Genomic DNA, 144,179 nt, shown 5'->3' with positions numbered 1-144,179 from the left:
CTGTTGCTCTCAGCTAGGTTAAGTATTCTCCAGTATCACTGATTTGCATGGCAGGCATTATATGTACAGTAAAATACCTTTCTGCCTTGTGTCTCTAACCTAGGGCCATCCCTCTGTCCCACCTGCTCATTTGATTATCCAAGCAACAGCAGTGCAGCCTGCAGCTAGTACAAAGTGAGCAAATACTTTTTCACAGCACTGTAAACTCTGGTTAAAGTATGCAAATTGCTCACAGCAGGTTGAATATAAATGCGGACATGTGGCCTGTCTCAGACTGAGGCATTACAGAAAGATGCATTGATTTTATTTATGGTCGAAAGCAACCGAACCCCCACATTTCTTTGCACGTTACTGTTAAAGTAGCTTTTATTTTTATTCTTATTTTATCAATGTGGCTCAATCCATTCAGATGTAACTAATTATGCTTTTGGGACTGGATTTCTTTGTTCAAACTGGTTTATCATGAAGTACAAAACTGGTGATCTGTGATTGTGTGCTGCTTCTGGGCCACTGTTCAGAAAAAAATTATGACATGATCCTGTACTACGTTTGATTCTGAGTCAACCTACTTTTATCCGATGTCCTGTGGTTTTATACAGGACTTAATAAAGTATACTACAGTATGTGCTGTACACATGGTTAAAGTCCACCGTAAGGGGAAACCCGATCCCCTAAATGTAAAGTTTATGATTGTCTGTACTGTATAATAAGCTTTGATCAATCTGACATTCACATATAAAAATGCAGTATGTATATATGACATGGCATTACACGCGTGTATCCATGTTGTGGGGCAAGTACATAAAACATAACATTTTGTCTCCTCTCTGCAGTAGTTTGTGGCTCATCTTGTTTAATTTTCATGGCCTCTGTGCTCATTTGTTTTGGTTTCTCTTTCCCCTCACACACCCTAACTGCTCACAGCAGATAACCACCACTAGCCCAGTTCTCCTGAAATTGTCTTCCTGTTAAAAAGGAGTTCATTTTCTCCCGCACTGCCATGTTCTAGGTCAGGGATGATCAACAGATCGTTGTAGCTCCATCAATAATAACACAGTACCTTTATCACACAATGTAAAGGAAGTGGAGATATGATTGGGTGGTAACGCTGAATTAAACTGCAGACCTCGGTAAAATACAGGAATTAATTTCTACTTTCCAGGCAATTTCTGCCTTTTTGTTAATATTATCGAAATCCTATTTGTTTCTAGAGGTGTTAAAAGCTCTACACCAGGGTGTCAAACTGATTTTAAATCGCAGACCCACAGCCCACTTTGATCTTAAGCAGGCGGGAGCAGTGAAACTCTCCTTTCTGTCAGTGTAAAGAAGTTACATATTTAACTGTGACAAAGGAAGAAATCTGTCAGCACGACCCTTTGGACGTAAATTGTAAGAAATAAATGTGTAAAATTACAGAAAAAGTCCTGGTAGCTCATTATCCATACTGTCCAGTTTGTTTGTTTTTCTTAGTCATAAAAAACAGACATTTCTATAGCAGAAAGTGAAAAACAGAAACGTTTCGGTTTTTCATAATGTTACAGAGGGTCGTTTTGTAATTTGGGGTAAATGTTTGACAGTTGATATTTCTTCGGTATTGCATAGCTGAAATTAGGCTTTCTTGTCAGAGGTCATTTTGGGGAAAAAAATTAAAAAATGAAAATAAAGAAACAGGCCGACAACAGTAGACTGGTGTGTAATAAGTTGAGTTTTGGTCCAAGAGTAACGAAACCCGCAGTTTCACAATCTGTAAGATGTCGGCTTTCAGCGTTTGACAGTATGTCCGTGTACGTGCCCTCAGGTGAACGATCCATGCTTCGTGGAATTTTTTTTACCTGCTCTTTAATCATTTGTAGTTTTAGCCGTTAGTGGTTCTTGAAATTGTTTTGTGGTCTTATAAGAGTTTTGGACGTTTCTGTGGATACCACACAATTCTATGTTTTTACTAACAGATCTGGCGGTACATTACGTAAACCACATGTTCTCCCTTTCAGGCATTGGGGATCAACAGGATAACTGTTTATTACCGTGAGGTTTTTATGAGTAGGAAAAACTGTAAAACTTGTGAAAATACAGGTAAAAGTCCAACATTTCTGCTTGTGCCTGTTTGTGGTGAGCACCAGATCAAACAAGTTAAGAACTATAAATGGGTTCAAGTGCACATTCAGGCCTGTGAGACTCACTCACACTGAGCCATGGTTCTGTGCTACATGTAGACATTTCTGTATCTCTGCCAGTCAAAGACACTTTGGATATAGTTTATTGTATGTAATATTCAATACTGAACTTACATACATCGGGTTTAAGGCCTGGACAAGTTTTGAAACCTTTTGTCCTCCACAATGGCAAATGGCTGAAAAATAAAACTGTGATTGGCTGCATGGTGTGCCACACCTGCCTGCATGGATTCTCAGAAGGGCTGAAGATTCGGCTCCCACATACCGATGGGCCATTAACAACTGACATATGAAACTACCCCGGATGTTTGACACCCCTGCTCTACACTATATGGCCCTACTGAAATATAGAAACTCACTTTTTCCAGTGATCATCTAAAAAAGGCCAGTTGAGATTAGAGATGGACCGATCCGATATTACGTATCGGTATCGGTCCGATACTGACCTAAATTACTGGATCGGATATCAGAGAGAAATAAAAAATGTAATCCGATCCATTAAATATCACGAAAGCACCTCACAAAACTTGCGACACGGCGTAATTCGCCTCATAACCATAGCACATCGAAGCAGTATGCATCACGTGATAGAGCGGCTGTGACGTGCCAGGTCTGGATAGCATTTGGAGCTTCGCTACCAACCCGGCATTTCATCTCTGACAGAGTTATCCCGAGAGAAGTAAAGCAAGTGTGTAAGTCCATCTCTGAATGTTTGTAAAGCATTCCTGCGTTAAGCTTAACAAGCGATATATGGAGCGACTGCCTCTCTCTCTGTCCTGCTGCTACTTCAATCATGAAACTGATCAATGATCAGCTGATCGTCTCTCTGGTTTGTTTTTGGCCCACTTTGCACCAGAAAGAGGAAACCAGCAGCTGAACAACAGCAGCACGTTTAAGCTTGATCAGCTGTTGTTAGAATGTATTTAATATTACTTTCTACACCAGGATCTTTTTCTACGTAGCTGACGGCTGGTAACTGTGCAGGGGCGGATCTAGCAAAGTTTAGCCAGGGGGGCCGATAGGGCATGAACAGGGAGAAGGGGGCACAAAGACATACTTTTCTTTCTTATTCTCATTTAAAATGTCGAGCTTTTAATAAATAATTATCTGAATCTTACACCCAAAGTTTTAATCTTATGTAAAATGTATAGAAGTCAATTACTGTATATAGTAACTGTTAAGTCTAATATACCCTAGTAAGCTATAGTACTTTTTACTTTGGGAAGGTACCATCTGTGCAGTCTGCAGCTCTGTTGAAGAAAGATGTTGAATCTATTTAATATTTCTTGAAAAATAATTGATTTCTGTGCATTTTTTTTCACACTGCATCAAATTAAGGTTGATTACGTCGATTAAGCATCATGAGGTGGAGCGTGAGGGGTGGTTCCCTATTTTTTATTTATTTATTTTTGTTGTTGCTGGGAGTTGGAACCTTATTAGTTAGGTTGCTTAATATTTACTCTTTAAAATACCAGAATAGGGAGGATGGAGCAGGTTTAAGTTTATTAGATTGATCAGTATTGCTGAACTATGAAATTTTTTTTTTTTTGTATACAGGTATAACAGAATAGCTTTAGTGTTGTTGTTGTTTTAAACTTGAGTATGAACTTATACAAAATGCAGAACAGTTTTGTTGATTAAAAAACACTATATCGGATTCATATCGGTATCGGCAGATATCCAAATTTATGATATCGGTATCGGACATAAAAAAGTGGTATCGGTCCATCTCTAGTTGAGATCTAAGAAGTGATGGAGACAGTCTCAGTCACGCTCCTTACACACATTTAATATAGACCAATCAGGCATAGCATTAAGGCCTCTAACAGGCTTCATCATAGCATCTATATTAGTAGGTGGGATTCATTAGGGAGCAAGTGAGCATTTTGTCCTCAAAGTTGATGTATTATAAACAAAAAAAATGGGCAAGCGTAAAGATTTGAGCAAGTTTGACAAAAGGCCAAACTGTGATGTCTAGACCAGCGGTCCCCAACCTTTTTTGCACCACAGACCGGTTTAATGTCAGACAATATTTTCACAGACCAGCCTTTAACGTGTCACAGATAAATACAACAAAATAAAATGATACGACCAAGACAAAAACTGTGGTATTTTGTAAATATAATAATAAACGTGAATTCACTGTGTAATTGTGTAACTTTATTAGCAGCGTCCTCCTGAAATGCACCCACAACATTCAGCGTAACGTCCTCCTCTCTGCCCCACAATGCTCTCTGGTCGCTATGGTAACATGTAAATATTTCTTTCAAAATAAGACACACAACTGTAACACGGGAAAAGACCCAGGGAAACCGAGTTAATAATAAAAACCCTGAAAACCATAAATTTCACACCCGAGCCTCAACTCTCGCGGCCCGGTACCAATGGCTCAGGGGTTGGGGACCGCTGGTCTAGACTACTGGATCCCGCAACTGCAGTCTGCAGTGGTTAGTATCTATCAAAAGTGGTCCAAGGATGGAACGGTGGTCAACCAGGAACAGGGTCACGGATGGCCAAGGCTCGATAATGCACGTGGGCAATGAAGACTGGCCCTTGTGGTCCGATCCAATAGATGAGCTAGTATAGCTAGCTCCTGTGTTTCTAGTGTAGCTCAAATTGCTGAAAACAGTTCATTTCGGTTCTGACAGAAAGGTGTCAGAATACACAGTGTATCACAGTCTATTGCAATTGGGGCTAAAGAGCTGCAGACCAGTCAGGGTGTTCATGCTAACCTCTGTCAGACCTCTATCCAAGGTGGCCCTGTCGGATAAAGCACATTTTCTTTTACATCACATGGATGGCCAGGGTGGGTGTGTGCCTGGCACCATGATACACTATGGTAAAATATAGTGTGTGCAGTGTGATACAGTGTGAGTGGTACTAGCTGGGCAATTGGAGGGAAATTGATGGCCCTATTTAAAGCCAGTCTCTACCAGATGCAGCAGAGAGGAGAGGTGAGCTGCGTTACCAGATCCATGGTCTGTTGAGTTTTGTTAATTGAGTTGATTTGGGGGAAAGTTCTGTTAAGTTACACATTAAATTAAGTTCACTGTAAATAAATTGCTCACCTCTGGAAATCTGAAATGTCTGTGTAGTCTGCTTCCCTACCACCTTCCTTGACGTTCGAGTCTGACTACTTCACAAATGGTGGCAGCAGTGGCTCCAGGCCAGTAGGTAGCAGCAATGCAGAAAGGAGCTAGACCAAAAAAGCACCAAGTGCCAATGGACTCTGCAAGTGAGGAGCCTCCAGTGTTCAATCAGCTAGAGGAAGTAGAGCAAGGTATTGAACTGCATAACCTTGCTGAACTTTCTAACCTCCTGCGTGGTTTTATGAGGCAACAAAGTGACAGAGAGGCCCGATGGGAACTGGAGAAGCAGCGGCAGGAAGATCGCTGGTGGAAAATTCAGCACCAGTTCACTCAGCTCCAAGTGCAATCAGAACGTCGAGAGCACCAGCTGCTGTTGGAAGGTGCAACAGCTGACACAGAGACGCATTTGAGGCCTACTGCGGAGCATCCAACAATGCCTCAGCTACAATCTAGCGTCATGGAGGCCACAACAGCAACTCAGTCTGCCTCCTTAACAAGACCACCAGCTTGGAAAGGGCCTAAAATGCAGCCTTATAACGAGGACAAAGACATTGAGCATTACCTAACAACTTTTGAGAGGATTGCAAGCGGGTGCCAGTGGCCACACGAGGATTGGGCACTACATCTTGCTCCACTTCTCACTGGTAAGGCACGAGCTGCTTTTGTAGCCATGGACATTGATGAGATTATGGACAATGTAAAGGTGAAGAAAGCTGTTCTTGAAAAGTTTGAAATATGTGCAGAGACTTACAGACTCAGATTTCCCTCCACTACGTTGGGCGATGGCGAGACACCTAAAGAGTTAAGGACACGCTTGAAAGAACTGTATGATAAGTGGATAGTTCCAAAAGACAAGTCCAAAGATGAAATTGGTGGTGTCATTGTTTTAGAGCAGTTCCTGAGAGTTCTCAATCCTGAACTGCGCACGTGGATAAAGGAGCATAACCCAACCACGTCTAAGCAAGCAGCAGAGCTGGCTGACGCTTTTCTTGCAGCCCGTCGGCCACTAAAGAGCTATGCAAGTCCCAAACAATTAGCCCCAGTAATAGTAGGTAGGACGGAGAGTGGGAACAGTCAAAAAACTAGGAATTTCAGGCAGGGCTCCCATAATTCCACTAGTAGTCGGGCTAGGGAAACCAAGCAACGTGGGCCTTTAGTGTGTCACTCTTGTGGTCAAACAGGTCACTTTAGGGCAGATTGTCCAAGTCAGACTGTTAGTAAAACATATATGTGTTTTTCTTCAAGGGGTGTCGAAGGTCAGGAAGATGAAGTTGAGTCTTTAGCGCCCTCTTCTCAGCATGAGCGCACCACATGCGTTTTTATTGAGGAAAAGCCATGTGTGGCTCTTCTGGATTCAGGAAGTAGCCGTACCTTGGTTAGGCAGGAATGTCTTCCCAGGGATGCTACGTTTTGCGGCAAGGTAAAAGTTTGGTGTGTTCACGGTAATGATGTGGATTACCCAATTGCCAACATTAATATTCAGATTGACGGCAAGCTGTATTTAGTTTCAGTGGGAGTTATGAGTAAACTGCCATATCAGGTTTGTTGGGCCGTGATCTTCCCATTTTGCGAGGTCTGATAGTCAGGGGAGAGGAAATCAACCCAAGTGTTGCAGCTGAGTCCATGGTAGAAGTCACCAGGTCAAAACATAAGCATCACGCAGAAGAAGGTTTAGGTTGGGGTGAATTTCCATTCGCTAACAGTGATGTTCCTGATTTTGAAGGATCAAGTCAGGGTCACATAAGAAAGAGCAGAGCCCAGAGGCGACAGGGTAAGGTGAGGGGGACAAAGTTCACTGAACCAGTTCCAGTGACACAATGTGACGAATTACCAGTCGTACCTGGTGAAATAGCTCAGCTTCAAAGAGAGGATCCATCTTTAGCTCCCCTGTTTTCAAAAAGTGTCACAAACGCAACAGAGGTCACTGAGAGAGGCAGAGAGCTATTTTTCCTAAAGGGTGAGCTATTATATCGCCGCAGTAGGGTTGGAGACCAGTTGGTTGTGCCTAAGAGTTTAAGATCCACAGTAGTGCAGTTGGCCCACTCAGTCCCTTGGGCAGGACACCTGGGTCAAGCCAAAACCTTCTCTCGTATGTCAACTAGATTTTACTGGCCACAGCAGTTTACAGACACTGTGCAAGTCTTGTCCCGAGTGTCAGTTAACAACACCAGGAAGGAAAGGTGAGAGGGCTCCCCTGATCCCTATGCCAGTTGTAGACATCCCATTCTCCCGTGTTGCGATGGACATCATAGGCCCATTAGAGAGGAGCAGCGCAGGGCACAGGTGTATTTTGGTAGTGTGTGAATACGCTACAAGATATCCTGAGGCTTTCCCCTTATTTAAGGTTAAAGCTCGTCAGATTGCCAACTGCTTAATACAAATGTTCTTGAGGGTAGGCCTCCCAAAAAAAATCATTACTGACCAAGGGTCCAACTTTACATCTAACTTCATGAGAGAAGTCTATAGATTGCTGGTGATCAAAGGTATCAAGACAACTCCCTACCACCCACAAACAGATGGCCTTGTTGAACGTTTCACAAAATCCCTTAAAGCTATGTTGAGGAAGTTTGTGAAAGATACAGGAGCGGATTGGGACCAGTGTCTTCCTTTCTTGCTCTTTGCCTATAGAGAGGTACCTCAAGCTTCAACAGGGTTTTCTCCTTTCCAGCTCTTGTATGGCCACGCTGTCCGGGGTCCCATTGATGTGTTGAAAGAGGCTTGGGAGGCTCCAAATCCCAGAAAACAATGCAATGTTCTTTCATATGTACTGAAAATGAGAGATAAGCTTGAGGAGCTCCAAGAGCTGGCCAATCCGGTTGTTCAGGCTGACGTCACTAGCCGTGTCTGGACCTAAACTCCGCTGCAGGTCCATATATCAAACGATCACTGTGGCATTACTGAGAGTTGAAAAACTGTCTAAAGTCTTTCATCTTTAATAAAATGATCAGCGTTCTGCTCTACCAGGTGTAACAATTGAGTTTAACATCCAGGCATCCATGAAAACGGAATTTATGACATTTAACGGAGTTAGAAGTTAGCAGGAAGTTAGCTCGCTAGCTTCTATCTAAATACAATATAGCATGTCCTGACTGCGGGGTTTTGGAAACAAATTAAAATGTACAGCTCTGTTATCACTTCCAGCATAAATGAAGACAGAAAACTAAACAGCAGGGACGTTTGTAGGGTTACTGAAGTTTGGCTAGCTGGTATATAATGATGTGCTACGTGACCGCTAGCGACACAGCTATGTTAGCATAATATAAACAAGCTAACTTTTTTTCCACTCGATAAAAGTTAACGTGAGTGTTCTCGGTGGTCAGGAACAAATGTAATTGCATGGCAGGATGCTGTAAAAGGACCAAACTTCAGCCAGGAGAACAACTGAGATAATCCATCCACAATACGAGGTTAGTCATTCATATACTGCTGCATGGGCTGGGCTGTAGTTACATCCTAAGGTTTTAAAAACTGAGCTTAAATAAATGATTAGCGGTAATAAAAGCCGAGGGAGGTCAACAGGGATCACTGACTGTTTTAGGAGCTTTTTGAGATCAAATAGAAGAAAATACAAAACATTAAACATGTTAACAACACAAAAGCCATATTAAACGCAGACTACTTTAGGCCCGGAAGTAGGATTCGTCATGTCATCACTGAACAACCGGATACTCATCTGGTTGGTGTCCAACAACGTCAGAAGCAGAGTTATGACAAAGCAGCTCGTAGGAGGATTTTTCAAGAGGGACAAAAGGTTTTGCTGCTTCTTCCATCATCTGAGAACAGTCTCCTTGCCAAGTGGCAGGGACCGTATATGATCAGTAGGAAAGTGGGTCCAGTTACCTATGAACTGTACATGCCTGAGCGTCGCAAGAAGCATCAAATATTTCATGTAAATTTGTTGAAAGAATGGTTTGATTGGCCAGCGCCTTCGCTAGAGTGTTGGGCTCGTGCCGTGGTCGAAGAGGAGGAACCACGGGAGCTGTTCTTTCCTTCTTTAGCAGGTCAACAGCCAGTTCCTGATTTGAGTCATCTTATTTCAAAAAAACAGAAAGAGTTGAAAGCAATTATGCCTGCTGATCTTTTTTAGCACCAAACCAGGTTGCACCAATCTCATCCAACATGAGATACGACACTGTCCCAATCAAAAACCTATTAGAGGCACCACCTCATGGGTTCCTGCAAAGCTGATGCCAGCATTAAAACAAGAGGTGGAAGACATGCTTGACATGGGAGTCATTGAGCCATCTAGAGGTGAGTGGTGTAGTCCAGTGGTGCTAGTGCCAAAGAAAAATGACTCTAAACAGAGATTTTGTGTGGATTTCTCTAAACTCAATGCTGTTTCTGCTTTTGATGCTTATCCGATGCCAAGAGTAGAAGAACTGATTGAGCCTACTCACCTCCTACAACCAAACGGAAAGTGAAATCGTTTTTGGGTCTGGCGGGGTGGTATCGCCGCTTCATTCCCAACTTCTCTGCCAGAGCTGCGGTCCTTAGTGACCTTACTCGTAAATCCAGCCCCACAAAAGTTAAACGGACTGCCAAGTGTGATGCTGCTTTTGTTGATCTTAAACACTGTTTGTGTAGTGAACCTGTTTTGCAGTGCCCGGATTTTACCCAGCCATTCACTTTGCAGACGGATGCTTCCGGAGAAGGACTTGGAGCAGTGTTGCTGCAGGGTGAGGGTGAGGATAAACGACCAGTGGTGTATATAAGCCGTAAGCTCTTTCCTAGGGAAATGAAATATTCCACTATTGAGAAAGAGGCACTGGCAATAAAATGGGCTCTGGATACATTGAAGTACTATCTCATGGGTGATGAGTTTGTTTTGGAAACTGACCATCGTGCATTACAATGATGAACAGAATGAAAGACTCTAATGCCAGAATCACTAGACGGTATCTGTCCCTACAGCCATTTCGCTTTAGGATCCAGTATAGACCAGGGCACAAGAATGTGGTGGCCGATTTTCTGTCGCGTTCCATGGAGAAGTGAGTGCCTTGGGGGGGGGGGGGGTGACAAAGCAGAGGAGCAGTTGCAATGCTCTCCATTTGTCCCATATGTGTTTACCTTTTTTTGCACATTGTACACATTATTCTGTTTCTATGTATTTGCTATGATTTGCTATTTGTCAAGTAACATTGCTTCACTCACTGTCCCGGGTTTGTTTGTGTAAGCGTTTTGTTGCCAGCAAATCAAACATTCTGCAAATTGAGCTAAATACTCAGTTACATGTTTCTTTATATTTTATTATGTTACACATTAAGTCATTTGTTCATACTTACTTTGTTTGTCTTTTCAGTCTTCATGAGGGTCAGGTGTGGGGAACCGCCCACCCTGCATTTCCTCATTTTAAAGTCCTGCTGATGTCATATGTGACATCAGCAGGTCAAACCAAGTGGAGGGGTTTCTTTTTCCATAGAGATGCTTCCTTTTGTTTGTGTTAAGTTTTAGAGAGATTTGTTGAATGTTTTTCCTTTCATTAATACTGCCATTTAGTTGTGTAAATGTGCATATTAGAAGTGTGTAGAGCATAGGTGTCAAACTATGGCCCGCGGGCCAAATTTGGCCCGCAGCCTACTTACAGCCATACCAAATTACTATTAGAGCTGGCCTACTGGTATTATACAGCTAATATATATATATATTGTTTAGTATTAAGCTTTGTTTGTTCCATATTCAGTTTTTCAGCAAAACTTGTTTGAGTCCATAAGAAAAGATTCATTCTTATATCTGGAGGAATAAATATATTTCAATAAATATTAATGTTAGCCCGCGACTTTGTTCCAGTTTTGAATTTTGGCCCACTGTGTATTTGAGTTTGACACCCCTGGTGTAGAGGTTTTGTGTTTTTAGATCATCTGTGTAGAGTTTTAGATCCCTCAGTTTGAGTGAGTGGTACTAGCTGGGCAATTGGAGAGAAATTGATGGCCCTATTTAAAGCCAGTCTCTCTGACCCAGTCACTCTATGACCCAAACAAAGACTTAAAACTGTCTGCAGATGCTTCCTCCTATGGCCTGGGAGCAGTCCTATTTCAAAAAGAAGGAGAGCAATGGAGACCTGTTGCATATGCATCTCGTTCTTTAACGGAAACAGAACAGAGGTATGCACAGGTGGAGAAGGAGGCGCTTGGACTAACATGGGGTTGTGAAAGATTCAAAGATTTTCTCATCGGGAGACACTTCTCCTTAGAGACTGACCACAAGCCACTCGTCAGCCTGCTAGGACAGCAAGCTCTAACCGAGCTTCCACCCAGAATCCAACGGTTCCGCCTAAGGCTCATGAGGTACAGTTACACCATCTCACACACTCCAGGCAAAGCACTCCTCACAGCAGATGCGCTGTCACGTGCACCCGTTAACCAAGACCCCGATTCTAAGGGTACAGCTGAACTACTGGATGACACGAATATATATGTGGATGAAATAGTCAAATGCATGCCTGCTACCTCGACATACGTCACACAGTTAAAGGAACAGCTTAAAACCGACAGCATATGCTCAGATGTCATGGCTTTTTGTCAGAGCAGCTGGCCAGAATACAGCCATCTCATAGGCCCAATTAAAGCATATTGGCCACACAGACACACCTTAACGGTACACGACAATCTGCTACTGAAAGGCACCAGACTAGTGATCCCTACTGCTATGCGCCACTCTGTCCTCATTGCCCTACACGAGGGACATCAGGGAATGTCGAGATGCAGAGGGAGAGCCAGGGAGACAGTATGGTGGCCTGGTCTGAGTGGGCAAATAAATGAACTTGTGAAAAGCTGCACCATATGCATCAAAGAGCGTACCAACCCAGTGCAACCTTTAATGCCAAGCCAACTCCCTGAGAGACCATGGCAAAAAGTTGGAGCAGACCTTTTTACGTTTAACAACAGCAACTATGTGCTTCTGGTGGACTACTACTCTAAATTTGTGGAAATAGCCAAACTTACTCCCACAAGATCGGAGGATGTTATAGTGCATCTAAAATCAATCTTTTCCAGACATGGGATTCCAGAGTTTCTCTGCAGTGACAATGGACCTCAGTTTTCAAGCCAACAGTTCAAAGACTTTGCAGCAGCTTATAGGTTCAGACATGTAACAAGCAGTCCAAGATTTGCACAAAGCAATGGTGAGGCTGAACGTCATGTCCAAACTGTGCAAAGTCTGCTAAAGAAAACAAAAGATCTATATCTTGCACTTCTAGCTTACAGAGCAACCCCATTGGCTAATGGATATAGCCCTGCGCAACTACTAATGGGACGAAGACTGCGCACGTCAGTTCCCCAGCTTCCTTCTTTGCTCAATCCCAGCCTGCCCAGCAAGGCTACAGTGTTGACAAAAGCGAGAGAGAGAGTGATGAAGGACAGTGTTGCGTACAACAGGAGACATCGTGTGACAGAACTTCCTCCACTCTCACCGGGACAACCAGTGTGGATTACAGACGCTAGGCGTGAAGGGACTGTCATCTCCTCTCACTCCACACCCCGCTCATACATTGTTGAGACCCCTTCAGGAGCCATCAGGAGAAATAGGCATCACCTCCAGCCATTGCCAGATGCCACACCAAAGTTACAAACCCCAATTACGCCTCTCAGTCCAACAGAGAACGCCCTGCCTGCTTCAAACCTATCGGCGACTACAACTCTGACTCCTAAGACAGAAGACCCAGGTCCTGTCAGAACTAGGGCTGGCAGGGTTGTCAAAAAACCACAAAGACTGGACTTGTGAAAATAAAAAAAACAAAGAAGAAAAACATGGGTTTAAAAGTAAAGGAAAAAAAGGTTGAAGAGAAAGAAAAGTTTCTATGAAAGGTTCTAAGAAAAAAAAAGTACAGTTTTCATATATGCAGTAAATGTTCTTGTAAGTTTGATGTTTTCAGCGAAAGGAGGATGTGGTGTAATCTGTTTGAGCATAACCTGTTTTATTGTGAAAGGGGGTTCTGAAACAGGAAGTAGACAATAAAGGTCGGAGTTTGAGTGCTCTACAAGGGGTCGCTTGAATCCTTGCCTAAAACCACGACACCAGATGCAGCAGAGAGGAGAGGTGAGCTGCGTTACCAGATCCATGGTCTGTTGAGGTTTGTTAATTGAGTTGATTTGGGGGGAAGTTTGTTAAGTTACACATTAAATTAACTGTAAATAAATTGCTCACCTCTGGAAATCTGAAATGTCTGTGTAGTCTGCTTCCCTACCACCTTCCTTGACGTTCGAGTCTGACTACTTCATGAGGCCAAAGTTTAATAGTAAAAACACAAACTATGCGCTCAAGTGCATAAAACGATACATTTTATTGCAAGAGTGCTTGGTACTGTAAACTTTACACTCGTAACTCTGGAAGCTACCATCCAAATGCAAAGGCAGAGATGGGTTCAGTTGTAGGAAATCCTGCAAGACAAAGTTTACAACTTTTCTATCGCATTTTCTCGTCAAGAGAAATACACACGGGAAATTGGCTTCAAGACCTCTAAATGATCTGAAGCAGAGAATCAGCATCATAGAAAAACAGACAACACATGAATGAACAGAAAAGACAAACTGATGTCAGTAACTGATGAGGGTTGGGGTGTTATTGTATAATGTCATATTTTGGAGAATTCAGTGTTCTCGTGTGCATTGAAATGAAAACCTGCATTAGCCTGGATGTATTCCACCATAATCCTCAATCCCAGTGCTATAGTATGTGTTTAATACGGCATCCTAATATATGTATAGCAGCGTATTTTGTGCTCTGCAGCTATATAAAGGGTGAGTTTTACAGCCTGTAAGAAAAGATTAAGGAGCCTTCAATTAATTTATTAGATTCAAACTTGAGAGGCTACAATTCTTACCAACAAGGTGGTCCATGCTGAACCTGAAGTGTTAAAGTACAGCTGAGCCACTACTGATAAATTCAAACCACACATGCTCAGATGACAGACTCATTGTCACGGTTCTGGGTCCGTTGGACCCAGTATTTTGAGTTCATTATGTTTTGGTACTTTTGCATCATGGATTTTCCTTTATGTTTCTCTGGTACTTGGTGTTTCAGTTATCTTGGTGTTTTTCTATATTATGATTTATGATCTGATACTGTTGTGATTATGATTATCATTTAGTAGCCTTTGGTCAGTGTCAAGTCTCTCTCTGTCTAGTCTGTGTCTTAGTAAAGTGTGTTTTGTTTCCTGTTTTACTTTGAAGGTTCTTGTTCCTGTCTGATGTTAGTATGTGCAGCTTTGTTCCCCCTGTCTCGTTAGCCCTGATCTCTCCCAGCTGTGTCTCCCTCCTGTTGCCGATTCCCCCGTTACTACCCTGTGTATATAAGCCCTGTGTTTTCCCATGCTCGGTGTCGCGTTGTACCATCAGATTGTGCCTGTGTGTCCTTGGTCTCAGTGTTCCATCATCACTTCATGTTTGTTTTCCTGCCAGCAATAAAGCTGAGGTTTTTGAGTTTCAATTCTGTGTTCGAGTCCTGCATTTGGATCCTCATCTCTGCCTGCCCGCACACAGAGCCCTGACACTCATACTCCATGTGGTTAATTTAAAACACCCACCACAAACATGAGGCTTCTTTCGGAGTGCAAAACCATTCTTGTCCAGCTGTGTCTCATACGGCGAGCTTAGCTTTATTTCCATCGATTGCAAGTCCACACCTATCGTGGCAGACTGCTCTGGGTCGAAAGTATCGTTTGTGAAACTCAGGAGCAGACTGGACTTTCCAAAGCCAGTTTTAGGGTTTTCAATATGTCTTCATCCGTATTTGTTTTGAAGTTAGTTTAACTCTGACTCTGAACTGAAAAAGCGTTTAGAGATATTTTTTACGTGTTTTAGGGCAACACGCCACCCAAAGAGTGAGGCCTCTGCCCAAAGGCCTCCAAGGTCTCAATCCAACTGAACATCTGTGCGATATGCTGGACAAACAAGTCTGATCTATGGAGGCCCCACATCGCAACTTACTTGACTTGTAGAATCTGTTGCTAACATCTTGGTGCCGGATACCACAGCATATCTTCAAGGGTCTAATGGAGGCCGTGTCTCGACAGGTTAGGGGTGTTTTGGCAGCAAGAGGAGGACCAACACAATATTAGGCAGGTCTGATTGCCAAATTTGTGATACATGAAGGAAATAAAGACACTTAACAGGGTTAATTACAGCTTTTAATTATCCACTAGTAAGCTTAGTAGTAAGCCTTACATGCAGCTTTTGCTCTGGATTAAAATGTTGTCTTCAGCTGAGCTCTTTTTTTTTTTTTTTTTTTTTTTTTTTTCTCCTCTTTTGGAACATCCAAAAATACGATATGTCAAGCCTTACAGTGTCAGTGTTACATATGTGGTGATAATGGATAATGCAGCTAATCAGTTAGTTACAGTTGTTAGTCTCCAGTTGTTACAAGGAGAGTGCACAGCTGACTGGATATTAGTCTTTTTCTCCAATTGATCTTTTAAGTTAACTTCAGTCACAGTAACATTCAGTCTTAAATATGATCAACCTCTCTCTAATAATCAGCTATCTACCACAGGCCTTCAAGCTGGCTGTAGTTGAGCCACACTGTTTAAAAAAACATCTTAAAAAACCGTCTGACTGGAAAATCGGCTGCTGTGTGTGTTGAGCCAGGAGAAAAATATAACTGTGCATGCAATAAAAGCAAAACGGAAACACGGTGTGTTGGGTCCTTTACACAGCTGTTGATGGTTTAGCTTTGATTCAAGAGTTCGATGCATTTCTTACAGGTAATAAAATGTACTTTTTGTAAAGCAGATTAAGATCCAATCCTGTTCCACTCTTGTAGCAGTGTAAGTGAAAAGGCACTAAAACATTTTTACTGACTCAGCGCTACTTTGAATACATGTATGAGAAGATACAAGATTATGACTGCACATGTTGCTTGTGCATGTATTCAAAGTCATAATCTAATCAACTTCACTTCCAGTTTTGAATGAGATGAGTAGAATTGTCTATTATGCATTTTCTCTCTGAAGAGGATTTTCTGTCCCTTTCTATTTTGAAAGTGTGGATGTGTTTGGCCAGAGCTCCTTGGGGTGCAGACATGGCTTATCGTCCTGAGGTTTCTTTCAGCAAAACAAGCAGCACCATCAGTAGCCATACTTCTCCAATGTCCCCCAGTCAACCCACTACATTACTCTGTAATGTAAAGCCGCTTTCCATTGCCTGTTAACAAGCAAACCAATATTCACCAACAATTTTTTCCTTTAAAAGCTAACATTCTAGGGAACATTTAGGGAACTTAGTGGATCCGTTGAATGGGTTTTTCTTTTCTTTTCTTTTTTATGCCACAGAAATACACACAGATTTATGCCAGGACAGTAATCAGAATACTGCTGAGAACCTTTTCAGGCCTGGGAGCACTGCAAATCTGTTCGAATTAGTTCACTTTAAACCAGTTTAATTTATTTAAATCACAGAAATACTCATCAGAAGAAGATTTATATAGCAAAAGACGTTTATTTAAAGAAAAAGGAAGATGATTCCCTAAGAACCAGATCGGGTTACCAACTGTTTGACAGGAATGATCAGGGCTGAGGTGGAAAAGACAAAAGAAAAGTATAAAGAGACGACAAATGCACACAAAAAGTAGAAACTGAAGGAGAGGGAAGACACTCATTTACATGCAGCAATGGCATATAAATGCACTGAGAGAGAAAGGTACTGATACTGTCGAGCATATCGTTATACTTTGGTGCATTTTGGCACTTTGCTTTGATAGATGCTTTCTTATAAACAGTTTTTCTATTTAGACTTTTGTTGTTGTTTTCATTTCATTTTCACTTAGCACAGTTTATTTATTTCATAACTCAATTGACCATAAATAACCCTGTGATGCTAAATCGAATAAGTGATGTAGTAAATGGCAGTTAATCATGATGATAAATTGTTTATGGTTTTAATGGAATACTTGCCCATATCAGCAATGAAGGCACATCTTGAAAAACAGCAGCATAAATCACACGTTTGTTTTCACTGACAAAATTTAAAGGCCTCGCATCACCCACACAATCACAAGGTCTGTACTCAGACACTCCATAATGTTAAAATTGGAATGATAACAATGCAAACGTTTTTGTGACTTCCTGAGTGCATAAATCCCAGTGTCCCCTGCATGCTTTAAAGAGAAGAGTTCATATTCTAGTCTGCCATCTAGTGACAGAAGCTGTGTAGACAGATTCAGTGATAGAGATAGAGCCTGCCTGCATAGACGTGCAGTTCATGTTATGTTATCTTATTAACTAGGCAACAAATAGACAGGAAATAGATGGTATTTGGATAAATGAGGATGTAATATTGTTATTGTAATGATATTTAAAATTCAGCAATCATTGGCTCATGAAGTAAGCTTGATAACATTTCAGACTCTTCAGGCCTGTCTTCAGTAATGCTCAAAGCTTCTGAAAAATGTTGATGTTAAAAATGATTTCTTTATCCACAATCATCAAAGTGTTTACCTTTCCTGTTTTTTATATGGCTACCAGAGCAAGTGGAAATACTGCATAATCAGAAGTAAGAAGAGATTCCATGAAAAAATAAATTCTTGTTGCAAATGTCAAACAGCAAGTTAAGAATATGAAAGAGAGAAGAGCTTCTACAGGACAATGATCCCAGTAAAACCTTAAAATGCAGCAACTATTCCTACAAACACAAATTAAAATCTTTAGAGTTACTGGAAATCTGCAGGGATCTTAAAAATGGTGCAAGACTGAGACTCTGCAGGCCAAGGAGGTCACTGAACACTAACAGAGGCTGAAACTTTTGCATACCTTTACATTTTAAATGAATTTTACATTTTTGATCAGCTGGAAAAACTGCCATAGCCCAAACGGACATTAACACAATCTGCAGTCAGAAGGAATTAATTTGCAAAGGTTATGGAGGTTTGTCAGATCTGGGCCTCGGGTTTCATTTTAGTGAATGGTGATATTTACTCTGATTACAGTTTAACTTTTATGTAAATGCAACACAGAACAGCGGAAGCACCGGCCAGAATGTGATAAGAGCGGAAAGAAGTCTGTTATTTTAGTGTAGAGTGACCCAGTCTCACAACTTTGCATGGATTCTGACCAATGTGTAGACTTTACCCTATCCTCAAATAATGTGCAATATGACAGTTTATGTAATGTAATTATGCAACACATCATTAATATAATAGATACCGAGGCTATAGGTGTGAGCCGAGATTTCCTTGGATTATGATGGCTTATGGTATTTATGATATTGTGTATATTACTGCGGAGGTTTTTATAGTAAAAGTAAGAAAAGAGTTTTTTTTCCTGATTTTTTTGTTTAAAAAATGAAATGCAGTCTTAATCCACAGTGCTGTGTTGCATTTGTATATGTCCTTCACATTTTGAGTGTGAAATACTTCGTATTCATTCAGCAGCGACTGTGAACGACAATATTGGCGATTAACATCCAACTTAACTGTTCTTAACATCATATATTGTTCATAAAGAAAAACCTATATGACTGTATTTACAGTCTGCACGACAGTCCGTATATGACGGCACATTCAGCTGATCTTTGACTCTAACATGACTTGGGCTCGGCTGGGGCCAGCGGCGAGCCATGATTCAGTTGGATGTTGTGCAGGGGTGTGTTGTGGTTTGTTTCTGGGAAAAGGGGTTATCTGCAGCTGATAAGAGCCACGTTTAAAAGGCTGCGCAGGAAGAGGTCCACTTACTTCACTACCAGCTGGAGGGAGCCACAACATGCGAATCATGCTGCTGCTCCTCATCGTATCCACGGTCAATGTGCTGTTTGGTGTTGGAATGGTTTGCATGCCCCTGTCAGACAACGGGCCCCACATCGCCCACGGCTGGGCCCAGGTGGTGCGGCTCAGGCACCTTTACGCCACCAGGCCAGGAATGCACCTGCTGATCAGTGAGGGTGGACAGATCCGTGGTTCTGCCGTCCAGACTCTGCACAGTAAGTGGAACACTTTGAAGCGCAGAGTCAAAAGGCTGCAAACTGCAGTGTTTGTTACTAACTGCAGTGTGCTTCGCCGTGGGGAACATTTCCATTTTAGGCCTAATGGAGATTCGTCCAGTGGGTCCAGGCCGTGTTGCCATCAGAGGGGTGGCAACCGCAAGGTTTCTCTGCATAGAAGACGACGGCACACTGTACTCATCGGTGAGCATAATAATAATACTAACAAAAGGAGAAGAATACATGTTTTTATTTATATCACTTATCAAAACGAGAGATACAAAATTCTTTCCAAAATCACACAAAAAAGACTAAAATACAATGTAGAAGGACAAGAAATAACTTTAGCATATCTAATTAAGTGACACATGCAGTTCATTAAAAACACGACAAATGTCACACACTTGTGTTGTGTGCAGATTGAGTGATGCTGATATCAAACAGTAAAGCATACATGTGTAGTAAAAGTGACACATGCAATGTTTAAGCTCAGAGTGTAAATAGAACAAACAAAATAGAAAAATGGCAACATAAACAAATGAAAAAACTAATTATTACTGAATATTATTACTAATATCTGTCAGTTATTACATGTTTTTACAGTTAAGAATACAATTTTTAAAAAATGTTATCAATTAATTCAGTCATTGTTTCAGTTCCAAATGATAAAAGTTGTGAGGGAGGGGGGTGTTTTCGTGGTAGCTAACATTTTTTCTAAATGTTACATCTCACGATGGAGTCATGCTTCTTCCTCCTCACCTTTCAGCGAGTCCTAGAGCCCAAACAGATTCAGAAAGCAGCTCCAAGCAAAAGTAAATGCTCGTTTTGGAAATGTCTGTGAAATCCCAGCACTGTATTACCAAGCAAACTACCCAACATGAAAGTAAGAATATGTGACCCCACACATAGACCAAGTTTATATTCATGCTGCTTGTGTACTTTCCTGTGAAACATAACATTTTCACTCTGTGCAGTCCTGTACGACTTTAAGTGCATGCCCTGATTGTAGAGCCACCTTCAGCAGCAATGTTCATCAGGAGGACTTTATTCCCTCACATTACTGTGGAGGAATTTTGGACCACAATGATGTGCAAGTTGCTTTGGTTCATTTGTTTATGCACAGCTCTCTTAAACCTACACCACAGCAGGTTGGTTGGGTGGAGTTCTGCACTTTGGCTGGGCCACTGCAACATCTTAATTCATTTTTTTCAGCCATTCTGTTGTAAATGTATTGCTATGATGGGGATCATTGTTCTGCTGAATGACCCATTTTCAGCCAATCGTTCGGCTCAGCTTACTTTGGTGTACAGAAGAATACACGGTTGACTCAGTGACTGTAAGGTGCCCAATGATCAGCGCTCCAGCACAGTGCTCACAGTTGCTTTGAGATATTTGTGTTCATATACTGTGCTCGGTTTTCTCCAAACTCGTGCTGTACATCATGGCCAGACATCTCTACATGGACTGTGTTCCAGATGTTTTGTGGTTTGTTTGTTGTTGCCGTCATGTTCTTTTCAGAGAGAAGAAGCAACTTGTTCAGTCTTTTTCTAAATTTGCTGTGATGAATTTTAACGTCTAACATACAAACTGAGGCCTATCGAGTTAGAGATGCAGGTCTCGGGTCTTTTGGCAGTTTATCTGAGCATTGCACAGTCTGACCTTGGGGCTAATTTACTGGATCATCCACACCTGGGAAGACTGAGACACGTTAACACAGACCTGCAAAGTGCCTAAAGTCCTGCGTTTGTGGAGCACCTGGCTGCTGCTTCTCCTCTTAATTCCTATGGAAGCAGTACAGGTGCATTTAAGCTTTCACAGGATTGCACAGCCATGTGAATATTCCTGATCCTTTCTGCCTGTGACGCAACTATGTTATATTTATGTACTGCAGCAGCTATAATAGTTACAATACCAACTGCAGTTGCATCTCATCCAGCAATTGCTAATACGCTTTACCTCACACAGACAATCACAGTGAAACCATGATGACCTCAGGTCGTCTAAAAAGGAGCTTTTCTCCGCAGTGTCGTGTTTTCTTCTCTTCATATGAGGAGACACACATGACAAGTAAAATAGAGGCGAAATAAGCTTCTTCTTCATCTTTGTGCTCTTTGTAAAATAGCAAAAACCTGTTGGAAAAAAGTTTTAACTGATTAATCTGATTGATTAATAATCAATCTTTCTCTATTTCATAATCTGCACAGTTCGACTGAAATGCGATTATTACTGGTTTAAACTTTATATTCTGATACAGCACTTTTACTTCAATAAATACTTTAGTTTCACTTGGTGTCAAGCTGACATTTGAACTCTAAGTGGGGAACTGTTATTCCATAAAGAAAGTAGAAGTACGTTTTAACTGCAAACTTCTTCAGCGGCTATTCTAGAAAGGTTTCTGTAGACACAAGTGACGCAAGGTCTGCCGTGCTTGTGATATGTTGTTAATCGTCTCCATATTCACTGCAAGCAGCAGAGTCATTCATTCAAATAGTCGACCAGTTCATCAACCTTTGTTCAGTGTGGTGCAGGGCAGGATGTGTTTGCAAAGTGGAAAAAGCTGAATGAAAAGACCCAGCAGCACCAACAACAACCTTGGCCTCTGGCTGGGTATCTTTGGTCAAAGCAAACAGCCATCGAAGAACTTGCAGTGCCATTTACGTATGTTTTGTGTGTGTGTGTGTGTTTTTGTTAATAGTCCCTGTTAACCCTTACCCCTCTTTGTACAACATGTATATAGGATCAGCAAACAAATGCATTTTGAGTGGAAACAAATGCCAAAAAGCCATATTGTTTTTACTTATTTCAAATAAAGGATACAATAAAGTATATTGTAGAATGTGGAGAGTGATGCATGTGAATGTAATGTGAACTTTTCCAGCATGCCTGCAGCAGAGAGGACTGCATCTTCAGAGAGCAGATCTTGCCAGATGGGTACAACATCTATATCTCTGACAGACATGGAGTCCTGCTCAGTCTGGGAAACCACCGGCAAAGACTGCAGGGCTTAGACCGAGGAGATCCAGCCCTGGCCCAGTTCCTCCCCAGGATCAGCACTCTGAATCAAATCCCTTCCCCTGGGGCAAAAATCGGTGACCACATGAAAGAAGCAAAAACAGAAGAACCTGTGGACACAATAGATTCATTTGGAAAGTTCTCTCAGATCATTGACAGCCCCAGCTTCCATAAGAGATGAGCCTGCAGCTCTAAGACACCTGCTAATGCATGTGCCAAGGCGTGTCTGTGCATTATTCTCCGAGTGTTGTAAAACCAGCGACTCGGTGCAGCATTCCTGTACCGGGGAAAGTACCTGCCCACACTGTTAAGTCCAAAAGACTCCAAGTGACCCAAAAGACTACAAGAGCAGATCCAACGGAGTGGAGGACAGGTGTAGTGTGCTCTCCAGGACACTGGTACGACAAGGTGAGGGTGCTCACTGACCACAGGCAAACAAAAAGCAACACAAACACATGCAGGAAAAGGAATTAGTCAGGCTGACTGAGAAGGAGCGCCGTAAATGCTGTAACACTAAAGAAAGAGTCCGACGTATTCCTGAAATATGAAGCAGGATTTAGGCGTAGTGAGGTAACCTCTGCTTTAGCCTTGGGTTTTACTGTCAACGAGGTGCTCTTTTCACATCGCCACAGTAAATTATGCTCTGGAGCAGATAGTGTTCAACATAAGCAATCAACAGATACAAAACCTTGGTGCAGGCAATGAGAGGGTTTCTGGTTTGTGAACACTTTTAAAGACTTTTCCTGAAAACCATCAATGGATTTTTTTTACCCTCTTATGTATACAGGATGTAGCAGTGATGCTGATAAGTTGACACACAACTGGATTTTTTTATTTAATTATTTAATTTCATCCTAATTTAATTTTTCCCAGCTTTTTACAGACCACTCAGAATGCTTAACGCTATATGGTAAATGGTCTGTATTTGTATAGCGCTTTTCTAGTCCCTAAGGTCCCCAAAGCGCTTCACACTACATTCAGTCATTCACACACAGGTGATGGCAGCTACATTGCAGCCACAGCTGCCCTGGGGCGCACTGACAGAGGCTGCCGGCGCCACCGGGCCCTCTGACCACCACCAGTAGGCAAACATGGGGTTAGTATCTTTGGCGTGCAGCCAGGAGGCAGCATGGGATCGAACCACCGACCTTCTGATTAGTGGCTGACCTGCTCTGCCACCTGAGCTACAGCCACCCTATAAACTAAACACTTCTTAATACAACCTTTTTAATATTGCTTAGCCTGATGTTAGTAGTGGGGTAAGTTCAGTCACAGATACAGACTGAACTTACCCCATACAGATGTACAGATGGGGATAATATGGATATGTTGAACTGGCCTCTGTAGGAAAGAAGGCAAGTGGTGACTGAGGGTAGACTATCTGTCTGAACTGAAGATGATGTGTGGAATAAGATCAGCACAAAGGAGGAGGCAGTACCTGTTTGGACATCATGTTTCCACACTGAGCTCTGTCCGGTAATGTCTGAAGAACTTCACGACTACAGTATAAAGTGTAGTTTGTACTGTAAAACTACAGCAAGTGCTTTAGTTGTTAAATATCAGTGTCATTCCTGTTTAATCGTTGTACCTTCATATTTACTTAATATTCCTGTTACATGTAAGGATGTAGGAGTGGCTCATCCAGCGGTTTGCACCTTAAGCTCGACACTGTACACCAGTTTGTCACAGACACTTTCATCAGTGTGACAGTATGTGTGTGCGATAGATTGCTGTATAAAGCCCAGCACAGCTCCAGCACTCTAAGCCTGCCTTGCCTGGATTACAGGTGCTGATGGCCAAATGAAGCTTTGAAGCTTGTGTTGAAATACGGTTCATTACTCGAAGCATTTCAACACAGTCCTCTCTGCTGACATCTGGTGGCCAAAATATGAAGAGCAGCTTGAAGCTACAAAATAAAACGAGCTGCTTCATTATGACTCTGCAGAGTGGAGTTCTGTCTGATATTGGGCCGCCGTTGTGTTGCTTTGAACATGTATTATTTGGGGTAAAAAAAATTGTTATGTTTATTTGTTTAATAAATAGTTTTCACTCACGTTTGCAGTTTGGTCTTTTTACACAATATTCGAAGGGAAAAAGAAAAAGGCACAAAATGTTCTGATAAATTTGTGGGTCTTTTCTTATTTGTTTGTTTGTTTTGTACTGCCTGAACACTGACGTGGCCCTCCAATGAGATGACATCCCAGCAGTGGCCCACAGCTCATTTCAGTTTGAAACCCCCGACAGTTCAGATTAGCAGTAAAATGTTTACTACATTGATTTTCTTTCTTTTGTAAAACTAAATAATTCAAAGATAATGAACGGTGTAAATAAAAGCTTGATGAGGTAAGCCATCTACCACTGCTACAGTTTGTTTGCTTTACAATGAACTCCCAGATGTCCCAGACACTTCGGATTTCCTAATTAAAAGTGGCACTGTACAACTATTTCCAACAAAACCTTTCTCCATCTACTTCAGTTAGTGTTTTGCTGCCCCTTTCCCCCCGTTTCAAATTAAGAAACCAGCTGCAGAGGTTTGTTATTTCAGTATTTTGTGAAACCTTCAGAAAAACTGTTGTCATTGCTCCTTTCCATTCTTGTGAAGACACTGGGCACTTAGCACATCACAAGTTACCGACAATCCGTGTACATGCTGAAAACTGTTCGCCAAAGCGTTTCCAGATGCTAAATGTTCCCTTTCTGTGCACCGCTTCAGTCCTTGTATTGAACTTTTAAAGATCTTACCCCATATTCACAAAGTTTCATGGTACAATGACTTATTCCTAGTGACAAAATTCTGAGACAATTCTTATATTATGTTTTTCCCCTCAAACGTTGCCAAAGGCTTAAAAAGAAAATGTTTGAAATGGAGACAACGTGTAGTGTAATTGGAGCAGTTAATTCATTTTTATTTTGAGCTTAGAAGAAGCATGTTTTGTCACAGAACACAGGTCCACACCAGGTCGTCTTAGGAATTTTGAGTCATTTTCTCCAGAAAGAGACAACGGCTCAGACGATTCATAGAAATGCTGCCAGACATGGCTTACAACTAATTTGCATCTGCAGTCTCTCGGGAGGCTAAATTATCTTGCTGGAGGTCATCACGTACAGTCTATTTTTTTTGGGCAATATCCCACAGATGTTGGAAAATGTAGCTTTTCTTCTCATCTGGAGTGGATAATAATAACCTGCAGCTATTCCAGCAGCATCTGTGTTTAGCAGAAGAGTTTGGGTGCTGAACTGGGCTGCCTGCAGTCGACTCGACCTTTCCCCAGCTGAGAACATCTGGAGAACATCCTCAGTTCCCAGACCTTACCTGCCGATATTAAAGAATAGGATGCTACACAGTGGGAAACTTATCCATGGCCCAAATCTTTTGAGAGATGTTGCTGCCATCGAATTCAAAATGAGCTCATATTTTTCTTGAAATAGTTCCCAGTTTAAACGTTTTCTATGTTCGTTTGTGAATTAAATATGGGTTTATGAGATTTGCATGCCCCAAACTTAAGATAACCTCTTCCTATTTACTTTCAAATAGAGCTGCCAATTGTTAAGTGGGTCGAATGAACAAGACATGACAGAACACACACAGACTGAGTTATTACTAATTGTTCATTTTGGATTTAATGCTGGAAATGCATTTCAAAAGATGTTGTCTTCATTTATTATTTTTTTCAAAAACAACAGTCTGAGAAAAACTTCAGGAACTCGAGAAGATGAGTCCTTGAGTCTCCCTGATACAGAATCGACCCGGATACTTTGTCTTTTGTGATGCTCATTTTGAACTTGACCATGTCTACGTGGAGCTGCTACCACATAATTAGCTGTGTTAGTGGCTGGTGCCTGTAGATCTTTGATCATTAATGGTGCTGTACAGGTGTGTAAAATACTCATGACAGAGATGATATAAAGCTACACGGTCTCGCCTCCTCTTTGTGCCCTGGAGGATGGAACGTCTGTGTTTCACTTTTTCTTTGGTCCAACTAGAGATGATGGTTTTTCATTATTAGTGAATTCAGGAGCAGCAGCATTTCTGCGTTTCCCCCAACATGTTTGTAAACAACATTTCAGGTCTTTTGTTGCCCTTCTTTTTTATTTAAATTTGCATAGAAAACAAACAAACACTAAATATTTATGATTTCTTTTTACAGTTTTAATTAAATAGGGTTTACATTTATTCCAAACCATTGCACTTTGTTAAAACATTGTTTTCTTGATAAAAGCTTATTTAACCAACACATTTCCCCTTTGTAATTTCAAATTATTTGTTGAAACAGTTCAGTGAAGAAGTCTTTCAGAAAAACTCACTTTGAGGATTCTTGTCCAGTTTTTAAAATCCATAAAAGGAACATTTGCATTTTTTTACAGTGTGATTTGACGTCCTTTGATACTAGAAACCTAAACAAGTATATAAAAAGACTTTAAAGAGACAAGACTGTCTGAGACAGAATACAACATAATTCAAATTTCAGACACCAGCTACGGTGAAACTAGGGCACATTCAGTTGGCTTAATTAAGATAATTATGTTGTTGTAAACTCCCTCAGGTGTGGTTCAGGTAAGATCGGGTGCAACAGCAGCATCGGCTGACAGCTGAGAGCCTCCAGTGTTAGATACAGCAGCTCAGAAATCCACGGCAGCCACTGATCACCTGCTAGTGAAGAAAGGCTGAGATGCTCACTGGACATCTGGCAGCAAAAGCGCTTTTGTTCTTTGAAACCTGAGAAAAGAGAAGATCCGTCCCTGTAAGCACAGTACTTTACCTCCTCTTGTTAATGAGATGGAGGCTGAGGAGTGACTGATTTCCTAACAAGCCGTCTGTATCCAGATGAAGGCACTGCAGTCTTGGTTGTGAGGTCCGATGTTTTTATCGTACTTTCCGGTAGTAAACAAAGGCTACCACCAATACTACTGATGCTACCATGGCTGCTGTCCTCCATCGAGAGAAACCACGGATCACCCCCTCCTGCAAGATCAACAGATCAATATTAGGAGCTGTGGATGTACCTGAGGCGTCCAAACAGAAGACCGCAATGAGCTTTATGAACGTTTACTCACTTACCCAGCCCCCTTGTGCCACAAGCCAGCTGTAGACCTGCTCCCTGATGACCTGGAGGACCCAGCTGATGATCATTTGGATGTTCTCTAAGTGATTGGCGGTAATAGCCTTTAAAGGAGAAACAGATATGGAACAAAGCCATTAACATAAGTCGTAGGAACCCTGCTGTCAAATGTGCATGAGACCCTCCTGCAGGCATTGTTAGCCCTGTATGCACACTTACTACAAGTCTGTATTTCTTTAATTAATGTGAGGAATTTTGACAGAATGCTGAACGTACTGGAACCTCAGTGAGGAAACATTACTTACAGTGCAGAGATTCCACCAGAAGAGCTGTTAAGCCCAGTGGCTGCAACACGTTTGTGCCACAGCAATTGCGGCCCTTTTGTGGGGGCTTTTTCTCACACCCATTATGTTTGTACGTTTGGTGGGTGTGAGAAAAAGCCACGCTGGGGAATTCCTTTCCTATATCCAGCATGAGGAGAAAGATTCTGACAGGCAGGGATCACAGAATACCAGCTGTGGCAGATGGTGTACCTTGTGTATAAGTTTACAGGCCAGATGGAAGAGAGCCACTACTCGACCCCAGTTGATGCCATCAGCAAAGATGTTTCTTGCAACTGCCATGAAGACATCTTGAACGCAGTTCCCCTGAACCTGGTTTATCAGTCTGATGGGAGGAAATGGACACATTCAAATATGAGAATGATTTGGCTGAACTGATTTACTGACCCAAATTCTTCTTGCTAGTACTGTTCATAGTTCAGATCTGCTCGCTCAGCAGTTTAATCGTATACCGACTTGTCATGCAAGTGCAACACAAATAATCTGAGTTTCCACAAAAGCGCTACCCCTCAGCCTCCTGGTATCATTTTGAAAACCTCAGGTGACCTCTTTGTCTTTAATGTGTCCACAAGATTTTCAGAAGACATGACCTCTGACCCCGAGGTTGAGGTCACTGAGATCTGAACTCGACAGAGGTTTTTAGTAGCTGCACCCATTAGATTAATGGCAAAATTCTTAAGTTATCGCATTCACAAACTTGAGCACCCATGCTGTCCGTTCACCCAGCACGGTGACCACAATGCCACATCGGCCTTTTACAGCTGAGGAGTTAAAGCAGGGGTGGGGAACTCCAGGCCTCGAGGGCCGGTGTCCTGCAGGTTTTAGATGTCACCCTGGGTCAGCACACCTGAATCACATGATTAGTTCATTACCAGGCCTCTGGAGAACTTCAAGACATTTAAATCAGCTGTGATGGATTAAGGACACATCTAAAACCTGCAGGACACCAGCCCTCGAGGCCTGGAGTTCCCCACCCCTGGGTTAAAGAAAGTGACTCAATATTTTAATTCACTGCTAGAGAGCAGCAGTAGGTGGAGCCAATTCTCCAGTCAGTACCACTGTGCTACGAGATAGCATCATGGAAAGAGCCATGGTCAAGCTCAAGAAATGACACGTTCCAGTTTGTGTTTTTCCCAGATTTTCATCGTTACACTGGAAGTATAGAGTGAACTTTAACTGACATGAGTTAGGACATCGCACCGGGATATTAGGAGATGGGTGATGAAATCCTGCATTTTAATGTCACCAGTCACATTCAAAAGTTTGCCTTATATTTACATAATATGTAAACAATTGCTTTAAACACATTGAACTTTGAAAAGATGAAAAGAAAGTGAGGTTTTGCATTGTAAATCTGCCAATAGTTGTGTCAGCATGATGTGGAAAGAGCATATTGGTAATTGGTATTCAAAGAATCTGCTGAAACAGCTGATGCAGTCACCTCTGAAGCTCAGCATTGCGGTTTAAACTGTCGGCTATCTTGCGCAGCTGTTCTACCACTTCTTTGACTTGTGGATCCTGTTGTTCATCTGGCCTTCCTCCCAAATCCTCAGAAGTCACGTGTCGACTGGGCTCCTCTGTGTTTATATGTGCAATCACATACCTGTAGCAGACAAAAAAAAACACCCACAATTTTATTATACAAAGATTCTCCTCAGTAAACTTCAAACAACACCAAATCACAGCAGCGGTCACCTCAAGGCGCTTTATATTGTAGGACCCTGCAATAATACAGAAAAAACAGAAAACCCCAACAATCAGAAGATCCACTATGAGCAAGCAAAAAAAAAAAAAAAATCCCTTTTAACATGGAGAACCCTCCAGCAGAACCAGGCTCAGGGAGGGGCAGCTATCTATTAGGGGGACTGCATCACAGGAAGTAGAGCAGGTCATTTACCAGAGGTGTGACCAAGTCATTGTTTTGCAAGTCTCAAGTAAGTCTCAAGTCTTTATCCTCAAGTCACAAGTCAAGTCTCAAGTAATGGCAGTCAGAGTCGAGTCTCAAGTCACTGGTAAATGGCCTGTATTTATATAGCGCTTTACTAGTCCCTAAGGACCCCAAAGCGCTTTACATATCCAGTCATCCACCCATTCACTCACACATTCACACACTGGTGATGGCAGCTACATTGTAGCCACAGCCACCCTGGGGCGCACTGACAGAGGCGAGGCTGCCGGACACTGGCGCCACCGGGCCCTCTGACCACCACCAGTAGGCAATGGGTGAAGTGTCTTGCCCAAGGACACAACGACCGAGACTGTCCGAGCCGGGGCTCGAACCGGCAACCTTCCGATTACGAGGCGAACTCCCAACTCTTGAGCCACGATCGCCCCATGTCACTGGTGTAAAAGTCCGAGTCAAGTCACAAGTCTGAAACTTTGAATTTCAAGTCCTTTCGAGTCTTTAAACAAAAAAAAAGAAAAAAGCATGTTGCAGTTATGCTAAATGTAAATATTAGACCATGTGATTTTTAATTCTGTGTTTTTCTCAACACATGTCGAAATAGTGAACTTAGAAAATATACACAAATTGTGAAATTGCACCTCTTTAAAATGCAGCTCAATTAAACTTAGCTCCAAGAATAATTTTCACCGACAGTTCTGAGATAAGCTGCATGTTATTCTTGGATGCCCTTGTAGGGCCGGCTTTAAAATCACATGACAAAAATATCATACACATTAAAGTTAGTTGACATCACAAAGTTAGATGAAGTCATGATCTCATCGTAGCAAGAGAGAACATACCGTTCTTTATGCAACTTCAACTGTCGGACAAAGTTGGAAGTTGTTCCATCTCTGTCTGTGATTCTCTTCTTGCATGTTTTGCATATTGCATTTCGTTTTTTTGTTGACTACTTCATAGTTTATGTACCTGAAAAAAAATAACTCCTTACAGCATTTTTTTTTCTTTTCTTTTTAAAAAAAAAATCTGGTTAATTTGATTGGCTGTGCTACAGCTCACGCACACATACGTACGGAGTGTGGTTTGAATAAATGAATTGAATTAACGGTGCACACTTTCTATATAATATGCGTGTTAAATTTTATATTTGGGGTTAGGGCTGCTCGATTATGGCAAAAATGATAATCACGATTATTTTCACTGAAGTTGAGATCTCGATTATTTGACGATATTTATTTAACAATAACAATGTGTTGAATAATGACTTTAAAGTTTGTCAAAAAATAATATAAAATAGTGCAAATACTGATAACAGTGCAAATGTTTGCAATATAAAAAATAAATGAAAAATGTAAACATCTGTGTTTAGTGAACTTCGCAGTGTTGCTCTGTGGTGCAGCTACACTGTAACAAAGTTTACACACTGTGTCTACTTGATCCACGTCTGACTGAACCCATAATGTTTCCACACCACTGAAGGTTTTTACCTCTTTTCAACCAACAGCAGTCACTCTCCTCTCCATATAACTTCTGCTGAGCTTTCCGAGCTTCCCTCAGGTCCTCTAATCAGCGGTCCCCAACCCCCGGGCCTCGGACCGGTATCGGTCCGTGAGTCGTTTGGTACCGGGCCGCGAGCGTTGAGGCTCAGGTGTGAAATGTATGGTTTTCAGGGTTTTTATCGGTTTTCAGCGTTATTTTGTTATCGTTTACTCGGTTTTCCTGGGTCTTTTCACGTGTGTCATGAATAAATTTTCTTTTTTTCGGTACCGGTACTAGTTTTATTTTGTTGTATTTATCCGCGACACCTTAAAGGCCGGTCCGTGAAAATAATGTCGGGCATAAACCGTCCGTGGCGCAAAAAAGGTTGGAGATCGCTGCTCTTAATTGTTGTGACGTATGTTCGAAATGCAGAGAGGTGCGCTCGATTTGCCACACGGAGCAGCGCGAGAGTAAAGCACGAGGGAGGGGCTAATAATCAGCTCAGTCATTTTTAATGATCGTTGAAAGCCCAGATCGTAATCGTGATTAAAATTCGATTAATTGAGCAGCCCTATTTGTGGTGAAATATCAAGTCTTTTGGGAGTTTGCATGTTCTCCCCGTGTTTGCGTGGGTTCTCTCCGGGTACTCCGGCTTCCTCCCACTGTCCAAAGACATGCAGTTAGTGGGGATAGGTTAATTGGTTAATCCAAATTGCCCATAGGTGTGAATGTGTGAGTGAATGTGAGCGCGAATGGTTGTCTGTCCCTGTGTGTTGGCCCTGCGACAGACTGGCGACCTGTCCAGGGTGTACCCCGCCTCTCGCCCTATGACAGCTGGGATAGGCTCCAGCGCCCCCCGCGACCCTGAAAAGGATAAGCGGACACGAATGGATGGATGGATGGATATCAAGTCTTTTCAAGTAAACCGGTTCAAGTCCAATTCAAGTCCCAGGTCATTGGTGTAAAAGTCCAAGTCAAGTCACAAGTCTTAGAACATTTTTTCAAGTCAAGTCTAAAGTCATAAAATTAATGACTCGAGTCCAAATCATGTGACCTCAGTCATTTACTAATCAGATGGTTGGTGGTTCAATCCTTGGCTGTTCCACTCTGCGTACAAATATCCTTGGGCAAGACACCTAACCCCAAGTTGTTGTTAGAAAGCACGTCAGCATTATAAAAAGTGCTTGTATGAATCACTGAGTGCTCAGGTGGAAAAGAAAAGCCAATTCGTTTGTCATCTAGCATCTGCTGTGACCAGCTGGACATGCAGATTTATATAGAGAAAGTACCATGATCATTTTTTTTTAAAAGTTTTGTCTGCAAAATAAACTACAAGCTCGATGTAAAACCTACCTATGATCAGTGTTGTGATTTTAGTTCAGACCAAACAACTCTGCTACATTGTCAGCCCAGTACCCAGTACTCTGCAGTCTATTTACACGTACAGTGCACATCCTGAAAAGGTAATGCTGATTTGAGCAGGCAAAGACGCACGGACTTCAAAGGAGTATAACAGGAATGACTGCTCGCCCACTGGGTCCCTAGCTGTCTTGCAACCTAATAGACTCCAGTTTGTGCATGTAAATGGAGAGTCCTCTTCACACACTGAGGTTAATTATGGAGTTCCACAGGGTTCAGTGCTAGGACCAATTCTGTTTACATTATACATGCTTCCCTTAGGCAGCATCATTAGAAGACATAGCATACATTTACACTGCTATGCAGATGACACCCAGCTCTATCTGTCCATGAAGCCAGATAACACACACCAATTAGTTAAACTGCAGGAATGTCTTAAAGACATAAAGACCTGGATGACCTGTAATTTCCTGATTCTAAATTCAGATAAAACTGAAGCTATTGTACTCGACCCTAAAAATCATAGAAATATGGTATCTAACCAAATGCTTATTCTGGGCTCCAATAACACTGTAAGGAATCTTGGAGTTGTTTTTGACCAGCACATGTCCTTCAATGCACATATTTTAAGAAGTACGAAGAACTGCTTTCTTCTATTCATGCAAAATTTGTTTTACATGGGTTCTCTCCAGGTACTCCGGCTTCCTCCCACAGTCCAAAGACATGCAGTTAATGGGATTGGGTTAATTCAGGGGTAGGGAACTCCAGGCCTCGAAAGCCGGTGTCCTGCAGGTTTTAGGTGGGTCCTTGATCCAACACAGCTGATTTAAATGGATAAATGACCTCCTCAAACTATCTTAAAGTTCTCCAGAGGTCTGGTAATGAACTAATCATTTTATTCAGGTGTACCCCTGGGTTAATTGGCAATTCTAAATTGCCCATAGATGTAAATGTGAGTGTAAATGGTTGTCTCTCTCTATGCATTGGTGTTAGACAGACTGGCAACCTGTCCAGTGTGTACCCTGCCTCTCATCTTATGGTAGCTGGGATAGGCTCCAGTAGGGCTCGGCCATATCACATCGTTCACGGCAATACCGGTATAATGTTGGGCAACGATAAGAAAATCAAATATTGCGATAGAATATGGGTAAAACGCGCATGTGCAGTGCCTTTGTTTTCATATGCACATGGCGGAAAAAGCACGGCGGCGACGCAGAATGAGAAGAGCGAAAGCGGATCGTTGAATGAAACAGATGAACCAGAACTGGTTTGTAAAAATGCTGCAACTTCACTGGTGTGGAACTGGTTTAGCTTTCGTCCGTCAGATACACAACAAAGCACTATTTTTGGTAGCGCATGCTAGCGGGCCGTCGTTATTACCGTGTTGTTTGGAAAATACGGCACACTTAAAATCAATCCTTTGATTTTTCTGAAAGTCGACAGAGCCCCTTATAACCCCGTGTGCCTTATGTATGAACTCTGGTTGTGTTTACTGACCTCGAAACGATTTTATGTGCACGGCGCTCGAAAATCTGTCAAATGTTTTACTACGACTCTGCTAAGCTACGAAGCCGCACCGCTTGATGGATTGTTGGAGCATTACGGCTATCGTAGGCGGAGCCTTGCGGAGTGATACGTACTGTGCTTCAACATGATATTACCGTATTGTGTGTATAACCTCTTTTTAAGTTTTGTGGATGTTATACTTGGTTATGCTGAGGATATGTCGGCCAGTTTCCACTGGAAATACCTTTTGGTTAAACTGTCAGCGAGGAATTTGCATTTGCACTGTTACATGTTTATATAAACTTTAATGCACATAAAAAACAGCTGCTTGTTTAAGTGAAAATACATTGATTTTTTTTTGCACTAATAAAGTTGTGGAGTTGTAAAGTATTTTGTCTAGTGTCAATTATATCGTCAGTTATATCATTATCACAAATTTTCAAATGTATATCATGATAAATATTTTTGGTCATATTGCCCTGCTCTAGGCTCCAGCCCCCTGCAACCCTGACAACAATAGGCAATCTCTGGCACTCTTCCACAGTGCCTGACCTGTCTTCCTCTCCCATCACCCCCAACTGTTTGCCGGAGAAGGCTGCCCCTCCCTGAGCCTTAATCTGCCAGAGGTTTCTTCGTGGTTAAAAAGGCCGTTTTACCTTCCCACTGTCACCAAACCACTAGTTCACAGGTGGTTATCTCTGTGTTATTGTAGAGTCTTTACCTTACAATATAAAGCACCTTGAGGCAACTGTTGTTGTGATTTGGCGCTGTATAAAGACATTGAATTAAATTGAATTGCAAGAGAGTTAATGGATGGAGACTTAAGACTACATCTTTCACCATCTACAGCTCTGTGATTGCAGCCATTCCCCTTCTGCCTGTGAATAGTACTCATGGATACTGATCAATGGAGATGTCAGTTTGCTTAATAGCTATCCTGAAACTGAGCTCATGGCCCACTGTTAGTCAGTCGTGCTAGTTTCAGCCATTGTTCAAATGCACTGTTTATCACGTTGGGCAAACCTGCAGTCAGCTGAGAGTGAACATTTCACTTGGAAGAGTGATGAAATGCTTCTCGCACTGAAAACACTACATCCAGATGAACAGAATCAACTTTCTGTATCCATCCTCAGTTTAAAATGTAAGATTTTTATGGTCAAACACATGGGTATGACCGTACCCAACAGCAGTGCTGAGACTCACCCTCTAAAGACAACCGCACCTTCTTCGAGGATGGAATCATCAACGACATCTGGAAGAGCAAGCAGATAATTAATAGACTATTTACTCATATTTTTATTCAAGGTGGGGGGAAGGGGCATAAAACAAAACCTTTACAATCAGTAGCAAAGCAATGCCAACAGTACAAAACACAATGAAGTTTTTAAAAACTGCCAACCAACTTATGTCATCATTACTTGACAAAGACTGAATCAAAGAACATGGTGGTTTGTTTCTTAAGAGGTACTTTGAGCTTGCTTTCACTTTCGCCAAGATCCCTGTTTCCAGCTGTAATGTGTCCTGTGGAACAGCTGTTTGCGACAAAGCAGTGAAGAATCGCAGAATTCTGGTTAAAGCAGATATAAAGAAAACATTATTCACGTTCACTCCACCAGCCCACAGTCTCTAATAGTCGCATTATCAGTTAACTACATTAAAGTTGGGCTGTTAAACTTTGTCTTCGTGTGACGTCACGACGACGTCATGAGTGGCCATAATTATCAGAGGTGTAGCATAGTCCACACAGGCTTCCTGGTGAAAACTAGCAGGCCGACAGCGGCCTGTTGAGGCTGTAAAGCACACACTGTGTCGGGGCAAGTCCCGCATGGAGTCGGTACAGCCGCTGTTCTCCGGGCTGAGCTGAACCAGACTCGGGTTTAGTGACAGCAACCAAGGTGATCTCCAACACACCAGCCCCTCTAACTACTAAAAGTAGTTCGAAGCAATTCTTTCATCCTAACTTTTTATTCCGGTTCGGACTCGTTATACTTTTGCCTCCGTTTAGCTTTTAACTTCAGCGGCTGAACCAAAAATGTCTCCACCTACCGTCTCCACCCGCGGCGCCCCTCGGCTCCTGCTCCGGATTCTGCCCCCCTCGGCCGTCAGCCATGGAGCCAAACCTCGTTTCCGCGCGGAGATGGACGAGATTTGAGATATTTGAATGTTCAACGCTAACTTGACCTCGTACAACCAAGAAAGTCACGGTTACCTAGTCTGTGGAAACCCGCCTTTCAACAGAAGCACACGGAAGTGATACGGAAGTATCGTAGCGACGGGACCAGCAGTCCGTAGACACGCCTCACAGAAATCCCACAGATGGAGATACTCGCCCAGAAACCTGCCCACAGAGGAGTATTTATCTGTTTTACTTTGTGTTCTTCCACAGTTCAGATACTCCGTACGAACCATCATTGTCAAAGCAGGACACTTGCCCCAAGGCCCGCTTGAAGTGATGTTAGTGATGGCGTTTTGTTTTTTTACTACCGCGGTCAAGTGAGCCGTCATTTGTGCGCCGCGATGAAGCCAGCCGCTTCTGATCCACCCTATAAATTATCTTGCGCTTCAACACCAGCCTTTATGTCAGCGCATGCTCTCGTTCGTTCCTGATCGCGCGCGCGCACAAATGCACGCTCACACTCACACGCCAGCGCACGCGTTGCACTGGGACAGCCTGGTTGCATCATATTCACAAATTCATTACAAATCACCCTCGATAGTTGACATTAAACTTTTAACAGATTTTTTCTCTTATCTGGGCCAAGCTTCGTCCCAAACTGCTTTCATGCTCCCAAGAAATCAAAGGACAAGTCTCCTCAAATTCAAAAGCTTCAGAGGAATGTGATGATGTCCTGTGAGAAATCTATTAAAAATCATCTGTGATAGCTGAATTCCTCACAGATTCCTTTTCTTGGACACCCACACTAGTTTCATCAGTTTTTCACGCACAGTTTCATCTCAATCCACTGCATAATTCTGGGGAAATTAAAGGTCTTTTATGGTCAAATTCAACATGCTCAATCGATTATATCACATAAAGAATAATAACAAAAAAATCCTCTGTGATTGTTGACATGAAAATGTCATTTGACTCCTCTTCGTTACCTTTTCTGCATGCGTGTCAACCTTCATCACAAAATGCTGCATGATTCCAGAGAAATTAAAGGACATTTCTACTCACATTCAACAAGGTTATTTTAATAAACAAAACCTTACAAAAAAAGTCATCTTGACATAGTTGATAGTTGACATGAAAGTCTCCACAAATGCATCATCTCTGCACTCACACAAAATATCTGCAAAGTTTTGGATCCAACTACTGCTATATTTCTCTTTTTTGCCTTTACTGGATAGTGAAGTCAAGACAGACAGGAAAGTGGTGTTGAGTACCCCAGTATAACATGGATTGGCTGTCTGTTTAAAGAGTCCAAATCTCTGATTGGTTTTAGCCGGCAAACAGTGCAGAGCTTAGATTAAGCCGACGTATGAGAGGACTCGCCCAGTTGTAACCCTTCCCTGCCTCAAAAGCTCTCTGGGGCTGCCCTCTCTGATGCAAACTGAAATGTAGGTAGTTTTGCAGCATCTTCCCTGTAGCTCAGTGCACTTGGTAACTGTAGATTATTTGGTTAAATGATCACTCTGCACCATTTGTCTCATATGAGCTACCGTACCTGTGTTGGCTAATCCAGTACGTGGGGGGTTACGTTTTTGGCATTGGCCATTATGTGTACATGTGCTTGGATGGATTAAAGTTCGCAGTGGAATAATATCTGGAGTTGTCACTGAATCATAGCACCTCATGAGACTGCTACAGTAACTAACTGGGCTAAATTTAGTGGCTTGGAAAACAGCCCTAAGGGTCTGTTAGTTTTAACAGGCCAGAGTAACCTGTAAGAGGTATTTGTACTGTAGAGAATTAATAGCGTTTCGAGTTTTGTGGGTTCATAATTTCCTTTGGTTTTATGTAGTTATTCACGTTCTAGTTCTGCGGTGTTTCATCATTTGAATATAATGTTTTCCAGCACATCTGACAATTTCATGTCAACAATTTCAGATGATTTTTAATTTTTTATGTGATGATATAATCGATCGAGCATGTTGAAAATTGACCAGAAAAGTCCTTTAATTTCTGTGCACACATACAGTGTGGGTGTCCAAGAAGAGGAATCTGTTGAGAAATTCATGTCAACTATCACAGATGATTTTAATACATTTGTAACATGATGTTATCACATTCCTTTAAAGTTTTGTAAATTTGAGCAGAATTGTCCTTTAATTTCTTGCGAGTATGAAAGTAGTTTGAGATGAAACTTGGCCCAGACGTAGAGTCGGTGGGCCAGAGGAGGAATGTGTTAAAAGTATGACCTCAACTATCAAGGATGATTGTTAATGAATTTTTGAATACGATGCCATTGTATTGCATCAAACATGAGCAAAAGCCATATATTATTTTTTCTGGAATATTGCAGTCAATAGAGATGAAACGTTGCCCAGAGCTACAGTAAGTGGACTAGAGGAGAAATATTTTGAAAGTTTGACATCAACTATCAAGGATGATTTTTAATGAATATTTGAATACTATTGTATTGCATGGACTGTATCAAAAAGTTGATTCAGTTCATCTGGACGCAGTGTTTTCAGTGGGAGAAAAGTTTCAAAACTCATCCAAGTGAATTCTTCAGGCTGAAGTGACAAAATGTTTCTCCCATTGAAGACGCTACGTCCAGATGAACAGAATCAACTTTTTGGGATTTCCCTGCCTGGATGATTGAGCATGCATCGAGGCATAACGTCACAGTGTAAATCTTTGTAAATTAAAGCTTCGCAAAATAAGAAAAACTTGAGCTGAAATCTAGCTGAAATACACACAAGCTTGTTGAAATCATTTATAATTATCATTTGGCAAATTTATGCTATGTGGATCAAATATATTTGACCCACAGAATATATTTAAAAAGGGTTAAAGACTATACCTTCTCAGATAGCATTGTGTTATTGTTAGAGCCAATCTATAGAGAAATATTTTTGATACTGTTTCAGTTATTATGTTACATGTTTAATTTTGTATGATATGTTGTTAGAGAATAAATGCTGCGCGTTTAATTTGTGTCGGGTAAGAAAACATTACAGCGCATGTGTGGTAGCAGAACGCTCTGGGTAGCAGGTTAGAGTGAGCCAGGACGGCAATGGAAATGTGCGCTGTAGCAGCAAATAGTTTTTTGACCGTGACATCTTTTGTTTGTATGTACGAGTCCGAAATAAATCTGAACAGCTCACATTAAGAAGTGGAAGAATTATTTTTTCGAAGCTTGGGACAGAAATTTGCCACTACAGTTATTTACATGTAATTCAATATCTTAATATGTATTTAATTCTATTTCTGAGCAGTTTGATATGAAAACTCTACCTTATAACTAAAAACAAAAGAGTTGTTCATTCAACAGGGCACAATGCTTTCAGGCAAGCTAACAGACAGTTAAACACAAAACTGTGCACTTGTCCATCTTTGTGAGTCACTAAAAACGTCACAGTCCTGGGCCCATTTGTGGCTGGATTATTCTGTGAAGGTCTGTCAGACCGTGGAGCTGCAGGTGAGAAGTAGGACCCAAATGCAGGACTCCTATAATGAACAGTGAATTTATTTACAAAGTGCACGATGAATAACTCTTTACAAGTCCCAGGCACTCTTATAATGTAAGACAGACCCACGGGCAGGACAAACTGCGAGAACCCGGGTTAATCCAAAACACCCAGGACCATGACAGTAGCCTAAAGACCTGGAAAAGACAATAATAGTACCAATAATAGTAACATTTTTAGTATTTTGTTACAATAATAGTAACAAATCACATGAATACTACATTCATGTAGTTGTAAAAAGCATGATAATATATTAAGTAATCCAAAGTATTCAGAATACGTTACTCTCATTGAGTAACGTATCGGAATACATTACAAAATGTATTTTGGGGCATGTAATCTGTAATCTGTAGTGGAATACATTTTAAAAGTAACCTTCCCAACACTGCCTGCAAGCTCCACATGATGGCGATGTTGAAACGTTTTCTAGCACTCATATTTATTCAGAGGGATGGAACAGCGAGTCAGCGAGTAACATGTGGAGTTGTGTAATGAAGTGTTGAGCCCTCACTCATCACCACACCCAGCACTACCGTGTACTACAAAACTAAAACCAGTCAGTCAGGTTTTTTATCAGCCACATCCGAGTGAACGGCCTGAGTAAAACAGTGTGTATCCTGAGGAGCTGGTAGTTTCCCATTCTATAAGCTATTAGCGTCACAGTAAAAAACATACTTGCAAGACAAAACAGGCCCCTGCAAATGTGACAACAGTTCATGTATAACGTGAGTCTACTGCAAACACAAAAGTCCTCTTTTCAAAACTTTCTGCACTAAAAAGATGGAAAAAAAAGACTCACAGAGGGACAGAACAAATGTAAAGAGTAAAGGTGTGTATATATGAATGAGGCATTGGAACCACATCAAGCTGAAAAGATAGCAGTAGAAACATTTTCTTTTTTCTATTTTGAAAATAGATCTGGAGTTTAATGAATAGAGTTGATTACATGACTAAAAGTACTAAATGTTTAGCTTCATTTGACATTTCAAACTTAAAACTCTAATCTGGGCACTCTAATGGTTCTTTTCAGTAGTCTTTCAGTTGCAAGAATATGCATACATCTAGAATTTGTGAAAAGATCTCCCTACTGTCAGTAATGAAAATGTACAAAGTAGTTACACAGAAAGCAGTCATTATACTAGTGTGCACTCTTGTAGACATCAGAGTTAATATTTTCCACAAACTTAACCATGGCTATATTTTCTAAGATGATGATTGGTATTGGCCAGATTTAGCTCTGAGCTATGGGCAATGACTCTTGATGTAGCTGATGTATGTCCTGTATGGCATATCAACAAAGTGTGCATTTCATTTGTTTGTAAACTTCAGCACTATGCATCAAATTCAATTTTATGTATATTATTCCCCCCAAAATCATGCTTACTCTAGTGCTGCACTAAATGTTTAACTTTAACATTAAACCATTTAACATTTAACCTTATTGTTCGGTGGCCCTAAAAGTTCAAATGTAGTGCAACTTAGGATAATGCAGCAAAAGCACACAAACCACAAGAGCTGGGCTGTGTCCCAATCCAGCGACCGCATGCTTCGGAGTACGTGCAGTACGCGCACTGAGTACGCGGAAGTGAGAGGCTTGTGAAATGGGACGGTCTACCCATATGGAAAAGAAATAGTAAAAACTTATGTGATTTAATCGTGAAAGTGGCCACTTTCTCATTACTTTCATATATTTAGTAAGTATCCAAAACATACAAGTTTCATTATAGAATTTTTCAAGGGATCTTATATCTGTTTTCACTCTTGTATGCTTTTCATACAAGTTTCACACAAGACAGATACAAACTTTATAAGATTTATATATATCTTTTCCATATGGGTAGCCTTCGTCGCGCTGCTCAGGTTGCCTAGCAACCATGATACTAACCGCGAGAAATGTTACATACAGCTTTGTGTGACAGAAATGAAGGAGAAAATGGTTTCTTGGTCATTCATTTTTTTATGACATCACTTTGATTACTTGAGTATCTGAGGCTGAGACCACAGGACTGTAAACATGATTGTTGGGCTTCATTTCTGTGCTGAACACTCATTTAAGATTAGTTAGGAAATAACAATTAGCTCATGTTGTTCATGAGACTAAAATCATCTCACTCTGGTAATGTAAATATAATATGGCCAATATTATAGTTATTGTCAGATTATTATGATATATATACAGGGTGGGCCATTTATATGGATACACCGTAATAAAATGGGAATGGTTGGTGATATTAAAGTCCTATTCGACATGTCAATGGCTGTGAACAAAGAGAAACTTGTAAATAACTCATGAAAGAATAAAGTTATGTTGAAACCAAGCACACCATTGTTTTTCTTGTGACATTACCAATAAGTTTGATGTGTCACATGGCCCTCTTCCTACTGAAAAAACAAAAGTTGTATCCAAGATGGCCGACTTCTAAATGGCCACCATGGTCACCACCCATCTTGAGGAGTTTGCCCCTCACATATACTAATGTGCCACAAACAGGACTTTAATATCACCAACCATTCCCATGTTATTACGGTTTATCCATATAAATGCCCCACCCTGTACATTACAGGATATATTACAGCAGTGAGCTTGAACTCTGTGTCAAAGGTTCAAGTTGCATTTATTTATATTTCCTATCACCTTAAATCTTCACTCAAAGACGAGTATCTTTGACAGTGTATCTATAGATGCATTACATATAAGAGACAAATATTGTTCTTTTAATATGCTGGCATTGCTAAATGTGGCTCAATGCTTACATATATGTGTAAAAAGCAAATGTACGAGCTGTGGTAACTGTCTGATAGAATGAAGAGTAGACTGATATATGAAATATTCCTTTATTGGGTGAGAAAATCAGACCATGTCATAACTGCTTTAAGTCACACAGAATAGATATCAGAGCCTTAAACAGGCTGACGTCTGCTAAATGGGTCAAACTGGGCAGAAAGTCTACAAACACATAACATCCTTATAGAATATGATGTAACACTATAGATCAACTTAGCTCAGAATATATAAAGCATATAAACAGTTACAGCAACATGATGCAACAAACACAGCAGCTACTGATCCAAAATACTCAAAGCTTCATAGAACTGAAACCAACATTTATTTTAGCTCCATTCTGCTGCTGATACATACTTTAGGTTTCTGAACATTAAACTTGTTGCTGCCTTTCATGGTGTGTAACTTGAAGGCCCTGAGTACTCTGAGTACTTTCTCCCACACTGGAAACACTGGGATGATCACATTATGTGAACATTACCTAATAAGACTGATTCAGCACAGACAGTTATGTTAAACTTTCCTAGCAGTCCTTCACAAACAGGGAACAGTCTGTCTATTCTCTCCATCTGTCAGCTGCTCCTGGCTCTTCCTCCTCCTCTTCCTCACACACTGCCGAGTTTGTCCTGGTGGATCATCAGGGCTGCAAAGCCTCACAGATGATGTGCAGCAGTGGGTCCCTCAGTCTGTCCTCACTCTGGACACTTGCAGTCGTCACACATGGAAATCAAATGTGTGATAAGCTGCAGGATTCAGACACAAGTGTGACTTATAAACACATGTTCATACTTTTATTCCACAATCAGAGAGAAAGAAACAGAGAGAGAGTGCAGGACAGACAGACAGGTGACAGTCTCAGGTGTACACACTGCTACACAACAGCACAGAGAAGCAGGATTTAGTGTTTGTGTTATTACGAGTGTAAACAAGAAGAGTTCCAGATGGTGCAGTGGACACATGTGTGACTGCTGTGATTAAAGCATCTTTCTTTCAGCTTAACGAGTGAACCGTCAGCTCGTTCAAACACACGTTAAAGTCCGTTTGGCTCGACACCACCGAGCAGAGGCAGCAATGTAACATAGCTAACATTAACAGTGCAGTGAATCCTGCTTGTGCCGTGATGTTCAGGACTGCAAACCGAGCAGCATCACTGACTTTCAGCTTGTTGTGTTTGTGGATATATGACTGACTTTAATTATCCACAAAATCATCACAATCTCTGTGAGATTAAGCTCAGCTATTGAACGGCGTATATTTTGAAGTAAAGGCTTTAAAGGCTTTAAAACCAATGTCACATAACTTTGCCAACATGTGGCCAACAGGAATGTTTTAATGTTCTTCATTATTAAACATTTGCAGATAAATAAGTGACATAATATTCAGTACTTACTTTTGACAGTTCACTCTTCCGCCGCTCCCCTTCTGCCCGGCTAAATTATCCACACCCACCGCCGCGCTATGCATTCTGGGATATGTTGGGCCACAAAGTCTACACCGCCACATCCTTAAAATTCAGGGGAATGAAGGACGCATTTGAGGGCTTCAAATTGATGTAATCGGCCTTAAAATGCAGCCTTTAAGGCTGCAGACCCTGAATTGGGATACAGCCCTCGTCACCTCTGCAGCTATTGCTTCCCCCAAAACAGACCTTCCCAAAGTGTGGGGCAAGGCCATTGCAGGGGGGGCGCGGTATGAAAAGGGAAAAAATGCTTGGACACTGCTAGCACGGGGCGCCCACACAAACGCAAAGCAGGAGATGAAGCGTCGCTGAATATGTTTCCAAACCAACTTCATTCTAAGCCAAAGACTAGAAAATCTGGTGAAGCAAATCTGCCCTTTGGCTTCACCTGCACAGGTGCTGAGGTAGGTCTCCCTGCAGGGTTGGTTTTCCCTGCATCAGGAGCAGCGCTGGGCTGTTTAAATCACAGACAAACAGGATCCCACAGCTGTTTATGTTTTTGAACCCATGTTGCACAGAGAGGCATTTTTTGAAAAATGTATTGATGCAATGTTGAACATTATTACACAGGAAAAACAACAACACATAAAATAATGACACCGTGACGCCTCTGCCTTTGTAAATGGAGGGACAGTAACTGCGTGTAAAACCTGCAGACAGTCAGATTAACAGTATTTCGTCTCTATCATTCTGCAGTTCATCTCATGTAAACAATAACGTGGCCACAGCGTGACGTGAAAAAGGCATATACCTTTGACGCTGCGTGACCAACTCTGTATTCCTCGTCCACACGGAAACGCAAAAAAGGAGTTTTAAAAAATCTCCGTTTTCGGAGATTCGAAACGCCGTTTACGTGGACGAAACAGCTGCGTGTTCAAAATCACCCGTGTAGGTGCGGACGCAGCGTAAACGAGTTAGTAGTTTATTTTATTACTACCTGTAATTTATTGCAGTTTACTTGTATTTGCTTAACTGTTTACTAAATGTTTGAGGTGTGAAATAAACCACAATGGAGCAAAATATGGGCGCGTGTGATTGGAGGGTGTGTGTGTGTGCGCGTGGGGGGGGGGGGGGGGGGGGAGGGGGCTGCGAACATTTTTCTTGTAAAACAAAGGGGAAGGGGGGCCTAGCAAAAAAATCTTGGGAACTATGGGATCAGGACGATGCCACCTTGAAATGAAACCGAAAAAAAATTATTGTAACTAAAATAAATGTACTGAAAAATCTTGTATTGACACTGTAAAAAAAATGGTTAGTGAAAAAAAATTAATTGAAACTGTAATTTTTTTGTTTTCGCTTACAATTTCTTTTTTCAGTTTCAATCCATTTTTCGGTTTCAAACCATTTTTCAGTTTCACTCTGCTGGTATGGGCTCAAAATGTGGTCATAAATAGTTTGTACTTGTAAATCAGGATTTGTATGTGTAAAAATAATTTGTGTGTGCGTAAAAAAGATTTGTGTGTGGACTTAGCCAAAAAAAAACGTGAATCTCTGCAAGTTACAAGTACGAATTTTGACCCTATTTTTCTTCCTTTCATCATGTTAATCACAAATGTAACAATCCAATCAGAGAACAGATGGGTTTGGCTGTCGGAGGGGAGCTTTTTTGAACTGCAGGTCCTTGAAGGGTCATACAGTTTCAGTTAGAAATACCATTATTACTTTAGGATTAGTTTAATACAAAGTCACGGCTGACCCGGGACCATTGCTGTGAGTCACAGTGCGCAGCATAAAAGTCTGGACACAGGATGTGCTGCTAATGCTAACTGCTAACTAAAAGCAAAGGATCCAGAATTTGTTGCTGGCTGCTGGGCTCTGTGGGGTTTTGCAGCAGCTCTACCTGCACTAGATGCACCTGCCCCTTGTCGTTTCTATCTCTGACTTTATGTCCTCTACAAGAGTTTCTGTGTTCTTTGCTAGTTCTTCAAATGTTCAATAAAAACGTGTATGCTAATTCATAACGAAGAAAGCTTTGTAGTGAAGACTGTCATTTTCAAAACACTGGACCGGCTAGGTGTTGCAAGTTTGGGATGCTTCGCGCACACTTTGCAACTTGTGGTGAATGAGGGACTGCTTGCACAACGTGGTGTATGTGATGCTGTGACAGTGGGCAGAAAAATAGTGGGTCACTTCAAACACTCACCACAGGCATATTCGCATTTGGAGGACATTCAAATGGAGCTGAACATGTCACCCAAACGTCTGATACAAGATGTGCGAACAAGATGGAATAGCACATATTATATGATCAAGACGCTCACAGAACAGAAGCGAGCCTTGTGTGCATATTCTGCAGAGTATGATCTGCCTGCCCCACTTAGTGCACAGCAGTGGGGGTTACTGGAAAAGGTCCTGAGAGCTTTAGCTCCCTTTGAGGAGTTAACAAAGGAGGTAAGCGCATCATCCTCATCTGCATCTGATGTCATCCCTATTGTCTGCGTCCTTAAGCGCGTGCTCTCCCGAGAAAATGAGGCCGACGAAGGAATAAAGAAAATGAAAGGCACTCTTCTGTGCCTTCTATTCTATTCTATTCTATTCTATTCTATTCTATTCTATTCTATTCTAAAGCATAATTAATCCCGCAGAAAATGTAGAAAACATTTTCTCCGTAATATGGTGGTTCTGAGAGGTTGCAAACAAATTACTTTGAATAGAATAGAATAGAATTCAACTTTATTGTCATTGCACATGCACAGGTACAGGGCAACGAAATGCAGTTTGCATCCATCCAGAAGTGCTTTAGTAATATAGATATATTACAATATATATTAGCAATATATATTGAATCGCTACCTTATCGTGGTGGAGGGGTTTGTGTGTCACAGGGATCCCAGGGGCTATGTTGTCTGGGGGCTTTTGCCCCCTGGTAGGGTCTCCCATGGCAAATTGGCCCTGGGTGAGGGACCAGACAAAGAGCGATTCATAAGACCCTTATGAAAAGGACATCGAGGGAACAGTTTACCCTGCCCGGGATAGGGTTACTGGGGCCCCGCCCTGGAGCCAGGCCCGGGGAGGGTGCCCGAGGGCGAGCGTCTGGTGGCCGGGCCTTAGTCCATGGGGCCCGGCTGGGCACAGCCCGAAGAGGAGACATGGGCCCATCCTCCCGCAGGCCCACCACCCGCAGGAGGCGCCATAGGGGTCGGGTGTATTGTGTGCCGGGTGGCGGCCAGGAGCGGAGGCCCTGGCGGACTGACCCCCGGCTGCCAAGACTGGCAATAGGGACATGGAATGTCACCTCTCTGGTGGGGAAGGAGCCTGAGTTAGTGCGTGAGGTTGAGAGATACCGGCTAGATATAGTCGGGCTCACCTCTATGCATGGCTTGGGCTGGTGAGAGGCGGCGGGCTGGGGTGGGTATGCTAATATCCCCTCGGCTTGCTGCCGGTACGTTGGGGTTTTTCCCGGTGGACGAGAGGGTTTCTTCCCTGCGCCTTAGGGTCGGGGAACGGGTCCTGACTGTCATCTGCGCTTATGCGCCGAGTGGCAGTTCAGAGTACCCAGCCTTCTTAGAGTCCCTGGGGGGGGGGGGTGCTGGAGGGTGCTCCACCTGGAGACTCTGTTGTCCTGCTGGGAGACTTCAATGCTCACGTGGGTAACGACAGCGAGACCTGGAGGGGCGTGATTGGGAGGAACGGCCTCCCTGATCTGAACCTGAGCGGTGCTCTGTTATTGGACTTCTGTGCTAATCACAGTTTGGCCATAACGAACACCCTGTTCGAACATAAGAGTGTCCATAAGTGCACGTGGCACCAGGATGCTCTAGGCCGTAGGTCGATGATCGATTTTGTAATCGTATCAGCAGACCTGCGACCATATGTTCTGGACACTCGGGTAAAGAGAGGGGCTGAGCTGTCAACTGATCACTACCCGGTGGTGAGTTGGATCAGGTGGCGGGGGAAGACGCTGGACAGACCTGGTGCACCTAAACGCGTAGTGAGGGTGTGCTGGGAACGTCTAGCAGAGGCCCCAGTCCGCGAGATCTTCAACGCACACCTCCGGCAGAGCTTCAACAGCATTCCGAGGGAGACTGGGGACATTGAGTCCAAATGGACCATGTTCAGCGTCTCCATTGCCGAAGCTGCTGCATTGAGCTGCGGCCGCAAGGTGGTTGGTGCCTGCCGTGGTGGTAATCCTCGAACCAAATGGTGGACACCAGAGGTGAAGGGAGCCACCAGGCTGAAGAAGGAGTCCTATCGGGCTTGGTTAGCCTGTGGGACTCCGGAGGCAGCCGACAGGTATCGACAGGCCAAGCGGAATGCGGCTCGGGCAGTGGCTGAAGCAAAAACTCGGGTGTGGGAGGAGTTCGGAGAGGCCATGGAAAAAGACTTTCGGGCTGCCTCGAAGAGATTCTGGCAAACCGTCAGACGTCTCAGGAGGGGAAAGCGGTGCTCTACCTGCACTGTGTATAGTGCTGGTGGAGCGCTGCTGACGTCGACTGAGAAAATTGTCGGGCGGTGGAAGGAATACTTCGAGGACCTCCTTAATCCCACTGACACGTCTTCCGAGGAGGAAGCAGAGTCTGGGGATGAGGGGAATGACCCGCCAATTTCCGGGGGCGAGGTCACTGAGGCAGTTAAACAACTCCTTGGTGGCAGAGCCCCTGGTGTTGATGAGGTCCGCCCCGAGTTCCTTAAGGCTCTGGACGTTGTAGGGCTGTCCTGGTTGACACGCCTCTGCAATGTTGCGTGGAGATCAGGGGCAGTACCTGTGGACTGGCAGACCGGGGTGGTGGTCCCCATCTTCAAGAAAGGGGACCGGAGGGTGTGTTCCAACTACAGGGGGATCACACTCCTCAGCCTCCCTGGGAAAGTCTATGCCAGGGTGCTGGAAAGGAGAGTTCGTCCGTTAGTCGAACCTCGGATACAGGAGGAACAATGCGGTTTTCGTCCTGGTCGCGGAACACTGGACCAGCTCTTTATCCTCTCCAGGATACTTGAGGGTGCATGGGAGTTTGCCCAACCAGTCTACATGTGTTTTGTGGACTTGGAGAAGGCATTCGACCGTGTCCCTCGGGGTGTCCTGTGGGAGGTGTTGCGGGAATATGGGGTGTCTGGCCCATTGCTACGGGCCATTCGATCCCTATACAACCGTTGCAAGAGTTTGGTTCGCATTGCTGGCAATAAGTCGGACTCGTTCCCGGTGGGTGATGGGCTCCGCCAGGGCTGCCCTTTGTCTCCGGTTCTGTTCATAATTTTTATGGACAGGATTTCTAGGCGCAGCCAAGTGGCGGAGGGCTTTCGCTTTGGTGGCCTCAGAATCTCATCTCTGATTTTTGCAGATGATGTGGTTCTGTTGGCTTCATCGGGTGAGGGCCTCCAGCTCGCACTGGAGCAGTTCGCAGCCGAGTGTGAAGCAGCGGGAATGAGGATCAGCACCTCCAAATCTGAGGCCATGGTTCTCAGCCGAAAAAGGGTGGAGTGCCCACTCCGGGTCGGGGATGAGTTCCTGCCCCAAGTGGAGGAGTTCAAGTATCTCGGGGTCTTGTTCGCGAGTGATGGGAGAAGGGAGCCGGAGATCGACAGACGGATTGGGGCTGCAGCTGCAGTAATGCGGACACTGCACCGGTCCGTCGTGGTGAAGAGGGAGCTGAGTGTAAAAGCGAAGCTCTCAATTTACCGGTCGATCTACGTCCCTACCCTCACCTATGGCCACGAGCTGTGGGTAGTGACCGAAAGAACGAGATCGCGGATACAAGCGGCAGAAATGAGCTTCCTCCGAAGGGTGGCTGGCCTCTCCCTTAGAGATAGGGTGAGAAGTTCGGCCATCCGGGAGGGGCTCAGAGTAGAGCAGCTGCTGCTCCACATCGAAAGGAGCCAGCTGAGGTGGTTCGGGCATCTGACAAGGATGCCCCCTGGGCGCCTTCTGGGTGAGGTGTTCCAGGCATGTCCCACCGGGAGGAGGCCCCGGGGCAGACCCAGGACACGCTGGAGAGATTATATCTCTCGGCTGGCCTGGGAACGCCTTGGTATTCCCCCGGATAAGCTGGAGGAGGTGGCTGGGGAGAGGGAGGTCTGGGCCTCTTTGCTTAGGCTGCTGCCCCCGCGACCCGGCCCCGGACAAAGCGGATGAAAATGGATGGATGGATGGATTAGCAATAATATAGATATGTGAGTATATTACAGAAATGGGTCTATTATGGTATGTTATAATGTACACGGTATGAAGTATGTTGTGAATATTCTATAACTATAAGTATGTACAGGCTGTAGTGAGTACAAGCTATGTACAGGCTATGAACAGGATATAAATATGAAAAACTATACAGAATCTGAGATATACAGCTATACAGAAATGTGAACTATGCAGGTTGTAAACAGTTGTAGGATTAAAAATTATCGTATGTACAGAATGATTATTTACACAGAACTATACAGTAGTGCAGTTAAGATAAGTGAGATATGTGGATAATTCTACAGAGGCTGTATAAAGTGCTGGTGGTTGTGTCAACCTGAAATTCCAAAGAATTGAGTGTACAGCACTACCAATAAAAAAGCCCCTCTAATGGAGCAGATCATAGGCCACAGACTGGATATAAGATTTGGTCTTAAACTTAGTGTCTTCAGAATAATGTTTTATATGTTATTTCAGCTATACTTGAAATACTCCAGCACTAAAAACTGACCGAAGTAACATGAAGCACAAAGTGACTCAACGGGATCATTGCTAGTTTCTGTTACACTGCCTGCTATCCCCCTGAGAGCTAACAGAGCTGTTTTGTGCTTGTCATTGTTGAGCAAACAGCTTTTAGATGTGCTAATTTCACTTTCACTGTGCATTACTCTGAGTCAGTAATAAAATCACAGTAACAAGTTCCAATATCTTATTAAGATGACTGAAGACAAAATATCTGAAATGAATGAAAGTTAATGCTCTCCAATAAAAACAGCTTGTTTTGTTTGTTAGATTGAAAGGCACACTTAGGCCTGTATGAAAGTGTGGATGAGACGAGCTGTAGAAAGCACAGTAGAAAAGCTCTACACGAGGACAATTTCATTTACCATTTACACACACACACAAACCTACATACAGAATGTTTGCAAGTTGTACCCCAGCACTACTGACTGCCTCTATCTGCATAAGACTGAGAAAATATCCCAACATCAGTGTGTGCTGTGAACGGGTTTAAACTAACAGGCCATTTTAATTTCAGCCTTATCATGACAGGAAGTTTATCTGTGTGTTTGTATGTGTGTGTGTGTGTGAGAGAGAGTGACAGAGTGAGGGGGGAGAGAGAGAAAGAAATAGAGAGTGTGTTTGGAGGAGTCTGGGGAACAGCGGTGGAGAGAATGATGATGGGAAATAGTTAATAGAGCTATTTCTGCAGAGGATGGTGGTGTGAGGAGGGCTTCTTGACCTTAGTCCTGTTCACACTGATGCTAAATATGGCAGCAAAGAATTAATATAAGTTGTGACTGCATGTTATTGCAAAAAGAAAAATGCAAGATCAAGACACAAAGAAGACAAAAATTTAAGCTAGATGTCCGTTACACTGACGTCACACATAATTCTCTGACAAGCATCTCATAACTTAAATAAATCCCGTAGGGAACCACCACCATACAGGGGAAGTGTCCGAACTCTTCTTTTCTTTTGTGTGTTTAGTTCCACACAGTGTGATTAAAGTCAGAGAGGAAATTGTACAGTTCTAATATCAACTAGTGCGTGCCACATGTCATCTGCAGTCAATGTTGTCTGATATCGGTGACAACAAAAAAGGAAGCCTGGAGTTGTCCGTTCATGTATTTTCCACAGCAGGAAGAACACATACAGTGTAGACACACATGTAATAGCCTCCCTTTCTCTTTTTCTTTAAATTGCAAACATTTTTGTATGATAAAGATAAAGTGTCATAATCACAATTATGCTCTGCCTATCAACAATACTGATCCGATACCGATGCTTTGTACAAAAACTTATATTTCATTGTATTTCATAATACAATATACAATTGTATTATGTAATTGTAATAATAATATAGCTTCATAATCCTTACAGGACATCAGACTACTTGTTCCCATTGCTTAATAACACAGTATAATCATATAGAAATAAAAAACCTGAAGTTGTGCACTATCTGAGCATGTTGCCTGCCTGCAGCACTTTCCAGATTTACTTTCCTGGATGATTGAGAATGCATCGAGACCTGCAGTACTAAAGGACGAGAGACGTCTGTCTCGCCCCAGCAGCACCCGTCCCTCTCCTCCTCTTCAGTTCGTCTCAACATAAGCTCATCATACTCTGTGATATGATTTACTCTGAGGTGTTTGACGAGGTCAGTGGTGTTGCCACAACACCTCACTGTCTTTCCACATGTATCACAAACCGCGTCTGGGCTGTTTGTGGAGGTAAAATATGACCGCACATGACTCTGTTTACGCTCAGCCATTGTTGTGAGTGCCCACGCCAGGGGCTGCGACACATTTATGTCTATGAAAGGCGTAAGAGGAAGTAGTTCCTTCAAATTTAGACGATCCCAATGATGTAGTTTCTTTCCACTGTGTTCCCGTTAATGAAAAACTACAAATTTACCCCAGAGTACTAAAATATCGATATTTTAATGTGAGAATATATTCTAGAACATAAATTGCTGGTATCGGAGGAACTGAGATTTCAATATCGATCCGCACACCACTACTGGAACCTGTGGATTATTTTCGCTGGTGACTGTACGAAGTTTTGTTTCCTCACCAGGATTTTTGTCTCCCTTTTTCTCCGGATCGCCTCGTTTGGTTTGTTTCCCTTTCGGAGGTTTTTGGCAAACAGTACTAAGTAAGTTCTCCAACTCTCGGTAAAGTCTCTTTTATAGTTTTCTCGGTTTCGGGCAAGACCCTCCTAATTCTCCTGTTCCTCTCTCCTCAGATCGAGTGCCAGTGTGCATCTCCTCACCCGCATGTCCCGGCTCCGCGTTCACATTTTATTGTATATACACTGTCCCTGAAAATGCATCCCCTTCACTGTAAATAAATTGTTTCACCGCAACTCTGTGTCTCCGTGCGTTCTGCCCGGTATGTTTCATGACATTTAGAGTCATTTAAATCACTTTTCCCCACTCTAATGCTCGTTTTCAACTTCAGCACATTGTCTTATCCAGGTCTGCATGCCTAACTCTACAGTTGCTGTATATATTTTTGTTAATGGCAGCTGAATGCTTAACAGGCGTACCTAATATAATGGCTTGTCAACACAACGTTAAAGCTTACTGTTCCACAGCCTAGTAAAGGAGACATTAAAATCACTTCTGTTTGTCACAGAAAAAAGTATTTTTAATGTGACAGATTGAACAGGCATTCTTGGTGTGTTCTGGTAGCTGCCATTGCAACAGTGTAAAATGGTCAATGAAACAAACTGACACTGACAGACAACCTGCTGGTCACAAGAGCAGCGCCCTGTATGGACAGAAACAATGAAAATAGACTTAGCAGCAAATTTAAATGAAGCATAAAAACATTTTTTAAATCACCAAGCGCAAGCGCAGATGGACACCTACAGACCAGTGCGCTCTAAAAACGAAAACTGATATTTACTTAACATTTTTGAGGCAACGCCTTTACACTTAAAAATATTGAGTAGATTGGAAACCAGTCAAATCTGTTCAATATACTTGATCAATTGCATAACTAAAGCTTGAACTAAAGCTTGAACATATTAAGTTGAAATGAATAATTGTAGTTGTTACAGAAACATGAAAAAATTGAGTAAATAACACTGACATGCTTGGTCATGTAACTGAAATATAGATGTCAGTTAATCCAAACTTTTGTTCCATTTGCTTAATATTGTAAACTGAACGTGATCAAAATTGTACTAATAAATAGTATTTGTATGTCGCTTTACTCAGTCCCTATGGACCCCAAAGTGCTTTACACTACATCCAGTCATCCACCCACTCACACACACTGGTGACGGCAGCTACGTTGCAGCCACAGCTGCCCTGGGGGGCACTGACAGAGCAGGCCAGGCGACTGAGACTGTGCCGGGGCTCGAACCGGCAACCTTCCGATTACAAGAGTACCTGCCAACTCCTGAGCCACGATCGCCCCCTGACATTCAAACATGAATGTTATTGTATTTCACTGGTAGTTTAAGGCTAAAAAACCAAACTAATATGTAGTTGTGTGTTTCATAATACATGCATGAAAAACGACCACATCTTAAACATTTTGCAGGATGAATGTCAAACCAGGAGAGCAAACACAAACGCTCAGAGTATTTAAAAAACAAAATGAACAAAACAAGGAAAAAGGCTCATGGTACTCAATTACTCTACGTTATCGTGTTTTACTTGTTTATGATTTTAGTCCAAGATACTGATGAGTATAGATACCTATTTCTCAAATATTTTGATTCAATTTTAAACAAAAATATTAAGCACATGCAAAGAAGGTATTCTGTGAAGCACATACTGAATTTTTTGTCTGAGATAACAACCTTAATTTAACACAAACATATATGTTAACATTTTAGACATTTATTTCAACTTATCAAACTCAAATAATTACTAAAGGGATAAGATAGATTTTATCAGGCTCGTCTAACTTATATTTATAGTGATATTTACTAAGCCTCTGAAATACTTAGACTCTTTCAATGATGAGGATGTAACATCCTGGACAAGCAGGAACGCTGGTTTGAGGGCGGAGTCAAGGAGGCCATTTACGTGAAAAGGGAAAGACCATCTCTGAATGGAGGAGGGGCCTAAGGGTACATCTGTCACCATCTTACACTGCTGTGATTGCAGCCATTCCCCAACTCTCTGTGAATGGGACTCATGGCCATTGGTCAGTGGTTGCTGATCAGTGGTCATGACAATTTGCATATTAATGATCAAAAAACTCCCATCACAGCCCATTCTTCACCAGTGGTGGTCGTTTCAGTCGTTATACAAATGTACTGTTTATAACACAGGGGTTCAAACTTGCGGCCTGGGGGCCACTTGCGGCCCACGTCACCCCTACTTACGGCCTGTATATTTACGTAAAGAAATTAGTGCTGTCAGTGTTAATCTCATTAAAATGACGTTAACGCCATAATCGCATTAACGCAGCAAATCTCTGTTAGCGAGTTAACACGGATCACCCTGCGCGTGGGGCACGGCGTCAACACGTTAGCACCTTAGCACCGTCCAGCCCCAACCATGGGATGATCCGCGTTAACTCGCTAACGGAGATTTGCCACGTTAACAACATTTTTTTCAGATTAACGCTGACAGCACTAAAATAAATATAATGCAATTTGGCCCTTGAAGTTGTGAAGTTGTGCTAATGTGGTAGTGGTTCTGGTAGTTCAATGAAAGGCTTCAGTCAGTTAAGAGTGAGGAAAACACAAAAGATCTGCACTCACATTTGCAGTTTTGTCTAAAAAACAAACAAAACGTTACATTTTTGGATATATTTCTGGGTGTTTTCTTGTTTGTTTGATTTTTTTTGTACTACTTGAACAACACTAAAGTGGCTCTCCACTGAGGTGACAGTGGCAACAGTGGCCAACAGCTCATTTATGCTTGATACCCCAGGTTTATAAGGTTGGGGAAACCTGCAGTCAGCCGACTCTGGATGAGTGACGAAATGTTTCTCCCACTGAAAACGTTACGTCCAGATGAAGCTTTTGGGATCAGCTCTGAAAGTGAGCCACAGCTGATCAGAATCCAGCTAAAAAGACAAGGGGAAAGTAACCGTAAATGGGCTTAGCCCTGGGTCCGTGGCCCAGTGTGTGTTTTCTAGTTTAATTAAAATGAGTTGAATTTGTGTTATATTTCTAGCTCTTAGGTTCTTGTTCATGTAATCTGTATAACACAGATTAACACATATTCTGGCTCTCTTGGTCTGTGTTCTCCCAGCCTGTCGTGTCTCTCGCCCTCTCCGTCTCCTCAGTCTGATTGTTCCCATGTCTCTCTCCCCCAAGTCCCAGTGTCAAGATTTTATCTTTTAGTCTGCATCTCAGTGTGTTTCTTGTTTTATTTTGAAAGCCTCTCGTCCTGTGTTCAGTTTTGCTTCCTCCCTGCCCAATTGTGTCTGATTACTTCAAGATGTGTCTGTGAAGGTTCCCAGTCATCCAGGTCATTGTCTAAGAAGCTTGGAAAGAAAAGTGTCTGAATTTCTTTAAGTTTCCTTTAGAGATGGACCGATCCGATATTACGTATCGGTATCAGTCTGATACTGACCTAAATTACTGGATCGGATATCGGAGAAAAATAAAAAATGTAATCCGATCCATTAAATATCACGAAAGCACCTCACAAAACTTGCAACACGGCGTAACTCACCTCAGAACGTTAGCACGTCGGAGCAGTATGCATCACGTGATAGAGCGGCTGTGGCATGCGGGACCTGTTGGTGGTCTGGATAGCATTTGGAGCTTCGCTAGCAACCTGGCATTTCATCTCCGACAAAGTTATCCCGAGAGAAGTAAAGCAAGTGTGTAAGTCCATCTCTGAATGTAAAGCATTCCTGCGTTAAGCTTAACAAGCGATATATGGAGCGACTGCCTCTTCTTGCTGCTACTTCAATCATGAAACTGCTTAACGATCAGCTGATCGGCTTTTCTGTCGCGAGTCCGTGTCTCTAGTTTGTTTTTGGCCCACTTTGCACCAGAAAGAGGAAACCAGCGGCTGAACAACAGCAGCACGTTTAAGCTTGATCAGCTGTTGTTACAATTTATTTAATATTACTTTCTACTCGAGGATCTTTTTCTACGTAGCTGACGCTGGTAACTGTGCAGGGGCGGATCTAGCAAAGTTTAGCCAGGGGGGCCGATAGGGCATTAACAGGGAAAAGGGGGCACAAAGACATACTTTTCTTTCTTATTCTCATTTAAAATGTCGAGCTTTTAATAAATAATTATCTGACACCCAAAGTTTTAATTTGATGCAAAATGAATAGAAGTCCATTACTGCATATAGTAACTATTAAGTCTAATATACCCTAGTAAGCTATAGTACTTTTTCCTTTGGGAAGGTACCATCTGTGCAGTCTGCAGTTCTGTTGAAGAAAGATGTTGAATCTATTTAATATTTCTTGAAAAAAATTTTCACACTGCATCAAATTAAGGTTGATTACGTCGATTAAGCATCATGAGGTGGAGCGTGAGGGGTGGTTCCCTATTTTTTATTTATTTATTTTTGTTGTTGCTGGGAGTTGGAACCCTATTAGTTAGGCTGCTTAATATTTATGCTAAGTACTCTTTAAAATACCAGAATAGGGAGGATGGTGTAGGTTTAAGTTTATTAGATTGATCAGTATTGCTGAACTATGAAACATTCTTTTTTGCATACAGGTATAACAGAATAGCTTTAGTGTTGTTGTTGTTTTAAACTTGAGTATGAACTTATACAAAATGCAGCAAGATATTTTAAAAAACAGTTTTGTTTATTAAAAAACACTATATCGGATTCATATCGGTATCGGCAGATATCCAAATTTATGATATCGGTATCGGTATCGGACATAAAAAAGTGGTATCGTGCCATCTCTAGTTTCCTTAACCTCCTAGGACCTGATGTCCACATATGTGGACATCAGATTTTGGGTTGTCTACACCAAAATACAGTGGAACCCCGACTTACGAAATTAATTCGTTCAAGACGGTCTGTCGTAAGTCAAAATTTTCGTAAGTCGAAGCACCTTTTTCCATCGCCTTTTGAGTGAGGCGATGCTGGCTGAAGACGAAGTTCTTGGTGGAGGTGGCGGAGGTTGAAGAAAGCATACGTATGCATGCATACATACGTACATGTGCATGTACATAACATGGAATTTCATTTCATTTTTTCTAATTTTCTATTTTTTCTATTTCATTACGCGGGCATTTTGCCGTACCTCGGGCAGACATATTGCTTTTAAGTGCCTTCGTAACTTTAATTTTTCGTTAAACGGGGTCTTCGTAAGCCGGGGTTCCACTGTGTTGTAAAGACCCACGTTTTAGCACATCCCAGCACACCCACTCACTTCACCAGATGCACCTTGTTTACTTCTCTCCCCTTTGATTGGGTGTGGTGCTTGTCCTTAATTGCACTCACCTGTCACACATTATATAAGGACTGCATTCACTTTTGGCTCACTCTTTCTTCACTCCCACACGGGGCCCCAGCAGAGGTGAGGTTCTGTTTGGGGGTTTTTATTTTATGTATTGTTTAAGGTAATGAGTAACTTAAATCTGTTTTCTTTCAGCATTGGCAGTCCATGTGTGTCTTTCCTTCCTTCTTTGCTTTATTGATTTGGAGAATAAAAGGAGAACCCTGTGAATGATTAGATGACTGCTTATTCTTATTCTAATCGGATGAGCTCATGATGCTGATTACTTAAGCCCTGAGCCTTCCTTCCTTCCTAACACGCTGTATTACGTTTTGCTCTACAAGGGCCTGATATCCACTTACGAGGACATTAAACTGCCACTGTTCTATTGAAATTTTAAACAAATATCCTCATATGTGGATCTCATTTTTCTCAGAAACAAAAATTATGTAAAAAAAAAAAATCTGGTAATTCTTTGTTTTTACATTCATCAGGTGCCAATCAGTCCAAATATCAAAGAGAAATTTAGATGAATGTCATGGAAGAGTTTGGGTGTTAGGCGGTTAAAGATATTTCCCCTCTCATCTGAGAAGCTTTTTCAGTTCTGAAGAACTGAAACGTCTTCAAGGAAACTAAAGAAGCCCAGACACTTTTCTTTTCACGCTCCTTAGATTTCAAGATGTTTTCCCTCCTGTTTCCTGTTCTCTCGTGATCCTGTGTTTTGAAGTCCTCTGTTGTCGTGTTGTCCCTTATTGCTGTGTGTCCCTTATTGCTACTCCCTGCTCCTAGTTTCTAGTTCCCAGTTTCTTAGTTTACTGTTCCTAGGTTCTAGTTTAGGTTTCGTTTTGTTTGTACTGTTTGAATTTTTCATAGCAATAAAGCTCCTTCTTTTTGTTTATCCCTTTGTGTTATGAGTCCTGATTTTGGGACCAATTTCACACATGACAAGACAAAAGGAAGTACCAAAATAAAACAGAAAGCAACTAAAAATAATAGGGACTTGGCATCAACGCACTGTAGAAACTAGCCCAATACCAGCATGAGTAAACTGAAAACAAAATGACAGTTCTAACAGAACCCAGAAATGCTAAAATAATCATGAAAACAATAACAAAACTCCATTTACAATAATAACGAGAACTAATTGTCATAGCAACAAAACTAATTTCGAATGGTCAATAATAACCATCCATCCATCCATTCGCTTCCGCTTATCCTTTTTCAGGGTCGCTGGAGCCTATCCCAGCTGTCATAGGGCGAGAGGCGGGGTACACCCTGGACAGGTCGCCAGTCTGTTACAGGGCTAACACACAGGGACAGGGACAATAATAACCAGAAACCCCAAAATAAGCCAACAAAAACAGACATATTTAACATACATGGACTACACACTGGGGGATGGTTGAATGAAGAAACTCTGCAACCATCCACCATGACTGCAGTGGTGTCTCCCCAGAGAAGTCTTAAGAAAAACTTGGGTGTGGGCTCTTTAAAGCAACACCCAGGGCAACGAAAGTCTTTTTATTATTGAGAGAAACAGTAGGTAGACTAAGCTCATTAAAATGCACACCTCTTTTCCCTTCTAGCATAGCCTGTTCTGAAATTACCACTGTGAAGGCTTGAGTTTCAGCACCAGTGTCCATACTGACAGTCATGATGAAAATGTGGCAAATTATTTGCAAACAGCAGTCCCTGGTTTGATTTGAAGCAGCTGTTGTAGGGTTAAAAGCACAGATGCTATAGTCTGACATCAGGCTATACCCCACACAGGTCAGGTTTGATTGCTTTCACTGTTGCATTAAGGAACTGTGCATTCACCAACAGTGTATACATGAATTTGCATGCATATGTGCATTTAGTCCTGATGTATGCACGTAAGCAGCGGCACCCAGTTCTGCTCTACAGATGAAAGAGCTTCCTCTTGACAGCGAGTAGATGTAAAATTCCACACCACCACATCTGCTCCTCCCACTGCAGCTCTTTGCAAATAGTAAACTGAATGTGCTTTTATTTTGTAGGGGCAAAAGTTTACAGTTCAACCATTCATAAGGTGTTTCTGTAATTATTGCAACTGCTGTTACTGCTGCTGCTTTTTCTACTTTTGCTGCTAATACTGCTACTACAACTGCATTTGTTGTTGTTCCCATTAAAGGAAGCAGGAGGTCGAAGGACTAAATGTAGAATAGATGGAAATACGACAGGATAAAGTGCATGGTTTAGAATGGCAAATAATATGATAATGCTTGTCCACACTGCTTAAGACAAAGCTATCTTTAGTGATGCACCACACCCGTTCTATAGTCAGTATGAGGTATTACGATCAGGATGGAGTAACAGGACACTATCTTTGCATGGTTTGGACCCACAGAAAAGGATCTAGATCACTTGTTCTAGACCAGCAATGCACAAGACATGCATTCATTTTTTAGTGGATTTTTTACTACTAGCTCTTCCTTTTCTAAACAGGAAACCTCTGCACACAAAGTTGCACTTTGAATAGGGAAATACACATGCTGCTGAAACATTTGGTAGGAAAACATTTAAGAAGGGTTCCCGATTGTTGTTCGTTTTTCTCTGCAACGCATTGTACATTGCCTGGTTGCTGTCAACAAAACAAGACAGTTTCCTACATATATGCAGTTTGTCTGTTCTTTAAAAAATTTGCTCTGTCCTTAAACATGACTTCAGAGGATGTGTGTGTGTGTTTCGGAACTGGAAAACTACCAGGAGTCTACTGCAAGTCTGAACATGCCTGTATGGGAATGACTGTTTCTGAGTTGCCTCCCTGTCTGCATTTGTGATATTGCCTTGCCTCTGTCCATCCATCCTTAATAAAGAAATTCATGCTATCACATCTATCAGCCTGACAGTCACAGCATGCATGTTTTATTTGCTTTTGGATATGTACTCTGTGGGCTTCGCACCATTCAGTCCCATGCTTGTACAGTGCCACATCACACAACCCACCAATTACTTAATTGTTGTGGGAGGAGAGTCTTTACCTGAGAAGACCAGAGGCACTTCCTCCTCCACCCTCTCTGTACAGGTGAGAGGGAAGTATTAGCTTGTCAGTACTTGCATTTACCTTCTACTAAACTTTGCTCTGCAACTCCGGAAAAACAGGTAAATATTCATTACTATCAACGAGACAGTTTTCCTTTAAACTGGTAGGAAAGTTGCACTTGCTGTCTCCTGCTTTCTTTATGCTTTTTGCAGAATGCAGCTCAGCCTGTTTGTTTTTATGTCATTTGTCTATATGGTGTGTGATAGCTGATCTCTCTCTCTTTGATTGACTTTAAAAACATGCATTTATTGTCTGTTTTGCGTCAAACGACGCGATACGCGTTTGCCTATGCGCGTTCATTTAAATCTTCGAGAGTCGTGTTTGTGCTGGCCCGCGGAAGGAGACGCGCTTACAGTTGTTTGCTTCATGAATTACAAAATGGATCGGTCGCGGTTCATTCGCGTCGTTTCCAGTCTCCGAGAGTTTAGACCTCAATATTCGCGATTAACTCTCCAGAAGGTGTCACAGTGTGACAGTCACACTGAAGGCTGGCGAGCATTCCCCCTGTGGGCACGGAGAGCAGACACACTGCAGTCTAACATGGAGAGAAGAAGCATTTCTTTCTGGTCTGGGTAGAAAATGTCCTAAACTGACAGAGTTCTTTAGAGCAGACCGATATCTCAGACTGCGGCGGCGTTTATAGACGTCCATAGCTGCTTTCTGCGGGCTTGGATCAGTCTGTTCCTGATTGCCACTTTACGCTCACCTCGCACCCACTGGAAAAGACCCCAGCTCGAGTAGGCGGCACCAGTTGACTCAGTGATGCTCAGGCTCGACAAAAATGCGGCATTCACATCTGACAGGAAATCATAAGCTCTACAGTTGAAGCAATTCCTGAGCTCCCATTGCATTTCTTTACTAATTTGCTAGTGCACATTTTAAATATTTGTCATCACAGCTGTTTGTACAGCAGATCTCTAACCTTACATCCACCAAAATGGAGGGCTGTGGGACAAGGTCGGGTTTCTATGTCCACATGCTGTCTTTTAATGTAATGACAGCATGGATGTAACTTGACCTCTGCACAAGAATTCCAATGTGCATGGACTGTTGGTCCTGTGCGCAAAATGCAAATAGAAATCTTGAATCTCACCTGCTTAGCTGTCTTATAAATGACCGTCTCACTGCCATAAATCAACGTTCATATTTAATTAGTACTTGTCTTGTGCTTTTAAATGAACAGTCATGTCTTGTACACGCCCTCTCAGCTTGTAAATGACATGTAAATGTCCTCCTCCTCTCCCCTCCTTGAGACTGGTTCTGCCCGAGGTTTCGTCCTCTTAAAAGGGAGTTTATCCTTCCCACTGTTGCCAAACAGCTTGCTCATAGGGGGTCATATGATTGTTGATTATTATATATATTACTGCTACTAATAATGTATGTTAATGAAGCTTTTCCTTTTCGGAGATATTTACGATTCCCAACCGCGAGTGAAACGTTTCCCTGTTTTTATCATGGAAATGAATGCAACATGCTTGTGGGGCTTTTTTTCAGCACGATCTTTCGCTGAGCGCCCGCGCGTTAATGCTGTGCTGTTTGTATCCAAAAGACGTGTTCGCACACACGGGCATGGTCATTTTGACACATTTCATGTAGACGGGGCTAATTAAATTCTGAAGGACCTCCACTTTTCATCGCAGTCACACAGTCGCGTCTCTGGTGCAGTTTCTTTGGAAACAGTTGCTTTTAGTCTCCGAGCTGTCCAGAGGATCGGTAGGTGGCAGCTCTCCGTCCAGCGTTTCCATGCAACAGCGCGGGCGGCTGTGAGGAATAGATGATGCAGCAGAGGGCCATGTTTCTGTAGATTTGGTAGGGTATCTGTGGAACCCTGAGCGCCTTCATATTTCCGATGGACCGTCAGAGGAAGCGGGCGGATAGCTTGGACCAAAATGATAGCGCATTGGAGCTCGGTAAGAGGTTTAACATTTTCGCTGGAATGAGTTTGATGATGATGAAATAAAGCTCTATTTTTGTCATCCGGGGAAGACCTTTAAGCCATTTCAGTAGCTTTCGCTGTATTGTGGCTGTAGCTGGGCACATAGGCGCACTGATACAGAGTCGATGGGGCTGTAGTGCTGCGCCATAGTCTCTAATCATGTTGCTACATTAAGATGCTGATGGCTTTGAGTGCCGTAGACTTGATGCCCATTTAACTTGCACGCAGGCCTACTAGTACCGAAGTGAACTCCTATTACTTTACCAGCCTTGACCTTTAAACGGCTAGTTCAGATTTTGTAGTAGAGCTAATAAACAACGTGCCATTTTCATTTGAATGGCTTCTCTGATTTAGCCCGCAGGTCCTCTGGGGCTAAATCACAGAATACTGAATACTTGCTTTGCATGTTTCTACGGACCAGAGCGTGACCACATACACAACGTTGCGTTGACACAGTGTCCTACTTTGTCTTGGTCCCTGTTAGCTCCTGAGAAAACTGCCTGGATCTTCAGCTACTGAAGGCTGCACTGGGCTCACCTGTTGATCTTTCCTTTTGTCTGTGAGGTCGGGTAGAGTGCTGTGGCATGTCACAGCTTATTGGTAGGTTCAATTAGGTTGTGTGAAATCTGTGAACCAGAACAGACCGCATCAAAAAGTTTAATGTCAATCTCGAGGAGCACATTGTTTTCATCCTCACTGAATGAGATGTTCTCAAAAATGTAGATTTCAACACTGTTTTGTGCAGTAAATGGATGTAATGTAACAAATGTATTTCCACATATTAACATAAAAATATGCATTTAATTTTAACATTTTAATTATAGAAATTTCCAAAGAAAGCTGTTGATGTGAAGCTGCACGCGTGTGGTATACACTGCTCAGGAATTCCTGATGTAGCACACAATGACCAATCCACCATGCCATACAAGCAACACCAGTTTCACCTCTGGCATTTCAGGCTCCTGAGTATAAACAGGCAATATTTGTTCTCTTATGGTTACTGCACACATTACTCGAGGTGTGTCTGTGTGGGCAGGCCAGGTAAGGTCAAGGAAAGTTAAAAAAAAAAAAAGTTAAATCCTTAATAAAACAAACAAATTTTGAACTAACTGGGTTTTGAAGTACGCGTGTTTTATACAGAATTGTAGAAAGGTGGTCATTTTGAAATGGCTCGGCATTCTGCCACTTATATCTTATTGTATCAGTATTAGTAAATTTTCGCTAATAGAAACTGACAAAGAGGGAAAACTCCCTAATACGTACGTCCATAGCAAAGAGTATGTCCTCGCTCTTTGCCGTAAATGGACACAACCTCTTAAGACACGAGGTTCTTTATATTTCTGTCAGAGAGGGTACTTCAGAATACTTTTAGATGAGGTACATCACTAGGGTTTTCAGTCATTTTCAGAGTTGTGCGTCCACATTGAAACGTCTGAAAATGCTCACGTTCCAGTCCTGCGCATGCGTGAAACCAAGAAGATTCGGCCTGCCTCATTTCTGTCTGCCGTTAATTTACTTTCCAGCTCGTTGAAACGTCGCGGCAAAATGTCAAGGAAAAGCACCGAGTTTTTTTTAAATGGACCAACAATGAGCTGGAGTTGTTGCTGCGAATAACACAAAAGTACAAAGTTGCAAAAGCCAGTGAGAGTTAAAGAATTTGAAGAAAAGCTCTCAGGAGCGCGTGCAGACTGATGTTAATCTTTAATAGGGCTGTCAAACCTGAGAGCAAACAAAACAACTGCTGTATAATGCCCTCCGCTATCTTAGTTTGATTGGTCACATGACTGCATCATATGACTAACATGTGTCATCGTTTTGGAAAGTTTGCACTTTCGCTGTCCACACTGCGACGCGAAAGCACAGTTTTCAAAATGCTGCGTTTTCCATCAGTGAAAACGCAGCATGGACGGGAGGCCAAAACGGAGAGAAAAAGATGCGTTTCCAAATGAAAACGCATTATTGTGGACATAGCCATAAATAGTCTCTGGTTTCCAAAAACTTTGACTCCAGCTCCATGTTTAACACAGCACTGTGAGAGTGGCAACCCTCTTCTTGAATTTCAAGTTCTTTCTTCAAAAAGCCAAACATGGGGTGCATATATCTGTGATGTGCTCATAATAATGAAATAAAAATACATCATAGATTAAAAACATCGATCGAATTACCGGTGTTCTTTTGAAATGTATATAGATTTGTATAAGCACGTTGGTGGGCTACAGAGAGCCCTTTATGAACGTGGTAAAGAACTGAACACTAGTATATTCAACTGAATATTACTTATTGATCAACAGACTGCTCTGCATATCATATTTAAAAACATTATACATGTATTCATAATTACCATTGCTCATTAAAGAGAAAAACATATTTTTCTTATCATCTTTTTGTTCTAGTAGACTCAGAGAATTTATAAGAGACGGCTGGTGTGTAGAATACTGTTGAATAAATATTAAGAACCTTTTCTGGAATAGGCCTGGTATCGCTGTTTTGGATATCCAAAGACAGTGTCAGCATCACCCATGGGAGTGGCTGTTGCTCAGGAGGTAAAGCAAGTCATCTACTGATTGGAAGGTCAGTGGTTCGACCCTGGCTCCTCGAGGCTGTATGGCAAGATACTAACCCCAAGTTGCTCTCTGATGCATCTATCGGAGTGTAAATGTGTATGAATGTTAGCTAGGAAGCACTAAGAAATTTATAAGAAAGTGCTTGGGTGAATGTGGCATGTTGGATTGAGTGCTTTGAGTGCTCCGGGAGAGTAGAAAACCGCTATATTAGAATCAGTCCACTTACCATTAGATATCACCTAAATGGGGGATAAACAGAGGATATAACTCAGTGAGACGTGTCTGTCTGTAGGGGGGTTTCAGGGCTTTAGCTTTGATGAATCCTCAATACCAAATATTCGAAGATTGCACCTTAAAAAAAATCTTAAGTGTATTTTATAGCACAGTAACTTTCAAAGCTTTACACAATTGAGACAATTGATTCTAAATGCACTCCAGGATGCTTCGTTCCGTTATCAGGGATATAGCAAGGCAACCAAGCAGATGTCAGGGTCTGCTGATGAGCCACCGTGACAGGTTGGATTATTTGAATGCTTCTCAGTGTAAATGATATGAGCAGTTTCTTGGGAAAGTGGTTTCATTTCAAAAGATGGTGTCAACACTGCTGATTATCACATTATGTTCATTTTCAACAGTTTTAGTGAAATATCAGAGAATAGAGGTCAAAATCAGCGGTGTGCAATACCACAACCTGCGGTGAGACAACAAAGGCAAGATTTCCTGAGACAGTTTGAAAAATCTACAAAATTCAGTAACTTGAATTAGTGGTACTAATAGAGCTGCGCCATTGTATTCTTATTGTTTACTGAGGCAGATTTAACAGGACTTTCTTTTTCAGGATTCATCAAAAGTGAAATGTTCAGCAGAAACATGATTTGTATTTTAAAAAGCTCTAAATGCATTTCTGATTTCCTCCTCAGATTCTAGCCCCCTATCATCTTGTGAGCACTCAAGCAGCCTGCAGCAGACGCATCCTACAATTATGAGTGCTGATTATGAGCCGGTCTGTAGTGAGGAGAAGAACCTGGACGTGGATTTTGTCACCAGGGCAAAGAACAATGAGTCTATAGTAGGTATCTGCTATAAAGGTTTCCACAGGTCTCAGAAATACATAGAAACTGTATGATGTGAAGGGGGTGGCTGCAGGAATGTGTTTGCAACTGCTATGCAATTGCAAATTTATAGCACCCTATCCCGTAAATGCAGGGAGGTGTAACACGCAGTGAGTGAAAAGAGGTGACTGAAGAAGAAATACTCAGTGCATCACGGGAATCCCCGGCAGCCTGGAGCTATTGCAGCATAACTAAGGGAGGATTCAGGGTCACCTGATCCAGTCCTAACTATATGCTGTAGTAAAAACGAAAGTTTGAAGCCTAATCTTACAAGGAGAGCTAGTGTCTGTCTCTCCACAGAAAGGGCCCTGAAAGCTGAAGGCTCTGCCTCCCATTGTACTTCTAAATATTCTAGGAACCAGGAGTGAAGCGCTCTCAGACTATGAGGTCTTTGAGATAAGATGGGACTTCTCCTTTCAGCAAGACAAGGCCAAATCACACACTCAGGTTGTCAGCAGCAAAAGCTTGAATTAACTGTACCAAAGACTGATTGGAGTCGTTTGGACGTAGATGTTTGACCTGATGCATCATTTGCAATAATAATAATGAAGGGATGACTGATGTTTGCAGTAAATTGATAAAGAAAAAAAATCAATCATCAAAAATTTCCAAAGAACAGAAAACAAATGAAATAGAAAAAAAACAAATAAAAAAAATCAGATGAAACTAAAACGGAACAAGTAGACACAAGAACAAAAATTTAAAAAGGCCTGGAACTCAAATTTTAATGCAATCGTAGCATCCCAGGCTCGACAGTTACTAGAGTCAATATCTTTTTCTTAATTCATGTCCATGAAATCAGTCGAGCTTTTTTTACTCCACCCAGTGTTACCAATTAATGCTACACAGACACTCTTCACAATAAAAGAGTCGAAAAATGTAGTCAGTATTATTATGCACTAAAATAAGATGCCTTGGAGCTTGATTATTATTTCTCACTGTCGAGTAGGGCTGCCACGATTAGTCGACTAGTCACGATTACGTCGACGACTGATTTAATAGTCGACGCGTCGTTTGAAGCTTTGCAAGATCCCAAAAGACGCAGGAATAAGTAGCAGGATTTAAGCGTGTAATAACGGACTGAAACAGAAGATGGCAGCACTGCATGTACAAGGATGCCAGCTGCCGTTAAACCCCGAAGAAGAAGAAGAAGCAGCTGTGTCCCAGAATTCATAGCGCAGCTCAGTTTCCAACAATGGCGGCAGCTAGTTAGTTTTAATGTTACTCTTATTATTCTTTCTGGGTCACAAAATAAACGTTTAACATATTTTCAGGCGAGAATGTAGCTGTGTAAACCTCAAATATCTGCTCAGTTTATCAGGACACCACATATTTTCAAAAGCGCTCCGACGTTTTCGGAGACGTCTGTTACCCACTAGCTCGATAGCTAGCCGGGGGCTAGGCTAACTAGAGCCGTGAGAACACCGGACTCCCGGCAGATCATTTTCAAACCCACCTCCGTCTTTCGCTACTCAGGTTAAACATGATATATGAGTCACTTAGATAACTTAAACATGTTATTGTTTGGCTTTTTTAGTATTTTATTTGTTCCTGAGTAAATCGGTTTGGCTGAGATTAAAGTTATAGTTTTTACACAGCTGAATAAACATCAAGCAGACAGCTGATCATCAGAAGTGTGAGATGCTGGAGAATTTACTCCGGTGTCCTGTTATATTTTAGATAGCAAGGAGTTTATTAAACTTCACCGAAACAATCTGCAAATTTCATTAAAATTTAATAAACTATCATCTTGTCTTTATTGTTAGTTAGCACAGACCTTAAACACTTAAAGCTGTAAGCTAGTGATAGTTATATAAGAGCAGATGCTGCTGGTGCAATAAGCTGTACGTTTTACATCCAATGGATGATGATCTGATTAGTCGACTAATCGCAAAAATAATCGGTGACTAGTCGACTATCAAAATAATTGTTTGTGGCGGCCCTACTGTCAAGATTCTCCTAGTTTTAAGTAGAGCTGGGCGATATAAGATTTTTTCATATCACGATATGTTTTTTTCATTTCAGGCGATAACGATATCTATCACGATATAAGCCAAATAACTATATTTGTAAGATTTAAATGTGCCGTTGCTCACAAGTAAAATGTGAAATAATCAGCAGCTTGTTTTTAAATATTTATTTCCCATAATAAGTTCAACAGGGTAGATGTACTTAAGGAACATGAGACTTTTTCAGATAAATAAAGGCAAATATTGCAAACTACACAAAAGGCAGCCGCTAAAGCGTTTAAGTTTCAAAATAGAACAAATGAAACAGACTAAATTGTCAATTCCACTTAGAAACAAAATATTAATTCTAAAAATAAATCTTAGTTTGTTTTACAGAAGAACAGACAAAACTGACTAACTTTTGTCAATATCAAATAAACTGAGAACTAAAAGGAAATTCTCAATCTCTCCTTGTTGTATAGCTGAGCTTTTCAAACAGTTGTAACAGTTACTTTAGTCTGACAAAAGCCGAATGACGAATTAGCGCTTCCAGTCAGAGACCGAGGCTACGTCCACACGTACACGGGTATTTTTGAAAACACAGATTTTCTGTTTTCGTTTTAAAAAATAATCCCGTCCACACATAAAGGCAGAAATGAAGGAAAACGCTGCTATGAACATGCCAAAGCAGCAGGTGGCGCTAGATTCCTAACCGTGCAGAAATGTTGGCCAATCAGAAGCCTAGAAGCCTCGGTGGGAAAAAGTAAACAAAGCTGGGGCATAGAAGCAGAACCGAGTCGTATGTGTGGAGGGACAGTAACTGTGTGTATATGTAAGCATTTAAACACTGCAGAGTAGAATTAACAGCAACAGTATTGTAGAAATTCATTTCACCGAAACAATAACGTGGCGCACAGTGTGATGTCAAAAAGTGCGCACACCTTTGATGCTGCATTTTCTCCATTTTTCTGGTCCACACGTAAATGCAAAAACTGAGTTTTCAAAAATCTTCGTTTTCAGTGACCAAAAACGCCGTTTACGTGTGGACGAAAGGTGCAAATGCATAGAAAAATCTGCGTTTTCAAGAATGCCCGGGTACGTGTGGACGTAGCGCATGCACCAGTTCATTGTATTTCCAGACTTGCTTTCGGCACAATTTACAGTGCACGCTACTCTGTTTTTTGTCAGACTTGAAATAGCTGAAATACCTTCACACTACGGAGCTTCTATGGCTCTTCCGTTCGACAATCTCTCCGGCGTTGGAACCATCATCTGTTTTCTCTTCAGTCACGCTCGGTTGATTTTTCTAGTCGGCACACTCATTTCCTCCATTACCCGGGCAGTACGGTCGCTGGCTGCTTCCCAAACAAATACACATGTGTGGCTTGGCACTTGTGCTGTACGTAACAAGTCACGTGACGTGACGCTGCGGCTGTGATTGGTTCGGCTCTGCACTACGTAATTTGGATTGGCTGACTTTTTTTTTTTTTTTTTTTTAAAGAGGACAAGATCGGCGAGGTCTATCGCGATAGTTTAATTTTTCTATCGAGAAAAAGTTATATCGCGATACATATCGTTATCGTTCTATCGCCCAGCTCTAGTTTTAAGTTGAATCCTGTACACGTATTCATAAAATACATCTAAAAGTATTCTAGAGTCAAATATGAAGCATCGGTCTGACAGCTAAAGCTTGCCTGAAATTGGGTCCTCTACTGTAAGGTAAAGACTCTACAATAATCTTGAGATCCCTCCTGAAGTGCTTCAGGTGACCTCAGTAGGTCACATGATAGGTGATGGTAACAACCCATGGCTAATGTGACGACTCGCACCACCTCTCCACACCTGTGACTATCCAGCTTTTGTTTTTAGAACTGAAGAAGCCTCTTGGCTGAGACATGAAATGTTTTCACAAACTTAGAGCAGCCAGTGATTACCTCAACGGTCTAAAGAAAACAGATGGCAACTGGGCTTCTTTAAGTCAACAGTAGGCTCGCAACATATGTTACATTCCAGATGACCAACAGCCAGTTATTGCTAACCTATATGCAGAAGAGTCTGTCAGTGTCTGTGTGCACAAGTCAGCAGAATAAAAAGGAAGGATTCAGCGTAATGCAGTGCTGTTTAACAGCTGCACTTCTATTCTCCTCTTCCACCTTTGAGTATGCTGAAGCCCTGGAGGAGAGGAGAACCACATTTCCTGGTGGCTTGGTGAGAAAAGAGATCCTTTTGGTCTGTGATGCATGGACTACTACGTCCTCATGGGCCCTCAGAGAAGCAACCTCTGACCTATGCAGCTATGACTACTTCCTTTTAAGAGGGGGTGAACCAGAGTGTGTGTGCTTAATCAGCGCGTGTGTGTGTGTGCTCCTGTAATGCTTCCTATCGCAGACACACACACACGATTGCTGCACAGTGGAGTGGCTGCACACTCCACTGTGCTCAAAAAAAAAATGCTCACAAAAGCTAAATCATTGTGAGTTTTATGATTCATTGTTGACCTACAGTTATGAAGAGAATTCACATGTATTCACCTGGATTTCGACATTTGACTAATCTGTGTAACCTAGTTCTATTCTACACTGTTTTATCTAGTAATATGCAAAAGTCTTGAGCCACCACTCTCTTTATACGTTGATAGAAAAATTGGAAATAGATGCACAGATTTATCGAAAAATGTGAAAATATACATGTAAATATAGTATATAAGGCAACACAGATTTTAACAAGCTTGAATTAAAATCAGGTATGACTACATTTATTCTTCAACGCAGCCTGAACTCTGAGGCAGTTTTCTTCTGATCTCTTTAAGCAGTCTTTGGGAATAGGACAGCCGTCTTGAAGGACTTCTTTGGGTGTTTCTGCCTTTGGTTCTGTTCTCTGTCAGGCGGGTCCCAGACTTCGTCTTTTTTTTTTTTTTTTTTTTTTTTGCTGACCATATTTGATTTAATGGTGTGTTTGTGATCATTGTCTTGCTGAAAAATTAAAAGTTCTCAGACAGATTTTCATGAAATTGTATTTTTATTTATATAGTACCAAACCACAACAACAGTTAGCTCAGGGTGCTTTATATTGTAAGATTTAAGACTTTAAGTATGCTTGAATAATTTTCCAACAGGACTGTCTGTTATCTACTTTACCCTCCCTTCTCAGTACTCACCACATCTATCAGTCTCCATCTTTGTTTGCATTTCCTCCTCCTCCCCCCACAGTGCATGTGTTATCGTCACTATTCACTTTAGCTAAAGTTATTAAGTTAGCTAAAGAGTTGGGATGCTGTGTAAGGCATAAATAAAGCTAAAATACAAAGGTTTGGACACCGTTTTGCATGTTTCCCTACTGTAGTCTCTGCAAGCATACAGAGGGGGTACTCTGAGAGGGTCCAAGATGACAACTTTGGAATTCTACTAGAAACAGTCGATCATATTTGTTTGTCGAAACTGAATCCAGAGCAAACTACGCTAAATTAGCGTTTTGAGCTAACAGCTACAATAAGCATAACAGTTACTGTACGGCTATCATTTGTTAACATGACGCTTGTTCTTATACATGTAATACATTTATTACCAACCTGAGAGTTTATCCGCTGGTCATTCGACATGACGAATGACTTCTGAAGTCTTAATTCAGCTCAAGATGCTGTAGATTCCCGTCAGTAACACTTTCGGTCCGCTAGTAAAACATAGTTCTATTAATCTGCACTAATCACACTCTAACCGGATTTAAGTCCCAAAAAGCTGAACTGTAGAACTGAAACTGAATGGTGAGAAGTGAATCTGAAATTATTCGAGAGCTGAATTTTTAAAGGATAAAATGCAGTTTCAAAGCAAATGAATTCAATTTCAAAATATAAAATTCAATTTCAATTTAGTGATCGATTTAGTGATCATTTTCAAACCAATAAATTGAATTTCAAATTGGGCTAATTCAAATTCAGTTTTTAAAAACATTTATTCAAGTTACAATTCAGATTCGATCCGAGCAATTCAAATTCAAATTTAACTTATTCAACTTCAGTTTCTGATGGCACAGATTTCTGCCCATACATTTTTCTGTGCTTCCACACAATGACCTTTCTAAAACATAGTGACTTACAGAATTTAAAATGGGAGGCTATAACTATCAAAAGTTCCTTCCACCTCTCCTGTTCACTCCATTGTTGATTTCACTCTTCTCGAGTTAAAACAGAAGTGAAGGAACTAATTTCATTGTTATTTTTAGTGTTAGACACGCGCACACAAACTTACTGCTTTAGCCCTTTTTATCAAGTTTTTGACTGGATGTCCTTACCGGGCAAAGTTATTCCAGGGTCCTTCATTGAGAACATATTAAATCAGGAATAAAATGCTTCTAATTGGTGGATTCAAATGGAGTTCTCTCTGGTCTGTCTCTGCTGGACTGCATTACATCAAAATTCAAATTTTAATGTGGCCGTGGCATAAAGACAATCACAGGGAAGAAGCACCATTCAAAATTTCTCCTCAACTTGCTGCTGTGTCTGCTTAATGCGCCTTATAATCTGGTGTGTCTTATGGCCCAAAAAATACAGTATCTTCTACCTTCATTTACTTCATTTATGTCCAAAGTCCAACTTTTTGTGCGATGGTTAGCATCTTCCTCTGCCTTTTGGGTGCTACTGCAGGTGCCTTCCCATATGGAAAAGAAATAGTAAAAACTTACATGATTTACTCATGAAAGTGGCCACTTTCTCATTACTTTCATATATTTAGTAAGTATCCAAAACATACAAGTTTCATTTATATAATTTTTCAAGGGATATTATATCTGTTTTTACTCTTGTATGCTTTTCATACAAGTTTCACACAAGACAGATACAAGCTTTATAAGATTTATAAATATCTTTTCCATTTGGGTTTGACGGTGCAAAACGTTTCGTCGACATTGTTGTTTGTTGGGGAGAAAACGTACAAACATAAAGTACAGCATTTCAGAGTCACACTGCTAGCGATCGAAGATTTATGTCAATTCAACAAGCTGAATGCATTCTGTACGGCACGGCACAATACTGATCGACAATGGTCTCCAGCCAATCAGGATGCAGAACACAATGCGCTGTTTAAAGAAAAAGAAAAGCGTGCAAAATTGCACAAACAAATCTGCAAAACAACGAGGCCGCGAAAGGTGAACCGCGTTACAGCGAAGTTTGGAGTCTTTAGTGAATAACTCCATGACTCTACAGGAAGTTGGCGACCTCTGTGCACTATGCGCCTCCGCTCTGTGATTTTACTTGGCCTACTATTTTGTGACTGAGTTGATGTCGTTCCTAATTGCTTACACTTTGTTATAATACCATTAACAGTTGACTGTGTAAAGTTTTGTAGCGAGGAAACTCCATGACTAGACTTGCTGCACAAGTGGCATTCTGTCACTGTACCAAGCTGGAATTAACGGAGTACCAGCTGAGTGACCCATTCATTCACAAATGTTTGTAGATGCAGTCTGCATGCATGGTGAACACCTAAATTCAATTTGGGTGGAAGATGTTATAAATAAATTAGGGTGGCTCAACACTTTTGTAGAATACTATAGTTATTGTTAATATGAAGCATTTTAAAAGGTTAATTTGGTCTGTCCATTCAGGATATCCAGGTGCTTTTTGCAGCATAATTGAAGCTGCATTGTATCAGTTTTATATTACCGTATATTGAGCTAGTGTCAGAAAAACAAATGTGCAGATGCCATCCATTCTTGAAACCAAATGAATTATTTCAGTGACATTGCCTTTGACAAAGAATCATCTGTTGTGTGCTACATGTAAAAAAGCTTAACTTCACACAAGGCCTCTTCAAAGCTCATGTAGCTCGTGTGTAAACATGACTCCCAACAGCTACCTGTACTGTTTAGTATATCAACATTGGTCCTGTTTAAATAATAATATCAGTGAGGTTTTCAACATTGAAGGTTAAAACTGCTCAATGTGCCTGACTTGCATTAAAAATACAGAAGAGAAGAAAAATCATATCAAGAATGTCGTATATTTTTCCTCTGATTTTATTGCATACATAATCAGTGACGATCAATGATACTCCCTGTAAGTGTAAAGTAGTTTAAACAAGACTTTGCATTTAATCATCAGTTGTTATTATTCTCTGGTTCCCTTCCACAGTGGGCGATTTGTCTTCCTCCCCTCAGCCAGTTACAGCTCTATGGCCCTTCCTGTTCTGCTGCAGGTTTCCTGTTAAAAGGGAGGTTTTCTCTCCCACTGTCACTAAACCACTTGCTCAAGGGAGGAAGGGGGGTGTAATTGTTGGGGATTTTTTTTGTATTATTTTAGGGGCTTCACCTTACAGTATAAAATGCTTTGGTCCTATATAATGCTATATAAATACAATTTAATGGAAATGTTTTGAATCTCTGTCTTGCTTCCAGCCAATGAAGGATCTATGCTCAGACAAAGTGCTTGGCCTGTACTTCTCTGATGGGAAGCGACGTGTGGACTATGTTCTGACTTACCATATCCAAAAGTCTGGCAGCACACGAAGACAGTCATCGAAGTTTGGGGATAACAGCTTCATACGACGACTTCGGCGCAGCCTGAGCAAGAGAAGCAGCCGAGCTCCGCTACAACCAAAAGAAGACCCAGAGGTTGCCGCACAGGAGCATCAGACTGACTATCATGAGGATGACAAGCACTTTAAACGGGATGAGTTTGAGGAAAACCTCCAGAAGACAGGGCTAGAACTGGAAAAGGATGAAGGGGTGAGAAGGGAGAGGGCTGGGGTGAGGGAAATTGTTTGATTAGGGTAATGTAATGATGACATTTTGATTTTAACATAATCCTGTTCGTTTTTGCTCAGGTTTATCCCTGCTCTCAGTTAATAACAGGACTGATTTGCTAACAAAAAGTCCTCTAAGCCGGTGGTCCCCAACCCACCACGGACTGGTTCATGTCCGACAGTATTTTCACAGACTGGCCTTTAAGGTGTCAGAGACAAATACAACAAAATAAAACCAGTATCGGTAACAAAAGAGAAGATTTATTCATAACACGTGGGAAAAGACCCAGGGAAACCGAGTTAACAATAAAAACCCTGAAAACCATAAATTTCACACCCGAGCCTCAACTTTCGCGGCCCGGTACTAAACGACTCATGGACCGATAGCGGTCCGTGGCTCGGGGGTTGGGGACCACTGCACTAAGCAGTATGTGCTGATTCTTGATCATCAGCTAATGGTGATGTTTCATTTCTTTTGCACTTCAGAAAACTATTAATCCCTAAGGAAATTCATACATGTGGTCAGCTGCTCCCGCACTCAATAAAAGGCAACAGTCACTCTATAATGAGTTGATCCAATAACGAATACAAAATATATTCATTAACAATAATTCAAAATAAGAACACACTTCCTCCTGAGGGTCCAAGTTCACCAACAATTGAGCCTTTTTGATTATTTTATTTAGTCTGTGAATGTTCTTTTTGAAACAGCACCCCCAGCACCACATAGAGAAGCATACTGGGAACCATCGACTGTTAAACTCACTCCAGCAGATGTTAAGATACAAGCCTCCATAGGGAGGTCCTTCCTGTAGAGAAGGTTGGTGTTAGGGGTGGGTTTTGATTATCGGTTTATCGATTAAAATCGATTCTGGCTTGGATAAGGTGATATCAATCGATTACAATCCTGAAATGATTTTTAATATAAATGTATTTTAGCCAAAATGCCAGAATCTCAGGTTAAACCTCACAAAATTTCAACAACCGCTAAGACAGTAATGAGAGCAGGAACACGGATTCTGCACAAAGACGTAAACACAAAGCGCCGACCCGCCGACAGATCAGAATCAGTGAGATGCAACTTTCTCACGGTCGGGGCTGAAAGCCGACAGCTCGCTGATTCTGATGTTTCGGCGGGTCGGCGCTTTGTGTTCACGCCCCTTTTTGCGCCGATTCTAAAGCTGTTAGTTTGATCTCTCTCCAAACAACATTGACTGAACCAGCAGCAAAAGAAGATCCAAACTGGGCTTCACATAAACATCGTTATGGATTCAGTCTGACTTTTACTGTTTTGCTTCCACCAGGATAAAACCACACTTCATGCACAGCTCTCTCTCTCTCTCTCTCTCTCTCTCTCGCGCTCGCTCTCTCTCGCTCGCTCTCTCTCTCGCTCTCTCTCTCGCTCGCTCTCTCTCTTCAAGAACAGTTTCCTGTCTAAAAATCTGTTTTCTGCATTATTCGCTTGCTTGTTACACACAAGTCTACCGTTGTTTACAGGCTGTTGGCCGCTGTTTTTTCCCTTTTACTTACTTCCAAAAAGAAAGCCTCATTTCTGCTGTTCAATACTGAACAAATTTAAACTTTAAAATTATGCAAAATTGCAAAACGCTGTGTCTCTAATAAAACCTGTAACTTTGCTCTGCTTCACGTCAGCAGCATCAGGTAACGTTCATATGTTGATTAATGGTTTTCTTTTGTTTTTGATCTACTGCAGAATGTTTTTATAAAATCCCAGGCCAGGAAATCACCTTCATGTTTTTCTGTGTTTTATGCTCAGACATCGGCTCTGATGCTCACACCTTTGACAAAGTCCCACAAGTGTCAGCTTTCTTTTTATAGATATAAAATTATCTGAATTATAATATTTCTGACTGTCTGAGGCAAAAATTCCCCGATTCGAATTGAATCGAATTGTGGATCGAATCGATTCGGGACCTTGTGAATTGGAATTGAATCACAGCAAATTCAAAAGTGTTAAATGTTTTGGTGTTAATAGTCTTCGTGCAAAAGTAGAGTTAATTTTACTCTAAGCAGAGTCACATTCTTTTAATGTAACTCTGAGGTGTAAAATGATAGTAGTTAAAATCAAGTGTTAAAAATGAGTGTTTCTCTGTCAAATCTGGAGGTGTTACAATGGAAACATTAACTCTTGACCTCTTAACTCTGAACTCCTAGAGGGGCTATGACACTAGAGTAAATTCACAGACTCCGCCCCCAGCACGGCTCCAATCGAAGCTGAAGTGAAGCCGTTTCAGAACATTTTGCTCTACATATTTGAGTTGTTTGCCATGCTTGGTAAGTCACTTTTTCAAAGATTGTTTCAATTATTATTATGAGCTTTTACTTCTGTGGCTCTTTGGAGTTGAGACAAAGCTGTGTGAAAGGCATTAGCCATGTTGCTCGCTGATAGCATAATATTCTGTTTTAGCTAGCTGAAAGGTATTGTTTGCAGGCAAATACCACAGCCTTGAAAAAAGCTTGCATGTGAATTTTCAGTCAAACTTTTGGTCAAATACACCTAAAACAATGTCTAGAATGTGAAATGTTGGTATAATGGTGCTGCTTGAAGCCTGAAAACGATCGCCCATAAAAAACACGAGCAAACAGCAGTAGCAGACGTCCTGACTGGATTCTACGTTAGCATAGATCCCTCCAGAGTTTTGTGCACACGGTTTAGGTAAAAATGAAAAAGGTTGAGGTTTTACATTTAGTTCAGTATTACCTGTTGCCTGTGTCCTTGTCTTTTGGGAAAATACTTTACACAAGTAGTGACTCAAAGAGGATTCCTTTTTGTTTTTTTTTTACTGTGCTGCAATTGTTTACTGGATTATTTGTGCCATTAATTAGTGTCAACTAATTTTTATTCAATCTCCGCACAGGATATGCTTGTGAAGATGGAATATGGGGGAGAGCAGAAGTGCGTTGAAGTTCCACAAAGGGATGAATGAAGGACATGCATATTGTATTGAAGAAAAAAGTGATGAGATGCTGTTATTTGCATTTACCATGTCAGACCTTTTGATAAACAAAATACTAATGAAAGTGAGAACATGTACACTGTTACATCTTTCAGAAAATGTTTTGAAATTGTGGTGCACAGTTCAGAATAAATGTTTTTCAAAAACCATTGCATCTTTTTAGTAAATGTTTATTTCCAAAAGAAATTTCTAGAAGTTCAGAACAGTAAAATTCCCGCTTTTTAGAATGAATTAGAAGATAACTCTTACGTAGTTAAACTAAAATACTCTTTGAGAGTTAATATATAAACTCTTAACACCAAGTGTTAAATTATCAACTCCAGACAGATTTGGTGTTTAACACTAAATCAGAGTTAACGTACCAACTCTCCAAAAAGAGTTAAATTAACACTCTCTGGTGTGGACCCATATAGACACTTTAATAGTGTTGAAATCAAATCCGACAGTGTTAATTTGGACATGCTGGATTTGCTGTGTAGAAATCAGTGATGATACCCAGCCCTAGTTGGTGTTTGGCTCACAGTCCAGTTTATTGTCTAGTAGGAACCCCAGATATTTAGAACGCGAGTATCCCTACAGATGAAGACACTCCAAATTGTCATTCCTGTGGCGTTCAAGAAGACGAGGACTTTGTTTTTGAAGCCCTTCAGTCTCAGATGCCATCTGATGGTTATGGGGCTGCAGCTACAGTAACTGCCTTAATCTGAGTCGAGGATTGTCCAGTGTCTTGGCGGACAGCCAATTGGATCCTCCGGCTCAGGTCAGGTGACATTTTCCACTTGACTTTTTCGTTCCATAACCCTCAGGATCATTTAAGAAATTCCAAATGACTGTCTTCCTGCAACCCACCATCCCAACAGTGATGGCGTGTTGCAAGAGACCCTGCTTGTGCAGCTGAACAACGTTCAAGAGGGGAAAGTTTCTTTACCTGACAGAAAATGACAGTGAATCCAGATTTTTTTTTGCACAGATTTACAGATTTGGCCTTTTAAAGGCATGAGGTCCTAAACTGTAAAACAGCAAAATATTTCAAAATAAATATTTTTCAAGGTAAAAGAGTGCAAATGCATTTATAAAAATAAAAGGAAGAAAGAAAGAAGGAAGGAAAATGAAAGGAAAATAAAATTAAAAAGATGTTTTTTCTACTGGGTTACACAGTCTCTCCTGCATTAAGTCCAGATGGGTGGGTGTTTGATGCTACAAAGCTGACTCGGAGCTGTAAAATCCTCCATGAGTATGGTAGGGAACAGATTGCATTATTTAATTGTAGTAATAATATAGCTTCATAGTGATTACACGACATCAGACTACTTGTTCTCATTGCTTAATAATGCAGAATAATCATATAGAAATAAAAAAAAAAAATCTGAAGTTGTGCGCTAATTGAGCATGTTGCCTGCCTGCAGCACTAAAGGACTCTGCGAGAGACGTCTGTCTCGCCCCAGCAGCACCTTCCCCGTCCTCCTCCTCAACATAAGCTCATCATATTCTGTGATATGATTTACTCTGACGTGTTTGATGAGGTCAGTGGTGTTGCCACAACACCTCACTGTCTTGACACATGTATCGCAAACCGCGTCTGGGCTGTTTGCGGAGGTAAAATACGTCCACACAGGACTCCGTTTACGCTCAGCCATTGTTGTGAGTGCGCACGCCAGGGGCTGGACACATTTACACAACTGTGTTTTGCATATGACTATGAAAGGCGGAAGAGGAAGTAGTTCCTTCCAATTTAGATGATCCAAATGATATAGTTTCTTTCCACTGCGTTCCTTTTAATGGGGAAAAACTACAAAATTACCCCAGAGTACTAAAATATCGATATTTTAATATGAGAATCAATTCTAGAACATAAATAACTGGTATCTGAAGAATCGATATTTCAATATCGATCCGCACACCACTAGTCAACACACAAACAAAGACACAAAAATAATTGGTTGATGTTTACATTTTCTAAAGTATCAGCAGTGATTTAATAACTTTATGACCTCTGCGAAAATAATTTCCACATCATTTACTGTATATAATACAGCATTCAGGGCCTTTGTATCTTATCTTCTGTACCTTTACCACACGTTTGACTAGCTTTAGGTACTGTACAAATTCTACTGATTGAAATATACTGGACATTCAATGCTAAGATTCAGCATACCGTGTTCGGGGCTGGGATTGGATAAATTCATAAAACATCCAACTTTTATGTATTAATTTTCAAATTGCATTAATAAAGACAGGCATCATGTAAAAAATAAAACTGCACATTATCCTCGATCATCATTTATCTGCAGAATGAATGTGTGCACTCACGTATTCAAATAAATTAACTTAAATAGTGCCATCTCCAGTCTTAGCAGACACGAGAGAACTGACAGCTATCCGGTCGTTCAGTCTGACGTCACTAGCCGTGTCTGGGCCTAAACTCCGCTGCAAGTCCATACATCAAACGATCACTATGGCATTACTGAGAGTTGAAAAACTGTCTGAAGTCTTTCATCTTTAATAAAATGATCAGCGTTCTGCTCTACCAGGTGTAACAATTGAGTTTAACATCCAGGCATCCATGAAAACGGAATTTATGACATTTAACGGAGTTAGAAGTTAGCAGGAAGTTAGCTCGCTAGCTTCTATCTAAATACAATATAGCATGTCCTGACTGCGGGGTTTTGGAAACAAATTAAAACGTACAGCTCAGCTATCACTTCCAGCATAAATGAAGACAGAATACTAAACAGCAGTGACGTTTGTAGGGTTACTGAAGTTGGGCTAGCTGGTATATAATGATGTGCTACGTGACCGCTAGCGACACAGCTATGTTAGCATAATATAAACACGCTAACTTTTTTTCCACTCGATAAAAGTTAACGTGAGTGTTCTCGGTGGTCAGGAACAAATGTAATCGCATGGCAGGATGCTGTAAAAGGACCAAACTTTCAGCCAGGAGAACAACTGAGATAATCCATCCACAGTGTTGGGGAGTAACGGAATACATGTACCGCCGTTACGTATTTAGAATACAAAATATGAGTAACTGTATTCCGTTACAGTTACCGTTTAAAAAGGTGGTATTCAGAATACAGTTACTTTGTTGAAATAAATGGATTACACTGCGGTACTTTCCTGTTTCATTTTGTCGCGGGTCAGGACTGTTTGGGTTTTGTTTGACAGCTATGTTCTGTTGTTCCAGGCGGCAGCGTTACGGTTGCCATGGTTACAGGGCGACGCTCTCTCTCTCTCTCTCTGCGACTGTGTGTTTCCTGGGTGAGAGAGTGCCTTTTCGTTGTTGTTGTGCTAAGCTAACAGGCAGAATGCTACAAGCATAGCTCTAAAGAATGTAGCATCATGGGCAGTGTAGTCCGTGTTGCAGGGAGAATGGGCTGCCATACACATTATGGGTCTGTGAGCGCGAGGAGGGAGAAAAAGGGGAGCTGGAAGCATGTAAATATAATAATAACCACTGCAGCCAAGAAGAGAGCCTGACGAGCCCAGCTGTAAGTAAGCTGTTAAGACTCGACTGTACACCGTGTTCGTGTTTTCCTCCGAAAACAATAAGTTCCGTTGGAGCAGCCTTTCAACGCCTCTCTCTCTCTTTCGCAAGAAAAGTTGACCCACACAACAAAGTAAAGCTAGTTTTCGGCTACGAGCCGACAGGGACCCCGCCATATTAGTCAGAGGTCCCTTTACTACAGTTCGGAGTCGCGGACCTTCAGTAACAGTAATAAATCACACAGCAATAGTACATTCACGTTGTTGTAAAAAGCATGATAATATATTAAGTAATCCAAAGTATTCAGAATACGTTACTGTCATTGAGTAACGTAACGTAATACGTTACAGAATACATTTTGGGGCATGTATTCTGTATTCTGTAATGGAATACATTTTAAAAGTAACCTTCCCAACACTGTCCATCCACAATACGAGGTTAGTCATTCATATACTGCTGCATGGGCTGGGCTGTAGTTACATCCTAAGGTTTTAAAAACTGAGCTTAAATAAATGATTAGCGGTAATAAAAGCCGAGGGAGGTCAACAGTGATCACTGACTGTTTTAGGAGCTTTTTGAGATTAAATAGAAGAAAATACAAAACATTAAACATGTTAACAACACAAAAGCCATATTAAACGCAGACGACTTTAGGCCCGGAAGCAGGATTCGTCATGTCATCACTTAATGACCGGATTATTTTAATCACCATGTCTCAGTTCTTTTAACTCTTTTAATGTAACTGGGCTCAGTGTTGGTTCAAGCCTTTATTCGTGGAAAGCCCATTAGCTTACAAAAACGGCTTGTACTAAAATATGAATACGTAATATTTGTGATGCTAACTAACATTAGTCATGTTAGCACCTTGACTTCAACAAGCGCACAGTTCTCATTTCACTGCAAAGACGCTTCATTCTTCATATATCCGTGTTGGACAGAGTCTAAATGCCGAAGCTGAAAGACCTTTGCACAAGCACACACACTTCTTAGCTTCGCTGTGCAAAACTATGTGCACAAACAGGAGTGTAAAAAAGGCAGGCAACAAGCCTGTCTGTCTAACCAATCAGAGACCTCCTTACATCACACTGTGTGGCTAATTTGCATTGCTCCGGGATTTCTGAAATGAGATCCAGTCTTTAAGTGATAACGTGATGAATTCTGCTTCCGGGCCCAAACTACTCTGTGTTTAATGAGCCTTTTATGTTTTTTTTACATGTTTTAATGCTTTGTATCTTGTTCTATTTAATCTCAACAAGTTCCTAAAAACAGTCAGTGATCACTGTCGGCCTCTCTCTGGTTTTATTACCGCTAATCATTTTAAAGCTCAGTTTTTAAAACCTTATGACGTAACTACAGCCCAGCCCATGCAGCACTATATTAATAACTAACCTCGTACTGTGGATGGATTATCTCAGTTGTTCTCCCGATTGAAGTTTGGCCCATTTACAGCATCCTGCCCGAACCTTCGGGAACCCTCACGTTAACTTTTATTGAGAGGAAAAAAGTTATTGTTCATTCACCAGCTTCACTGTTTATATTATGCTAACATAGCTGTGTTGCTAGCAATCACGTAGCGACACAGCTATGTTAGCCAAACTTCAGTAACCCTACCTATGTCACAGCCGTTTAGTTTTCTGTCTGCATTTATGTTGGAAGTGATAGTAGAGCTGTACGTCTTAATTTGTTTCAGAAATCTCTCTGTCAGAACACGGTATATCATGTTTACGTGGAAACTAGCGAGCTAACTTCCTGCTGACTTCTAACTCCGTTAAATTTCATAAATTCGGTTTTCATGGATGCCTGGATGTTAAACTTAATTGTTACACCTGGTAAAGCAGCAACGCTGATCATTTTGTTACAGATGAAAGAATTTAAACTGTTTTTAACTCTCAGTGATGCCGCAGTGATCATGTGACTTGGGGACCTGCAGCTGAGTTTGGGCCCAGGCACGGCTAATGGCGTCAGACTTAAAGACCGGATAGCTAATCCAATAGTTATTAGTTAAAAAGTTAATTCACAGATTTGCTAATATAATAGCAAGTCTGTGAGCTAACAGGAAAGGGAAAAGGAAAGGCATTTTCAAATGAGGAGTGGAATCACCATTTTTAATGTGATAGTTGGAGAAGATTATATTTTTATAACTCTTTTTGAACAGTTTTATGTTTGGACGTTGCTTTAATTCCATATTCAGACTGTTCCACAGTTTCACTCCATGAACAGAAACACAAAACCTTTTTCTTGTAGTACGTACCTTCCCTGTTTTGAAGTTACAAAAACCCCTTAAATTATAACTTCTTTCAAAAAAACATACTCTGAATATTACCTGGCAGTTCTTTATTTTTTGCTTTGAATAGAATTTGTGCTGTCTGGAATTTTACTAGATCGACTGCAAAATAGTGAGTTTGTATGTTCCCTGTAACCTGCAATGTGGATGATTCGAATTGCTTTTTTTTGAAGAGTAAAAAGTGAATGTAATGTGGTTTTATAGTTATTGCCCCAGACCTCTGCACAATAGTTTAAGTATGGTGAAACCAGTGAACAGTATAGAATATGAAGTGATGTTCTGTCGAATATCAAGTATTTATTAATGGACTAATAATTCATTTTGAAATATTGATTTATAAATAGTGTTTTTATTTTTAATTAAATTGCTAAGTAATAAATTACTAATGTTTCAGTACATAAAATAATTAATTAATTAATAATACTCCAGGATGCTTCACCTCAGTCTGTGTAAATGGTTTGTGAATTTTGTTGAGATGCTAGGCTTAGATCTTGATGCCTAAAGGTCAAACTGGCTCAGAATTGCATAGGGGTATTTGCATCCTTTTATAATTGCTTATATCTGTACTTGTTATTCTTCACTGTGCATAAGTAATGGTATATATAAAAGTGATTTTAACTCTGCCCTTATGGATATAACTGAATTAAGTTTTACTTTAAATGATGAAAAAGGCTCTCTGCAGAAACACATAAGCATGTTTTTAACTTGATTCCTGCTAAGAAAACAGTAGAATGTGTATATATTATGTTTGTGCACTTTGCAATTTAGGATGTGCTCTTTTTTTGGAATTAATCCGTTAGAATTTTTAATGATGGTTTTTTTTTTTTTTTTTTTAATATCCAAACCTCTGTTGTATTTCAGAGTACTATCCCTGGAGTTGGCTTCTTAAAGATCCATGCTCCTTGGAATGTTTTGTGTCGAGAGGCTGAATTCATGAAACTCAAAATGCCAACAAAGAAGGTACTCCACCAATTATTTCCCATTTCTAAAATATGAACTCAGTGTTGCTGCTGTGCTTTGACTTCAGAAGTGTTCAGATGCTGTCCTGTAGCACAATCCTTTGCACAAAATACAAAATATCAGCTGACTCAGTCCAAAAATATCATATCATATCATACAGTCCCCTATTTGTATTAGTTTGTGCTTTTCTTAAAGTGTTTTGAAAGTATCTCCAATAATGTAGTCCAGTTTATGATCGCTGTAGTACCCAAGTAAATTATTTTTAAATTTATTGACCATCAGCCTGTTTTTAATAAACTGACAGCAAAATGTATGTGAAAGAACACAGCAACAGAAAGAACTACAGCTCTCTACACCTCAACCTTTCAAGGCTCTTGAAGTGAATGGCTGGTAAACACAAAATGAAAAAGTATATATTACATTTTAGCTCTTGGAATGAAATCATTATTCAATCAAATTGCTACTTTTGGGTAGTTTTTGGATTGTTTGTTTTTGTTTTTTTTTATTTCTTTTCTTTTCTTTTCTTTTATTATTTGGATCTCCTCTGCAGGTTTATGAAGTGAAACAAGGCAGCAGTGTGGTGGAGAAGATCAGGATGTTCATTCACAAAGTTACAGCTCCTCTCCACCCTAAAGTCGATACCAGCCGAGCACAGTGTCAGAAACCCCTCTCTCACCCCTTCTCCAGAGAAAAACAGCACCTGTGAGTAAAATATCTGGTTATAATTATAAAGACAATTGAAAAATAGTATATCTCAAACTTAGGCTTTTACACATGTTCTTAGGCATACACTATAGAACCCGTGTGTGTTGTCTCTGAGTTGTCCAGTTTGTTGACAACCACAAATTTGTAGCTTGTTACTAATTTCCAATTTCAACTCCAAAAGTTGATTCTGTTCATCTGGACGTTTTCAGTGGGAGAAACATTTCGTCACTCATCCAGGTGACTTCTTCAGTACATACTTCTTATAAACAGTACAGTAAATGTCCTGTTTATAAGATTGGGGAAACCTGCAGTCAGCTGAGACTGAAGAAGTCACTTTTTACTTTTAACTGCATTTTATGCTTTGGTCTTAAACTACAGGGAGTGCAGAATTATTAGGCAAGTTGTATCTTTGAGGAATAATTTTATTATTGAACAACAACCATGTTCTCAATGAACCCAAAAAACTCATTAATATCAAAGCTGAATGTTTGTGGAAGTAGTTTTCAGTTTGTTTTTAGTTTTAGCTATTTTAGGGGGATATCTGTGTGTGCAGGTGACTATTACTGTGCAGAATTATTAGGCAACCTAACAAAAAACAAATATATACCCATTTCAATTATTTATTTTTACCAGTGACACCAATATAACATCTCCACATTCACAAATATACATTTCTGACATTCAAAAACAAAACAAAAACAAATCAGCGACCAATATAGCCACCTTTCTTTGCAAGGACACTCAAAAGCCTGCCATCCATGGATTCTGTCAGTGTTTTGATCTGTTCACCATCAACATTGCGTGCAGCAGCAACCACAGCCTCCCAGACACTGTTCAGAGAGGTGTACTGTTTTCCCTCCTTGTAAATCTCACATTTGATGATGGACCACAGGTTCTCAATGGGGTTCAGATCAGGTGAACAAGGAGGCCATGTCATTAGTTTTTCTTCTTTTATACCCTTTCTTGCCAGCCACGCTATGGAGTACTTGGACGCGTGTGATGGAGCATTGTCCTGCATGAAAATCATGTTTTTCTTGAAGGATGCAGACTTCTTCCTGTACCACTGCTTGAAGAAGGTGTCTTCCAGAAACTGGCAGTAGGACTGGGAGTTGAGCTTGACTCCATCCTCAACCCGAAAAGGCCCCACAAGCTCATCTTTGATGATACCAGCCCAAACCAGTACTCCACCTCCACCTTGCTGGCGTCTGAGTGGGACTGGAGCTCTCTGCCCTTTACCAATCCAGCCACGGGCCCATCCATCTGGCCCATCAAGACTCACTCTCATTTCATCAGTCCATAAAACCTTAGAAAAACCAGTCTTGAGATATTTCTTGGCCCAGTCTTGACGTTTCAGCTTGTGTGTCTTGTTCAGTGGTGGTCGTCTTTCAGCCTTTCTTACCTTGGCCATGTCTCTGAGTATTGCACACCTTGTGCTTTTGGGCACTCCAGTGATGTTGCAGCTCTGAAATATGGCCAAACTGGTGGCAAGTGGCATCCTGGCAGCTGCACGCTTGACTTTTCTCAGTTCATGGGCAGTTATTTTGCGCCTTGGTTTTTCCACACGCTTCTTGCGACCCTGTTGACTATTTTGAATGAAACGCTTGATTGTTCGATGATCACGCTTCAGAAGCTTTGCAATTTTGAGACTGCTGCATCCCTCTGCAAGATATCTCACTATTTTTGACTTTTCTGAGCCTGTCAAGTCCTTCTTTTGACCCATTTTGCCAAAGGAAAGGACGTTGCCTAATAATTATGCACACCTGATATAGGGTGTTGATGTCATTAGACCACACCCCTTCTCATTACAGAGATGCACATCACCTAATATGCTTAATTGGTAGTAGGCTTTCGAGCCTATACAGCTTGGAGTAAGACAACATGCATGAAGAGGATGATGTGGACAAAATACTTATTTGCTTAATAATTCTGCACTCCCTGTATTTTAAGAGCTGCTTTTCTTTCATTGGCAGCATTTCTTTATCTTTGTGGGACAAACACACAATTATCCCATACATGATGTATTTGCCCAAAAACAAGGTTAACAAATCATCACTTAATTTAATTGTCGTAAAAGGAACTGTCCAATTAATTATTAATTACATTTATTAACTTGAAAAATGAATGTGTGTTTGACATATACCTTGACATTCAAAGGGCTGTGCATAAAAATATCTAAAAAGAGAATCAAATATGCTGGAGCCTACTTCCATAAAGTTAAACAGAAATTGCTTGCATCTTTAATTACATACCAACTGATGATATCCAGGTAAGTAAATCTCCAAAGGTTTATTCTGTTCATCTGGACGTAGCATTTTCAGTGGGAGAAACGTTTCGTCACTCATCCAGGACTGCCTAGAGCTTGGACGTCAGTATGAGCAAACGTAAGATGGCGGATAACAGGAACCACCTGAGATTCAGCCTCAGATGCCGACAAAACAGGATTACTCCTAAAAGTCTGCAAATGAGCTCTTCAGTTAAAGGCTTCCGGGCAACAAAAATCCTCCAGAAGGCACAGCATCAGCTGCTTAATGAACGGGTGAGGCAAACAAATTTTACCATCGACATGCTAAAATCTCAAGAAGAGCGGATGCGACAGAGACTGACAATGCTTCTAGATGAGAATACTCTTAAAAAGGTGTTTGACTACACTGAGAAGGCTCGTCTAGCACAGCACACGAAGTCTCAGACCAGGCAACAAAGGAATTTTGACTTACTTGTTGTATGTCGGAAACCACGGCAAAATACGGAGAGTGTCCTCAACAGCCAGAAGAGAGAAGGATGCAACACCGATGTGGACAAGTGGGTGAAGAATTTGTCTGACAGACAGATCACCCAAACAGAGAAAAACATCCTTGCTAAAGGGTTGAATTTTGCTGTCATGCCGAGACAAATCCTGCTAGTGGACCTGATCACAGCCACAGAAACAACAATTTGAAAAAACAATATTGCAGAAGTGGAAGCAGAGCAACTACGGACGAAAGTTTTAGCCTGTCTCAGCAATGCAAAGCCCCCAGCGTCCAACGTCACTATGGAGGAGAGGAAGGCACTCACATCACTTAGTGATGACAACAACATCATCATCCTTCCGGCAGACAACTGTCACTGCTCAATCATGAAAATACTTATGAGCCCCTGAAACGAGACCCAGGTAGTGGTTATAGGAAGAGGGTGATAGACCGTCTGAAGCAGTTAGAACAAGACAATGTTGTTGACCGGACCTCATACCACAGGCTGTACCCAGGGGGGTCTACACCAAGTCTGTATGGTTTACCAAAGATACATAAACAGGACGCACCTTTAAGACCGATTGTCTGTATGATTAACTCGGTCAAGCCCAAGACAAGGTCTAGAGTGTGGCCCTTGCGTGTTGGCCCAGACACAAATTGTGTGAAGTTTAAGGAATCAAGTACATTCAAGAAATCTTTGACCAGGGGTTTATCCTCACAACACAGATGAATATTAAAGTCCCCCACTATAAGAATCCTTTCATAGTGAGTGATAAAACATGTCAAGAAGTCTGAAAATTACGAAGTAAACAAGTCATTATATTTAGGTGGACGATAGATGACTATAATTAGAACCACAGGACAGCCTAAAGTCAGAAGTTGGGACTCAAATGAGGTAAAAACACCAGGACTTTGTTTTAAATGCAAACAGATACAGTCTTTGATGATAGAGGCTACCCCGCCTCCCCTCCCACACAACCTGGGGGAGCTGAAGAAGCTGGCATCGGTGGGGCAGAGTTCCAGCAAGGGTGCCACTTACCAACGCGCAGCCATGTCTCAGTTAGGAGCATGGCATCCAGCTTATGAGTACCAAAGAAGTCCCGAAGAACATGAGTTCTATTTGATACGGATCTTGCGTTTAAGAGAGCTAATTTAACTCTCTGTCCATCCGTGGCAGCAGGCAGTATTTGTAGGTTGTTCATATTTGCTCCACCGCTCCTCGTATCCCGTCGGCATGGCGACCAATGAAGCAGCCTCGGGTGAGCGTGCTCCGATGACGTCGGGTAAATAGGAAGAAGGCAGCGCTGTTTGAGGCCAAAATAAAGTCCTAAACAGCCAGGGTCACCGATGGTAAGGACCCGCCGCATCCGAGTTCTGACCCGAACACGCTTCCCAGAGCGTGTGCCGCGCATTCGCACTGCCGTTTCAAAGGATTCCAGGGGGGATCACGGCGATGTAGTTCCCCCGGTACCGACGCCAGAGCGAGTCCTCCACATCGCTCGCTAACGCTGGAGAGCTTCAGTAGTGAGTCACGGATGTAAAGCAGCGTCTGTCGCTCATATACCAACAGGGAGTGAGTTTTTAAAACTAGCAGGGACACCACTAAGAACATAAAACATAAACGTTGCAGAACCGAGAGACGGCGTGCCATGACATCCGGCGCCATCTTCAATCTATTATTTAAAACAAAATTAAAATGAAGACAACAAAGTAGTTGACCCTATGTGAAATTTGCAAGTAAGCTTGCTTACTGGTTTGAGTTTCCAAAAATTCAGTGACGATATATTCAACAGGGATTCAAACCTTACCCAGGGCACCACCCTAGAGCCAATTCATTTGAAAGCATGTAGGCCTTAACCCATAGGGCCTGGCTGGGCTCAGCTTATATAGGTAAAGACCTACAGATCCTGTATTTTGTGGATTAGTGTACAGTTGAAGGTCTTGCTGATCTAATATACAGCTCCTTTAGGCATATGGAGTGCCACCTCTCTGGTGTGGAAGGAGCCTGAGCTTATGGTTGAGAAACCTCAACCTCATTTCACAGCCTTTTTGCTGAGGAGGCAGCACAGACCTTTCATTATTTGGTAGCTGCTACTTGTTGTAGCACCAGTACATGATCTACATGGTGGACACCAGAGATGAAAAATGCTGTCAGGTGAAAGCAGTCCTGTTGAGCTTTGTTGGCTTTTGGGATCCTGGATACACCTGTTAGGTACCAACTGAAACAAAACCTTGGTGATTTCTGAAAGGCTTTTGTTTGGTTCAAAGTCATTCGGGCAGACCATCAGAAAATTTTGGAAAGGGAAAATTTTCCCTACCCACTGTTTACTGGATTGCTATTGACTTCAACTTAGGATGCATTCAGGCAGTAGCAGCAATTTGAGTTTTCCTAAACAGTACTGACATGTCTGCTGTAGAGAAGGTAGTCTGGAAACACAGGGTCAGCTGAGATCCCTGGGATGGTTAAAAACATGCTTTAAATGTTGGGGGTTATCCTAGTTATTGTCTGAATTGCTGTGGTGGTCCACCTATTAAAAAGGGGGAACAAATAGTGTGCTTTAACAATTCTCAGATTCCCTGAGGAGCTCTATTTGAGGATACTAGAGAAGAACGTCTCCCCGTTAGTCAAATCTTGAATTCAGAAGTTAAAATGTAGCTTTTATCCCAGTAGTGGGACACTCAAGGCTATTCAAGGATACATGGAAGGTTGTCCAGCCAGTCTTCATCTGAGTTTTGCACTTCAAGAATGTATTCAAATGCATCCTTTGAGATGTACACTACAGGGAGCTTTGGTAATATGGGGTTCTGGGCTTAATGGTTTTGGCTATTTGGACCCTGTGCAACCATTGTGGAAACTTGGTTTTGTACTGCTGGCAAAGAGTAAGACTTCGCTGAGTGTACTGGACTCCAGTCTCTGTCACCAGTTTTAGTCATAATTTATGGATCAAATTTCTAGGCACAGCTAAGAGGTTGAGGATGTTGGATTCAATTTTCTCTGCATCTAATCCTAGCTTTTTCCAGTTGGTGTGATTCTGTTGGCTTTATGAAGCATTTAGGTTACTCTGGGGTTTCTGCAGCCAAAAGTAGAGCTACTAAGATGTGGATTGGAACTTCTGAGTCTGAGGCCATGGTTCTCAGTTGGAAAAGGTTGCAGTGCCACCTCCAGGTTGGGAATGAATTTCTGCCCCAAGTGAATACATTCAAGTATCTTCGTGGCTTTCTAGAAAGAGCCTAGAAACCCACTTTATACTCCGTAGCAAATAGCAGTAAGATAAGAAGCTATAAGGCTGTTTCTGAACAAGTCTTAAATAACAATTTTCAGTGCCTGCTGTACATTGAAACAGAGGCGATACAAAATGAAAATATAGGTTTTAGATTTATCAAGTGACCAAAAACTAATTTAAAAATATGCTAATTGTGTTTGATGTCAGTTGTGTGTTAATTTTAAACACCTTTAAAATGTGGATAATAAAGAAAGGAAGCTCGATGTATCCATTCAAAAACATTAAATAGTTGAATAAATGAGCAATGTTAGCTGACAGAGAGTGTTCTCCGAGGGAAACAAGAACATTACTATCAGTTTTAGAATTAAAAACCAGAGAGAAGATTACTGCAAATCTGGAATCAGAGAAAAATACATTCACAGGATAGACTTTGATATTTCATATTGTTTTTCTAAACTGAACTGAAGTTGGAACTGGCAACTTTACAACTTTATAACAGGAAAGCTGAAGCTTTCATCATGATCAGGTTCGCATAGTGATCAAATAAAGCTAGTCTACAGCAAACATTTATTTTATCAGCACAATGAAAGAGAAATCCCAGAATAAAAGATTTAGAATAACTTGACTAAATATAGGCTGCACAGGCTTTATGTTCTCTCTATAAGTGAATTTGCTTTTAAAGGCAGTAATAAGAGAACACTAATGTCTTACAGTCATCCTGCTGGGATGTATGGAGGAGAGAGTGGGCAGTGAGCAGCTATATTTGGAGCTCTGACTAACAGCTTGCAAGAGATATCCCTCCACATTTTCTCTGTTACTTAATGTTCGGCTCTGAAATCACTCTAACCTAAGCAACTTTCCTAGTTCTAGATTACAAAATGTATCTTACAAAGCATTTCTGGCTTCATTAGAAATGCTTTTGATTCCTACATATCTCCACAGTTGTCTTGAACTAAATGATGTAATTTCCAAAGAAATGTTACGTTTCTTGGTATGAAACAAGAACACCATTCAACCAATAAAACTGCAGCTGTAACATATTAATGCTGGCTGACAGAGCTGATGGAACTTATAAACAAGGCCAAACAACTACTATGAAAAACACAATTGCTGATTGACTGGAATGATTCAAAATGACCAACAGAATATCACCGAGAGGCTAATAAACATCACAGAACTGGAAAGAAGAACATGAGATGGGTGGGAGTGCCTGATCTGAAAAGAAACAGTTCATAATGAAATGATTAATAAATAATAATTAATAAATGAAAAAAAAGCCAAAAGCTTTATTTAAGTTGAGGGTTATCGAGGTAACATGGGGAATAGCTTTGTGGAATTCCTGTCTGATATTGGAATTATAACGGATTCACTCAGTTCAGACTTTCTGTATGTTTTTCTTTTCCTGCATCTATTATATAGACTACATAGTGAAAAAGAGCACATTTCACAAACATGCCACAAGTGTTTCTTTGCATCTGTAACTCATCTGTGTTGTTTTCTTTTTTCTTTCTTATCAGATTTGATCTCTCTGACAAGAACAAGTTCTTTGACAGCAAGACTCGGAGCTCCATAGTAAGTATTTGTTTTAGTAGATGGATGGTTGAAGAGTTAATCCTGTATATATTGATACATGTCAAAATAAAGAAATAATTGTTTGGCTTATGATTATAAGGTTCTAATTCTGTACAACAAGAGAGTGGCTGGAATTTAACCAAAACACTTCATGAATCGGAGTTCCCTGCTTTGTTTTCTGTTAAATGTTCAGCTCCTCATCCTCAAAGAGACAAACTGCATTATTGCTACAGTTTTCTTTTTTGTTGTTTAACGGTCAGGTCTATGAGGTACTGAAGAGGACAAAATGCATCAAACCCAAATATCCCTTGGGTAAGAAATCTGCCTTTCTGATACTAGGAATGAATCAATGTGCAATTAATCCTAGTCTCTCTTTGATTAGGTCCACAGGCCGAGAGCGGTCTTGACACATGTAGAATTCCCCATCATGTCCATTTTAACCATATCAGTACAATAGCTGAAATATTAGATAATGAACGTCAATAATCCCACAGAGGATTTTTGACTGTGTGAGAAACAGAATTGTACTGAAAAAACTCCTTTATTCTAACACGAAAAAACAGCCTAACACAGTGAAACAATTTTTAAAGTCCACTTCTAGGTTTTAACAGCACCTGAAGAAAAATATTAAATTAAATTAAGAATATAAAATGTAGCTGACAGTCACATAACTCAGACGAAGGTCAGATTTGCACAACAAATGATAATAAAATTGTGACCACCAGCACTGTTATTATCAGCAAAAGTGGCAGTGATCTGCACAACTGTACAAAATACAGAAACTCTGTAGGACAGCAGCTTTGCACTAGCTTTTATTTATGAGCGATTTACTGAATATGTTGATGATCAGAGCCGACTGTGACATTATGCTCAAAAGCAACTCAAGGGCTTCAGATAACGAACTAATGGTTGCTCATGCACTCTTTTCTGCATTTAATTATACAACATGGTGTGTGTGTGTGTGTGTGTGTGTGTGTGTGTGTGTTTCTGAATTATAATTCTGTTAAATGTGCCTTCATGCAGGGCTCACCAGTCTGCTAGCCAATGGTGTGTACACATCTGCTTATCCTCTCCATGATGTGAGTATCACACTTTTGGGCTCCCCCATGTTTGACTGAGAAGGCTGATGTTTATACACCACGATAATGATTATAGTTCAGTGGGTTTCCTAAAATCTACAATTACTAAGCTGCTTGTACACTATTATTTAAAAAGAAACAAAAAAACCAAAACATTGTTTACATTTACTCTCAGCTCTCTCTGTGATTTTATGTATTTTTATGTAGCTCAGTTTAAGACAGTAATATTTTTTAATTGTGATGCTGTAATTGGGGCGGCTGTAGCTCAGGTGGTAGAGCAGGTCACCTAATAACCAAAGGTTGGTGGTTTGATCCCAGTCTGCTGTGTGACTCGTGAATGTACAAGTTGTGTAAAGTGCTGTGTGTGTGTTTTTAGTTCATGGTGTATTGACTTTTATTTCCATGGTGTCTTTCTACTGTTTTATCTTATATCTGCTGTGATTTTGTTGTTTAGTTGCTTGTAAAATGTAAATAAAATGTATTATTGTTGTTATTTTTACCAATATTCCTTTTCTAAATGTTAACCTAAAGTCAACTAGGGAGGCTGTTATACAGTGGAAATGTGTATAATACTGAATATGAAACCTGTGTGTTACAGGGAGACATTGAAGGGGTGAGTGCAGAACCTAATGACAGGAAGGTAAGTAGAGAATACAAATACTTCTTTGTAACAGTATTACACCAAAACATAGTCTATTAAAAAAAATCTCACTTATATTCAACCTAAACTGACTGATGACAAAACTGTGACCTTACACCCTGTTTTTAACTGACAATGGAGTTTGGAAGCTATCGTGGAAGCTCAAGTGAAGTAGAAAAGCACTACGTAATAACTAATAACGAGTCCATTTAGCATTACAGATACTGAATTAACTATCATGTATCTGGATGCACGCTCAATCTTCCAGGTAAGGAAATCACAAAAGGTTGATTCTGTTCATCTGGACGTTTTCAGTGGGAGAAACGTGTCGTCACTCGTCCAGGTGACTTCTTCAGTCTCAGCTGACTGCAGGTTTCCTCTTCCTCTGATGGCCATGAGTCCCATTCACAGAGAGTTGGGGAATGGCTCCAATCACAGCATTGTGAGATGGTGACAGATGGACAATTAGACCCCCTGCTCGATTCAGAGATGGTCTCTCTCTTTTCACGTAAATGGCCTCCTTGACTCACCCTTAAACCAGCGTTCCTCGCTGTACAGGATGTGTACATTCTCATTGAAAGAGTGTTCACTGGCCTGTAGGTGTCACCCACATACCTGAATCAGTGACTTGGTCGTGTTCCTGGATAGGATAACATGGCCCTCTTTTCTACTTCTTCTATGTACAAGTTGGCCACGATGGGTGAAACTGGGAGCCCACGGCACACCTGCGTTTCTGTCTGTAGCACCGACCCTTGTATGTGAAATAGGTGGAATGAAGACGCAGTTCAAACACACTTGATCGGTGCTGAGATCGGGGTCATCCTGTAATCTCTTACGCACTACGTCGACTGCTTCAGTGACTCGAACACAAGTAAGAGAGACGTAACATCATACAACACCATGGTTTCATCTGCCTCCATAATGACATCTCTCAAAATCTGAAATGTTGTGGATGTGGTGCTCAGAGCTGCCCACCAGCGGGTTGAGGACTGAAGCCAGAAACTTGGAGATGTTACAGGTGACCGAGTGGATCATACAGACTATTGGTCTTAAAGGTGCACCCTGTTTATGTAACTTTGGTAAACCTTTCAGACTTGGTGTAGCTTCCCTCTGGTTATATTAGTGATCAAAAACTGATCTCACAGCCATTGTTCATGTAGTGGGCTGGTTTCAGTCGTTGTGCAAATGTACTGTTTATAAGGTTGGGGAAACCTGCAGTCAGCTGAGGCTGAAGAAGTCATTTGGATGAGTGACGAAACGTTTCTCCCCCTGAAAACGTCCAGATGAACAGAATCAACCTTTTGGGCTAACTGTCATGTGCTGTCCCCCTGCTAGAATTAGGAAATGAGAATGTGCAGAGCTAATGCAGTCAACTGCTTTATAACTGCATCATATAGCAGTTGGGTGTGGGCATGACTATATATGTGAATGGTTGTCTGTTTCTGTGTCAGCCATGTAATAGACTGCTGATCCCCGAACCCCCAATAATGAATGGATGGATGATTATGAAATTAAAATCTGGAAACATTTCTTTTGGCACAATAAATGTTATTGCAGTTTTATTTATATAGCGCCAAATCACAACAAAAGTGGCCTCAAGGCGCTTCATAGATAAAAATTGATAAATCTGCAAAAAAATAGCCTCTAATTCTTTAAAAAAAGAAAAAAAAGAAAAAAAATATATATAAATAATAGGCAGCACGGTGGCACGGTGGTTAGCACTGTTGCCTCACAGCAAGAAGGTCCTGAGTTCAATTCCACCATCAGGCCGGGGTCTTTCTGTGTGGAGTTTGCATGTTCTCCCCGTGTTTGCGTGGGTTCCCTCCGGGTACTCCGGCTTCCTCCCACCGTCCAAAGACATGCAGCTTGTGGGGATAGGTTAATTGGAAAATCCAAATTGTCACTAGGTGTGAATGTGCGAGTGAATGGTTGTCTGTCCCTGTGTGTTGGCCCTGCGACAGACTGGCGACCTGTCCAGGGTGGACCCCGCCTCTCGCCCTATGACAGCTGGGATAGGCTCCAGCGCCCCCCGCGACCCTGAAAAGGAGAAGCGGAAGCGAATGGATGGATGGATGGATGGATGGATGGATATAAATAATATATATATATTTGTAGCATGTGATATATTTATTGAGTCGTGCTTCTGTTCACAGCTCCTGTACGAACAGTGGGCAAGCTACAGTGTCTTCTACAAGTACCAGCCCATTGGACTTATCAGGTGAGATCCATATCTGGCATGAAATTGCTGACAGGAAATGCAGTTTGCAAAACCACAATTTATTTGTCCTCTGACTTTAAATTGAGGAAATTAATTTTAATCAGATAGGTCTTGTAATTATGACTTTAATAGTGGCATACATGACCTATTTACATGGAATTAAGCTCAACTATTAAGGAATCACAGTTAATTTTGCAGTGATGGATTTGACAGTGATGTGACCTCTGTATCTCCTCTCACCCAGGAAATATTTTGGGGAAAAGATTGGACTGTATTTTGCCTGGTTGGGAGTCTACACACAGATGCTGATCCCTGCTGCCATCATTGGAGTAATTGTATTTCTCTATGGCTGTGCTACTGTCGATGATAACATACCTAGGTACGCTGGACATATTTATTTATTTTTTATTGCCTTTATTGCAAGTGTCAGCTTGCTATGATTCCAATTTTGTCTAAAACTCACCGCAGGTAGGTAACATTTTTGTGATTTTATTTTATTTTATTTGTGACCTGTTGACATTTGCATCACAAATGGAGTGAACAAATTTCTCATTTTCATGTCTTAATAACAAGAAGAACGTAGCCAGGAGTACAAGAAAGCGTAGGTCTACAGTAAAGAGAGAGGTGGCAATGGAAAAGGCTTAGAGTGAGTTGTATGTGGAGCTAGAAGCTAAGAAACGAGAAAGGGACTTGTACCAAGCCAGAAAGGGTGTGCAACAGATTTTAGGTTTGACAAAAATGGAAATGTGCTAAGAAATGACGGAAATGTGTTGAGAAGATGAGCGAAGTACTAGAGGACTGTTGGTAAATCAGGAGGTGGAGAGGATTAGTAAGGAAGAAGTGAGAGTGGGATGAAAAGTGCATAGGAAGTATAGCAAGTTGGTCTCAGTAACAGACGGGAAGGTGTCTCCGGCTTTTGGCTTAGACTGATTCATATCTGAAATCTATTCTTTTTTGTTAGCATGGAAATTTGTGATCCCAGAAACAATATTACCATGTGTCCACTATGCGACCAAGCCTGCAGCTACTGGAAGCTGGTTACAGCATGTGGCACAGCCCGAGCCAGCCATCTGTTTGACAATGCAGCCACTGTGTTCTTCTCTGTCTTCATGGCTCTATGGGGTGAGTACAAATTGCTGTCCAAATATATAGGCAACAACCAGAAAATATGCAGACCACCAACAAATAAAGCTCGTGCAGCAAAGCATCGCTAAAACTGTACCAAATTCAAGACTGCATTGTCTGTAAAGGTTCTCAGTCATCCAGGTCATCGTAGTCTAAGGAGCTCGGAACAGAAGACTGTATTATTTTAAAGCTTTGATCTATGGAACCAGCACCTTTGTTTCAGTGTATTTTTAGTGCCAAATACTGCCAGACTTTATATTTCATATTTTATATTAAGAAATATGAAAGGTGCAATCATACAAGTGGAGTCATCAACTGTGAGCAATGTAACATCAGCACATCTTATTATGAACCCCTTATATGAATTAACAAAAAGCATTTGGAGGATTGTAAAATGTACATGATTTCCAAATCGTTTTATAAATCCGTACTTTTTAAATAAAGGCACTGCTTGCTGTTGATTATGTACATTATGTAACAAAACTTGCATAACCTTATATGAACAGGTACAATAAAAGTATAAAATGTTCACACTCTCTATGGTTGCCATTTATATATACGGAAAATAGCAAGAAACATGTTGCAGCTGGTGTCCGAGCATGCGTTGAGTTTGTGTGTCTTATTATGTAGCTGTTCTCTTTATGGAGCACTGGAAGAGGCGGCAGATGAGACTCAACTATGTCTGGGACCTCACAGGGTTTGGAGAGGAGGAGGAGGTGAGATAACCCCACATGTGTTTTAATGCACAGAGCATAATTGTTACCTAGTGTTAATTAGTAAATAGTGATAATGAATAATAAGTTTGCACTTTTTGCACAAGTTCTTTTTCTGTGCAAATATTACTGTCCATCTTTTTAATGTTAATGTGCTAATTATATTTTTAGGACCACAATAACTACAAAACCTGCACAGTTTGTAGTATAAACGTGTGATGCAAGATGCTAGAAACACAAATGAAATAGAAACTTGAAGTTTGTTGTTGCAGTGCCATATGTTCCAGTTGATCTTTGCTCGTTTTACAAAGTGCTTTGGTCAAACATGAAAGCAGATGTTAAGGTTTAACAACACTCTTCTTCAAACAGAGACAAATATGGATATAAAGGATACAGGAATGCAGCTATCTTAAAAACACATTCCTACAGTAATAAGTAACATAATGGTTGAGATAAGATAAGGTTCCCACACAAACCTTTAGGAGTGAATGTCTTTTAAATCATAATGTACACAGTACAATTCAATACAATATCATATCGTCATTATATTACTCTTAAAAAACATGAAATGTTTTTAACTTGACACGTAAACTGATATCGCTTTTATGTTCTTATGTGTTTGGTTTACTTCACAGGGGGAACACAAGGTTTGACTTCTTTTTCACTAACTGTTACAGATCTGTTCTGACTTTTCTTCTCTTTTAAGGTGTCTAACAGTCTCCATGTGGTCTTTTTACCTGACTTTGTCTCTGTGGTTCAGTTGTGTTGCACATCTGGCTTGACTATCTTTTGAGGTTTGTTCTGAAGATGTGGTCTAGTTAATTAGTTGATCAATACAGCAGTCTTGGCATTTCTAGGACTCACAGCTCTGAAGTTGTCTGACTTTTATCTTTTTTATCCATTTTTTTATTTTTGGTGGGAATAACTTAGAAATGACCACATTATGACATTCTGGTTTCTTCCTTGTCACCCTGCTATTACAGTGTTATTACGGAGCTGTATTTCCATATTATTACCCCCAGTTTTGGCGCTCTTATTATCCTATTACGGTAATTTCATGGTAATAATACTCAACTGTAACTACTGTTGCTACCATTATATTACCTGCATATTAAGTGGTTATTACTTTAGTAATTGCATAGTAACGATTAGAAATTACCATATTATTACTCTTGTTACCTACTATTACCCCTTTATTACTGAGCTGTAATAGCAAGTGCTACCAATTCTTGACTTTTAATCTTCTTGAAATAAAAATCTCAAATGCAATGAGGATTCAATACAGGCAGGATATTTTGGCGCCATGTTTGATGTGTATTTAAAATGGTTTAACAATTCATTGACTGAGACACGCCTTAGATGAAGGAGCAACTAAGAATGTTCTAGAGAAGCTGCTAGCTGACCTTTGAGTTCAGAGAGAGCAAATGCAGGTAGAAGTCTCTGAGAAGGAAATGGAGCCAAGCTATGAAACATAAAAAGCTTGTAAGCAGATGAATTAAGGTAAAGTAATTCAGTGTTATTCATGAGATGCTGTAGCCCAGCACAAGGTCCAGTGTAGTTGGCTTTTGACTGACTTTTCAAGATTAAATGTCTCGAACATGGTGATTAAAACGAGCAGTAAAGCTAGAAAAAGAAGAAAGAGAGCAAAGGTAATTATGTGTGGTTGTTATTACAAACGATAGCCATCCCACCCCCATATTTGAGTTGCTAGGCATGAGTAGTTAGGATGGCCTCTCTTTGTCAGCGGGATGTGGTATCCCATCCTTTGGCAGGACTCAGTGATGAAGATGTTGTGAATAAAATACATCTTTGGGACCTCATTAAGTCAACAAAACAAAGAAAAAACAAAACCTAGTAGAAAAACTAGAATCGGTGATAAATACAGCTGAAGGTTGTGATGGCTTGCATAAAAAACTGAGTTAGTTACTGAAACAGAATTATTAGGGCAGAAATGTCCACGTACAGTAAGGCAGATGCAGAGTAAATGGTGGGGGTTCAGCACGACCTTGTGAAACATGCTGAGGAGGATTGACTTGTAGGATAGGTCGTGCAAGGTTCAGGAACGTTGCAATGCAAATGGCATCATCTGTGTAAGTGGCAAATATGTTGGTCCTACTGATCCAGGTCTAAGCACAGGCTTAGGTAGGTCCACATAATACAGAATTATGAACTTCAAAATGCTTTTAGATCACTTTTAGCTCCGGTGGTACCTCAGTGGACATGTAGGCTGGTAGAATAATCTTATGTCAAATACATGTATTTTCTCCAAAATGGATCAAATAAAAAATCTCAGTGGAAATATGGAAGCAAATACATTCTTCATGTCGTCTACTTTCTGTAGTTCATACGTCAGTGTTGAAATCGACACTGTGATAATGTAAAGCAGGTTCTGAATTAATGTCTTGTTAAACATCTAGATGAGATGGTATAAAAAATGGTTACTTGAAAAAGTTCAAGCTATTTCTACTTGATCGGTCCACATGAAAAATAGCCGTGTTCAGCACAGACCAGTTCTTCTGCTTACTCAGCTGTACTGGACAACATTGTCATTTTTCCTATTTGGAAGCTTGCTCATGTGTGTTTCACTGAGCCTGTGTGTCTGTACATTAGTCTGACACATGTACCTTTAGGCCACTGTCTAACTGTCAGCTTTGTTTTCTAGTGATGCAGTTTCTCTTTACACACAGCTCCTCCTCCGCTGGGTACACATCCATTCAATTCTGGCTGCATATCACATTCCTTAAGATATAAACATGTATTTCTCACCATTAAAGGAACATTTCACCATCAGCTACACACGTCACTATTACACAACCATTTAATTTCATTTGTAAATTAAATGGTTAAGAGTTAAAATTTGGAAGGAAAGAATAAAAATTGGGAACCAATCTAATGTTTAAGAATACAGAGAAGAAAAATAACGGTATTAATCCTAAAGGAAAAATTATATGCATCATTAATCATCATCATGTGTCATTGTTTTAAACTTTATGTAATACTTGTTTGTTCGTATCTTTGGGGATTTTTGTTTTTTTTGGGGGGTCCCAGAAATATAAGAAATCCCCAAAATACTGCCTTTTTAATAAAGGCAGTAAATTTCTAAATGAGCTAGAAATATGACGGATTGATGCTTTCCACCTTAAAATTCTGTAAATGCCAAAATAGGATAAACTACTGGTGTAGCTGGTGTATTTCTTTCATGGTGAGTTGATACATATCTTCCTTTTCTTGTGCAGAGTTGTACAGAAACCTAAACACCAAGTGCTTATTTTGCAAAACTTTTTGCCACAAGGCTGTTTAACTTATTCCTGTCTCCATTCTGAATTCCAAATGGGATCTTCTCTTGCAAGTTTAACGTCTTGCACATTTAGTACTAATCAACAAAAAGCACCATCAATAAAAGTAACAAGCAAATGTTCTCTTCCAGGACCACAATCGAGCTGAGTACGAGTTCCGGGTCATGCAAAAGAAAGTGAAACTGGAACATTCGGACTTGATGGTAAAATTAAGTCAATTTTTTTCTGACAAAATCTTTTCATGTTTCCAGTGCTTTATGAAAATATGGATATTGGATACATCACAATTTTATTTACATAGACAGTTGCTGATTTAAAATAGTGTTGGTTCAGTGGTTGCTGTCACGTCACCTTTTCCCAAAGTTCAAATTGATGCATGTTAGGTTAACTGGTTATTCTAAATTGCCATTGGATGTAGATATAAGCACATATGATAAAGCACTGTGTGCGAAATGGTCAATGTGGGTTTAATGTAAATCACTATGTAATATGTTGTGTTCTGCTATGTAATGACCTGCAAGCCACAGAGGTCACTACATAGTGATAACTTGCTTGGTTTAACTGGTTTTCTGAGTACAGCCTGATTTAATCTAATTGGTTGTTAATGATGTTGCTTTTGAATAAAGATAAGGCTCAAAGTGTAAGATATCCTGAGCCCCCCCAAAAATCCTTGCGTTATATCAAGGACACACCTTTTTCATCCTATAAACATGGAGTCATCTCAGCATCTTGACCCAATTTTAAGTCACTCAAATGTGACACTACAGCTGAGGGCAGAATTAACTCTGCTCCACTGGAGCCACTGATTTGTGTCTATGCTTGTTATATGTGCTTTGTGCAACTCCATGACCAGTGTATAAAGGGCTGCTACTGAAAGACAGAAATAAGGCAGTGGAAGGGGAATTGCACATCTGCATCAGGTCTTAATGCCCTTCATTGTGTGTGTGTGTGTGTGTGTGTGTGTGTGTGTATAGGATGAAAAGGTGAAGCTGACATGTACAGATAGGCTGCCTGCTTACCTGACTACTGTGGTCATGATGGGTTTTATGGTGAGTACCAGTAGTCTCCCACTGTGTTCACCAACATGTGTTTCTGAAGCATGAGTGATGATGTCATTGTCCCATATTATTTCTGTTTCTGGCAATACTACGTTGAAAGGTTTTTGTAAATGAGAAAGGCGAGAATATAATGTTACTGCATAAGTTTTAGGATTTGGACGACAATAATGTGCTTAATCACAAAATGAATTCAGGCTCTTATTAATTGAAGTATTGACAATGTATTTATATTTGCCTACAAATACTTGAAGATAGGCACACTTCAATACATGGGTGATATTAAACCTGCTTCATTGGTCCCCATGATAGAACAGAGAAAACCCGACTCAGTGGTCAAAACATTTATAATTGTTTATTCAATCATCAGAAGAGAGAGCCCTGCACAGCCCAAAGCCAGCTGCAGAATCTCTGACATTAGCAGCCAAACATGTGTCTCATATAGGTGTTATTTTGGTCCTTGTATGTACTAGTTCCGCTTTTCTGTCTGGTTTCATGTATTCCTATACCTCTGCAGCTCTACCCTAGACTACCTGTTTTTCAGTCTGGCTAAGCACTTGGTTTATCAAAAGTGGCCTTGCTTTACAAACCTTCATTATTAAAGTACATAAAAACAATATAATCAGAAAATAAGCACTAAGAATATATTAATTACATGACAGTGACAAGTCAGTTTTTACAAAAAACAACTATGAAAACTGTAATTTAGCAGAAAAACAAGTATTTCCTCATCTCACATCATAAATATGCAGTAGTTTCTGGGCAGGAACTATATTATGGAGGCGATTCATTGTTCATGCCTTTACATCTTTAATAGTCAGTGTTTATATGCTTGATGGATGTTTTATTAACTCCTCATTTTATCAACGTAAATGTGATAAATGCTGTTCTACCCTACCAACTTACAAGAAAAATGAATACCATAAAAATGTCCTGGCTGATGTGACCTTATAACAATAAAGCCAAGTCTAACTTTTTTTAAATACATTTCACTGTTCAAACATAACTTTCAAAAGTGTTTCCTGTCCTTTAAAATACCTGGACCTTAGGCAAGGTTAAAAACATGACCTGAAACGCGTACTTTCAGTTTGAAAGTTTTATTTGTCACATACACAATCATACACAGTATGACATACAGGGAAATGCTTATTGTTTTGCAATCAGATTGACAGTGAACAAAAACAGTTATTGGTCATTATTTTGTTATTAAGTGCATGGAACGTGTCGAGAGCCCAGTCTTACATGTTTCCCACCCTCACTGACTGGTGAGGATCCACTGACAGTGGTCCTAGTTGGTGAAAAGAGCTGAGGGGATTATACTACTGAACTACGGAAACTTAAAATGTTATTATTGTAAAATGCATGAAGTTATACACTACTTACATGGTTAATGGCGTGATTTTTATATAGCACTTTATACAGCATGGCATGCAGACTGGAGCAGCCAGGGATCTAACCACCAACCTTATGATTAGTAGATGACCTGCTCTGTCTAGTAGTGTGTTAGCATTCTCTTTTGCCAATCTCAAAGAAATTGTAGACATTTTACCTTTAGCACCACTTTCAGTCATTAATCCTTAAAGACAATATGAACTCCTCCTCATACCAGTGTCTTAAAAGTTGTTTTTTTTATACCACTTAACAAATGCAAGTACATTCCCATAACAAGGTCCTTAGAATTACAAGGTCATCAAACAACTTGGCTATGGAGCATACATTACCTTTGCAAAGCACTTTATAGGGTATTTATTATGTGATTATGTGGAATGAAATGAAGGCTGCGATTGAATATGCTGTTGTATGAAAATGTGGGTATTTAATAATAATAATTCACTGGATTTATATAGCGGTTTTCGAGACCCTCAAAGCGCTTAACAATGCCACTATTCATTCACTCTCACATTCACACACTGGTGGAGGCAGCTACAGTTGTAGCCACAGCTGCCCTGGGGCAGACTGACAGAAGCGAGGCTGCCATATCGCACCATCGGCCCCTCTGACCACCACCAGTAGGCGGCAGGTGAAGTGTCTCGCCCAAGGACACAACGACCTTCTGATTACAAGACAAACACCCAACTCTTGAGCCACGATCGCCCTAAATAAATGTGTCTTCTACAAAAAACTGGAATCAAAATACTGAACTTAAGCTGCTACTGAAATTTCATCAAGACCAATCTAAATGCTTCAATATGGTGGTTAGGTTAACTGGTGATTTTAATTTGCCCCTCAATATGTGTTAGATAAAGCATGCAGAATAATCCACTATGTGCTTAGAATAGAATAGAATAGAAAAGAATAGAATTCAACTTATTGCACACAAGGCAACGAAAAACGGTTTGCATCCATCCAGAAAGTGCTTTAGACATAATATAGATATATTACAGAATGGGTCTATTATAGGTATGTTACAATGTACACGGTATTAAGGTATGTTATGAATATGCTATAGCTATATGTACAGGCTATGAACAGGATATAAATATAAAGCTATACAGAAATATGAACTATGCAAGTTATAAACAGAATGATTGTCTATACAGCATTTACAGTAGTGCAGTTAAGAAATATGTGGATAATTTCCACAGAGGTATATAAAGTGCTGGTGGTTGTGAGTGGTGGTTCAGTCCATGTTGTTATTGTGTGTATGAGGGTACAGTTGTCCATTTGTTTGTTTTTGTCCATTTTGTGTGTGTTCAGTTATAGGTGGTTGTGTGTGTGTTCAGTCCATGAGTTTAATGTGGGTCAGATGTCAGGAGGCAGAGCTTGAGAGAGCTGTAAGACTAGAAAAGGGCTCTCAAAAAGGCCTGTCCATTAAGTTGTCACTAGAGAGTTTTTGATGTAAGGGTCCTTGGAAAGGGACTTGATCCCCTAGAACGCAGAGCGAAGATCATTCTCTGGGAAGTTGGGTTTGTTTTGGTCTCACGGTGCTCACTGTGTGCCGCAGGTTCAGTAGCTGAAAACCAAGCTTTTTCCGTGTGGACGCATTTAACCAACACACTTATTAATTCTGCCTCTCTTGTATTTTAGATAATTGTGACGTTTGTTATAGTCTTTGGAGTCATCCTGTACCGGATTAGCATTAAGGCAGCGCTGCACATGAGCAGCCACCCTGTAGTTCGGTATAATATCCGAGCCACAGTCAAAACCACTGCTGCCATCATCAACCTCATCATCATCATCATCTTGGATGAAATCTATGGAGCCATTGCCCGCTGGCTCACTAGACTGGGTGAGGCACATTTTGTTGGATTGATGTTCTTACCAAATATTATTTTCTTCCTACTGTTTGTAGTAGTATTTGTATGCCACACAAAAGGACTTTAGAACACAAAGTGTCATAATAGGCTGTGTGCAGGAAAGGACCCAATCGCAGCACTCTCAAAGACAGGACTTAACTCAAAACGCAGCATCTGTTGCTGGAAAAACTCCTCATGAATAAAACTGAAACAAAACAAAACTCTGCACATAGGAACTGAGCCACTAAACCGTAGTACAAGCCAAAACACACAGCACACAGAGGGTAGCAACATTAACGACGTGACAGAGAGCAAAGAGAAACACGGGGCTTATGTACACAGAGGGATAATCAGGGAATGGGAAACAGGAGACACAGCTGGGAGAAATTAGGCCTAACGAGACAGGGGGAAGTAAAACCGAATACACTGACATAAGACATGGACCTTCAAAGTAAAACAGGAAACAAGAAACAAATAACAAAGACGCAGACGTGACACTGAACTAAATCTAGAACAATAATAATCAAAACAGCACAACTAAAGAATCAGAACATAAATCCTAATACAGAAAAAACACCAAAATATAAGAAACAGGAAATGCTGGGTCAAAATGAGCAAGAGCCATGACACAAAGCCTTTCTTTTTATCAGTCCTTTTTAATTTGATTATCTGAAGTAAGTTGTGGTGGCAGGAGGGTGTTCCTGGTACCCTTTTCTCCATTCATCCTGGGCAGAAACACCAATCCCCTTCCAGACCACATGAGAGATAATAAAGAGAATTAAAGCTGCAAGCAGCGTTATGAGGGCCCGAGCACCCCCGGCGCGTCGAGCCACGCCCAACACCTAAAACCAGCACGTCCGATCGATGTCACATTGATGGAATTCATGCATTTAACCACCAGCTAACATTTCAACTCATTCATTCATGATTAGCTAGTCGTTCCACTAGGTGGCACTCTAACCATTATGTACAAATGGCATAACAAACATTTCCGAACTCGAGTCTCATTATGCCTGCGACCTTTGGGTGAGATTGGACATTGTGTTTTTGAGTAACAGCAGATTACTGCGTTTTGGCGAGTGATTGAGACTCTACATGCCGCCATAACCACCCCGTTTCCCTGAACGTAAAAAGCTTCGCAATTTAACAACACAAAGGTCTTTGGATTCCACACACTGAAGAATAGTGCAATATGATGAAATCCCTTGGAGGAGTTCGTCAAAGAACGATGCCTGAAAAGAGGGGAAAATGTTGCCAAAATTGCACATTAATTTTAAAATGGCTGACTTCCTGTTGGATTTGGGATATTGCTCCAAGAGACTTTTTTGTACATCTTGATATCTCCTATAAGCTTACCAGGTTTCAGACTCATACATAAAACACAGAGCAGGGGCTGTGATTTTGAAATTTTTTAGGGGGCGCTGTGGAGCCATTTTGGGATATTCAATGAAAATGATCACATAACAACAAAGCCTTAACCACATTGGAGGTGTGCGCCAAATTTCAAGACTTTTTAAACTTTCCAAGCCCCTCAAAAGCCACTTCATCTTTCATGGTGAACCGCGTTGCCACCAGGGTGCGCCGTTCAGTTTAAAGTCACAATTTTTGCACTGAAGCATCACAAGGGACTGATGGTGATATTCACCGCTTTTGAGGTGGCCACGATGAACCTGTGAAAATCAGTACAACAAAATTAAAGCCATGACATTTCCTGTTGCCACTAGGTGGCGCTGTCCGTATTCCCGACAATGGGCACATCAATCTGTTCAGGGCGGGTCTGACATCATGCCTGTAAAGTCTGGTACTGATCAGACTGGATTTCATTGAGTTATACTAATTTGTTTCTTCATGGCGTGACATCAAAGTTCGCCATGCTGCTGGGGTCACACCCTTTTGCGAAAACTCATAGTTTTCACTGTAACCCAAGACCAACTCCTTAAGGCTTTTCTGGAGAAATTTGAGGCTGCAGATGTCACCCATCACTATACTGTACCCCAAAGTGTAAAACATGACATTTCCTGTTCCCACTAGGTGGCGCTGTCCTTGATGTCAAATATGGCAGTTGAAATATGTTCAGGGGTGGAGCCTTATCATATGTGTTCACTTTGGTCAAGGTCAGAAAATGTATGACAAAATGAGAGGCAATAAGATTTTCATGGCGAGTCATCGAAATTCGCCATGGCGCCACGGCCTCATAGTATTGTGAAAACTCAAAAGCTCCGCAATTTAACATGGCACAAGGGTGTAGTTGACACTGTCCAAATTTGAAGGTTATGAAATGAAACCCCAAGGAGGAGTTCGCAAAAGTTCGAGGCATGGAAATGGCAAAATTAGAGCCAAAATGTCACCTTCTCTTCCAAATGGCGGACTTCCTGTTGGGTTTGCGTCAATGGGCCCACAGACTTTTTTGTTCGTCTTGGCATGATACACATGTGTGCCCAATTTCATACATGTAGCTCAAACGATGTGGTCGTAGGGCTGCATTTAACAAGGCATAGGTGGCGCTGTAGAGCCATTTCCCAGTGCTCATATGTAAAACCATTAAAATACAAAATTTTTCACCAGACCTGGCATGTGTGCAAAATTTCATGAGTTTTTGAGCATGTTTAGGCCCTCAAAAAGGCCCTTGTTTGGGGTGAATAATAATAATAATAATAATAATTAAAGCTGCAAGCAGCATTATGAGGGCCCTCGCACCCCATCGCGTCGAGCCACGCCCAACACCTACAACCAGCACCTCCGATCTGATGTCACATTGATGGAATTCATGCATTTAACCACCAGCTAACATTTCATCTCATTCAATCATCATTATAGTTGTCCCACTAGGTGGCGCTCTAACCATTACTGACAAATGGCATAACAAACATTTCCTAGCTCGAGTCTCATCACGCCTGCGACCTTTGGGAGAGTTTGGACATTTTGATTTTGAGTGACAGCAGATTACTGCTTTTTGGCGAGTGATTGAAACTCCACGTGCCGCCATGACAACCCCGTTTCCCTGAACGTAAAAAGCTTCGCAATTTAACATCACAAAGGTCTTTAGATTCCACACACTGGAGATTGGTTCAATATGATGAAATCCCTTGGAGGAGTTCGTCAAAGAACGATGCCTGAAAAGAGGGGAAAATGTTGCCAAAATTGCACATTAATTTTAAAATGGCTGACTTCCTGTTGTATTTGGGATATTGCTCCAAGAGACTTTTTTGTACATCTTGATATCTCCTATAAGCTTACCAGGTTTCAGACTCATACATAAAACACAGAGCTGGGGCTGTGGTTTTGAAATTTTGTAGGGGGCGCTGTGGAGCCATTTTGGGATATTCAATGAAAATGATCACATAACAACAAAGCCTTAACCACATTGGAGGTGTGGGCCAAATTTCAAGCCTCTATAAACTTTCCAAGCCCCTCAAAAACCACTTCATTTTTCATGGTGAACAGCGTTGCCACCAGGGTGCACCGTTCAGTATAAAGTCACAATTTTCACACTGCAGCATCATGAAGGACTGACGGTGACATTCACCGCTTTTGAGGTATCCACAATGAACCTGTGAAAATCAGTACAACAAAGTGTAAGACATGACATTTCCTGTTCCCACTAGGTGGCGCTCTTCATATTCCTGACAATGGGCACATCAATTTGTTCAGGGCGGGTCTGATATCATGCCTGTAAAGTCTGGTACTAATCAGACTGGATTTCATGGAGTTATACTAATTTGTTTCTTCATGGCGAGATATCAAAGTTCGCCATGCTGCTGAGGTCACACCCTTTCGTGAAAAGTCACAGTTTTCACTGTACCCCAAGACCAACTCCTTACGCCTTTCCTGGAGAAATTTGAGGCTGCAGATGTCACCCATCACAATACTGTACCCCAAAGTGTAAAACATGACACTTCCTGTTCCCACTAGGTGGCGCTGTCGCTGACGTCAAATATGGCAGTTGAAATATGTTCAGGGCTGGAGCCTTATCATATGTGTGCTCTTTGGTCCAGATCGGACAATGTATGACAGAATGAGAGGCAATAAGATTTTCATGGCGAGTCATCGAAATTCGCCGTGGCGCCACGGCCTCATGGTATTGTGAAAACTCAAAAGCTCCGCAATTTAACATGGCACAAGGGTGTAGTTGGCACTGACCAAATATGAAGCTTATACGACCAATTTCCAAGGAGGAGTTCGTTAAAGTTCGAGGCATGGAAATGACAAAATTAGAGCCAAAATGTCACCTTCACTTCTAAATTGCAGACTTCCTGTTGGGTTTGCATCAATGGGCCCACTGACTTTTTTGTTCGTCTTGGCATGATACACATGTGTGCCAAATTTCATACATGTAGCTCAAACTATGTGGTCGTAGGGCTGCATTTAACAAGGCATAGGTGGCGCTCTAGAGCCATTTCCCAGTGCTCATATGTAAAACCATTAAAATACAAAATTTTTCACCAGACCTGGCATGTGTGCAAAATTTCATGAGTTTTTGAGCATGTTTAGGCCCTCAAAAAGGCCCTTGTTTGGGGTGAATAATAATAATAATAATAATAATAATAATAATAATAATAAGAAACGGAGCAGATACAATAGGGCCTTCGCACTCTCAGTGCTCGGGCCCTAATAATTAAAGCTGCAAGCAGCGTTATGAGGGCCCTCGCACCCCCGGCGCGTCGAGCCACGCCCAACACCTAAAACCAGCACGTCCGATCTGATGTCACATTGATGGAATTCATGCATTTAACCACCAGCTAACATTTCAACTCATTCATTCATGATTAGTTAGTCGTTCCACTAGGTGGCGCTCTAACCATTATGTACAAATGGCATAACAAACACTTCCAAGCTCGAGTCTCATCACACCTGAGACGTTTGGGAGAGATTGGACATTGTGTTTTTGAGTGACAGCAGATTACTGCTTTTTGGCGAGTGATTCAAACTCTAAGTGCCGCCATAACCACCCCGTTTCCCTGGACGTAAAAAGCTTCGCAATTTAACATCACAAAGGTCTTTAGATTCCGCACACTGAAGAATAGTTCAATCTGATGAAATCCCTTGGAGGAGTTCGTCAAAGTACGGTGCCTGAAAAGATGGGAAAATGTCGCCAAAATTGCACATTAATTTTAAAATGGCTGACTTCCTGTTGGATTTGGGATATTGCTCCAAGAGGCTTTTTTGTACATCTTAATATCTTCCATGAGCTTACCAAGTTTCAGACTCATAGATAAAACACAGAGCAGGGGCTGATATTTTGGAATTTTGTAGGGGGCGCCATGGAGCCATTTTGCGCTATTCAAGGAAAATGGTCACATAACAACAAAGCCTTCGTCACATTGGAGATGTGCGCCAAATTTAAAGCCTCTATAAACTTTCCAAGCCCCTCAAAAGCAACTTCATCTTTCATGGTGAACTGCGCTGCCACTAGGGTGCGCCATTCAGTTTAAAGTCACAATTTTGGCACTGAACCATCACGAAGGACTGATGGTGATATTCACCGCTTTTGAGGTGGCCACGATGAACCTGTAAAAATCATTACAACAAAATTAAAGCCATGACATTTCCTGTTGCCAGTAGGTGGCGCTGTGCGTATTTCCGACAATGGGCACATCAATCTGTTCAGGGCGGGTCTGACATCATGACTGTAAAGTCTGGTACTGATCAGACTGGATTTCATTGAGTTATACTAATTTGTTTCTTCATGGCGTGACATCAAAGTTCGCCATGCCGCTGAGGTCACACCCTTTGGCGAAAACTCACAGTTTTCACTGTAACCCAAGACCAACTCCTTAAGGCTTTCCTGGAGAAATTTGAGGCTGCAGATGTCACCCATCACTATACTGTACCCCAAAGTGTAAAACATGACATTTCCTGTTCCCACTAGGTGGCGCTGTCCCTGGTGTCAAATATGGCAGTTGAAATATGTTCAGGGGTGGAGCCTTATCATATGTGTTCACTTTGGTCAAGGTCAGAAAATGTATGACAAAATGAGAGGCAATAAGATTTTCATGGCGAGTCATCGTAATTCGCCATGGCGCCACGGCCTCACCGTATTGTGAAAACTCAAAAGCTCCGCAATTTAACATGGCACAAGGGTGTAGTTGACACTGACCAAATATGAAGGTTATGAAATCAAACCCCAAGGAGGAGTTCGCAAAAGTTCGAGGCATGGAAATGGCAAAATTAGAGCCAAAATGTAACCTTCTCTTCCAAATGGCGGACTTCCTGTTGGGTTTGCGTCAATGGGCCCACAGACTTTTTTGTTCGTCTTGGCATGATACACATGTGTGCCAAATTTCATACATGTAGCTCAAACCATGTGGTCGTAGGGCTGCATTTAACAAGGCATAGGTGGCGCTGTAGAGCCATTTCCCAGTGCTCATATGTAAAACCATTAAAATACAAAATTTTTCACCAGACCTGGCATGTGTGCAAAATTTCATGAGTTTTTGAGCATGTTTAGGCCCTCAAAAAGGCCCTTGTTTGGGGTGAATAATAATAATAATAATAATTAAAGCTGCAAGCAGCGTTATGAGGGCCCTCGCACCCCATCGCGTCGAGCTACGCCCAACACCTACAACCAGCACCTCCGATCTGATGTCACATTGATGAAATTCATGCATTCAACCACCAGCTAACATTTCATCTCATTCAATCATGATTATAGTCGTCCCACTAGGTGGCGCTCTAACCATTATGTACAAATGGCATAACAAACATTTCCAAGCTCGAGTCTCATCACGCCTGCGACCTTTGGGACATATTGGACATTTTGATTTTGAGTGACAGCAGATTACTGCTTTTTGGCGAGTGACTGAAACTCCACATGCCGCCATGACCACCCCGTTTCCCTGAACGTAAAAAGCTTCGCAATTTAACATCACAAAGGTCTTTAGATTCCACACACTGGAGATTGGTTCAATCTGATGAAATCCCTTGGAGGAGTTCGTCAAAGTACGGTGCCTGAAAAGATGGGAAAATGTCGCCAAAATTACACATTAACTTTAAAATGGCTGACTTCCTGTTGGATTTGGGATATTGCTCCAAGAGACTTTTTTGTACATCTTAAGATCTTCCATAAGCTTACCAAGTTTCAGACTCATAGATAAAACACAGAGCAGGGGCTGATATTTTGGAATTTTGTAGGGGGCGCTGTGGAGCCATTTTGCGCTATTCAAGGAAAATGGTTACATAACAACAAAGCCTTCATCACATTGGAGGCGTGGGCCAAGTTTAAAGCCTCTATAAACTTTCCAAGCCCCTCAAAAGTAACTTCATCTTTCATGTTGAACAGCGTTGCCACCAGGGTGCGCCGTTCAGTTTAAAGTCACATTTTTTGCACTGAAGCATCACGAGGGACTGATGGTGATATTCACCGCTTTTGAGGTGGCCACGATGAACCTGTGAAAATCAGTAAAACAAAATTAAAGCCATGACATTTCCTGTTGCCACTAGGTGGCGCTGTGGGTATTTCCGACAATGGGCACATCAATCTGTTCAGGGCGGGTCTGACATCATGCCTGTAAAGTCTGGTACTGATCAGACTGGATTTCATTGAGTTATACTAATTTGTTTCTTCATGGCGTGACATCAAAGTTCGCCATGCTGCTGGGGTCACACCCTTTTGCGAAAACTCACAGTTTTCACTGTAACCCAAGACCAACTCCTTAAGGCTTTCCTGGAGAAATTTGAGGCTGCAGATGTCACCCATCACAATACTGTACCCCAAAGTGTAAAACATGACATTTCCTGTTCCCACTAGGTGGCGCTGTCCTTGATGTCAAATATGGCAGTTGAAATATGTTCAGGGGTGGAGCCTTATCATATGTGTGCTCTTTGGTCCAGATCGGAACATGTATGACAGAATGAGAGGCAATAAGATTTTCATGGCGAGTCATCAAAATTCGCCATGGCGCCACGGCCTCATAGTATTGTGAAAACTCAAAAGCTCCGCAATTTAACATGGCACAAGGGTATAGTTGACACTGTCCAAATTTGAAGTTTATAGGACCAAATCCCAAGGAGGAGTTCGTTAAAGTTCGAGGCATGGAAATGACAAAATTAGAGCCAAAATGTCACCTTCTCTTCCAAATGGCGGACTTCCTGTTGGGTTTGCGTTAATGGGCCCACAGACTTTTTTGTTCGTCTTGGAATGATACACATGTGTGCCAAATTTCATACATGTAGCTCAAACCATGTGGTCGTAGGGCTGCATTTAACAAGGCATAGGTGGCGCTGTAGAGCCATTTCCCAGTGCTCATAAGTAAAACCATTAAAATACAAAATTTTTCACCAGACCTGGCATGTGTGCAAAATTTCATGAGTTTTTGAGCATGTTTAGGCCCTCAAAAAGGCCCTTGTTTGGGGTGAATAATAATAATAATAATAATAATAAGAAACGGAGCAGATACAATAGGGCCTTCGCACTGTCAGTGCTCGGGCCCTAATTAAAGCTGCAAGCAGCGTTATGAGGGCCCTCGCACCCCATCGCGTCGAGCCACGCCCAACACCTACAACCAGCACCTCCGATCTGATGTCACATTGATGGAATTCATGCATTTAACCACCAGCTAACATTTCATCTCATTCAGTCATCATTATAGTCGTCCCACTAGGTGGCGCTCTAACCATTACTGACAAATGGCATAACAAACATTTCCAAGCTCGAGTCTCATCACGCCTGCGACCTTTGGGAGAATTTGGACATTTAGATTTTGAGTGACAGCAGATTACTGCTTTTTGGCGAGTGATTGAAACTCCACGTGCCACCATGACAACCCCGTTTCCCTGAACGTAAAAAGCTTCGCAATTTAACATCACAAAGGTCTTTAGATTCCACACACTGGAGATTGGTTCAATATGATGAAATCCCTTGGAGGAGTATGTCAAAGAACTGTACCTGGAAAGAGGGCAAAATGTTGCCAAAATTACACATTAATTTTAAAATGGCTGACTTCCTGTTGGATTTGGGATATTGCTCCAAGAGACTTTTTTGTACATCTTGATATCTCCTATAAGCTTACCAGGTTTAAGACTCATACATAAAACACAGAGCTGGGGCTGATGTTTTGAAATTTCGTAGGGGGCGCTGTGGAGCCATTTTGCGCTATTCAATGAAAATGATCACATAACAACAAAGCCTTATGCACATTGGAGGTGTGCGCCAAATTTCAAGACTTTTTAAACTTTCCAAGCCCCTCAAAAGCCACTTCATTTTTCATGGTGAACAGCGTTGCCACCAGGGTGCGCCGTTCAGTATAAAGTCACAATATTCGCACTGCAGCATCATGAAGGACTGACGGTGATATTCACCGCTTTTGAGGTGTCCACAATGAACCTGTGAAAATCAGTACAACAAAGTGTAAGACATAACAGTTCCTGTTCCCACTAGGTGGCGCTCTTCATATTCCTGACAATGGGCACATCAATCTGTTCAGGGCGGGTCTGACATCATGCCTGTAAAGTCTGGTACTGATCAGACTGGATTTCATTGAGTTATACTAATTTGTTTCTTCATGGCGAGATATCAAAGTTCGCCATGCTGCTGAGGTCACACCCTTTCGTGAAAAGTCACAGTTTTCACTGTAACCCAAGACCAACTCCTTAAGGCTTTCCTGGAGAAATTTGAGGCTACAGATGTCACCCATCACAATACTGTACCCCAAAGTGTAAAACATGACATTTCCTGTTCCCACTGGGTGGCGCTGTTGCTGATGTCAAATATGGCAGTTGAAATATGTTCAGGGGTGGAGCCTTATCATATGTGTTCACTTTGGTCAAGGTCAAAAAATGTATGACAAAATGAGAGGCAATAAGATTTTCATGGCGAGTCATCGAAATTCGCCATGGCGCCATGGCGTCACCGTATTGTGAAAACTCAAAAGCTCCGCAATTTAACATGGCCCAGGTGTGTAGTTGACACTGTCCAAAGATGAAGCTTATACAACCAAATCCCAAGGAGGAGTTCGAAAAAGTTCGAGGCATGGAAATGGCAAAATTAGAGCCAAAATGTCACCTTCTCTTCCAAATGGCGGACTTCCTGTTGGGTTTGCGTCAATGGGCCCACAGACTTTTTTGTTCGTCTTGGCATGATACACATGTGTGGCAAATTTCATACATGTAGCTCAAACGATGTGGTCGTAGGGCTGCATTTAACAAGGCATAGGTGGCGCTGTAGAGCCATTTCCCAGTGCTCATATGTAAAACCATTAAAATACAAAATTTTTCACCAGACCTGGCATGTGTGCAAAATTTCATGAGTTTTTGAGCATGTTTAGGCCCTCAAAAAGGCCCTTGTTTTGCCTGAATAATAATAATAATAATAATAATAATAATAATAATAATTAAAGCTGCAAGCAGCGTTATGAGGGCCCTCGCACCCCATCGCGTCGAGCCACGCCCAACACCTACAACCAGCACCTCCGATCTGATGTCACATTGATGGAATTCATGCATTTAACCACCAGCTAACATTTCATCTCATTCAATCATCATTATAGTCGTCCCACTAGGTGGCGCTCTAACCATTACTGACAAATGGCATAACAAACATTTCCGAGCTCGAGTCTCATCACGCCTGCGACCTTTGGGAGAATTTGGACATTTAGATTTTGAGTGACAGCAGATTACTGCTTTTTGGCGAGTGATTGAAACTCCACGTGCCACCATGACAACCCCGTTTCCCTGAACGTAAAAAGCTTCGCAATTTAACATGACAAAGGTCTTTAGATTCCACACACTGGAGATTGGTTCAATATGATGAAATCCCTTGGAGGAGTACGTCAAAGCACGGTGCCTGGAAAGAGGGGAAAATGTTGCCAAAATTACACATTAATTTTAAAATGGCTGACTTCCTGTTGGATTTGGGATATTGCTCCAAGAGACTTTTTTGTACATCTTGATATCTCCTATAAGCTTACCAGGTTTAAGACTCATACATAAAACACAGAGCTGGGGCTGATGTTTTGAAATTTCGTAGGGGGCGCTGTGGAGCCATTTTGCGCTATTCAATGAAAATGATCACATAACAACAAAGCCTTATGCACATTGGAGGTGTGCGCCAAATTTCAAGACTTTTTAAACTTTCCAAGCCCCTCAAAAGCCACTTCATTTTTCATGGTGAACAGCGTTGCCACCAGGGTGCGCCGTTCAGTATAAAGTCACAATTTTTGCACTAAAGCATCACGAGGGACTGACGGTGATATTCACCGCTTTTGAGGTGTCCACAATGAACCTGTGAAAATCAGTACAACAAAGTGTAAGACATGACATTTCCTGTTCCCACTAGGTGGTGCTCTTCATATTCCTGACAATGGGCACATCAATCTGTTCAGGGCGGGTCTGACATCATGCCTGTAAAGTCTGGTACTGATCAGACTGGATTTCATTGAGTTATACTAAGTTGTTTCTTCATGGCGTGACATCAAAGTTCGCCATGCTGCTGGGGTCACACCCTTTCGCGAAAAGTCACAGTTTTCACTGTAACCCAAGACCAACTCCTTAAGGCTTTTCTGGAGAAATTTGAGGCTGCAGATGTCACCCATCACTATACTGTACCCCAAAGTGTAAAACATGACATTTCCTGTTCCCACTAGGTGGCGCTGTCCTTGAGGTCAAATATGGCAGTTGAAATATGTTCAGGGGTGGAGCCTTATCATATGTGTTCACTTTGGTCAAGGTCAGAAAATGTATGACAAAATGAGAGGCAATAAGATTTTGATGGCGAGTCATCGAAATTCGCCATGGCGCCACGGCCTCATAGTATTGTGAAAACTCAAAAGCTCCGCAATTTAACATGGCACAAGGGTGTAGTTGACACTGTCCAAATTTGAAGGTTATGAAATGAAACCCCAAGGAGGAGTTCGCAAAAGTTCGAGGCATGGAAATGGCAAAATTAGAGCCAAAATGTCACCTTCTCTTCCAAATGGCGGACTTCCTGTTGGGTTTGCGTCAATGGGCCCACAGACTTTTTTGTTCGTCTTGGCATGATACACATGTGTGCCAAATTTCATACATGTAGCTCAAACGATGTGGTCGTAGGGCTGCATTTAACAAGGCATAGGTGGCGCTGTAGAGCCATTTCCCAGTGCTCATATGTAAAACCATTAAAATACAAAATTTTTCACCAGACCTGGCATGTGTGCAAAATTTCATGAGTTTTTGAGCATATTTAGGCCCTCAAAAAGGCCCTTGTTTCGCCTGAATAATAATAATAATAATAATAATAATAATAATAATAATAATTAAAGCTGCAAGCAGCGTTATGAGGGCCCTCGCACCCCCGGCGCGTCGAGCCACGCCCAACACCTAAAACCAGCACGTCCGATCTGATGTCACATTGATGGAATTCATGCATTTAACCACCAGCTAACATTTCAACTCATTCATTCATGATTAGTTAGTCGTTCCACTAGGTGGCGCTCTAACCATTATGTACAAATGGCATAACAAACACTTCCAAGCTCGAGTCTCATCACACCTGAGACGTTTGGGAGAGATTGGACGTTGTGTTTTTGAGTGACAGCAGATTACTGCTTTTTGGCGAGTGATTCAAACTCTAAGTGCCGCCATAACCACCCCGTTTCCCTGGACGTAAAAAGCTTCGCAATTTAACATCACAAAGGTCTTTAGATTCCACACACTGGAGAATGGTTCAATATGATGAAATCCCTTGGAGGAGTTCGTCAAAGTATGAAGCCTGAAAAGAGGGGAAAATGTCGCCAAAATTGCACATTAATTTTAAAATGGCTGACTTCCTGTTGGATTTGGGATATTGCTCCAAGAGACTTTTTTGTACATCTTAATATCTTCCATGAGCTTACCAAGTTTCAGACTCATAGATAAAACACAGAGCAGGGGCTGATATTTTGAAACTTTGTAGGGGGCGCTGTGGAGCAATTTCGCGCTATTCAATGAAAATGATCACATGACAACAAAGCCTTCATCCATTTGGGGGTGTGTGCCAAATTTCAAGCCTCTATAAACTTTCCAAGCCCCTCAAAAGCCACTTCATCTTTCATGTTGAACCGCGTTGCCACCAGGGTGCGCCGTTCAGTGTAAAGTCACAATTTTTGCACTGAAGCATCATGAAGGACTGATGGTGATATTCACCGCTTTTGAGGTGGCCACAATGAACCTGTGAAAATCAGTACAACAAAGTGTAAGACATGACATTTCCTGTTCCCACTAGGTGGCGCTCTTCATATTCCTGACAATGGGCACATCAATCTGTTCAGGGCGGGTCTGACATCATGCCTGTAAAGTCTGGTACTGATCAGACTGGATTTCATTGAGTTATACTAATTTGTTTCTTCATGGCGTGACATCAAAGTTCGCCATGCTGCTGGGGTCACACCCTTTCGCGAAAACTCACAGTTTTCACTGTAACCCAAGACCAACTCCTTAAGGCTTTCCTGGAGAAATTTGAGGCTGCAGATGTCACCCATCACTATACTGTACCCCAAAGTGTAAAACATGACATTTCCTGTTCCCACTAGGTGGCGCTGTCCTTGATGTCAAATATGGCAGTTGAAATATGTTCAGGGCTGGAGCCTTATCATATGTGTTCACTTTGGTCAAGGTCAGAAATTGTATGACAAAATGAGAGGCAATAAGATTTTCATGGCGAGTCATCGAAATTCGCCATGGCGCCACGGCCTCATAGTATTGTGAAAACTCAAAAGCTCCGCAATTTAACATGGCACAAGGGTGTAGTTGGCACTGACCAAATATGAAGCTTATACGACCAAATCCCAAGGAGGAGTTCGTTAAAGTTCGAGGCATGGAAATGGCAAAATTAGAGCCAAAATGTCAGCTTCACTTCCAAATGGCGGACTTCCTGTTGGGTTTGCGTCAATGGGCCCACTGACTTTTTTGTTCGTCTTGGCATGATACACATGTGTGCCAAATTTCATACATGTAGCTCAAACGATGTGGTCGTAGGGCTGCATTTAACAAGGCATAGGTGGCGCTGTAGAGCCATTTCCCAGTGCTCATATGTAAAACCATTAAAATACAAAATTTTTCACCAGACCTGGCATGTGTGCAAAATTTCATGAGTTTTTGAGCATGTTTAGGCCCTCAAAAAGGCCCTTGTTTTGCCTGAATAATAATAATAATAATAATAATAATAATAATAATAAGAAACGGAGCAGATACAATAGGGCCTTCGCACTCTCAGTGCTCGGGCCCTAATAATAAGAAACGGAGCAGATACAATAGGGCCTTCGCACTCTCGGTGCTCGGGCCCTAATAATTAAAGCTGCAAGCAGCGTTACGAGGGCCCTCGCACCCCCGGCGCGTCGAGCCAAGCCCAACACCTAAAACCAGCACGTCCGATCTGATGTCACATTGATGGAATTCATGCATTTAACCACCAGCTAACATTTCAACTCATTCATTCATGATTAGTTAGTCGTTCCACTAGGTGGCGCTCTAACCATTATGTACAAATGGCATAACAATCACTTCCGAGCTCGAGTCTCATCACACCTGAGACGTTTGGGAGAGATTGGACATTGTGTTTTTGAGTGACAGCAGATTACTGCTTTTTGGCGAGTGATTCAAACTCTAAGTGCCACCATAACCACCCCGTTTCACTGAACGTAAAAAGCTTCGCAATTTAACATCACAAAGGTCTTTAGATTCCACACACTGGAGATTGGTTCAATATGATGAAATCCCTTGGAGGAGTTCGTCAAAGAACGGTGCCTGGAAAGAGGGGAAAATGTTGCCAAAATTACACATTAATTTTAAAATGGCTGACTTCCTGTTGGATTTGGGATATTGCACCAAGAGACTTTTTTGTACATCTTGATATCTCCTATAAGCTTACCAGGTTTCAGAAACATACATAGAACACAGAGCAGGGGCTGTGGTTTTGAAATTTTGTAGGGGGCGCAGTGGAGCCACTTCGCGTTATTCAATGAAAATGATCACATGCCAACAAAGCGTTCATCCATTTGGAGGTGTGTGCCAAATTTCAAGCCTCTATAAACTTGCCAAGACCCTCAAAAGCCACTTCATCTTTCATGTTGAACCGCGTTGCCACCAGGGTGCGCCGTTCAGTTTAAACTCACAATTTTTGCACTGAAGCATCACGAGGGACTGATGGTGATATTCACCGCTTTTGAGGTGGCCAAGATGAACCTGTGAAAATCAGTACAACAAAATTAAAGCCATGACATTTCCTGTTGCCACTAGGTGGCGCTGTCCGTATTTCCTGACAATGGGCACATCAATCTGTTCAGGGCGGGTCTGACATCATGCCTGTAAAGTCTGGTACTGATCAGACTGGATTTCATTGAGTTATACTAATTTGTTTCATCATGGCGTGATATCAAAGTTCGCCATGCTGCTGGGGTCACACCCTTTTGCGAAAAGTCACAGTTTTCACTGTACCCCAAGACCAACTACTTACGCCTTTCCTGGAGAAATTTGAGGCTGCAGATGTCACCCATCACTATACTGTACCCCAAAGTGTAAAACATGACATTTCCTGTTCCCACTAGGTGGCGCTGTCCTTGATGTCAAATATGGCAGTTGAAATATGTTCAGGGGTGGAGCCTTATCATATGTGTGCTCTTTGGTCCAGATCGGAACATGTATGACAGAATGAGAGGCAATAAGATTTTCATGGCGAGTCATCAAAATTCGCCATGGCGCCACGGCCTCATACTATTGTGAAAACTCAAAAGCTCCGCAATTTAACATGGCACAAGGGTGTAGTTGACACTGTCCAAATTTGAAGCTTATAGGACCAAATCCCAAGGAGGAGTTCGTTAAAGTTCGAGGCATGGAAATGGCAAAATTAGAGCCAAAATGTCACCTTCTCTTCCAAATGGCGGACTTCCTGTTGGGTTTGCATCAATGGGCCCCCAGACTTTTTTGTTCGTCTTGGCATGATACACATGTGTGCCAAATTTCATACATGTAGCTCAAACGATGTGGTCGTAGGGCTGCATTTAACAAGGCATAGGTGGCGCTCTAGAGCCATTTCCCAGTGCTCATATGTAAAACCATTAAAATACAAAATTTTTCACCAGACCTGGCATGTGTGCAAAATTTCATGAGTTTTTGAGCATGTTTAGGCCCTCAAAAAGGCCCTTGTTTCGCCTGAATAATAATAATAATAATAATAATAATAATAATAATAATTAAAGCTGCAAGCAGCGTTATGAGGGCCCTCGCACCCCCGGCACGTCGAGCCACTGCCAACACCTCAAACCGGCACGTCCGATGTGATGTCACATTGATGGATTTCATGCTTTTAATCACCAGCTAACATTTCATCTTATTCAACCAGGATTATATTCATGCCACTAGGTGGCGCTCTAACCATTATTGACAAATAGCATAACAAACATTTCCAAGCTCGAGTCTCATCACACCTGCGACCTTTGGGAGAGATTGGACATTGTGTTTTTTAGTGACAGCAGATTACTGCTTTTTGCGAGTGATTGAAACTCTACGTGCCGCCATGACCACCCCGTTTCCCTGAACGGAAAAAGCTTCGCAATTTAACATCACAAAGGTCTTTAGATTCTACACACTGAAGAATGCTTCAATATGATGAAATCCCTTGGAGGAGTTCGTCAAAGTATGAGGCCTGAAAAGGGGGGAAAATGTCATCAAAATTACACATTAATTTTAAAATGGCTGACTTCCTGTTGGATTTGGGATATTGCTCCAAGAGACTTTTTTGTACATCTTGAAATCTTACACAAGCTTACCAAGTGTCAGACTCATAGATGAAACACAGAGCAGGGGCTGATGTTTTGAAATATTGTAGGGGGCGCTGTGGAGCCATTTTGCGCTATTCAATGAAAATGATCACATGACAACAAAGCCTTCATCCATTTGGAGGTGTGGGCCAAATTTCAAGCCTCTATAAACTTGCAAGCCCCTCAAAAGCCACTTCATCTTTCATGTTGAACAGCGTTGCCACCAGGGTGCGCCGTTCAGTTTAAAGTCACAATTTTTGCACTGAAGCATCACGAGGGACTGATGTTGATATTCACCGCTTTTGAGGTGGCCACGATGAACCTGTGAAAATCATTACAACAAAATTAAAGCCATGACATTTCCTGTTGCCACTAGGTGGCGCTGTACGTATTCCCGACAATGGGCACATCAATCTGTTCAGGGCGGGTGTGACATCATGCCTGTAAAGTCTGGTACTGAACAGACTGGATTTCATTGAGTTATACTAATTTGTTTCTTCATGGCGTGACATCAAAGTTCGCCATGCTGCTGGGGTCACACCCTTTTGCGAAAAGTCACAGTTTTCACTGTAACCCAAGACCAACTCCTTAAGGCTTTCCTGGAGAAATTTGAGGCTGCAGGTGTCACCCATCACTATACTGTACCCCAAAGTGTAAAACATGACATTTCCTGTTCCCACTAGGTGGCGCTGTCCCTGGTGTCAAATATGGCAGTTGAAATATGTTCAGGGGTGGAGCCTTATCATATGTGTTCACTTTGATCAAGGTCAGAAAATGTATGACAAAATGAGAGGCAATAAGATTTTCATGGCGAGTCATCGAAATTCGCCATGGCGCCACGGCCTCATAGTATTGTGAAAACTCAAAAGCTCCGCAATTTAACATGGCACAAGGGTGTAGTTGACACTGTCCAAATTTGAAGGTTATGAAATGAAACCCCAAGGAGGAGTTCGCAAAAGTTCGAGGCATGGAAATGGCAAAATTAGAGCCAAAATGTCACCTTCTCTTCCAAATGGCGGACTTCCTGTTGGGTTTGCGTCAATGGGCCCACAGACTTTTTTGTTCGTCTTGGCATGATACACATGTGTGCCAAATTTCATACATGTAGCTGAAACGATGTGGTCGTAGGGCTGCATTTAACAAGGCATAGGTGGCGCTGTAGAGCCATTTCCCAGTGCTCATATGTAAAACCATTAAAATACAAAATTTTTCACCAGACCTGGCATGTGTGCAAAATTTCATGAGTTTTTGAGCATGTTTAGGCCCTCAAAAAGGCCCTTGTTTCGCCTGAATAATAATAATAATAATAATAATAATAAGAAACGGAGCAGATACAATAGGGCCTTCGCACTCTCAGTGCTCGGGCCCTAATAATAATAAGAAACGGAGCAGATACAATAGGGCCTTCGCACTCTCGGTGCTCGGGCCCTAATAAGAAACGGAGCAGATACAATAGGGCCTTCGCACTCTCAGTGCTCGGGCCCTAATAATAATAAGAAACGGAGCAGATACAATAGGGCCTTCGCACTCTCGGTGCTCGGGCCCTAATTATGGGTCTTCTCTTAGTTTGGTGTGCATGGTAAGCTTGCCCGTGCCCAAATCTAGCCATTATGGACATGCAACAATTACTCTGAGCTGCCTTAAAAGTTCTCTAAGCCCGAGCGCCACCTTAATGATATCTTTCTTTCAGACATTACCTTGAGCTTGTGGCCAAATGTGAGCGCTAGAATATCTTCAGCTCAACAGTCTAGAACAACAGCTGCATTAGTGCAGATGTCATTCCACCTTCTCATTGTTTGTTTAGACATCTTTAAATTTGCTTGGGGCTGCAACAGCCCCCACAAATGTGGAAACCATAGAAAGCCGAGGATGTCTCATCGACAGTACAGCATTAGTCCTATAGATTGCATAAATGGTGCTTGACGTAGCAATCTCAGACTAATGTCCCCGACATAGGACGAGAATGGCATCTTAGGAGAGTCTAACACTACATCGACTGTGCGCTTTTTCAGAGGTTCCAAAGACGGACAAGAGCTTTGAGGAACGCCTCATCTTCAAGACTTTTATCTTGAAGTTCGTCAATGCCTTCACACCCATTGTCTACTTGGCCTTTTTCAGGGGCAGGTAAAACAACAGTTTCTCACATAATTTAGTTTCAGATCATTTTAGTCAAACTAAACTGGACTGTAGGGAAATCAAGCACTATAATGTGTTACTGACAATGCACACACAGCTTTATCCAACTCACTGTTGTCTGCAGATGTTTTGCTGGAAGAAGGAAACATGATGATTCTGTAAAGTCAATGCTTTCTTTGTCAGACTTTGTGACTGTGGTTTTGTTTTTATAGGCTTGTTGGGAGGCCTGGAAACTACTTGTATGTTGTTGGGTCTTACAGGATGGAAGAGGTAATCCACTTTAAATATGCTCAAGAGAAGAGAGGGAGGGAATGGAGCCAGTTGTCTCTAGATAACAATTAACAGCTAGATTAGATGGTGCTTTATGACTAAGAGCACACAGTCACCTTTATTTTTAGTTTAACATTCTCATATAAAGATTAAGGGGAAAAAATCCTAGTAACTAATAGTAAGTTAAATTTTACATTTCTTTTCTCAAATGGTCTGTTTCGAATGTTTCACTATTGTCTGTTTCTACACTTGTTCACTGTCTCTCCTACAGTGTGCCCATGCAGGTTGCCTCATGGAGCTGTGCATTCAGTTGTGCATCACTATGCTAGGCAAACAGCTCATCCAGAACAACTTGTTTGAGATTGGCTTACCGTGAGTGCAAAACAGAGACTGCAGCAAGCTCAAAAACACACTTGAACACAGATTGAATGAGGGATCGGCATCAAATCAAATCAGTTTTATTGACACGTTACATGTGCTGATACACTGGTACAGCACACATGAGGGAAATTCTTGTGTGCAAGCTTCACAAGCAACAGTGGTGTGCACAGATCCCACTGTGTGGGTTCAGTAAGTCACAGATCACATAATGCACACCCACTCAGTTATGTGTATGTCTGAGAATACTGCTCGTCTAGTTTTCATCTACATTTCCCTGGAAACCAGACAGCACCTTGCTGAACTGTAAGCCTGTAGTCTGCTCAGCCTCTCTGTGCACATACACTGTGACTGAGGTTTATGCCACATGTTTGGCTCTTCCAGCAGTGTTAGACATCCAAATTATCATCCCTAACAATTAAGAACTCAAGACTTTGAAGAATTTACCACTTATCGTAGTCGTAGTATTCAGAATAGAGTTCCTGTATTTGTCCAAATGTGGTTAATAATCTCCCAAATTTTAGGATACATAATCCATTAAGTTAAGGAGAAATCTACAACAACAACAAAAATCAAAGATGCGCATGCATTTGCACAATAACACTTTAGAAACTGAGTGATGCTTTTACAAATCTCATTGTGTAATTTCTTAATGGATTGTTGGGATTTGCAGGAAGCTGAAAAAAATGCTCCGCAGGAGGAAGTCAGAAATGGTTTCCATTCAAGAGCCAGTGCCGCATAAAACTCTGAAACGCTATGAGAAGGACCAGCTCCTGGGTCCATTTGTTGGCCTCAATCCAGAGTACATGGAAATGAGTAAATAAGTTTCATCACTTTTGTTAATCATGTTGTTAGCAAATAAATAAATTACCTGGTTTGCACTAAATGCATTTAAAGAGTAGTGGTGGACAAAGACGAGCAGAGCAAATAAAGTTTGTTTCTGACATACCTGATTAAGATCAAACTACAGTTACAAGAAACTCAGTAATAATTGTAACATTAGGAGGCAGCCAGAATCTCGTGACTTTAAACATGGCATGCTTAAACAGAAATAGGTTTTCACAACTGTCCACCGCTATCAAAATTGGCTTTCTTTTCATTTTTAAAGAAATTCTGAAGGAATTTTTTTTTCATGCTTATTTATAGATGTTAAAAATAGTTTTCTGTATTAATTTTCTTTCACCCAATCGAGGATGAGTCATTGCTAAATGCTGTTCTATTTGTCTGTTTTTTCCCTTTTCCTTTAGTAATCCAGTTTGGGATGGTGACTCTGTTCGTGGCCTCCTTCCCTCTGGCGCCGCTCTTTGCTCTTCTGAATAACATAATTGAAATTCGTCTGGATGCTAAGAAGTTTGTTACCGAGCTTCGCAGGCCTATTGCAGCTAAAGCCAAAGACATTGGTTCGTTTCTTTTATCTCTATGTGAGATTAAACCCTCTTAAAATTGCAGTAACATCTGCTGTTAAGAAATGTGTTTTACTAATGTTACAAAAATATAAACCCAGTACAAAAAATCCACACAGACTGAAAACAGCACACAAAAGTAGCACATTGCAATTGCTAATAGTGCTCGTTTGTGTATTTTTCTTTTGCAGCCTTTAGTCAGTTTAATCAATGAACTAAATTAGCACTCTGTTATTCAGACTTCAAGAAAATATGCCCTAAGATGTCTTCAACAGCATTTCTTTCATTTGGGTGAAAAAAGAGGTGAATTTGCAGTACAGTGTCCCGACAAACTGAAACTAAATACATGTATCCTCACCCATCTGTCTTTGGAGGTGGCCCCCATCCCATGAACTTGTTTCTGTCAGTGGTTTCTTCCTGTTAAAGGGAGTTTCCCTTCCCATTGTTGTGCACTCAAACGGGATCATCTCATTGTTGAGGTTTCCTCTCTGTTATTGTAAGGTCTATAGCTTACAATATGAAAAGCCTGAAGGTGACTGTCCTCGTGGTTTGAGGCTATATGAATAAAATACATTTCAATTGATTTCAAATTAAATTTATGACTCTCACACTAGGCAGAACACATAAAAATAAGGACTGCTACATATGCCATTCTAGTAGGCTGCTGTAAGGAAAAAGACTCTGCTTACAGCTGAATTACACTACAGCAAACCTATTATGAAGCTAACATTGTGTAGAGTTATATGTTGCAAGACTGAAATCTCTGAAAGCTGGTTTTCTTCACGTAGAGAAGTTAAGTGACTCGATTAAGTAGCTTAATCTCAGAACCCGTCTGCAGTGGCATTTCCAATATGCAGAGAACACTCAGCACCAGTGAGTTGCAGTTGTACTAAATCACCCTGTGCAAACTCTAGTCGTGTGCATGTCGGAGCTGCTGTTTTCTCATGAATAACGGCTCTTCTGTCTTTCTGCAGGGATCTGGTACAACCTCTTGAGGGGCCTCAGCAAGGTAGCGGTCATTGTCAACGTAAGTCTTATCAGCAATCTGTATGGTTATACAATGCCAATATAAAAACAATGCCAAGGCTGTCCTGGAAAACGATTTTCACTCAGTTAGGACTACACTAGTACATTGTCTTGGTCCTCTTAGTACCATTGATGTTAAGTTAGACTCTTTCTCTCCAATTGATCTTTCTGAGTTAACTTCAATAATTACTTCCTCCAAACCATCAACGTGTCTTTTAGACCCCATTCCTACAAAGCTGCTCAAAGAAGTCCTGCCATTAATTAATGCTTCGATCTTAAATATGATCAACTATCTCTAATGATCGGCTATGTACCACAGGCCTTCAAGCTGGCTGTAGTTAAACCTTTACTCAAAAAGCATCTCTAGACCCAGCAGTCTTAGCTAATTATAGGCCAATCTCCAACCTTCCTTTATATCAAACATCCTTGAAAGAGTAGTTGTCAAACAGCTAACAGATCATCTGCAGAGGCTTATTGAAGAGTTTCAGTCAGGTTTCAGAGCTCATCACAGCACAGAAACAGCTTTAGTGAAGGTTACAAATGATCTTCTTATGGCCTCTGACAGTGGACTCATCTCTGTGCTTGTCCTGCTAGACCTCAGTGCAGCGTTCGATACTGTCGACCATAATATCCTATTAGAGCGATTAGAACATGCTGTAGGTATTACAGGTACTGCGCTGCAGTGGTTTGTATCATATCTATCTAATAGACTCCAGTTTGTGCATGTAAATGGAGAGTCCTCTTCACACACTGAGGTTAATTATGGAGTTCCACAGGGTTCAGTGCTAGGACCAATTCTGTTTACATTATACATGCTTCCCTTAGGCAGCATCATCAGAAGACATAGCATACATTTACACTGCTATGCAGATGACAACTTCATATATCCATAAAGATATGAAGACCTGGATGACCTCTAATTTTCTGCTTCTAAATTCAGATCCAACTGAGGTTATTGTACTCGGCCCTAAAAATCTTAGAAATATGGTGTCTAACCAGATTCTTAGTCTGGACAGCATTACCTTGGCCAGACAGATACTATCTCTACTTTCAAGATCAGGCTTCAAACTTTCCTTTTTGCTAAAGCATATAGTTAGGGCTGGACCAGGTGACCCTGAATCCTCCCTTAGTTATGCTGCAGTGGGTCTAGGCTGCTGAGAGATTCCCATGATGCACTGGGTGTTTCTTCTACAGTCACCTTTCTCACTCACTCTGTGTTTATACACATTTCTGCTTTCAGTTATTAGTTATTATTCATCTCTGGCTCTCTTCCACAGCATGTCTTTGTCTTGTCTTCCTCCCCTCACCCCGACCGGTCATGGCTCCTCCTGCCTGAGCTTGTTTTTTTTTGTTAAAAGAAAGTTCTTACGTCCCACTGTCACCAAAATGTTTTCTTATGAGGGTTCATATGATTGTTGCTGTTGTTTTGAGTTGGTGCTATATAAAGAAATTGAATTGAACTTTTTGTCTTCCAGGCCTTTGTCATCGCTTTCACCTCTGACTTCATCCCTCGGCTTGTCTACCAATACATGTACAGTCCTGACGGCACCTTGCATGGCTTTGTCAACCACACTCTGTCATACTTCAATGTCACTGACTTCGATCCAGGCACAGAACCTCTGCAGCCAATGCACCTGGGCTACAAGGTATCAGTATGCAGGTAAGCTTTTGCTTTCCTAGGGTCTGGAAACTGAGGCTGCTGAAGTCATCAGACGATATTCATATAATGAAGACTCAATATATCCAAACATATTCAAATTTCTCATTTATCTATTATAAAAGCACAACAACAGTTTGAATAAACTTTATGTAAAAAAGCTTTTGTGTTTTTTACTGCTAGATACAAGGACTACAGAGATCCTCCCTGGTCCAGTACGAAATATGAACTTTCCAAGGAATTCTGGGCCATTCTAGCAGCTCGTCTCGCCTTCGTTATTGTTTTTCAGGTTCGGAACAATGCACAGATAAGATCGCACAAAGCAAACAAACCATTTATGATTTCGTTTATTTCATGAAATAAGTCGTTGATAGAAATCGTCTGAACATAGCCTGTGACATCTCATTTGAAGGTACTCATTTTCCTAACCTGCTGTTTCACAGCCTTAAGTGCAGAGTACTCGTCAGTCATAAAACATTAGTATAAAAACAGGAAGTTGAGTTCTACAGTTGACTTATTGAGGTAGCTGTAATTCAGGAGTTAGAGCATATTATCTGCTAATCAGAAGGTCAATCCCTGGCTGCTCCAGTCTGCATGCCAAGACATGGCATCAGACAAGTTCCTCTCCAACGTGTCCATCAGTCTGAAATGTGTGAATGTTAGATAGAAAGCCATTAAGCATAGAAAAGGGTGTATGCAAACCTATATGAGTAAGTGTGAATGGGGGAATGAGACATGTTGTATAAAGCACGTTGAGTCCTCAGTAGTGTAGAAAAGCACTATATCAGGTCTTATTAGGTGATGAACCTGCTTCCAGGTCCGAACCACTCTGCATTTATTACGGCGTTTTTAACCTGTTTTCATGGATGCCTGCATGTTAAACTTCATAGTTACACCTGGTGGAGCAGCGACACTGATCATTTTATTAAAGATGAAAGAATTTACAGTTTTTAACTCAGTGATGCTGCAGTAGTCGTTTGACTTTGGGACCTGAAGCGAATATTTGGACCCGGAAACGTCTGATGACGTCAGACTTAAAGGACTGGATAAGAACCAGTCCATTTATTCCTTTAACCTCCTAAAACCCGAACTCTTCCACGGCAGCATTTTTAATTTCTCTTTGATATTTGGGCTGATTGGGGCCCGATGAATGTAAAAAGGATTACCTGATTTTTGTTTTGTTTTTTACCTGATTTTTGTTTCTAAGAAAAATGAGAGCCACGTATGAGGATATTCATTTAAATTTTGATAGAACTGTAGCAGCATAATGTCCTCGTAAGTGGATATCAGGCCCCTGTAGAGCAAAATTAAGTATTTTGGTCTAAATAACCCAAAATGTGATGTCCACATATGTGGACGCAGGTCCTAGGAGGTTAAAACTAATGTTGAGTCTACACAGAGCCATATGAATTATTATGTTCCTGCCATTTTCAGCGATCTTCTCTGAACTTGTTGAACTTATGCTTCTGTAGATTTGAGATTTCTGTAGAGCTCCACTCATATGCTGTCTTCCTCCTCTATCTAAAAGGAGGTAAATGATATAACTATTAGTTGATTTAGCACTCTTTGCTACTTCTGTTGCAGCTGACTTGGATTAATGGTTTATTTATTGCACATTTTATTCTTAATGTAAGAGAAGAAGAAGAAAGGTTCAATCACTAATGAGAATTGTTTTATAATGATCTGTGTTCTCTGTTGACTCTGCCCTTTGCAGAATGTGGTGATGCTTATGAGTGACTTTGTGGACTGGCTTATCCCAGACATTCCTAAGGACATCAGCCTCCAGATCCACAAGGAGAAGATCCTAATGGTGGAGCTCTTTATGAAAGAGGAGCAGGGGAAAAGGTTTGCAGCAAGAGACAACCAAGACAACTGCACAGTTCCTCTGTCAGCTAATCAGAGGCCACCACAGCCACGCTCACGCCCTGTTTCACAGGCAAACTGCTCCTAACCTGTTGGTTGGTGGGAAAAGAATCACAAATGGCAATAAGCAAAACAAATTCTTACTGAGCTGTTAGAGCGGTCTGGTTGAGGTACAAGCTAACTGTGTAAAGTCCACATTAACAGTCAGTTTTGTAATATCAGCAAAGGTTTTGCTGCACTTGCATGTGACATTTTCCATCTTAGACCACTAACCATAAATCCTCAACTTATTTTACCAACTTCTTCTTTATTGGATGTAAACAAGGAAAGAAAAAGCCATTCAGCCTTCAGCCTCTCTCTTTAACCCATTCTCTACTCAGCAAATGGAACCTGTCGGCTTTACAGAGCCCAGAAGAAGTGATTCAAACTCTAAAACAATTTACAGCATTTCAGGTGCCATTTTATTTATTTGAAGATTTTGCCAAAGAAAAACATTTTCCACTACAGCCGCTCACACTTTGCAATTCAAGCTATTATTTTGCATAGCTAGCTATCAACTATGAGTAAGTAAATGTCCGGTGCATTTTCTTAATTACTAGTGTAGAGTTTGTGTGCTAATAAGGGAAAGGAAATATAGTAGTAAGTGTTTGCGGTGTGCGTGTTATTGTGTTTTTAAAATGTGGAGTGTCAACGAGACAAGAACTTTGCATTTTTTTAAGTTGTTGATGTCTCTGAAAAGTAGGACCAGTGTATCACATAAAGTCACCACAGGAACAGGTTTGAACCCGGTCAAAGCGTTACGAAGTTGTCTGCCTTAAATCACTCAACTCCTCAACAGATTTCCAGCATGAGATGATCATCTTTCTGTCGACAATGATCATTCACCATTTTTCATATATTTGTATTTAAAAACATTACCTTGCAACAATTTTTAAAGCTGCAATTCCAGCTTTTTAAGCACAAAGCATGAATAACGTTGTCTTTTATATTTATTCAATGAATTAGTTTCATGAATCCGTAGGTGACCAGGGATCTACTAACTTTAGCTACTTTCTAAAAATGTTTTATTGTTGTCCCAATTTGAATTCATAGTTTTGTAAACAAGAAACTATAACTATTCTTATCACTAATGGTGTAACTTCTTTCTGAGCTGTGACAAAAACTGCACATTTTAATTTACCAAATAATTTTCCCATTAGTAATCTCTGGCTTAGTTGGTTAGTAGTCATAGTCATTAATAGAGCACATGTACGGGGTAGTAGTGCCTTTGTTAGCTTAATTTCTTTCCATCACAGCCTTTTATAACTTTGTAAAACCTGATGTCGTACATGAACACCCTCTTTGGATTGCCCTGATGAGATCATATTCTCCTGTTTTCAACACTAATGAAACAACAAATGTAACATCCTAGTATTTAAACTAATGTGTGTCAGTGCACATTCATGGCTGTCTTTGATAACTTGTCTGTTTATTATTTATATTTACTGCAAAATAAAGGGTGAATGTCCTCAAGTTGTTTTATGTGTTGAGTAATTTCACATCTTTTGCACAGTTGGAGTCAGGGTAGATTTGGAGTTTGTATTATTTGCTCAAGTTGTGACTGCACGAGTCAGCAGAGACAGTTTGTGTTAGATAATAGTTTTATTTGTTTTTAGTGAGGTTTTTAGGGCAGGGATAGCTCAGTAGGTAGAGTGGTTGCCCCATGATCGGAAGGTCGGGGGTTCGATTCCCCTTAACAGCTACCCTGAGGTACCCCTGAGCAAGGTACCGTCCCTACACACTGCTCCCCGGGCGCCCAATGGCTGCCCACTGCTTCACTGAGTGAATGGGTTAAATGCAGAGAGCAATTTCCCCACGGGGCTCAATAAAGTACAATAATGTACACACAATAATGTGTATCACTAATAAAGGTATGTTTAATACCTTTATGATAAATATATAAATATTGTGACTGAATTGTATCTGTAGGTACTTTGTTACTATAGCAGCCTTTTACAAAACACAGTTCGTTCCAACTTCTTTAGTTAAACCCATGAATATTGACTAACTACTAGTATATTATTTTATTTTCCAACTTAAAATCCTGTTTACATGCTACACTGTGTGCGCTTACTTTACATATGGGTGAAGTAGCTAAGATATGCTTTTTGGGGTCAATCTTGGGAGCACTGTCTGCCACAGCACAACGTTACCATGGCATTATTAAATAATAACTGTAACAACACGTGATTCTATCACAACTGTTTAATTCAAAGAAAAGTCTTTGGCGGTCTGAGCCGCTGGGATCAGCGGACCAGCTCCTGTGCGCCCTCGGATCTAGCATAACCGTAACACCGCTCAGCAGACGGGCATGCTTACGGCAAACCTCCCCCATCCCCGCAAACACACTCCTCGGTGTTGTACGTGTGCCGTGTTTCCATTGGTTATCGGTAAGCGGAAGTTTAACAACAGACACGCCGGATAGACGTAACTCACCGAAATGAAAGTGAAAGTCAGCCGCCCAGAGGCTGTGCTGTGTTTGTGCTCGATCCTGTCGACATGAGCGCCTTACAGTTTAACAGCGTTTTGTTGGAGATCTCTAACGCCATGTCTGCTGATCAGCTGAATGAAATGAAGTTCCTGGTTCTACAAGAGATCGGGAAAAGAAATCTGGAAAAGATCGGCAGCGGCCGGGAACTCTTTCAGCTTTTCAGGGAAAGAGGCAAACTGTCAGAAGATAACACGGCCTTTCTTTCAAAGCTTCTCAGAGAAATTAAGCGACAAGATCTCTCGGACAAGATAGACAACTTCAGTATTCAGCCTGAAGCTGACGATGGCCTGAGTGAGGAGGAGAAAGGTACGACATGAACGTGTTCGTGTGAGCACAGTCACAGTGTGGGGAGACAAGAGCAACGATAAGAACAGTAATAATAATGCACGTCTGCAGAGTATCGTGCTCCAAAGTATGGGCGCTGATTTACACAGAAAACGAGTGACTTTCACTTTAGACACCAGCATGTTTGATTGTATCAACCGCAGACTCGAGAAACACGGCTGGAGCCTTCCTCATTTAGTGCCAAACATTCAAATATTCTTTTTAGGCAATAAAACATGTCGTCTCACAAGCTTCATCTGAGGTTTATACAAAGAGTGCCAAAGGATGCGCTGGGTTCCTGTGACTGGGCAGAGTTAGCCATTTATTCTGTCTGAGCTTCCACCCATACTTAACACAGCTGACCACATCTGTGAAGTCGTCTGGTCATTGTCTGTCACAGTGCAGGATGAAAGCTGCTTTGTTTAGCAGTCACACACTTACTCCTGCCACCGATTGCAAAGAGAAAAAAGAGAAAATGAAAAGTTCTCAATCCTGAAATCTTTCGACCAAAAATGTTTTCAGAAGCCTGAGACACTGTTTTTGTGTCGTTCAGTATAAAATCACCCAAATGCCACAATAGTTTCCAGCTGACCTCAAAATCAAGTAATTGTTGTAATGTACAGTAACTTTAGCTTTTTGACGTATTTAACTACGTTTATGGTGTAATTAATCTTTATTTTTTAATTAAGACGTGCCAAAATCTTGTGTTCTTATTAGTAAAAAAGGCCCTGGATGTACCAGGACAATGTTTATCACAAGACTCTGCAGACTCACGATTCAGGGACTTGTGGAACCGTGTTCAGCAGCAATAACGTGAACGAATGGTTTTCTGTTTGACTTTCAGTGTTTCACATAATTGTAGAGGAAGTCTTCCCCACTCTTCTTAACAAAGGTTATGGAGGCATTAATTTACTCTTAGCTGTCCTAACGTCACACCACAGTGTTAGTTAGTTAGGTCGAGGTCTGGACTTTGACTTTTTCAGTGTTTTTCTAACTACACTGACTTGAAATGTAACATTTTTCAGGCCTGTAGAGTGGGTTATGGTGTCTGTGATTTTGGGCTAGGACACACATAAATGATCAAAAAAGTTTTGGTTTTACAGCGTTTGTCACATCTGCTGATAATCAATTAATCACATGTGATGAGCAGCACCTGTCTGCCACATGCCCTCTTAATTTTTATGAAATTGGTAAGGATGCACTTGTGCTAAAGACGTTTATGACACTACTACCTCAGGTTGTAGAGAGAAAGAAAACCCTACCTCACGACCCTCTAAGCGAAAGCATGTAACGACAGTGGGAAGGAAAAAATCTGGAGCAGAACCAGGCTCAGGGAGGGGCGGGGCCATCTGCCATGAACAGTTGGGGGTGAGTGGAGAGAGAAGAGGGCACAGACACACCGCTTAAAAGATGCTCATGGGAGAGAGCCAGAGTTTTAACCCTCTCAGGCCCAATTAAGTTTTTTGTTGCTAATGCACAACCAAGTCCTGCAGTGGTACTTCTGAGTAAAGCAACTCATAAAATATGTCTGTGGGGTGATCAGGTTGTTAGTTCTTAACGGTTGCAAATCTGCAGCGTCTGCCTGGAGAGGGTTAAAAACCTGCTGGGGGGAGTTTTTCCTTCCCACTGTCGTCACGTGCTTTCTCTTAGAGGGTTGTGAGGTAGGGTTTTATCTCTACATACAACAAAGCAGATTTGCACTGTTGTATGTATAACCATAAATACATCAAGAATGTATTGTATTGTCTGCAGACTTATGCCGTCTGCAACAGTCATTGACTAGATAAGTGGAATTATAAGTAGGTCTTTACGCAGGGAGTTTTAGATAGGCTTGTTTCTAGTTGTCCCTGTTTGGGGCCACGTTTCATTGTTTCCTGGTAGGGTGTTTAGATGGCTGCCCTGGTTTCCAGAAAGTATCTTAAAGTTGAATCTTTACCCATATCAGAAAAATGTTTTATATTTAACCTGTTAATATGCTTTTCTCCTTTGCAGCAAAACTGAAAATTGCCACAGAGGTAATTGCCGAAAATCTTGGAAAGAGTTGGCGAAAACTAGGCCGCAAATTAGGTTTGAGTGAAACCAAGCTGGAGTCCATCTCTAACAGGCATCCAACAGATCTCGAGGAGACGGCAGTGGAGCTGCTCAAGGAGTGGAGGAAGAGTCAAGGAGCTGAAGCCCAAACAAAGATGCTGATAGATGCTTTGAGAGCTTGCCAGTTGAATATGACTGCTGATAAAGTAGAGGAAAGACTCTAGCAACCTAGAATACACTCTTAAATTGAAAATTGTTGCTCAAGGAAATGGCAAACAAAAAGGTTAAAAGTCATGAAAGTAATTTGTCTGTCCTGTTATCGTTATTATTAGTTTGCTGTTTGGGTCTCCTGCTTTGTGAAAGCAATGTTGCTCTCAGTCTTTCAAGGTGACTAAATTGCTCGTGGTATTTGTTAATATGGCTCATATATAAAAGTGTTCAACTGTATTGAGGTACAGGATCTTCTCATCAAGCGTTCCAAAATTATGAAAGATATTTTTTATGTCACACTATTCATCCAAGATTTTGCTCTTGATTCACAATTTAGACGAAAAGGGAAATAATTAGGAAAAGAAGCTGATTTTGGAAAGTAAAATGAGATTTGTGTTGTTGTTCTTTTTATTCTTTGTCAACAGATAGCTTTGTATTTCAATGCTTTTGCTCGTCTAACCCAAAATATACCCCGAATCCAACTCTTTTCCCTCGTAGGCTTTGATGTCATCAAGGTGGCAGGTCCTCTGCCCAGGGTGCAGTTTCTGCAGACAAAAATGAATCTCATTAAGGGAACCTTTCTGTAAGAACCAAAATGGGACTGACAGATGATAACTGTGACACGGTGGGAAGGAAATATTCCCTTTAGCAGGAGGAAGGCTCGGGGACTTACCTGTTGGGAGTGAGGGGAAAGAGAAAAGCAGAAGCACACAAAATAAAAGGCATGAGAGCCAGCGTTTAAAAGGAACGAATAATAATTCAATAGAGAGTGAAATGAGAAAGAAGAAACAACGCCCTAACTATATGCTTCAGCAAAAAAGAAAGTTTTAAGCCTAGTCTAAAGAAACCAGAGGGTGTCTGTCTCCCAAATCCAACCTGGGAGCCGTTTCCACAGAGGAGAGGCTCTGCCTCCCATTCTACTTTTAAATATCCTAGGAACCAAAAGTAAGCCCGCAGTCTTTTCTCACTCTTTTCTGATTACAGTACTATGAAGTCTTTAAGATAGGATGGGCCCCGATTATGCAAGTAGCATTTTAAACCGAATCTGCAAAGGAATGTTTGTAAAGTTAGAGATGTTGCACAAAATTAAGCAGAAGCGTCCAACTTTTCAGCTTTTCAGGGAGTTTTTAGGAAATCCTGATAATAATGAATTACAGTCGTCCAGTCTAGAAGTAACAAATGCAGGAACTAGTTTTTCAGCTTCACTCTGCGGATGTTTTATTTTATTTTAGAGATATTGCACAAATGGAAAGCAGTCCTACATATCTGTTTAATTTACACATTGAAGGACAAATCCTGGTCGAATATGATCTCTCAGTGTTACTGTTGACGCCATCTAACGCAAATATCTGGTCAGACCGGATATTTCTTTGTGACTGCAGTTTAACAATGCCAGGATAATTAATAATAATAACTAAATGGTGTCTCATATTGTGTGGGATAGAAACAATTTCATGCTTAAAAACAACGAACCTTTGATTGGATGGTTCACCCTGATCTCCTTTCTGTGTGGCTCTCTGTGTAGCTACAGATGGTGCTAGCATATGAACATGAACTGATGCTAGTTTGGGTCACTTGCAGAAATCTGCATTTTCCTCTTTTGAGGAAATTCGGGGCAAACCTGCTGCAGGGCAGTTCAAAAAATCCATGCATGAGACTTATTTTCATTTTACATGATATCTACTTGACTTGGTCTGCTAAAGCTTTTTTTAATTTCACTTTAATGTTGGGATATATTTCTTACACAGAATGAAGACCCAGGTTCACCCCCAAAAACTAGAGCTGAAAGTGTAAGAGGAAGGGATTTCCATGCAAGAAAGGAGCTTTAAAGACCTCCAGACTTTGTCTTTTCAGACACAGTTTCTCATTTTAAAGTTAGCTGACTTTGCAGTACAGTATCACTTTGTGTGTTTGTTGTTGCAGTATACTTACAGCACTGGTAGAGTCTGTTCAACCTATCGATATCATTTTTGCTCATCTGAGTGGCCCCGCCCAACATTACATTGCTATTAGGAATGGGCACCATAGTGGGTTGGTTGTTCTTGGAGAAGGCGTACCTGAAAACAAGTTAAGTTCATTTTTCTGGTGATTTAGCTCCTCAGTACATCATGTTCTAATCTTTGACAGCATATTTGCACTGGTTTTACTCAACACACTTGTATAGGACGGTATGCACAGACAAGTTATGATTGTGCACAGGCTCTGCTCTGCTAGCAGTATGCTGCAGGGACAGTTGATGGTTTCTTCATGTGAAAATAATAGGAACACCCAAATTCCTAACTTGATACATAGTTTACTTGGACTTATGTGTAAAAAAAGTATAAAAGTAACATATGTAAATAAAAGTATGAATTTATTCTTACCTCTCATATTGCATGACAGAGTTGTAGTCATAAGGAGTTCCCTGGTTTAGAGTATCAATCTTATAGAAATTGTACACCATGTCTGTGAGAATAAGGAGATATGTTCATGATGTGTGGGAACTCAAATATCTAACAAATGCACATTTTTATATTATCATTCTAATAAAGCAGCCGTTGAACCTCATCCCATTTAGGGTTGTTGTCATGAACTAATTTTAAGCTAAAAACTAAAATTATGTCTTAAAAAGTAAATCAAATCAATAAAAAATGAACTGCACTAACAATAAAAAATAACTAAAGATTTAAAGTAATAAAAACATGGTTGAAAGGGCTGCACCCACTCTGGAGATAACTAAGAGGCTCTAAGCGGTAAATTGATCAGTAACTATATAGCACTTGTCTGATTTAATTAAATGCTCAAAGTGCCTTTTACTATGAGCCTCATTAGCCCATTTACGGTGGGCTACAGCCACGGTGGGGTGGCTGTAGCTCAGGTGGCAGAGCAGGTCAGCCACTAATCAGAAGGTCGCTGGTTCCGTCCTTGGGCAAGATACTAACCCCGTGTTTGCCTACTGGTGGTGGTCAGAGGGCCCGGTGGCGCCAGTGTCCGGCAGCCTCGCCTCTGTCAGTGCGCCCCAGGGTGGCTGTGGCTACAATGTAGCTCCATCACCAGTGTGTGAATGTGTGTGTGGATGGGTGGATGACTGGATATGTGAAGCGCTTTGGGGTCCTTAGGGACTAGAAAAGCGCTGTATAAATACAGGCCATTTACACACACATTCATAAACAGCTTTATTCTAAAGTTGTATTCATCTTTGTTGACAGATTATGCTGTCATCTTTAGTTTTTTTTTAAATTTTATTTACTGAACTTTAGCTCAGTGCAATAAAACCTTAATCTCAACCTTAATTAGACTATTTCTTTCTCTAGAACTGCTTTGTGCTTTGAACTACTTTAACACAAAATCCAAATTAGCACAGAAAATGGTGACTGACCATCGAGGATGTTTTCCCAGTACACCCTGATGTAGTTGTCCCTGTCAGAGCGGGTCTGTTCATGATTGAAGCCTAGGGCATGGAGTAATTCATGCTGGACAGTGCTGTGGTAAAGACAGCCCTGACGGCTTAGAGACACAGTTTGACCACCGCCCTGGCGACCCACATAGGAGTAGCAGCTGTTAAAACAGAAAAGTCCAGCAATATTTAGAAATCACAAAAGCCTTTTGTATATCTGTAAGGCAAGTGCTGCTTTACACACCTCATAGGACAACAATAATGTATTTGAACATATGATGAATTATGTTGAATCCTTATTGTTTAAACTGGCCAGTAGTCACTCATTGGCTACTTAAAATATTAGTGGTCCCTAAAACATTTGTAATCATCCATTCACTTCCGCTTCTCCTTTTCAGGGTCGCGGGGGGCGCTGGAGCCTATCCCAGCTGTCATAGGGCGAGGGGCGGGGTACACCCTGGACAGGTCGCCAGTCTGTCGCAGGGCCAACACACAGGGACAGACAACCATTCACACCTAGTGACAATTTGGATTATCCAATTAACCTATCCCCACAAGCTGCATGTCTTTGGACGGTGGGAGGAAGCCGGAGTACCCGGAGAGAACCCACGCAAACACGGGGAGAACATGCAAACTCCACACAGAAAGACCCCGGCCTGATGGTGGAATTGAACTCAGGACCTTCTTGCTGTGCGGCAGCAGTGCTAACCACTGTGCCACCGTGCTGCCCCATTTGTAATCACTTCCTTTGTAATACAGTGATTAAAGAGTGGGTTTTCTTTCATTATAAACTAATGAAAGGAGGAGTTGTGATACTTTTAAATTAAAACAGAAAACTTACAATCTCCAGGTAAATTTTTAATCCTACTAACTGCATGTGGCTCACCGAAGGTGGTAAGAATAAAAAAAATGGTCAGACTCGGAGCTTTACCCATTTCTGGACTCGATGCTCAGCCACTCATGATCGCCATCCTGGTAGGGTCTGAAACGAATGCAGGAAACTGAAGAGAAGGACTCTAGTCCACGAGTGATGATGGCAATCTCACGGGAAGCTGGTAAAACATGGAATTATGTAGTAAACAAAAAATGTGAAATAACTAAAAACAAAGGGTGGCTGTTTTGAAGAAATAGCCACCCTTTGTTTTGATTACTGCTTTGCACACTCTTGGCATTCTCTCGATGAGAGAGGTAGTCACATAAAATGATTTTCCAACAGTCTTGAAAGAGTTCCCAGAGATGCTGAGCACTTGTTGACCCTTTTGCCTTCACTTTGTGGTCCTCATCCCCAAACATCTCCATTGGGTTTAGCTCAGGTGACTGTGGAAGCCCGGCCATCTGACGCAGCACTCCATCACTCTCCTTCTTGGTCAAATAGCCCTCACACAGCCTGGAAGTGTGTTTGGGGTCATTGTCCTGTTGAAAAATAAATGATGGTCTAACTAAATGCAAACCAGATGGGATGGCATGTTGCTGCAGGGTGCTGTGGTAGCCATGCTGGTTCCCAACAGTGTCACCAGCAAAGTACCCCCACACCATCACACCACCTCATCCATGCTTCACGGTGGGAACCATGCATGTAGAGACCATCTGTTGACCCAAACAAATCTCTTCTGCTTGTTGCTTTTCCTTAGTCGTGCTTTCTTAGCAGCTATTTGACCATAATGGCCTGATTCGTGCAGTCTCCTTTGAACAGCTGATTAACTCTAACTAGAGGTGCTGTTAACTTGTGATTTCTGAGGCTGATGACTCTTGGTCTTCCTTTCCTGGGGTGGTCCTCGTGTGAGCCAGTTTCATCGTACCATTTGATGGTTTTTGCTACTGCACTTGGGGACACATTCAATCTTTTAGCAATTTTCCAGACTGACTGACCTTAGTTCTTAAAGTAATGATGGACTGTGGTTTCTCTTTCCTTAGCTGATTGGTTCTTACCATAATATGAATTCTAGCAGTTTAGCACAACACATCTGATGGTCCCAACCCCATTAAGAAGGCAAGAAATTCCACAAATGAACCCTGACAGGCTCACCTGTGAAGGGAAAACCGTTTCAGGTGACTACATCATAAAGCTCATCGAGATATGGCCAAGGGTTTGCAGCGCTGTCAACAAAGCAAAGGGTGGCTACTTTCAGCAATCTAAGATATAATAAATATTTAGTTATTTATCAACTTTTTCTTTGCTACATAATTTCGTATGTCTTGCTTCATATATTTGATGTCTTCAGTATGTATGTACAATGTAGAATGTAGTAAAAATGAAGAAAAAACGTTAAATGAGAAGGTGTGTCCAACCTTTTAACTGGTGCATATGTCAGGTTATTGATTCAGGAAAGTGCTTGTGGTATATTCATGTATTAATTCTTAAAATGAAGATTAGTTGGTATCAAAGGGCAGAGTATGAAAGTCATTAGATTTAATACAAATAGAGATGTTATAATAACAAGTCAGTGTAAAGATGAATTGTTGTCCACCAGACATAAACACTGTACATAACTTGGCATTGGCCTGTTCCATGATTAAGAAAACAATACTTACAGTAGTGATTGGCAATGTAGTATGGGACATAGACTTTCCCATCAGTCCACTTTCCCCACATACAGCCTCTGGAGGTGCAGGGGTCAGCATTTCTGTCAGCTTCAGACTTGATAGCAACGTCACCTCCGATTAATGTCGGCTCATCAATGTCAGGTGCTGTAAGAAAAACAGAGTCAGCTCCTTGTCTTCAACATGCAGAATAGCAGTGGTTTATTATAGGTGGCACTGCCGTCATCAGTCATGCAATTCATACATCAGTCATAACAACTGATGAAAGTTCATATTAGCAGAACTAGGCCACCTCTCATGACAAATGACAAAGACCAGATTCAAATGCAAATGTTTAGAAAAACCGATAAAATGCATTTTTACTGGAAAAATCACAACATTGTACGTGGCCCCAGTCTAGGGTGTAATTAAAATAGCCAGTCCAGAGCCATTTTGCTTGTCTATTATTAGCACTTGTGATCTGGATCATGTGTAGACCTGAAGCTGCTAAAAAAAGCTTTTTCCTTTAAAAGTCATGTAACATAAAAAGTACAAATTTTGGTCAGTGTTGTTTCCCAGAATAGCTACACATTTTGCATGGAAAGTTTAGTGGCTGTAATTTGCTTTGTATGAGGAAAGATTATGCACTCGGTGGCATAGCTGAGTTAGATTTGGATCTAGTTCTCCGTTGTTATTGGTTCAGTTTTTGTTTGTATGAAAATGAGCTGTAGCTGGATGCGCCTTAAATTTCTTGTTCAGGAGTATGTCTTCCTGTGCCTATTGTGATGACAACATAAGTTATAGCTATATATAGTACACAGTTTAATATTTGCTTGACCGATAATTCAGTGTGGAGTGAATTACCAGTTAAACAGGAAAAGACTATCAAACTACGTTAAATCCACGTTGCTAACATCCCCACTTCTGTACCACCAATGCTGCTGCAACAAATATGTGCAAGTAAGTTCTAAAACAGGTAACCAACTTACTGTAGTTTCTATTGGCTCTCTCCAGCAGCTGACCTACAGAGAGCTCTCTGGGTATGTCCTCGTCAGTGCTAGGAATCTCTGCATAAGATAATATATTCACAGTAGACATGATCATTTTGAACACCAGCTCAGTTACAGCTGGATAGCTTTTACTTCAAATGGACTGACTGTTGCTTAACTTTCTTTTAATTGATATCCAATAGCACAAAAAGTAGAATTTTAAAACCTGTAATAAATCTTCCCTTACTGGTGACTTTTGAATTATATCATAAAAAGCAATTATTTGTTTCTTACCTTCCTGTACTCAGCCACAGCAACATTACAAAGAACAGACAAAAGAGACATTAGTTTGTAACTGTAACTGAAAAGCAAAGGGACAACGGAAAATTAAAAC

The 144,179-nt window shown here is 41.2% G+C and overlaps 5 protein-coding genes across 10 annotated transcripts; 3 read left to right on the top strand and 2 right to left on the bottom strand.

The window, feature by feature from the left end:
• The first annotated feature begins 18,910 nt into the window (after nucleotides 1-18,910).
• On the top strand, nucleotides 18,911-24,205 carry fgf19 (fibroblast growth factor 19). The gene is made up of 3 exons (XM_085278959.1): nucleotides 18,911-19,167; nucleotides 19,268-19,371; nucleotides 22,046-24,205. Exons 1-3 carry the CDS (start codon nucleotides 18,951-18,953, stop codon nucleotides 22,358-22,360), a joined length of 636 nt encoding a protein of 211 aa, XP_085135085.1. The 5' UTR covers nucleotides 18,911-18,950; the 3' UTR covers nucleotides 22,361-24,205.
• Nucleotides 24,206-25,932: 1,727 nt separating this feature from the next.
• On the bottom strand, nucleotides 25,933-36,367 carry LOC146583902 (apoptosis regulator BAX). Of its 3 annotated transcripts, XR_014893000.1 has the most exons (8): nucleotides 36,037-36,367; nucleotides 35,874-35,947; nucleotides 35,031-35,079; nucleotides 29,022-29,183; nucleotides 27,773-27,905; nucleotides 27,239-27,343; nucleotides 26,940-27,142; nucleotides 25,933-26,827 (listed from the first exon to the last, which is right to left on the bottom strand). XR_014893000.1 is itself a non-coding variant. In XM_085278886.1 (7 exons), the coding sequence occupies exons 1-7, from the start codon at nucleotides 36,330-36,332 to the stop codon at nucleotides 27,044-27,046; spliced, it is 918 nt and encodes a 305-aa protein (XP_085135012.1). In that variant the 5' UTR covers nucleotides 36,333-36,367; the 3' UTR covers nucleotides 25,938-27,043. The 3 variants fall into 3 exon arrangements, 2 of the variants coding, with proteins under 2 accessions (XP_085135012.1, XP_085135025.1); XM_085278886.1 differs by having other exon boundaries at nucleotides 25,938-27,142; XM_085278899.1 differs by having other exon boundaries at nucleotides 25,946-27,142; nucleotides 35,874-36,165; nucleotides 36,260-36,337.
• A 24,378-nt stretch (nucleotides 36,368-60,745) lies between these two features.
• ano1a (anoctamin 1, calcium activated chloride channel a) lies at nucleotides 60,746-133,317 on the top strand. Of its 3 annotated transcripts, none has more exons than XM_085278875.1 (26): nucleotides 60,746-60,832; nucleotides 66,194-66,342; nucleotides 74,722-75,051; nucleotides 84,679-84,777; nucleotides 85,328-85,479; nucleotides 92,950-93,004; nucleotides 93,265-93,316; nucleotides 94,028-94,083; nucleotides 94,682-94,723; nucleotides 96,877-96,941; nucleotides 97,186-97,320; nucleotides 97,903-98,063; nucleotides 98,697-98,782; nucleotides 99,415-99,426; nucleotides 102,207-102,278; nucleotides 103,050-103,124; nucleotides 106,158-106,359; nucleotides 125,085-125,196; nucleotides 125,421-125,478; nucleotides 125,750-125,850; nucleotides 126,530-126,672; nucleotides 127,104-127,256; nucleotides 128,234-128,286; nucleotides 129,761-129,945; nucleotides 130,126-130,231; nucleotides 131,657-133,317. In XM_085278875.1, exons 2-26 carry the CDS (start codon nucleotides 66,256-66,258, stop codon nucleotides 131,891-131,893), a joined length of 2,829 nt encoding a protein of 942 aa, XP_085135001.1. In that variant the 5' UTR covers nucleotides 60,746-60,832; nucleotides 66,194-66,255; the 3' UTR covers nucleotides 131,894-133,317. The 3 variants fall into 3 exon arrangements, with proteins under 3 accessions (XP_085135001.1, XP_085134983.1, XP_085134992.1); XM_085278857.1 differs by lacking the exon at nucleotides 60,746-60,832 and adding an exon at nucleotides 61,872-62,683; XM_085278866.1 differs by lacking the exons at nucleotides 60,746-60,832; nucleotides 99,415-99,426 and adding an exon at nucleotides 61,872-62,683.
• A 793-nt stretch (nucleotides 133,318-134,110) lies between these two features.
• fadd (Fas (tnfrsf6)-associated via death domain) lies at nucleotides 134,111-136,993 on the top strand. Its single transcript, XM_085278985.1, has 2 exons — nucleotides 134,111-134,641; nucleotides 136,652-136,993. The coding sequence occupies exons 1-2, from the start codon at nucleotides 134,344-134,346 to the stop codon at nucleotides 136,912-136,914; spliced, it is 561 nt and encodes a 186-aa protein (XP_085135111.1). The 5' UTR covers nucleotides 134,111-134,343; the 3' UTR covers nucleotides 136,915-136,993.
• A 297-nt stretch (nucleotides 136,994-137,290) lies between these two features.
• On the bottom strand, nucleotides 137,291-143,920 carry LOC146583899 (high choriolytic enzyme 1-like). 2 transcript variants are annotated; one of them, XM_085278934.1, is made up of 7 exons: nucleotides 143,786-143,920; nucleotides 142,809-142,964; nucleotides 141,208-141,328; nucleotides 140,259-140,437; nucleotides 139,264-139,345; nucleotides 138,833-138,957; nucleotides 137,291-137,445 (listed from the first exon to the last, which is right to left on the bottom strand). In XM_085278934.1, coding segments are annotated over exons 1-7 (780 nt in total). In that variant the 5' UTR covers nucleotides 143,901-143,920; the 3' UTR covers nucleotides 137,291-137,443. The 2 variants fall into 2 exon arrangements, with proteins under 2 accessions (XP_085135060.1, XP_085135052.1); XM_085278926.1 differs by lacking the exon at nucleotides 137,291-137,445 and having other exon boundaries at nucleotides 138,392-138,957.
• Nucleotides 143,921-144,179: the final 259 nt, after the last annotated feature.

This window comes from Mchenga conophoros, linkage group LG1 (genome assembly GCF_057382185.1).
Source record: "Mchenga conophoros isolate Kocher_MC1m ecotype Shallow Benthic linkage group LG1, M_conophoros_male_GT1.1, whole genome shotgun sequence".
Classification (NCBI taxonomy): domain Eukaryota; kingdom Metazoa; phylum Chordata; class Actinopteri; order Cichliformes; family Cichlidae; genus Mchenga; species Mchenga conophoros.
Note: the sequence above shows the minus strand (reverse complement) of the source record. Positions and strands in the feature narration are given on the sequence as shown.

Coding starts and splice junctions, on each gene's coding strand:
- fgf19 (XM_085278959.1), top strand. CDS start 18,951: ATGCGAATCATGCTGCTGCTCCTCATCGTATCCACGGTCAATGTGCTG. Junction 19,168..19,267: donor TGCCGTCCAGACTCTGCACA/GTAAGTGGAACA, acceptor TTTCCATTTTAG/GCCTAATGGAGATTCGTCCA. Junction 19,372..22,045: donor ACGGCACACTGTACTCATCG/GTGAGCATAATA, acceptor GAACTTTTCCAG/CATGCCTGCAGCAGAGAGGA.
- LOC146583902 (XM_085278886.1), bottom strand. CDS start 36,332: ATGACGGCTCACTTGACCGCGGTAGTAAAAAAACAAAACGCCATCACT. Junction 35,948..36,036: donor GGCGGGTTTCCACAGACTAG/GTAACCGTGACT, acceptor CGCGGAAACGAG/GTTTGGCTCCATGGCTGACG. Junction 27,906..29,021: donor CGCAATGCTGAGCTTCAGAG/GTGACTGCATCA, acceptor TCCTCCCATCAG/ACTGATAAACCAGGTTCAGG.
- ano1a (XM_085278857.1), top strand. CDS start 62,623: ATGGACCGTCAGAGGAAGCGGGCGGATAGCTTGGACCAAAATGATAGC. Junction 62,684..66,193: donor TGATAGCGCATTGGAGCTCG/GTAAGAGGTTTA, acceptor TTTCCTCCTCAG/ATTCTAGCCCCCTATCATCT. Junction 130,232..131,656: donor CCTTCGTTATTGTTTTTCAG/GTTCGGAACAAT, acceptor TGCCCTTTGCAG/AATGTGGTGATGCTTATGAG.
- fadd (XM_085278985.1), top strand. CDS start 134,344: ATGAGCGCCTTACAGTTTAACAGCGTTTTGTTGGAGATCTCTAACGCC. Junction 134,642..136,651: donor CCTGAGTGAGGAGGAGAAAG/GTACGACATGAA, acceptor TCTCCTTTGCAG/CAAAACTGAAAATTGCCACA.
- LOC146583899 (XM_085278926.1), bottom strand. CDS start 143,900: ATGATCATGTCTACTGTGAATATATTATCTTATGCAGAGATTCCTAGC. Junction 139,346..140,258: donor CTGGGAAAACATCCTCGATG/GTCAGTCACCAT, acceptor TTATTCTCACAG/ACATGGTGTACAATTTCTAT. Junction 138,958..139,263: donor TCTGTCATGCAATATGAGAG/GTAAGAATAAAT, acceptor ACTTGTTTTCAG/GTACGCCTTCTCCAAGAACA.